At 42.2% G+C, this 136,510-nt stretch overlaps 1 protein-coding gene across 2 annotated transcripts; it reads left to right on the top strand.

Annotated features, from left to right (window-relative positions):
- Positions 1–79,481: 79,481 nt before the first annotated feature.
- LOC143710783 (RAS guanyl-releasing protein 2) lies at positions 79,482–134,080 on the top strand. Of its 2 annotated transcripts, none has more exons than XM_077201946.1 (17): positions 79,482–79,856; positions 107,714–107,869; positions 108,095–108,197; positions 115,291–115,344; positions 115,437–115,568; positions 116,030–116,180; positions 116,690–116,863; positions 119,102–119,218; positions 119,321–119,602; positions 121,189–121,269; positions 121,490–121,612; positions 123,846–123,961; positions 125,689–125,830; positions 126,652–126,688; positions 132,664–132,822; positions 133,165–133,227; positions 133,371–134,080. In XM_077201946.1, the coding sequence occupies exons 2-16, from the start codon at positions 107,800–107,802 to the stop codon at positions 133,221–133,223; spliced, it is 1,800 nt and encodes a 599-aa protein (XP_077058061.1). In that variant the 5' UTR covers positions 79,482–79,856; positions 107,714–107,799; the 3' UTR covers positions 133,224–133,227; positions 133,371–134,080. The 2 variants fall into 2 exon arrangements, with proteins under 2 accessions (XP_077058061.1, XP_077058062.1); XM_077201947.1 differs by having other exon boundaries at positions 79,503–79,856; positions 133,366–134,080.
- Positions 134,081–136,510: the final 2,430 nt, after the last annotated feature.

Genomic DNA, 136,510 nt, shown 5'->3' with positions numbered 1-136,510 from the left:
TCTGGAGACATCACACCAGAATAATAACACAATTGTAATAAACACAAACCAGCACATTCTCACCTCTCAATGATTATCTCATTTTGTCTGGAATGTAAAGCTCAGTGTTTTACAGCCATAGGCTACACACTGCTGTGACATTTTCAATGAAAATGAATAGATTTGTTAGTTGTGAGAGATGAACAGCCTCATGCTAACCGTTCCAAGATGGCAGACAAGTTGACATGTTTGGAGCGGTTGAATGTGGATTCTATGGATTTGATTAACTTGATTGTCTGTTCAGATTTACTGGACAGAGATTCATCTTTGACACTGGCTTTACAACCACATTACATACCACATAAAAACACATAAGACATACATAGTTAATACATACCTGTACATAAGTTAAATTAATACAATATGTGCATATTCACACACCTATAAAAGCTACCTTAATTGAGAATTGAATTTAAAACAATAACCGCCAATGGAACAAATGATCTTTAATAAATATTCTTCTTGGCATACGGTATACGTACGTAGCCTGCGCCCCGAAGGAAGGACCTCGAAACAGGAGTGGAGGGGATGAGTCTGGTCTGAATATACTGCTGACGCCCTTTTCTCCAGAAAATGTGAGAATAGCTCTAGCAATGTACTCTGTTTTTGGCCGATAATCTTATTTGCTTCATTAATTACTTGTGTTTATTCTTCTGTTTCACTGTTAGATTACCATACCATGAAACAATATTATAAGTTACAACACTTTCAATCATCGATCTATAAACAATAGTTAAGATGCTCCTTTCGATGTCAAAATTTCTTAACTTCCTAAGTAGACTTAACACTGTCTAGTTTTATTATGTGTAAAATCCACATTGTCTTGGAACGAAAGTTTATAATCAATGATTGTACCTAGGTATTTAAAATTTGAGACTTGCTTTATCTTTACGCCTTTTATGGTAATTGGTTCGTAAGGGAGGCCAACTATGCCGTTCCTATTTTGATTCCCACAGCATAATTCCTTAGTCTTCTCAATGTTCAACCGTAGATGACTGTTGTCAAACCATTGTACAAGATTATCAACACATTCAGAGTAGGTGGAACAGTTCTTGTTTGTTTGGCAGGAAATTAAAACCAAATCATCTGTGTATTTAATCAAGGTGAGATCATCCTTGTTACACTGAAGCTCGTTAGTGTAAACAGAGAAGAGTAAAGGGGATAATACACATCCCTGCGGTAACCCAAAATTTAAAACTATGCAATCACATGAGATTCCATTAACACAGACTCATTGGGACCTGTTACTTAAAAAATTCTCAATCCATAAAATTAACCAGCTTCATACACCTAAGTCTCGCAACCTTTCTTTTAAAATGTGTGGCTGTACAGTATTGAATGCTGATGTGAAATCCATGAAAAGCATTCTGACATGATGTTTTTTTCTAATCTAAATGATGCTGGGCCTTATGTAATAAGGTCAGAGAGGCATCAATGGTAGGTAAGCAAATTGTAATGGGTCAACAGAGTCCTTAATTTGTGCTGAAAGTTCCTTCCTCAATATACGCTCCATGCACTTGCACAGAACAGATGTAAGGGCAATTGGACATAGGTCTTTAGGAGCTCTGGCATAAGAAGTTTAAGGTACTGGGATAACAGTGGTGTTTTTCCATGCATGTCTATTCAAGCATTCAAATTTGGTAAACAGAAGCTCAAGCATGCTTGCTTGACATATGAGAACCAATGAGGTTCTTTCTCGAGAGTAAAGCAAATGTTGAGCTTCTGTTTCCATATTTGTGTGATCTATGTATGTTTGCTGATTAATGTTTAATTGCCCAATAAATCTTTTCATCATATAGAGATCGTGTTTCTTCAGAAAACGTAGATTAAAACGCCTGATTCATATGGATTTATTTTATAATCTCTTTATGAATATTTTAAACAGTCAGAGTTTTGGGTAAGTGTTGAACAGTCAGAGTTTTCAATAGAGGGAAATAAATACCTGATTTAATTAATTTAATATATATTAATTGATGTTCCAAAAATGAATGAAAGTCTTATGGGTTTGGAATGACATGAGGGTGAGTAATTGATGACAAAATATTCATTTTTGGAAACCTTTAAACTTGTTGCACAGACTAGTTTGTTTAAGGAAGGACGCATCTCTATTGTGAAGGTGAGTAACATGAGGGATAAAAGACAAAGCAACAGATCGGGATTAACCTGTTCCTTGGGATGGTGTTTTTTATTCACTGGGCCATTGTCAATTTTGTCTCTGGTATTAGCATCGTGTCCTGTTATAGAACTCTAAAACAACAAATGTCTGGTTTGGATTTTTGGCCATTTATACTTGAGTTAACAGATGCTGATATATGAGACAAGACACAAACATTGAATATTTATGTTTTTTTGAATGAAAGTATATGTATACATACATACATATACTTTATAATTATAAAAGTTATATAACATTATATCATATTTTATTATATGATATGAGTTATATATTTTTAAATATGATGGTTTCATTATAAATGGCGATTATCTCTAAGGACGACATCCAACTTGCCATCTGAATCTAACCATGTCTTGTCAACAAATGAAAAATCAGCCAGATATTTATTATCATGTTAATTACTATGCCTTTAGCCCCGACAGCAGGGGTGCCTTTTACCCAAAATACCATACTTTTACATATTCTTCCGTTATTTAAAGACTGTTGGTTTAAATACATTGATCAAAACTGAAAATCATTAAGAGGACCTTTGTCTCTTTTCAATCATTTTTTAGCGATTCTCATCTGCTACTTAAATCTGCAACATTTTTAAAAACATAAAATATGGGGTCAAGTAGCGCAGAATCAACTTTGCGCTGCTAACCGTGATCGCATCAAGGATCAGCCAAAAATCCACATTTATCTTAAAAAGCGGATGTTACGGAAAATGCTACGGAAAATTTTTGTGCCATCTGGTGGTTTAGAGGAAAACAAAATCAAAGGAGCCTTTTACTCCATGGAGCCTTTGGCCCCGTTGTACTCTACTAAGGTACTGTACATTCGCATGAGTAAATACTTTAATGGCGTAACCTAATTGATATACAACGTGTACTTCAGGGGTGTCCAAACCTGTTGATCGAGGACTATTTTCCATAAGATTTTAGCTTCAGCCATTAGTTAAACACACTTGAACCAGCTAATCAGGATATTCCAGATCTCTAGAAACTGCGATGTGTTGGAGCTAAAGTGTCACGAAAAAAACTGCCATGCAAGGAGTCTTTAAAATGCGATGATGACGTGGTTGCCGAGATACACAGCTCACTAGGATACAGCCTTCCGTTTGAGAAGCACCCATGTGTGTTGATCTCCTAAAATAAAGGCAGATCATTGATTTAAAATGGAGATTAAACTGACTGAACTACTTAGTTTCAACTCACACATTCTAGCTAATCAGAGTATTCAGACAGACCATGGTGTAATGCTGGAGGAAATTAATATTTCTTGTTTTTTAAAGTCACCATGAAGTCAAAATTAACAGTTCTTGATTTTTAATGGAATACTGCTATTTATGTGCCTCGGAAATCTGAATATTTTGCTGAGTTCATGCCATGTTGTTATTACCGTAAATAAATAAAGCTCCATGCAATTTTGAATAGCTCTCGCTGTACTTTGATGTAATACACTGATTGGTCTGTACGAAGCCACTGTACAATGCCAAGTCCCAATTCAGAGGCTGCATCCTTAGAAGGATGCTTTCGAAGGCCGATTTCCGTCACTGCTGTGACAAAAGGCTGTCCCAAAGGCTTCTTCAAATGCAGCCTCCAAATGCATCCTTTGTTTCCCCGTGAAATGAAGGATAAAACAGATCGATCCTTCGCGGCTTTGTCTACCCCAGAAATTATTTCGCACCAACTGGATTTTTTGAGAGAAATTGCAGAAACAACCTTTAAAGCGTAATTATTGGGTTCCGGCTTACTCAAATATTTAATGATACAAATATTTAAAAAATAGTTGTCATAGTTGCAATGTGACAAGAACAATCCTCAGCAGGCTAGACAGTCCCATTTAAGAATGTTCGGCCCGATCTTCACGGCCTTTGAAGCAGCCTCTGAATAGGGACGCCGCTCAATTCAAACACATCTTAAATCTGCAGTGCTTATGTGGTACAAGTCGTACCTCTCAGAAAACTACGAGTTTACATGTTGTAATTACAAGCACATGAAGGCTTTTCACAGTTCAGAATCGTTACAGTAATTACAACATGGAATAAACACCTCAAAATAACTTCCCCTCCCTCTCTACAGAACAAAAAGGGCGTTTCCCAATTTTTGTGTGTTTTCAAACCCGGATAGGTGTTTTTAAACATCCAAGAAGCTCTAAGAGGCCATAAATTATTATTTTTTACTTGATTTCTCGTGATCTCAACTTTTTGTTTTGTCTAGACTTTGTTCTTTGATTGACATTGATGCAGATGGCAGCAGGTTTATTAGTCTGCTGTCACTTTAAGACCTATAATGCACGTATCCAATATATATTTTCTTTCTCAACTGTTCACATTCACTTAAGACGAAACCGACTATATTTAAAAGGATATTTTGACATATGTTCGAGTGGCGGGTCTCTGTGCGTGCGCTTTGGATGTGCACCTACCAATGTTTATCCCAGAGGATTATGTGACATCCACAGAGTGAGCACCGGCACTATCACAGTGTGCTGGGGTTAATGATGTAAACGGCAGGAACGCCAGCACTATCGCATAACGTTGCAACAAGTGACAAGCTTGTCCGTACTGTGTGGTTAATAGTGGCGGACTTGCCGACATTATTGTATTGCCGGTGCTTTTAAGGGCACCAGACGTCCCGAAATCTAAGCTGCTGACCTGAATCCTGTCCCGAAAATTATACTAAAGCAAAATCTTGAGTAGTTATTGTCTGATAAAACATTAAAAACTGTCCGTGGAGGTTGAACTGTACAACCCCACTCCCCCCTCCTCCTTCCGAACACCGTCCTGAATTTCAGCAAATCTCATCTGGTCACCCAAGTCATGAGCATAATACAAGTGGGGTTATACTAACGTTGGCATGATAAAGACCAGTAACTGAAGGTGTTTCATGTAAATGAGCATTAAAATATAATCAACGCCATGGACATGAGACACAAAGGCAGCAGCAGAGCTAGTGCCAATCACCCAGTCAGTCATATACAACGATCTGTATCAACATGAAAACCCTTAGCTGATGTCTCCGTGCTCGGCTCACAGCTCCACCATGGAGGAGAGAGCACGAGGAGCCGGGCTAATATCCTGAAGGGTTGGGTGAGAGGAATGCGGATGCTAATGCTGGGTACACACCAAAAGATAATCGGGCTGATTTAGGGCAGAATTCCCCCCTACCGACAATCCTAGCTATGTCCCGATTATCTTGATGGTTCTACAGATTATCTTATAAGCTTTTCCCTTGGTCTGAGGTGTGTTAAGAATGTCCGAACCTGCTCGGAAGAATGTCGGAGCCGATCAAACGATCGTAATATTTACTCGTAATATTTTAATCGTGATGTTTGGGGGGAACCCAGAAGACAAACGCGCGCACGCTCTGGAGATTCTCATGTGAAACAAAACAATATCCCATCAGAAAGCGAGATGATGGAAGACAGAAGCATAACAAATGCAGTCATGGCGCAGCACAAAGTGAAATTGATGTGGACAGCAGAGATGGAGGATCAGCATGTTGATTTGTGGCAACAGCACAAATGTTTGTACAACGTGTTGTGTAAAATCTACCATAATAGACTGGACAAGGAGAAGTGTTGGTCAGAAAAAGCTTCTGCAATGTTATTACCAGGTAGCTAACCAAATATCAACAGAGTAGATGTGTGTGTGTGTGTGTGTGTGTGTGTGTGTGTGTGTGTGTGTGTGTGTGTGTGTGTGTGTGTGTGTGTGTGTGTGTGTGTGTGTGTGTGTGTGTGTGTGTGTGTGTGTGTGTGATTGTGTACTGGTTTGACCTTCATTATCTATTCAAATGTAAAAATACTAAAAGTTTTCTGTGTTGAATAGGTTGGGGATAGAAAATGTAATTATCTCAGTATAAAAACCATTCCATATTAGGATAGGTGTGTGTGTGTGTTTGTGTGAGAGAGAGAGAGAGAGAGAGAGAGAGAGAGAGAGAGAGAGAGAGAGAGAGAGAGAGAGAGAGAGAGAGAGTTCTCGACTTCACCCAAATCCTTTTCTTTTTTTTCCCGTGAATTTTCTGTAAAAATCGTTCCAAAGACTATCATCGCAATTTCTTCCTGCATATCGTCCGCCATGCTTATTCTGAAGTCTCGCGAGATTTCTGGTCTATGTTCTTCACAGTCGAGACTGGTTGAAAATCTGTTTGTGTGTGGTGTGCTGTCTTTGTCAATCATGGCACACCACTATCAGGGACATGCGGTCAGGGTAGGCAGGGTAGGCAGTGCCTCACCAAAGGAAATGTTGACATTCCATTTATTAATTCCAAGAGCTTTATTAATTCACCACATTATTAATTGCATTTCTTTTATTCCAAATATTAATTTTTGTAACCAAATATTTCAGAAATACACATATAATGTACTCCTTTTAACATTGTTTGCTCCTAAAAATTGTTTCATGCAGAAATTTCAAGGCCATGTTCATTGAGGCAGAGGTTAGCAGTGCCTCTTTGGTCCATAGAACGTAGTTTACGTAGATTTGCGCATGCGCAGTCAGTTCTCATGCTTTCTTGAATTATCAACATTGAGGCAGAGACCCATAAACATCTTATAGAGCTAGACGCCCTATAGACCCCTTTTCAGTTAGTAAACATGGTGATGTTTTTTTTGTGGGCAGAGCTTAGGTGGAGGCATAACAATACCTCTGGCAAGTTTTGTTAGCTTGTTTTTTAACAATGGCTGGAGAAAATCCGATTTGATCTTAATGTGCAAGGTCACTCACTGTCCAGGACCGCGATTGTTATTTGCAAAAGTTAATTTTAACGGATGGAACCAGATTGGCTGACCCGTACACGCTCAGTCAATGGATGGACGTTCTGAAAGGATTAACGTTAACGCTAGGCTACATCCGGTTGAGGTGTCTGACTTCTACACCTATCCGGTAGAGAAACAGAGCGTAAAGAGAAACTGAGGGCATATACATCTTTAGATGCCTATAACTATGTGCTGAATGGTCATGTACAAGACTTGTGTGGTACGATCCGCAGTTCTGCCTAGCCAGTGCCAAGAAGACGACAATGTAAAGAGTGACATTACGGTGCAATTTTAAAGATGTGAATATTTTCTAGAAATAAAAATTCTAGATACAGGGGGGCACCACACACGAGGAGAAATCGGGCCAAACGAGCATGGGGCTTGGACTCAGGCTTGGACAAACGAGCACGCAGCCTGTAGACTGTGGCGTGTAGCCAATCAGAAAGCGAGGCACACAGGAAGCACCGGGAAAAAAAATCAAAACAGCCGTCCATGCTCGCGTTGTCTCCACTTCTTTGACCATCGTCTTTTCTTTTGATAACGTTTTATTTCGGTTAAAAACAAACTACAAACTATCGCCACTGCTTCCTCATCGTCCACCATGATTATTTACTCTGAAGTCACGTTTAATCTCGAGGGATTTTGCAAGATTTTCCGACTGACCTGGGAATGCTCAGGAGTCAAATCGGTTCGTGTGTGATGTGTTGATTTTGCCGTGTGGCTGCGCACCACACACTGTACGACCAAAACTGTTAGACCCGTGATTTTTTTTATCGCCGTGTGTGGGGTCTCTCAGGTTTGGAAAATCGGCCGACAATTTTAAAATCATCCCGTGTGAACCAGGCTTTAGCATCTAGCGGCGCCTAGCGTTGGAAGCGTCCTATGAAGAAAAAGAGCTGTGGTCGCTAACGGGAAACCGTTGTAGACGAAGTCCATGCGTCTATCCCTCTGGACAAAGATGTCAATTACTTTGTTGTATAAGTCCTCTTTGTTGGGTGTATTTCTCCATTTCATGAGTCTCTCCTTTTCAATGGAAATAAGAGCCAAGGAGGAAAGTCTGTTCTGCTCCATTCACGTTAGAGGCGCCCGCGCCATTGGATGTGCAGTTGCCACAGCACAGCCTATGAGCGAGCCATACGCTCACTGTGCTAACGTTAGCTGTGCAGCTGCAAATGCGTTTTACATATAGGCTTCAGTAAATCGAGGAAAAGGAGTTTCGTCTACAAATAAAAGTAAGCACCCCCTTTAAAACGTACATTATTCATTTATTTATTATTTTTAAAACCCTTATATTGGCTTGTGTGTGTTGTCTGATACTTTGCTGTAGTTATGTACTTGTGTTTGTGCTAGAAAAATATACAAGAGTTTATATTTAACACATTTAACGAGATATATGGTGCAAAAGGAAGAGCGCGCAAAACTTGTTACTTGAAAGCGAAAAACAGTGTGTGAGAATCGTCGCAGCAGATTCAAGCAGCTGTAGTTATGTAGGCTACTTGTGTTTGTGCTAGAAAAATATACAAGATATTTGTGAGAAAATATTCTACAAGTGTGCAACTCTCATTGGATGAATTCACAAACTGATTTGCGGATGAGCAAAATTTCTCCGTGACTTCACATTTTTTGATGCGGGTGTTTAAATGCGTTTTGCACCATATTCACTGCAGCAACTGTAGCAAAAATGCGAGCGCACGAGTTTATTAATTTGTGATTTGTAGAATAGGATTTGTGCACCTGCAATGAAGAATTTGAGAAGCTGTAACTGTTGTGTTGTGTTTGTGGAGAGAAAACAAAGTCTACAAGTTTGCAACTCTTAAAACATTTCTCTATGTGACTACAAATTTACTGATACACATGTGTGGCTATTCTCTACAACTACAAATTTCACTGTCACAGGCGTTCAGTTGTTTTGCACCAAAAATACCTTCATACTCCACACATAGGAGCAAAACGGTTAAATCTAGGATTTTTTGTCCTCATGTATCACATTTTGAAAATCTTGAGATGAAAAAAAATCTTTTGGTGTGTAGTCAGCATAAGTCTGCATGAGATCATCAGCAGGGTATGGGTTGCACCAGCCACTCATAAGTTCTTCCTTAAACTGGAATGTAAAGTCCAAACTACAGGCTTAATACTAGCTAGTTTGTAACAGTTATAATATAAACAGGTAGGATGATCTGAAAGTACAAAATACCCTATCAAAATTCAGCTACCAATATACAGCATAGTCTATATGTTTGTTTACAATTATACTATAGACACTCATAGTATATAAAACATACTTTTTAGAGGCTGTGAAGTAATTACTTGATTAGCTGGTTCGATTAGGGTTGGAGCTAAACTGCAGGATGGTAGCCCTCGAGGAGCGGGGTTGGAGACCCGTGTTCTCAGTATTGACAGCAGCGCCATCTGGTGGCTCATAAATATTACCACAGTGATGATAGATAGATAGATAGATAGATAGATAGATAGATAGATAGATAGATAGATAGATAGATAGATAGATAGATAGATAGATAGATAGATAGATAGATAGATAGATAGATAGATAGATAGATAGATAGATAGATAGAATAAAGTGTTATAACATCATATCAGAAAGGTATACTGTAGCCTAATGGGATGGGATCAGGGTTTGAAAGAATGAATAGCTGTGGTACAAGTGATCAGTTCAGATTTTTCTACTAAGAGTTTTTAAAATGTACACCTTACTTGTGAAAAAAGTACCAAAGCGAATAAAAAACCTGTATTTTAACCATACTTATGAACAAGAGTTTAAACAGGTACAGTATGTGATTTACTCTTGAAGACATTGAAAGAAATCCACATACTGTAACAAGCTAAGAATATAGAAAAAAGGGTTGTTGTATGATAAGATGCAGTCTAAAAAAAACTAGTTTGTGAATCTTTAAAATGTGTATATGTCTGTGGGTGTTTTTGTGTGCTTGCTGATTGATTTCAAAAATATATTATTGTGTAGATTGTTGTTGCATCATGGCACAACAAAAAATCGTGTGTGTGTGTGTGTGTGTGGTGGATTCCTTATTATCATCATAAACATATTCACTGTCTCTCTTACAAGCTAGTGCAAAATGATACTACATGAATCACAATGGTGCTCACACTCAGAGCCGACCTCCTCAGGGGCAGGAGCTGAGGAACCAAAAAGGGCAACAAAAAAAGAGTTCCTTGTTTTTTTCTTTTCATTTTATCCTTTATTTCCTTGGCATTCTATGAAAAGATGTTGATACAATTAGAATGCATAACACATCAAACTAAAATAGGGAAATTATTATAATATTACTAAATATTATTAGAACACAACTTTTATGAATTTTGAAGCGTATGAACAACCCCACGGTTGCATGACTTCAACGTCATCACCACTAAGCTTCCGACAACTCTTTCAGGGTACGTTTACATGACAACGATGTACTAAAAAGAAAAGTTTTCGCAAACAGACAACAACATATAAAAAAAATCCCCTTTCACAAAGATTTGCGAAAAGCACTAAAAACTCTGTATATGCACAGCAGGCCAGTAGTTGGCGATGTCACTTTGTGAAGAAACACTACACACCTATAGACTGAACACGTAATACGCGTGCGCATAACGTCACCGTTTTCAAAATCTTGCACTTTGAAACCGTTTTCAAAAGTTTGCATTTTCAGGGCCCCAAAATGCCATTGTCATGTAAATGAACGGCCAAACCTTTAGTTGAAAACGGTGTCATGTAAACAGCCCCTCAGTCTTTGTTTATAAACATTTTGCCTGAAAGTTAAAGTTAAAAATGTTTTCAAGAGCGTGATTATAAACACAACGAGGCTGTGAAAGCCACTTAGTGAGTAGATGAGTTTACCTGTTCGGCTAATGACATTTAATGTCCACGACAACCTCTGTAGCCTTTTTAGCAACTTGTTAGCAACAGCCTTTTACAAGACAAGTGAAAGCTTTAAAAAAATCACAAGAGAGTTTTACTGATGTATTTTATAAGAAAAAGTGAAAATATATTGAGCGCTCGCCACAGACCTTATTTCAAGCATTTAACCAAAAACCCATTCAAAAAAACCATTGACTTCAAGACAGTAGAACCAAAAGTGCTAAAATGCTACTGCAACTCTTCTGTTTCTGGGTTTTGGCCAACACAATTTTGCATCCCTGCACCACTCTATTGATTTTAGTGAATTGTTGCATCATCATTTACTTTACCAAACAAAACAGTGAGAATCAAGAAGGTAATTATGAGGAATTCATGTTTAGTTTTGTTGATGTTGTAAATTTTATTATAGGCATATAGTGTTAGCTATCATGAAATCAGTAGCCTACCACTTTACAATAAGGTTTCATTAGTTAAATTTGTTAACATGAACTAATAATGAACTGCACTTCTACAGCATTTATTAATCTTAGTTCCATTTCAAGGGAACTTGTGTTGCGTCGATTGACGCTAAGGGAACGCTTTGCGTGTTGATGTACTGAAGCACATGTAAAATCAGTCCAATGGCGTGACGGGACGTCAGAAGCGGGTGACGTCATGAACCAGTAAGCATATAAGCCGGTTCAAACCCAGCCGCGACAGCTTTAGTGTCTTCACAAGCGCTCTATGTGAAATTGTCCTTGTTATTTGGTGTTGTCTGTTATATATACATATATATATATATATATATACATTTATATATTTATAGACTATGGCGAGCACGCAGCAGTTTAGAGTGTGTGTGCACCCCTGCCCGCGTTATTTAACAGGTGGACACACACACACGTTATGTGTTGTTTGTTTGGGAGAGGAGCATGCACGGTCAGCGCTCGAGGGCGCTGACTGTGAGCACTGTATTTTGCTTCCCCTGCGTACACTCCGATCCCGCCTGGTGTTTTTTAACGAGGACGCCCAGGCTCGCGTTCCCCAAGGCTCAGACTTCAGACTTGGGGTTCTCAAATAGATCTGCCAGTGGGGTTAGAGACGGTGTCTGCCTTATCTCTGACTTCACCTGACAGATCTAATGCCTCGTATCAGGGTTCGGAAGCACGCTATGCTGTTTCTTCCACCCTGATACAAGCACAAACAATACAGCCATCCAGTTCCGAGGGACAGGATGTTGTTAGTGTTTGTGCTCGTGATACTGAGAATTCGCCACCTCAGTCTCATGCTTTTGAGGTGCTCGTTGAGGTTGTAACGAGAGCGGTCGAAAGATTACATATCGATTGGCCGGCAGATAAGCAGGACGTTCGTTTAAAAAGCAAACTAGACGAACGCTTCCTGTCCTTTCATTCACAATCTCAACGCCTGAGCCTTCCGTTTTTTCCCAATCTCCACACTGAGGTGTCGAGATTGTGGAGGAAACCTGTGTCATATAGAATGTACAGTGCACAATCATTACACTATTCTTCTATTTCACAATGTAAAGAGCACGGATATGGGGAAATGCCGAAGGTGGAAGAGACGCTCGCGAGCTATCTCTCCCCTGAATCTGCATCTTCCCTTAAAGCCACATTATTACCCACCAAGCCAGTTAGAGTAACTTCAGCTTTGGCGGGTAAAGCTTATTTAGCGGCTGGTCAGGCTGCAGCATGTCTTCACACAATGTCGCTGCTGCAGGCTTACCAGGCTGAAATGTTAGGAGACATTAATGAGGGCGGGGCTATTGGCCCGAACGCAGTTTGCGAACTTCGTCGAGCCACAGATTTGTCTCTCAGGGTCGCCAAGGAGACGGCTATTTCTATCGGCCGGTCTAAGGAGCCCTGGTGGCCACTGAGAGACGTTGCTGGCTCAATTTGAGCAATATTAAAGAAAATGAGAAAATATTTTTTATGGATTTTCCTATCTCTTTATCTGACCTCTTCGGCGACGCAGTGAACACGGTCGCCGAGAGGGTTCAGGAGTCAGCCATACAAGAAATGGCTGCCTTCCAAAAATTTCTCCCACGCCAGACTCATGTCTCCGGGGTTGCTGAGCGGGAGCTCTTTTTAAAAATAAAATTATTTTTAAAAGTTTTAAAACTTTTAAAAACCATGCCACACAAAACAGAGCATGGCTTCCCGTGTTCCCCCACAAAAAGACTGGGGACACGGAAAGTGCGCTCAACAGCAGCCTTCAAGGGATAAGACGGATCTGAGGACCGTCGTTATTTCCAAGAAAGCTGCAAAGAAAAGGCCTGACGTCCGAGGGCGCAGGCCATCGAGGGCAGTTTCCCACCGAAGCAGAGCGGTTAACACCTCATTTTACGTGCCCGTCTCCCTTCGGTGCCCTCGGGGGACCGTTATGTTAACTCTGCCACCTCGTGTGTTACAGGGCACAGCGTTCTCCAGCGAGCACATATCTCAGGTGCCACCCGGAAACGTAGTGGCCCTGGGATGCCCGCCCCCTCCGAGGAGGGTCCTAGAGCAGTCAGTTCAGTCTTTCCCTGCCGGTTCGCTGTTACAGGGCGATGGGCTGATTGCTCTACAAAAACTGAATCCAGAAACCAGTCTCGAGAGGCTGGTCCCTCTAGTAGAATTCTTGGCAGCGCGGAAGCTACTGCCAAATATTTCTCGCTAGGTCCTGCAGACCAAAAGGGGCTTTCATTCCACCGTTGTGAGCCCCGAGCAGGTTCTGGTAATGGAACAAGAAGTGAAAATCCTTCTTGAGCTGCCCTGTGGCGTAAAACTGAACAGTTATTTGTCTTCTTTGGACCCCCTAACAAGGGATCCCCTGCATCCTGACAGCCTTCAGTTAATTAGTTAATGCACTGACTATGACATAACAAGAACAACAAACAATTAGGTGTATTATTATTAACTAAGATTAACAAATACAGTAACAAATGTGTTTCTCATGGTTAGATCATGTTATTTAATACTTGAAAAATAAAAAAATGAACCTTATTGTAAAGTGTTACTATGAAATCAAAGATATAAATTCCTTACAATTTAGAGTTGGACATGGACTTAAGATTTCATTTCACTAGATTTATTTCCCCAAGCTAATAACACTTGCCTTGGATAAAAACAAATGACATTGTCAGACTCAGAATGTGGCTGAAATCGAGTTATACTTTTATTTTAGTTTAGCATAACTCGCATGCTGCCGCAACTTTTACAGTAGCATGGTAGGATAAATGTAACTTTTCCATATTAGCTTAACCTGCTGCTCCTGTAGTTTGAAGACTCGTGGCAAACTGCTGCACATAGCCTGCAAAGGAAACTCCGCCTAACACTTCACCTCCGCCAAATGCTTCCGACAAATTTTTTTTTTATTATAATTGTGGGTGGCAATTAGGGCTGGGCGATATATCGATATAAAAAAATATATCGATATATTTTTAAATGTGATATGGAATTAGACCATATCGCATATATCGATATAGTTCAAATTTGCGGTATGATCCTTGCTCCAAGCAAGCTGCTGACTGCTTTTGTAGAAATATATTGTGCATTCTATCAGTAGCAGTTCTGGCGCCTCCGTCTCAACAGCATTAGTGTACAACGCGACAAATACTCACATCAAATATTAACACAGAGGAACAGGGACACATCAGCTCAGTGAGTTCACAAAAGTTCATTATTTGCATTTGCTTTAAAGCCTTGCCGGTTAAACACTGCTGATGCGCTGTTCTAACATGCGCTTTACTGAGCGCGAACACCGACATGCACCCGCACATGCACTAAAAGCCTGTCTAACAAACAGCGCCTGGTTACTGGACTAAGTTATCTTTCGAGTCTTATTTTGCTAATACTCTCAAAAACACACAAGTTTACATAAGGAAAGTTGGTTATGTCTAAACTGAAAGCAAACCGAGAAAATTGAGAGAAATCTGCTTGCCAAATGTGTGTATAGACGCGTCGCGTACAGGTCTTAAAGAGACAGTAGCCCTAGTAGTAAACATGCAGCTGCTTGTCCTTAAAGGTATAGTTCGCCCAAAAATAAAAATTCTGTCATTATTTATTCACTGTAATGTTGTTCCAAACCTGTATTAATTTATTTCTTGTGCTGAACACAAATTAAGATATTTTGAAAAATGTGGGTTCCCATTGACTTCCATAGGGAAAATATACTATGGAAATCACTGGGGTACATCAACTGTTTGGTTACCCACATTCTTCCAATTAACTTCAACAGAACAAAGAAACTTATTCAGGTTTAAAACAACTTGAGAGAGTAAATGATGACAATTAAAATTTTTGGGAGAACTATCTATTTAATGTTAATAAAACAACAAAAACACAGAGGAAATAACTCACTGCTCTTGACTGAGAACTTTAATAGTAGCTTTAATACGAATCAATGTATAATTTATACAGTGAAGACTATATTTGGCTTTGACTTTGACTGAACATTTGCTCTCACTTTACGAAATAAATATCGGGATATATATCGTATATCGATATTCAGCCAAAATATATCGGGATATGACTTTTGGTCCATATCGCCCAGCCCTAGTGGCAATAGTGTATAATTGTATTGTTATTTATTGTACTATTTATAATAATAATAATTATTATTATTTACAATTATCAGAGAGGGGCACAATACATTTTGAGACAAAAGGGGCAGGGGCAGGGTAGCAACGAGAATATGCGAGAGCAACGAGCACCGATTTGACCGCGATCAGGTTTTTTTTTTGTCGCAGACCTTGGAAATCGTCTGCATTAGCAGAAAAGTTGATGATGCTACCATGAGATCCTTCTGTTTAGTTGGTTAACCATGCCTGTCTTATTATGAGATGCCTGAATCTAATTAGATTCAGTTATGGGTCCTATTTTTATTGTAATTGGTTGATCAGTGACCAGGCAGTACTCCTATTATAAAGAAATAAAAATGTTATTGGTTTAAACCAAAAGCCATGTGATGTCCATTAATGGTCATAGGGTCTGTATGGATATATGCAGTGTAGACTAGTTCCCTTTCGTAGTCACTCCGAGTTACGTCGGATGACGACGAATGGGGGTTTCGCTTAGAACACCTATCGACTTCGAGTATTACAAAACGAGCCAATGGCAATGAAATGCCATGGGTCTGCGGAATTTGCATAGCGTATCTCCGGCCCACCGCGTGGGTATAAAACGAGGACGCCGGCAACATGCAGATATGTTTTCGCTTCGGAGACAAGAGTATTCTTCACTCCACAATCATCTCTGACTTCGCTCTACGAGACGAGCTTCTCTCTCCGGTGTTGGTGTGACGGCGATCTGCAGCGAGCTCACAGTGCCTGCTGGTCTGTGCAGTGATCTGCCAGTGTGTGTGTGTCTCCCTGTGCGCTTCAAGGAGTTTTTTATCCTCTCATAAAAGACTTCGCACGCGGAACGTCTTTGTAAAGATGGCTCGCCCGTGCATTTCTGGTTGCAGCGGACTGGTATCGGACTCTGATGGGCACGAGCGCTGTCTAGTGTGTTTGGACTTTGATCATGCTTGAACAGCGCTCGTGGATGACTCATGTTCTCTCTGGGAACGTGATCATCGCGTCATATATAGGTCGAGAATCGGTGAACTCGCAAGAGTGAGAGTCCCCTCATCCACCACCCGATCTTTGGCTGGTGGCCAGGGTGACCTGAGGGTGTTGGTCTGGAACAAGGCGCCGACTCTGTGTCCACGCCCCAGCCCCCCCTCTTTAATGACGGTGCCCGCTAGCGAACTGATGATACCACGAGTCTACCCTTGGGTGGCCCGTGTGTTTTCATTTGAAGCTACAGAGGACGATGCTGTGTCTGTAACAGCATCAATAGGGGGGCTTGATTCTTCTGGAAATGACGACTCGTCACAGCTGCCACCCTCTGGTGTGGATACGGCTGTGCCTGAGTCTGATCCGGAGATGACGGCCATGCTTTCCCGGGACGATTGGTTTTGGGTAAGGCCGCCGACGCGTCCACGGCAAACCCCAATATCTTTCCTCCCGGACGTGCATTATGAGATCACGGGTCCTCTCGTTGGTCTCATCCGCCTTTCCTCCCCTCAGGGGCCGCTGCCCATGGGTACACCGGGGGTCCCCCGGTTGAAATCTCTGTTGCCATGCTACTATGTCCTCAGAGTGCTTCCCGGCGCAATCCTAGGCACCCGTCCAAAGCCTGTAGTTCTTTTCGTCGACACTAATCTGTGGCAAAATCCTATAGTGCCACAGGACAGGCAGCTGCCTCACTGCATCCCATGACCGTTCTGCTGGTCTACCTGACCCAGATGCTCATGAACATGCAGGAGGGCGGGACTGACCCGAGGCTCTTCAGTGAGCTGCGCGCCGCCACTGACCTTGCTCCCCGAGCGACGAAAGTGGCCGTACGCTCTCGGAGTCAGGTGATGTTCACCAGTCTGGGGCTGACCGGTCTGATGTGCACGATGTCGGGCGGACCCGCCTGCTCAACACCCCCATCTCCCAGGTCGGCCTCTTCGGCGGTGCGGTTGAGTGCTTCTGCCCAACAGTTCTCAACCGCCCGTGAGCAGATTGAGGTTATTCTGCCCGACGGCCCCGCCGTACGCTCAGATCCCTCAGTCTGCCCCCCTGCCCACGCGACTCCCTCCCACGGTTCCAACCCCGCCCGTTCACCCGGGGCCTGGCTCTGGAAGACCATAGGGGGGATGCCACAGCCCTCTCCAGCCCCGCCCCCCGCTAAACGCCGGTTAAGCGGCACTTTTGAGATGGGCTGCTCAGAGATGAGACTCAGTTCTTACCAGGAGTTGGTAGCAGGGCCAGAGAGCTGCACGGGTCCGATTTTGTAAATCCGCACCCGCTCGTACCCGCAGTGCTTAAAACCGCATCCGACCCGATTTCCGACAGCAGCACTAATTAAAATCCGCAACCCGACCCGACCCGCTTAAAATAGAACGAGACCCGACCCGCACCCGAAATAAAATCAGTTTAGCCAATCACATTATAGACAGACTTTTTTCAAATTTTTATTGCCTTTGGCGGCTTGCCTTAAGACAAGGACAACAGCCGAAGCTGTCAAAAAGCCGATAGCCTACAGAACATGGCTAACGTTACCACAAAACAATGCAATTTCGTCTAGCACATCAAACAATATCACACCACACATAGGCCTACTTAACAGTTTTAAATTAGACAATAACAACAGTGTAGGCTATGTGATAATTTTAAATGAAAGTAAAGTCCAGTTGTATGCGAATCCTAAACGCTACATATACCGGCCTGTGCATTATGCTACTTAACTAGGTATAAGCCTTACAATTAGGGCTGAGACGTGAAACTGTTCCGTTTATGAATCCAGTGCGAGGTGATTAGATCCTATTTGTGGTGTTTTAAATTGCTGTGTAAAAAAAGCACATTGTCCACTGTTGACAGTTTCAGCTGACTCCTCCGCTCTTGGATAACGTATCCAGCACAGGAGAAGTCTCGCTCACTTGCAGCGCTGGATGCAGGGATGGCGAGGATAGACCTCGCAATCTGGGCAATATTAGGGAAAAGGTGAGCATGGTCTTGCCACCATGACAAAATGTCAAAATGGTCATCTTTTGGCGATTTGTGATCGATGTAAGCAGCCACTTCGTCCTGATACTGCGGGCCCTCATCACTGGAATCTTCCACGTCAGATAAAGTGTCCGCCGACACTCGAACTCGCTTCTCCGGTGGGGGGTGGTGGCACTGCTCCTCCTCAGGACTTCCACGCTTACCCTTAAGGTCTATAATAAATGTAAACAAATATTGTGGTGCAAAAATTTTATGGACGTGACATTTGCAGTCAAAACTGCATTTTATAAATGAAAAGGCATTTAATACCAATATGGAAACGTCTGTTTATATATCCATCCATACTCCCTTAATTAAGGAAAAATATCAGACTACACATGCGTTTTATATTTAATATGAGGGAAATACACAATGCCTATGTGTGACACAAAAAAAATCTGTAACTTTTAGGTGGCAAATCATTTTTCTTTCGTTCAAATCCCACTCCGACATAGAAATTATATAGGGTAGGCTACTGTAGGCTATTAGGCCTACGTGTGGTAGGCGCTAGGCATTAAAGAAAACATTTAGTTTCACAATTTTATATATATTTATATATTATTTCATCAATGTTGATTATATGAGAAGTGAAAAGCATAGTAGCCTAAGATCATAATTTGTGCAATATGTCGGGAGACAGAGTGGGCAGACGTTATTGACCACTTCATTAAGTTTCCTATTGTATAAAGCATTTCTTTAAAGTGAATTTCGTTCTGTATTAATTTTATCTTAATTTTAATCAATGTTTTATAACCAATTGTCTGAATTTAATAAATAAGAAGTAATAGCAGGCATCAGGACACGGAGCGGAGGCAACGGCGCATGAACTGCAGAAATTAACGAAACTCAGCGTATAAGCTACATGCATCACAGACCTGATAAATATATAGCAAGCTTGAAATGTGTACTTTTAAACAAAACAATTCAAAACGAAAGAAAACAGACTGTTCTGTCTCCTGGCTATATTTGACATATGCCTATTCAATAATCATTAGGCTACTTTTGCCGTTTCTTATAACCACTGATAATGTCCATTCAATCGGGTGATAACATCCGAAGCGGGTGGTTTCTTTGTGACATTTTTCATGAACCTCTCAATAGTTAATATTGTTATTTTGGTGTTCAGTTTATACAGGGTTTCAAATGTTATTTAATAAAAATATAATTTTTTTCCCCCTGTGGCTGTGTTGCATTAATACTGACCTTTCACAAGGCGCCGCATCTCACTGTGCACGCTTGCCACTTCACTGTCAGCAGCAAGTAGCTTCATACTTTTAAGTTTAGGATGCAGGAACATTGCAAGTCTGTGCAAACGATGAATTTCGAACTTGTCCTGGAGGATACGGAGGCATTTCTCCTTCAGTGAGGAAATGGTCATGCTATCATTTGAAGAAGCTCGCAAGTGGCGTCTGATGCGCTCATACCAAACAATGGTTAGATGGAGGGTCGGGGTTTTCGATTTCCTTAAATCGCTCCAGGAATGCAACAAAGTCGGAGAGGACCTCTTCATCCAAATTTGTGAGGCGGTCAACTTCCCCTCGCTCTTCCAGAAGTGCGCGGATGTCTTCATATTGACTGCTGATAGACTCTAGCATTGTATGCAGGGAATTCCAACGTGTCTCTACAGAGTTTTTAAGAGTCTTTTTCAGCCGAGCCTGGAGGTTGGTCTGCTTGAAATACATCACCAGTGACTTGGCCGAGTCAATCATTGCAGTTACTTCTTCCCCATACATATCCTCCTGTAACGGTTTGAATGTAGTGTACAGGACAGTATTAAAAATATGGGCAGCGCAGCTCAATCTGGTCACTGTACGCAGGGCTGCAACAATATTTGCGCCCCGATCTGTCACATACACGAGTTTGGAGTAGAAGTCATCAATGCCAAATTTACGCAATGCGCTGATGATGGCTGGTTTAATGTTGTCAGCCGTTTTACGCAGTGAACTGTCCCACTCAGAGGTACACAGCACTCGTTCGATAAGCTCCCACTTATTGTTAATGTAGTGCAGAGTAACACAAAGGTAGCTGTTTTTTCTGTAATCGTCAGTCCACATGTCCAATGTAACAGCTCCATTACTCTCCTCCAACTGCATTTTAAGTTCTGGGATTAGTTTTTGGCGAATCTCCTCTGCATATTTGTTAACACCACGAGAAACCGTCGTAGGGTCAGGCAGTAGTTGTTTAACATCCACACGACCAGCCCGAGCACCAACATCTATCAACCCTTGTGCGAATGCAAAAAATCCCTCGCCGTGTACTGCATCAAAGGGTCTAATATCATTGCATACAAAGTTCACAGACAGCCTGGTTATGGTGTCCTTATCATCTCTACGAGGCACCTTCAGTTCTGTCCCCTTTGAAAGATACTGTTCGATAGAACTGGTGTTCGGTTTGTTACTGCAGGTATCTGCGTGCTTCCTCAGCGACGAAGTTCCATATTTTCGGCTATCGAACACGAAAACTTTTAGAAAGGTTTTGCATGCAGCAAAGCCTTTCACAATGTTGCTTTCTTCATCAGAAATTACTCCAAATTTCTCCCACACACTTGACTTGAGTTTCGATGAAGTATTGTCGACAACTTTATAATCTCCTCTAGCTATTTTTTTTTTCAACTCCTCACTATCCATCTAGACGACTCATGCAGCAGTTCGAGTGGTTGTGATTTTTTAAAAGTGAATGTAACGTTAGGCCTAGAGACTCATGGGAGGGTGCGGGCTCAAATAAACTAAAAACAAATATTTTATAAACTTGAAATACAGGGCAGGCATAGTTTTGTAGATGTGTTCCTAAAAATATGCATTCATTTTTACATTTGCACGTGACTGTTTTGAACCCGTGTTTAGACCCGTGTTTCCCCGTGTCCGACCCGACCCGCATCCGTATCCGACACAGTTGGATATTTTTCACCCGTTTGAGCAAAATTTGCGGGTCACCCGGAACCCGTGCAGGACTCTGAGCAGGGCCACTCCTTTCCCCAGTGAGGGCTGGGGAAGAATCCTTATTCAGAACTGACTCTCTCGTCTCTGAGCATACAGAGTTCTCGGACGACACAGAGCGCCGCCCAAAAGCCATGCTCTCCTCGTTCCCCTCTGTCCCAGAGGAGGTTGACACGGCGTGCCATCCACGGACCGCTTCGCCCCTGTCCCCCTCTGTCGCCAGACCCCTGACAGAGCAGGCCCCCGTGGAACGCTGGCCCTTCCCTGGCCTCCTCTGTCAGGGTGCATGTGATGACGGGAGCTAAGATGTCGTCATCACTGCCGTAGTCATTACAAATTGTTTGTGGACTTATGTTTCTTTACATTTGTTATTTAGCGTTTTGTGTTTCTGATGACTATGGTGCAGTCCCTTAGGTTCATTATTCTATAATACTCATTTATAATAAGTTTAAGATATGCTGTTGGAGTTGATTGCAGATAGGTGCACATATCAGTGGTCTTCACAACATGTTATATCTACTATAGTTTCTTTTTAATTTTCTCATTAACCACACAGACAAGTTTTTAGTTATGCATTTTTGTTATTTATTATTTCAAATTTGTATTTATTCCCACATTGCAAACAGTTACCCCACATGCTGTCTACTCACCATTTCCTGTTCCTGTGACTCCTCAAAGGAGGGGGCGGGTCCACAGCTGTCCTTTTTCTTGGGTTGGGTTAAACCATTTCTACTAATAGGGAACTTAACCCTTGGTAATGTAGGCATGGATAAATGTATTATGGTGTTTGCATTTAGTTTAAGTTGCTGAATGAGTTTATTTTATTTATTTTTGATTTTTGAAAGTTAATTGTATACTGGTTATATATTTAAGCTACAAAGGTTTTGTATTGATACCCCTGTAGTTGGTATGGTCTCGAGTGTAATGAGCCTGTTCTAGGCTATATAAGACAGTCTAAACTAAACATTGGGAGGAAAGGAGGGGGTTATATTGCTGAACGTATCATGAAGATTTGTGCTGCCTGTAGCAATTTGTTTTTCTTTGGTTATTGTCATATCAAAGTTTGCACTGAGTCCAGTGTATGTTTATTTTTGTAAATGTATTTTTTTTTTTGGTTTAATTTAGGAATTGTTTTTGTGACACTTCACTGAGAGTTTGTACACCCCTACTACTCCACTGGCCTTTAATAAAAATCCTCTTTGGGATGATATCTGAGTCCTGAGCCTATCTACCACCTCCCCTTGATCTCTACGGGACACGTTATGACAAATGGTGGCAGCGGTTTTATCTAGTGCAGTAGAAGGCTTCAGTGAAACGTCAGGATGCCACCCAAGAGGCAGACCATTCAGAAAACGGTGGAGGAAGATGACGATGGTGCTGAGTCAATGCCTGACCAGGAAGGTATAGTGTCAGTGGCCACTACTTCACAGATGGAAGACTCAACAGGGGAGAAAATGGATCAGCTCAGAAAGACTGTTGAGAGCTTCATGCAGTCACAGCATACCAAAGAGTCGCATCTGGAAAAAGAAGCGCAGCGTCAAGAACACAGGTGGCGTACTCTTCAACATCAGTTCGGGCAGTTGCAGATGGAGGTGCAGAGAGAGCGGCAAGAGCGACAAACATTGGGAGGTGTGTCAGCGCAAGCCTTTTCCCCTTTGACTTCCGTAGGCAATACAGCCCTTCCCAGTCAAGTACTCCACAGAAGGCAGAGCGATGAAGGAGGGGGTCGAGAGACTACGGCATCTGTGACCAGGCAAGGGGTTGCTCCACCGCAATGGATGGGCTGGCAAGGCCCAAAGATGTTACCTCTTCAAGAGGATGATGACATTGAGCACTATTTAACAACCTTTGAGCGGATTGCTCAAGCCTGTAGATGGCCAATTGAGGACTGGGCGTTGCATCTAGTGCCATTGCTGACAGGCAAGGCAAGAGCGGCTTATGTTGCCATGGATCTTGATGACACTTTTGAGTATGCTATAGTGAAAGAAGCAATCTTGGATAAGTTTGAGATCAATGCAGAGACTTACAGGCGGCGTTTAGGGCAAAAGCCCTACGACAAGAAGAGACGCCTAAAGAGCTGCAGGCAAGATTGAAAGACCTGTATGACAAATGGATAACACCCAGACAGCGGACCAAGGAGGAAATCGGAGAAATGATTGTGCTGGAACAGTTTCAGAACCTGAATCAGAACAGAAATCAGAACCTGGATTTGTGAGCACAATCCCACTTCTTCGAAACAAGCAGCTGAGCTGGCTGAGACCTTCATTGCTGCTAGACGGTCAACTTACCAGCTGGGTCACAGTCATGGCAGCGCCTACAGTACGACGGGTAAGTCTGGGAGGGGGTTCGGTAGTGGTCAACCTTATAGCGTCACTAGAGGCTTAAGTTCACAGACTCCCCAATCCAAATCTTACCCTAAAAGTTATCCACAGCCAGAAGGTCAATACAAAGAGAAGTCAGTGCTTATATGTCATGGATGTGGGCAGGCAGGGCACAAGAAGGCAGAATGTACATTACAAAGAGTCAGTAATGCACGTCTTTGTTATGATCCCAGACCGTCTCAAATACTAGTTGAAGCAGGTCAGAATATAGACACAATTGTTCATGTGAAAATAGGAGGTAAGCAGTTTATGGCTTTGGTAGACACTGGATCCAGTCAGACGTTGGTGAGAGAGGAGTGTGTTGGGGATCTACGGATGTCCAGTCAAGCTAAGCTAAGGGTACGTTGTGTTCATGGAGACGAGCGAGAGTATGCTACTGTTGATGTGAAGATGGAGGTTGAGGGTCAAACATACATGTTGACAGTAGGCATTGTGGACCAAGCCCCTTATGCAGTTGTTTTGGGTAGGGATGTGCCAGTACTTGTTGACTTATTGCAAAGGCAGACTGCTGTAGCTGAGGTTAGGGCAGTTACAAGAGCGAAGGCAAGACAGGCAGAAGAGCATAAACAGTCTCTTAATTTGTTACCTTTTTCGGAGGAGCCCAGAGCTAAAAGGTCCAGGAGGGAGAAAAGACAGGAAAAAGTCAGGGGAACGGTTATGGCAGAGCAACTCCCTGAACCTGACAGGAACGACTTTTATGACATCCCTCATAATATAGTTGATTTGCAGAAGCAGGATGTTACACTTGAAGGTCTATTTCAGAGAGCTGGTAGTTCACAGTCAGGAAATAGATTTCAAGACAAAGAATTGTTTGTGTTGAAGGGGAACATATTGTACCGACAAACAGATAGTGGTGATCAGCTAGTTGTCCCACAGTCGATGAGGGCTAAAGTGTTGCATTTGGGCCATTCCATTCCTTGGTCAGGGCACCTAGGGCAACAGAAAACTCTGACGAGAATTTCAAGCAGATTTTATTGGCCCCGGTTGTACATGGATGTGATTGACTTTTGTAAGTCATGTCCAGAGTGTCAGTTATCAGCTCCTGTTAAGAAAGGTGACAGAGCACCGCTGGTCAGCCTACCCATAATTGATGTACCTTTCACGAGAGTAGCCATGGACATAGTAGGCCCTTTAGAGAGAAGTAGGTCAGGGAACCGTTACATTTTGGTGGTGTGTGATTATGCTACAAGGTACCCTGAAGCCTTTCCTCTTAAAAAGATTAAGACCAGGCAAATTGTGAACGCGCTTGTGCAATTGTTTTCACGGGTAGGGATACCTTCAGAAATCCTTACAGATCAAGGCACCAATTTCACTTCCAGACAGATGAAAGAAGTTTATTCACTGTTAGGCATACAGGCCATTAAGACCACTCCGTACCACCCCCAGACTGATGGCATGGTTGAACGGTTTAACCAGACTTTAAAGGCAATGCTCCGCAAGTTCGTATCTGAGACGGGCTCAGACTGGGATCAGTGGCTTCCGTATCTCCTCTTCGCCTATAGAGAGGTTCCCCAAGCCTCAACAGGTTACTCTCCATTCTAATTGCTCTATGGACGCCAGGTACGTGGACCGCTGGACATCCTGAAGGAGGCCTGGGAGGGAGGCAAAGCAAGGGAACAGGTGAATGTGGTTTCCTATATCTTGAGAATGAGAGAGAAAATGGACTCTATGGCAGAGTTGGTTCATACCAATATGGCCAAGGCACAGCAACATCAGAAGTCATGGTATGACCAGTCATCCAGGAAAAGAACTTTGACCCCGGGCCAAAAAGTGTTATTGCTCCTCCCAACGTCAGACAGTGGACTGCTCGCCAAGTGGCAGGGCCCTTATGAGATACTGAGGAAAATGGGTCCTGTCAATTACGAACTATACCTGCCTGAACGGCGGAAAAAGAAGCAAGTCTTTCACATCAACTTGCTGAAACCCTGGCAAGATAGACCAGGGCCCCTATCAGACCAGCTGTTTGCACGGAAGGTCGACGAGGAGGAAGAGTCTAACGAGCAATATTTCCCTACAGCTGTGAATTCTCCGGTCTTCCCTGAGTTGGGTCATTTGACATCAGAGCAGCAGGAAAACCTCCAATCACGGGTTCCAGGGGGCCTATTCAGTGACAGACCAGGCAGGACAGAGGTGATGCAGCATGACATCCGCCTTCTATCACAGGGTCCAGTCCGACAGACTTGCTGTAGGGTGCCTGCAAGACTCATACCCGAGTTAAAGAATGAAGTAAATGTAATAATGGAGATGGGGGTGATCGAGCCTTCCAGGAGTGAGTGGTGCAGCCCAGTCGTCTTGGTACCGAAAAAGGATGGCACATTAAGATTTTGTGTAGATTTCTCCAAGATGAACGCTATTTCTGCCTTTGGCCCTTACCCCATGCCAAGGGTTGACGAACTCATAGAGCGTTTGGGTAAAGCCAAGTATCTGAGCACACTGGACTTATGTAAGGGTTATTGGCAGATTCCTTTGTCTGACACTTCCAAGGAGCTAACTGCTTTCAGGGTCCCAAGTGGGCTCTATCATTTTAGGGTCATGCCGTTCGGCCTTCATGGGGCCGCAGCGACTTTCCAGAGGACTATGGACTGTGTTCTGAGAGGTACTGAGGACTTTGCAGCAGCCTACATTGATGATGTGGTTGTTTACAGCTCGTCATGGGAAGACCATCTGGAGCACCTGTCAGCTATATTCTCCAGAATCCATGATGCTGGGCTCGTGGTTAACGCCACTAAATGTCATTTGGCAAAGCCTGAAGTGTCTTATTTGGGATATGTGCTGGGTGGTGGGGTAATTAAACCTCAAGTGGACAAAGTGGAGGCAGTGCGTTCTTGCCCACCTCCAACAACCAAAAAGCGGGTGAGGTCTTTCTTAGGTCTCGTAGGTTGGTACAGACGTTTTATTCCTAATTTTTCCACTCGAGCAGTTGTGCTCACTGACCTCACTCAGAAGGCTAGCCCCCAAAAGGTTGTGTGGACAACTGAGTGTGAAACAGCCTTTCAAGATCTCAAGGGTTGTTTGTGTCAGGGGCCAGTGTTGCAGAGCCCCAACTTTGACCTTCCTTTCACAGTGCAGACGGATGCATCGGGAGTAGGGCTAGGAGCTGTCCTGTTGCAAGGTGACAGTGAAAATCGAAGGCCGGTGCAGTATATTAGCCGGAAATTGTTCCCTCGTGAGGACCGATATTCTACTGTGGAGAAAGAGGCTCTGGCTATTAAGTGGGCATTAGATACTCTGAAGTATTACCTCATTGGTAAAGACTTCATCTTGGAGACTGATCATCGGGCCTTGCAATGGCTCCACAGGATGAAAGACAGCAATGCTCGCATTACCCGCTGGTTCCTCTCACTGCAACCTTTTAAATTTCAAGTGAAATACAGGGCTGGAGCTCAAAATGTTGTTGCGGACTTTCTGTCCCGCCACTATGATGAGTGACGGGCTTAAGGGGTGGGGTGTGTGATGACGGGAGCTAAGATGTCGTCATCACTGCCGTAGTCATTACAAATTGTTTGTGGACTTATGTTTCTTTACATTTGTTATTTAGCGTTTTGTGTTTCTGATGACTATGGTGCAGTCCCTTAGGTTCATTATTCTATAATACTCATTTATAATAAGTTTAAGATATGCTGTTGGAGTTGATTGCAGATAGGTGCACATATATGTGGTCTTCACAACATGTTATGTCTACTATAGTTTCTTTTTAATTTTCTCATTAACCACACAGACAAGTTTTTAGTTATGCATTTTTGTTATTTATTATTTCAAATTTGTATTTATTCCCACATTGCAAACAGTTACCCCACATGCTGTCTACTCACCATTTCCTGTTCCTGCGACTCCTCAAAGGAGGGGGCGGGTCCACAGCTGTCCTTTTTCTTGGGTTGGGTTAAACCATTTCTACTAATAGGGAACTTAACCCTTGGTAATGTAGGCATGGATAAATGTATTATGGTGTTTGCATTTAGTTTAAGTTGCTGAATGAGTTTATTTTATTTATTTTTGATTTTTGAAAGTTAATTGTATACTGGTTATATATTTAAGCTACAAAGGTTTTGTATTGATACCCCTGTAGTTGGTATGGTCTCGAGTGTAATGAGCCTGTTCTAGGCTATATAAGACAGTCTAAACTGAACATTGGGAGGAAAGGAGGGGGTTATATTGCTGAACGTATCATGAAGATTTGTGCTGCCTGTAGCAATTTGTTTTTCTTTGGTTATTGTCATATCAAAGTTTGCACTGAGTCCAGTGTATGTTTATTTTTGTAAATGTATATTTTTTTTTGGTTTAATTTAGGAATTGTTTTTGTGACACTTCACTGAGAGTTTGTACACCCCTACTACTCCACTGGCCTTTAATAAAAATCCTCTTTGGGATGATATCTGAGTCCTGAGCCTATCTACCACCTCCCCTTGATCTCTACGGGACACGTTATGACAGTGCGGTTATGACCTTGCCCCCACACCGGGCCGCTATGCCGTCCACGTCTGGGCCGATCATTCCGCTCCGCTGCACCACCGGGGGGACGTCTGTGGTTCTTGACGCCGCGGGCACAGTTGGGAGCCTGCCTAGAGCTTCCCTATCTGTTCCGCTGGGTCGCGCGAACCATCGGCTCAGCTATGTGATTCAGTTCGCACGGTCTCCTCCCCGCTTCAGGTGAGTCCGCTCCACTTTGGTCGGTGGCTATGCCCCTATCATGAGAGCGGAGGTTGTTACCCTACTGGCGAAGGTTGCGATTGAGACTGTCCCTCCAGCCGAAATGAGGTCCGGGTTTACAGCCCCTACCTCATTGTCCCCGAGAAGTCTGGTGGGTTATGGCCAATCCTGGACCTACGCATCTGAACCGCTCCCTTCACAGACTGCCGTTCAAGATGCTCCTGGCCAAACGCATTTCCGGATGTGGGCAGCCACAGGATTGGTTTGCAGCGATCGACCTGAAGGACGCCTACTTTTATGTCTCCGTTCTCCTTCGACTCAGACCATACCTATGGTTTGCTGTCAGGGCGCGCGCATATCAGTACGCTGTTCTCCCATTCGGGCTAGCCCTGTCTCCTCGCGCCTTCACAAAGGTTCTTGAGGCAGCCCTTGTTCCTCCATGGGAACACGGGGTTCGCATCCTGTACTATCTCGGTGACTAGCTGTCTTAAGCTCACTCCTGAGACCAGTTTTGCTAATACAGGGACCCAGTGCTCCGGCACCTAGCTCGTCTGGGCGTTCGGGTCAACTGGGAAAGGAGTAAACTTTGCCCCGTGCAGAGGAGCTCTTTTCTCGGTATGGACTTGGTCGCCTTCTCCACTCAGCCATTGCTGACTTGCCTGAGACTATCAAGCGCAAGAGTGCGGTTCCACTGAAGTTTTTTTTTCAGAGCCTCCTGGGGCATATGGCATCTGCAGCCGCGGTACGCCGCTCAGATTGCTTCATATGAGACCGCTTCAGCTTTGGCTTCGCGACCGAGTCCCGAGGTGGGCATGGCAACACGGCACCCTCCGAGTACCAGTTACTCCGACCTGCCCTCAGTCCTCACCCCGTGGTCGAACCTCAGTTTTCTACGCGCCCGAGTGCCCCTGGAACGAGCTTCCCGGCATGCTGTTGTCTCAACAGATGCCTCCACGGGCTGGGGCGCCATGCGCAATGGACATGCTGTCACACTCTCATGTTGAGCAGAGATGCTCCTGAAAAAATAAGTGAGATTTATCACACCCAGGTGTTGAGCAGAAATGCTCCTGAGGTTCAGTGAATTTCTTCACACTTAGGCGTTGAGCAAGGTTGCTCCTGAAGCTCAGTGATTCTCGCATGTAGTGTTGAGCAGTATGGCATGTCTATTGCCTCGAGTTGCTGGCAGTACGCCTTGCCTTGCACCGCTTCCGGGCGTTGCTCTGGGGTCAACACGAACTAGTCCGATCAGACAATACCGCCACAGTAGCGTACATCAACCGCCAGGGTGGTCTACGCTCTTGCCGTATGTCACAACTCGCACGCCACCTCCTCTTATGGAGTCAGAAGCACCTGAGGTCCCTTCGTGCTATCTACATTCCGGGAGATCGGAACTTTGCAGCCGACGAGCTGTCACGGTTTCGGCCCATCTCCGGCGAATGGCGACTCCATCCCCAGTCGGTCCAGCTGATTTGGGACCAGTTCGGGGACGCACAGATAGACCTGTTTGCCTCCCACAATTCATCCCATTGCGCCCTGTATTACTCCCTGTCCGAGGGCACCCTCGGCATGGATGCACTGGCACACAGCTGGCCGCGGGGCCTACGCAAATATGCGTTTCCCCCAGTGAGCCTTCTCGCACGGACCTTGTGCAAGATCAAGGAGGACGAGGAGCAGGTCATTCTGGTTGCGCCGTACTGGCCCACCCGGACCTGGTTCTCCGAACTGATACTCCTCGCGACAGCACCTCCTTGGCCAATTCCTCTGAGGAAGAATCTCCTTTCTCAGAGACGGGGCACCCTCTGGCACCCTCGACCCGATCTTTGGAGGCTCCACGTGTGGCTCCTGGACGGGACGAGGCAGGTTTGAGTACCCTGCCACCAGCGGTGGCGGCTACCATCACTTCCGGTAGAGCATCGTCCACGAGACATGTCTATGCGTTGAAGTGGAACCTCTTCGTCAACTGGTGCTCTTCTCGCCGAGAAGACCCCAGGAGATGCTCGTTCAGTGTCGTGCTTTCCATCCTGCAAGATGGGCTGGAGCGAAGGCTGTCTCCCTCCACCCTGAAGGTGTATGTGACCGCTATCACCGCATATCACGAAGCAGTTGAAGGTAAGTCTCTGGGGAAGCACGACCTGATCGTCAGGTTCCTGAGAGGAGCGAGGAGACTGAATCCTCCTCGCCCTCCTCTCGTTCCCTCTTCGGACCTCTCAGTGGTGTTTGCAATCAGTTGAGCTTAAGTTCCTGTCTATGAAGACAGCGCTCCTGGTTGCATTGGCCACCATCAAGAGGGTAGGGGACCTGCACGCATTCTCCGTTGACGAAGCGTGCCTGGAATTCGGGCCTGGTCACTCTCACGTGATCCTGAGACCCCGGCCTGGATATGTGCCCAAGGTTCCCACCACTCCCTTCCGGGACCAGGTGGTGAACCTGCAAGCGCTGCCCCTGGAGGAGGCAGACCCAGCCTTGGCACTGCTCTGTCCAGTACGCGCTCTCCGTGCTTACGTAGACAGGACGCAGTGTTTCAGTACCTCAGACCAGCTCTTTGTCTGTTATGGTGGGAGACTGAAGGGAAAGGCTCTCTCAAAGCAGAGGTTGTCCCACTGGATAGTGGACGCCATTGCTTTGGCTTACCAACAGCAAGGCTGACCGTGCCCCCTTGGTGTGACAGCCCCCTCCACCCGGAGTGTGGCTTCCTCTTGGGCTCTAGCGCATGGCGCCTCGCTGGCAGACATCTTAGAGCTGCAGGCTGGGCGACACCCAACACATTCGCCAGATTTTATAATCTCCGAGTGGAGCCTGTGTCCTCTCATGTACTCGCTCCAGTCAGCTAGTACTGGACCCGCTCAGGTGTCTTCGCTTGCTCGCCATTCCACTCCATGGACTGGATATGTGCGATATTCCTCAGGTGAGCCTTCCTATCTGAAGCCCTGAGTTCCTCCAGCACTGTTGACGCTGGCGCCAGTGTCTATTGCCTGTGCGTCAGCTAGGTGCCTCCGTGCGCATGGTTCCTCCCCTGAGTAACCCCCACATGTGTATTTCCACTGTAAGCCTCCTTGTCTTTCCCTCGGCAAGCCACTTTGCCTTCCTGGAGTTGAAAGTTGCCACCCCACGGGCTGGTCACTCCAGCGTCTCCAATGTAGCCCTCCGGCTATATGTGTATTCTTAAGTCCTCCCTATGGGTAGGCATGCTGCGGCATATTTCCTCTGAGATATGCTTCCTAGTGTACCTTGGTATTCCTTTGTTAAGTAGGACTCCTTCGTCCGTGACAGTATCACGACAGGGGGATCAGACTTCGCAGGGCACTGGAAGACAGCTGTGAAGGTGGCGTGATTTCACAGGGACCCCCATTCGTCGTCATCCGACGTAACTCGGAGTGACTACGAAAGGGAACGTCTCGGTTACGTATGTAATCCTCGTTCCCTGAGTAGGTAACGGAGACGTTACGTCTCCCTGCCACTTCCGCTGTACCGCTGGGTAGACGCCTGAGTTCAGTCTCGGCTCCTCAGCGAAGACATATCTGCATGTTGCCGGCATCCTCATTTTATACCCACGCGGTGAGGCGGAGATACGCTATGCAAATTCCGCAGACCCATGGCATTTCATCGCCATTGGCTCGTTTTGTAATACTCGAGTCGATAGGTGTTCTAAGCGAAACCCCCATTCGTCGTCATCCGACGTAACGTCTCCGTTCCCTACTCAGGGAACGAGGGTTACATACGTAACCGAGACGTTTTTTGTAGTGAGTAGCTATACTGTGATCTTTCCCTCCCAGACTCTAACTCACACGCCCAGAGCGACACCCCATAAGCACCACCACACTCACTAATGCATACAGTATGCATCTACATGTAATTGAGATCATTCTTAAATACAGCTTATGTGTTATCAACATGTCAGCCAATGACATTTACAGCTGAGGAGACTGGACTGATTTTGTACTTCTACTGTTTGCATAAATTAACCAGTTAAAATCTGTAACATAGTCTTCCTTTTATATTAGCCATTGACTTCCATAGTAGGAAAAAATATTATGGGAGTCAATGCCGTCAACTCTCAGGTTACCAACATTCTTTAAAATTTCTTCTTTTGTGTTCAACAGAAGAAAGAAATGTATACAGGTTTTACAACTATCCCTTTAAAATGCATGAGAAAGCATCTGGGAAATCCAGTTACAAGACAAATAAGCTTAAAAAAAACACACACACACAAACAAGGTAATTAACAAATAAGCTTAACCTCAATAAAAGAAAGTTGGCTGAAAAGACACTTCTGAATTAACATGAATTAACAACTTACTGGGTTCATTGTGTTAGTGGCTGTGGAAAAAGAACTGTACACTTACAGACAGCCAAGCTCCTGTTCAAGCCCGTTAGTCTACAAAGCTTTCCAAATATGTTTGTACTCAGGCATCTGAGGTGTGCATTGCTTCCTTGCTTGCGTGGCAGAGCGATGGCTTTTCAGCCATGTTGTAATATACTTCCTTGGCTCAAAAAGTCTTACATTGATGTACATTGATGCTGATCATCATCCAATTCGCAACATTGGACAACAGCAATGTAGATCGTCTGTTCGTACATACATTGTTCATGAGACTGAAGCCCCTTTCACACTCAGCAGTGCTGCAAAGGATGGTCTGCATGCATCATATGAGGGGTTTTAAGCTTTCAGGCTCACTGTCTGGGGCTCAAGGAAATCTCTCATACCATTTACTGCTTGCTCTTCACAAAGAATGAACCGCCTGCACAGTCGTTTATCTTGTGCCTCACCATGCTGTATGCCAGGTGTTGATGGCCAGTTGCCTATATCCATAACGCTGAGATTATGAAGCATTTCATCTTCAAATGAGAGGTGCTTCTCAATGTTGTTGATCAGACTTTGCATTGATTGGTGTGAGCTTTGCATTTGACTCCAGGGCAACCGATCCAAACTGTCCCAAAGCCTGTGCTGTCAGTGCCTCCACTGATTTCTCTCATGGGGTGTCTTTGAATGATGCCAGCACTCTGACGGTGCGCTTCAGAAGCTGATCTCAAAAGTGTGTTTTAATGGGCCTGGAGTGGCTGAGACAGTTTTGCAAGTTCAGACAGTGCATCGTACATGAGTCCAAGGTCACACAGGAATTCCTTGCTTTGCATATGACGTGCCAGGCCTTTGCAAGTTTGTTCTCTTTGCCGTTTCTTGTTTGGTCTCCCGCAGCATTTTCAAAGTGTCTGTTGAGTTGAAGCTGCTGGCTACCCATTGCATATTTAAAACTCTGCCAATTTTAAGGACTTGTTAACCCACTTCTTGTACTGCTTCCAGAAGCTCCCGTGAATTTTTATTGGACTGACTGTAGAGATTATGGATCTTCTCTATGAACGCTTTGAAGTTGTTGACTGCCTGAATACAGCATCAGATATAGCCAGTTCCAAACAGTGGTTCATGCAGTGCCATGTGAAGAGGTTAGGGTACCTTGCAGTCTGTCTGGTTGCCACACCAGAGTTCTTGCATAACATGACTGGCTCCATCTGAAACAAATTAGACCTTTGGGTTCTTTTAAAGCCACTCTTCACTAAAGCCTGCAGTGTCCAAACAGTTAAGTAGAGCTGCTTCTATATCCTCTGCCCTTTGGCTCTCCAGCTCAACCAGCTGCAGAAACACAAATTCAGAATTAGCTCCATTTACTGAGGCTTTCAAGTTGACAATCATGGCAAATTTGTGGCTGAGAGACGTAGCCTCGTCAATGAGAACAGACAACCTGCTTGAAGACGACACAATACCATGAACAATTTTTTTGCATCTCTTTTGCTATGTGTTCCACCATTTTTTTCCTTAAGCTCAATGAGATTGTCATGGTCAGTGAAAGGTTGGCTTATCTGTCTCAGCCAACATAGTCTCTGACACAGATCTCATAACATTTCCAAGTAAATCCTGTCCACCCTTTTCAGTGAGCTCCTGGGCTATTTCGTGTGCCCTGGATGTCTCATGTCATCGTATCTTGTTCCTCAAAGAGGCCAGAGATGTTGATCTGTTTGAGTTTGGTACTGGATCTTAATGTACACCAACTCCTCAGATATGGACACTCTTTTTTTTCTGTGAGGGTGCCAGTTGATTTTGTAGCACTGCAAGCAGCACAACCTGGAAGTAAACAAAATGATGACTAATTAGCATCATCATACAAGTTTTGTATCCTTGGCCATGGAGTTAATATTCTGCATTAATTGCATCCAATTCAACGCCCTGTGGTCAGTTTGCAATGTGAATTGGTGTCCGAGTAAGTAATATCTGATAGAGTCAGCAGCCCACTTAGTGGGGCCTTCCTTCTCTATGGTAGAGTATCTTCTCTTTCTATCAAAGAGTTTTCTACTCAGAAACAGCACCGTTTTTTCGGTCTGATGTCAGAGGCATCCACCTGCACAAGAAACCTCTTAGAAAAGTTAGGACTCTGCAAAACTGGCACTTGGCATAACAGATCTTTAAGGGATTTGAAAGCTTCTTAATTTTCCCTCATCCAATGGAACTTAACTGGGCTCTTTTTAGTTAAATCAGTTAATGGTGTGACAAGAGATTCCTGAAGCGTTGGCGATATGCTTCAGGAATCTCTTGTACTTAGCCAGTACTGCAGCCTTGATGTCCTCGTAGAAACCTCGTTCATCCATCCCAACATATGCTTCCAAGGCCTTGCCTGTCAACAAAATGACCACTTGAGCCACCCATTCATCCATTAGCCATCCCCAAGTTCTTGCAATGCATTCAAAAAGAATGAAGAAACTCTCCACATCTTTCACCTCTACAAATTCAATTATTCGTGGTTCATGATATTGTCTATTAGGTACAGCCTGTGATAAAGCTGTATAGGTACAGTTATAGCTTTTATGCTGTCAACAGGGTGAGCTTGGAACATACCTCTTAATGGAGGTGGAAAAGTCCTTGGTGTAGGTAAGGGGTGGTGAGTATGTTGGCTGACTTGTTTTTCAAATCCCCATTCATTTCTAGGTTTTGAAAAATGCTGGCCTTTAAATGCAGTTCTTCAGACAAAATCTTCTAATTTCTTTGTTGTCGCATAAAATCTCTCATTTCCATCAAAAACTCCTGTCCAACCACAACATTGTCTGTATCATCTCGAGGAGTACTAGCTTTCCCAGTCTTGGGTCTTACAACAGGTTCAGTCTCAACATCTTGAATATTCAATTGGTCGAACATGTTTGAAATGGCTTCTTCATGTGCAGCAGCCCCCAGTTCTCAATCACCAACCTGAGCTTTCACTGTATCCTCTTCTCCCTCTGAGAACAAAACAGGATGTGCACTGGTTTCAATCACGTGACTTTTTTGTTGTGGCCGCTATCTTTAGGACCTTTGCGTTAAAATGCGTAGCCTCTCCCTGGTGATCGGAAAGATGTCGCAAACTCTAAAATAGCACACCTCACTACAGATGAAAAGCAACGGTATTTAAATAAAATAGAGACTTTAGGTATAGATCCGTATTTAATATCAAACAAACTGCTTACTCCATTTAAGTCTAGTAAAAACTTGCCAAATTTGATGTTTGCTGACATTTGTATCTACCTCGTCCACAATCCCTCTCCATACACCGGCGAAGCTCTCAAGGCATACAGTATAAAAGCACTGAAGCCTACTGCTACTTCACCTCAGGATGGGATAATGATCCCAAAATCTATCATCTGGAGACGAAGAAAATGTTCTTGATAACAGGAAGGGTAAGTGGCACTGTTAAGTGTTAATCAAGTAATATTAACGGTTACACAAGTAATCGCTGCATCGCTGAACATAAAAGCATTGCTGAACTGAATTGCTAATAATGTCGTTAAAGCACATCTCTTGTATTATCAGTGACGTTTGGACACCTTTTCAATTATCATTTATTTGTATAGTGCTTTTCACAATATCGTTTCAAAGCAGCTTTACAGAAAATGCATGTCTACATCAGGGACGTGCACAGGAATTATGAGGGGCAGTTGCTCTGACCTGAAAAAAGGGCTTCCCCTACATTCAGTTGTGCTTCTTGCTCGTATTCAGTTCTGATGGTAGGCTACGGGCAACTACGCATGATTTGAGGTATGATTGCGTAAAGGGAACAGGAATTCCGGTAGGCAACAGAATCGACTGCTAAACCCAGGGCCGATCCTGAACTCCCCCTGGGGCCCTAAGCAAAAGGGGCCCTCTACCTGACCTGTGAGGCCGTGAGCTATGTAAACCATTTGCCATTGCCACACAATCACACCTGACACTTCAGTGCTCCCAATACAATCCTCCCTCCTTGAAACAAAACAGTCAAAGAATAAGTACAACAATATAGAACAGAATGAGGTTCAAACAAACAATATTTATTGAATAGAGTATTTTCTATAGAATGTTAACATAACAAGTGAATATTAACGTAAACATAAATAAGAAGAAAATAATAAATTATAACCCTGAGCTTTGGCTTTTGGGATTAACTTTGGTTCTCTCTACAGCCTGGGTATTTTCGCCATCAGTATGATTTTTTTTATTTATTATTATGCATGTTGAAGCAATTCTTGATTTATGGTTATTATTTACCGAGGGATGTGCATCCATATTGACCAGTATGTCCAGCTAATCAACATTTTAAATTCAATATAGCCTATAAATCAATAGTCAATCAATGTCAAATTGTCAATACATTGCTTTCTATCTTGCATAATTAGTGCAGTTGTTTAGAGTTTTTAACTACACTGAGACTAGATAATCAGTTTCTTGTTTTATAAATGTGACTTTGATTGGGAGTGCCATCATTCACGTGCATGTATTGTACAGTATGTCTGGTCTCCACATATTTCTGCTTGAAAAATGCGAGTTTCATTTCGTGCACGCGCATATGAACGCACGATAACACACGCGACGCGGTTATGTTTTCCGAGCTGCAGTAAACAAACACCGTTGCACTTTGTCGTTTATCAAAAACAAACGTAATAATTTTTTTTATTTTACTCTCACTTTTGTCAGGCACAAAGTGATGCAAGAGATGCACTGCCTGCCCAGCTAGGTTAGCAAGACCGAAAAACATCAAACTTTGCTGACATCAAACTTAGAGAGGAGAGAACACAAGTTTACCTGATTGTTGTTCCCGCAATTCACTCTCATGGGTTTTTTCTTCTTCCTCTTTTCGTGACCAGAAGGATAGTTTCGCTACATTTTGTCATGGATGTTGTACACATTAATTGACACGCTATGACACGAGATGGAGGCGGGGCCTTAAGTAATTTGTGGGGTCTTACGCACCGGTCGCGTGCAGCGCTGCAGCCACGTAAACCGTTTGCCCTTCCCTTACTGACTTTCACTTTCGGTGCACGAATGGAAGTGAATGAGGCTTTGCGATTTAAAAAAAAAAAAAAAAAAATGTATCTAGGCCTATGTGAAATTCTGCAGCCATTGTACGATTTTTTTTTTTTTTTTCTCGGAAGGGCAACTTGAGTCGAGAAGGGCATATGGGCAGTTGCCCGGGCAACCTGAGCAACCCCCCTGTGCACGTCCCTGGTCTACATTACAATTTAGAGTGTTCAAGTTATGCATTTCAGAAATGCAGGGCTCCAGACTAACTTTTTTCCCCAGGAGCGCAGTGGCCCCCAACTGAAAATTTTAGGGACACAACCAGAAAATTCAGGGGCACACACCGTAAATCAACATGCTGACCAAATATTCACATTTCTACTAATTTCCACTGTATTACTAATAAAAATCTTTGATAATAGAAGCAGAAATTACATTTTGCTGTTTCAAATTCAGTGTCACATTTTATTGTGCACTTTTGAAGATGCAACAACAAGGTAAACCGACAGCACCATCGCTGTCATGTCAGTACAAATAGGAAAAAATATACAATACATTCAGAATAAAAAAAGCACTAAGTAACAAAGTGCTTAGTATCCTTTCGGTCAGTTCATAGTTACAAACAATACTGCCTGCACTGTCGGCAAACTTCGGCCTCTTTTACACTGCAGGTCTTGATGCCCAATTCTGATTTGTTGCCTATGTCCGATTGTTTTGACCGTCTGTTTACACGTTCTTTCAATTGTGACCCATTTCCGATTCATGTGTTTACACTTGGCATACTATCTGAAACATTGCGCATGCTTAAATGTTTTTTTTTTGCACAGATGGACGAACGCAAAATACGTTTGATGCTTGCTCTGCGATATATGCGAAGTTCGCCAAACATGTATGATTTTAAAGCAGAGGAAAAGTGCCATCATTGCAGCCAGCGCATGTGCTTCAGTTACTGTGTGCGAGAGAGATCTAAGGACTGCTGGGAACATACAACACGATCTCATGAAAGTGCGTATCTATACTATTTTATTTCTTGTGCCATTTATACCGCAAAAATAGTTGTTGCGTGCATTATACGCACTGTAAACCCCTTGCGTATCATATGCACGCATAAACTATTTTTGGCGTAAATGGCACGAAAAATAAAATTTGTGCTATAGGTACGGACTTTCATGAGATCGTGGTGGGCTTTAACGAGGAGCAGTGGGTCTATGGCATAATGATCAAGCCAACCTTTGATATGTAGTGTCGACGTGTGTCCACACTCCTCTCCTAAGACGACACGACGTTCGCTATTCGCGTCAGTGTTTCTCTCGTCATTAAACAGCGGAGACGTAGCTGCCTCAGAAAATCCGATCTGCCTGTTTACATGACAGTCGCATTGGCATATATCTGATTTATTTCCTCATATGAACGAGGCCTGAAACCGATCTCAAAATATCCGAATGCATGCGTTTTTTTCCTGTTTACACTGTCATAGAACACATCCGATCTGTGTCTTACTTACTTATTTATGCCTGCTACCCCTCCTTGGGCATAGGCCGCCAACAAGAGCTCTCCAGGCATCCTTGTCTTGGGCTTTTCTCTCCAGCTGGCTCCAGGTGTATCCAAGTTCTTTGGTATCAGCAGCCAGATCTCGGCGCCACGTATTTCTTGGCCTTCCTCTCTTCCTTTTGCCTTGGGGATTCCAGGTGAGCGCTTGGCTGGTGATGTTGGAAGCTGGTTTGCGGAGCGTGTGGCCAATCCATCTCCAGCGTCGTTTCAGGATCTCATCTTCTGCAGGAAGCTGATTGGTTCTCTGCCAAAGGTCCTGGTTGCTGATGGTGTTTGGCCAGCGGATCTGGAGGATTCTTCGCAGACAGGAGTTGATGAAGGTCTGAGCTTTCTTCATTGTCGCCACTGTTGTCCTCAATGTCTCTGCAACATAGAGAAGGACCGCCTTGATATTGGTGTTGAACAGCCTGACCTTTGTGTCTGTGTCACATATGTGTCTGTGGATTTGATCTGTGTCACATATGTGCAAAAAAATCGAAATCGGGTCACATTTCACTGACGGTGTAAACGAGGCCTTCGTGTTCCCCACGGTTTTGGGGTAGCGACTGCAACATTCGCAGTTCATAGAGTTTTATTACAGTAACGTTACCTCAACAAGCTGAATTCTCGCAGCCAGTCTTCCCTAAAATGGTGAGTTCGGGCCTTTTTCGCCACACAAACCTCTGAATCACCATCCGACTGTGACACTGTAGACTCTGGCACTGGCACACTAGCCGCTGGTCGGAAGAACTAGTCAGTAGTTCGCTTGCTTATTGCTCAGAGTCAGACGCACAAAGATGGGTCTCTAGGACCCTCCCCCTCCACACATTAGCCACTTACAGTGGCCTTTCCCTATTCTTCTCACACTTATTGGCCTGCCACACATTCTGGATTGATTAGCGCGCCCCTTCCGAGTTTAACGTGTAAAAAAAAAAGAGGGGGGCAAATTTACTGGTCGCACATTTTGAAATGCTTCATCACAGTGAAATGCAAGAGTCAAAGCCTAAGAAAAGTGCTATCTTTCTGTCATCGAGGGCCACTCCCGCAGGTACTCAGTGGTGAAATGTAACTAAGTGCATCCAATAACATAGTGCATATGATACTTTAATGAACTGTATATTGGGGCTCATGCTTTTGTTACATTTTACTGCAGGAGTTTTACCTGACACAATATATTTTACTTTATGGTATTGTTAATTTTTAAAGGGATAGTTCACTGAAATATGAGCATTCTGTCATCATTTACTCATCATTTTTTATTTTACTGCAGGAATTTTACCTGACACAACAGATTTTACTTTATGGTATTGTTATTTTTTAAAGGGATAGTTCACTCAAATATGAGCATTCTGTCATCATTTACTCATCATTTACATTTTACTGCAGGAGTTTTACCTGACACAACATATTTTACTTTATGGTATTGTTATTTTTTAAAGGGATAGTTCACTCAAATATAAGCATTCTGTCATCATTTACTCACCCTCAAGTTGTTCCAAATCCACATCTCTGCTGAACGCAAAAGGTATTTTAAAGAATGTTGGTAATCAAACAGATGATGCCACCCATTGACTTCCATTATAGGAAAAAAAAAAAATCCTATGGAAGTCGTCTTGGTTACATATGGTAACCCTCGTTCCCTGAGGGAGGGAACGGAGACGTAGGTCATGACTAGCCAATAGGAATCTCGCTAGAGAGGCCAATCTACTTCGAGTGAAACTAAAACAAGCCAATACACATTGGCATGCAATCATTTGCAACAGCTGTGCAGCCTCGCAGTGCGGGTATTTAACAAGCAGCTGGTGCGATTGCACACTAGTTTTTTGCTGAGGAGCCAAGCCTGAGAAAGCTGGCCGCCCCAGCGGGCGGCAGCAGATGTGGCGACGAGACCTACATCTCCGTTCCCTCCCTCAGGGAACGAGGGTTACCATATGTAACCGAGACGTTCCCTATCGGTCAGTCACTACAACGTAGGTCATGACTGACCAATAGGAATCCCTACCAAAGCGCCACAGCTGCTGCACCCCATCCAGCGCCCCTGTACAAGCCTCTACACCTTCTTGCCTGGAAGGACGATAGGAGGAGGCTTACACCGAGTGAGTCTGACACTGTTGTTCCGTGATAACCCATACAGTGAGATATTGGACAACACTGGGAAAGCGTGCCCTTTCTGTTTAGGAGGGAATGCTACGGAAGCCACTTCTTCAAAGAGTTATGTGGAAACACATATGGACTAGCCCGAAGGCTGTACTGCATATGAAATAATGGGTGACTTAGCCCAAGGGAAAGACACAGGCTTCCGATAGGAGCAGCCTTGGAATATATACATATATGGGATCCCCGTAGGGTCACACATATGGAACCCAGCCCAGATCCGGTTCTCAAGGATTCAGCGGATAAGGGCCTGGCGCCGGACGCTCCGCCAAGTCAGGGCCGAGGGGTTTGGAGGACTCGACAGGTATTACTCTGGAGCAATAAGGGTGCACAGTAGGGTGCAGCAAGCCGACAGAGCCAGGCCTCTCAGTGCTTCTACCCGTCAAGTCACCTTTATTTATATAGCGCTTTTTACAATACAGATTGTATCAAAGCAGCTTCACAGTGATAACATGAAAATAATATAACAGAGTTTGTTTCTAAAAGAAAATTGAGTCAAGGTCCACCTTAAGTAAGGCAGATCAATAATATTATTGAATATTAAATGTCCCCAACTAAGCAAGCCAAAAGCCAAGGCAACAGTGGCAAGGAACCAAAACTCCATCAGGTAACAGAATGGAGAAAAAAACCTTGGGAAAAACCAGACTCAGTCGGAGGGCCAGTTCTCCTCTGGCCAATGAAGGAACAGTGCATGATTTATGATTCGGGCAGCATTACAAGGCAGATTGGATCGGAACATTTAGAATATTTATCCATTTCCATCTTTTGGAAGTCCAAGTAATCACGCCGGTGTTGAGACGAGTTGTTGAGGATCAGTACCGTCCACCATAGAGGGTCCATATCGCCGGTGTTGAGTCGTCTCTTCACAGGCTTTGTGATTGGGGTATCTGAAGTCTCCGTGAAAGGCTGGATACAAACTGGAGCTGACGAACGCCGTTTTTCTCGGGACTCACGTCCCGAGATAAAAGCAGAAAAGCAAAAAGGGAAAATAATTAGCGTAGCTGCTGTTCATAATGATTTCCATAACACGGGCGTAAATGATAAAAAACATGAAGACAGTGATTCTTGCGTCCCAGAGTCACCCCCCTCCGTCCCCCACTCAACTCAGCCCTGCTTACTGACCTCTACATCCCTCCTGCTGCTGAGACCCAACCACAATCTCTCCGCAGCCCAACCATACGCGCCGACCCGTTTGACTAAGGCTGACCTTGACCCGTCTAGGGTGAGAACACGGGAGGAGACCGGCTCTACACGTAGGCTATAGTATCTAGCGAACGTGTTAGGTGTCGCCCAGCCCGCAGCTCTACAGATATCTGTTAGCGAGGAGCCACGTGCCAGCACCCAGGAGGATGCAACGCCTCTCGTGGAGTGTGCATGCAACCTGAGCGGGCAGGGCACGCCTTGTGCTTGGTAAGCCAGTGCGATGGCATCCACTATCCAGTGGGCCATCCTCTGCTTGGAGACAGCCTTTCCCTTCTGCTGGCCTCCGTAACAGACAAAGAGCTGGTCTGAGGTCCTGACGCTTTGAGTTCTGTCCACGTACATACGCAGAGCGCGAACGGGACAGAGCAAAGCCAGGGCTGGGTCCGCCTCCTCCAAGGGCAGCGCTTGCAGGTTTACTACCTGGTCTTTGAAGGGAGTGGTAGGAACCTTGGGCACATAGCCAGGCCGGGGTCTTGGTACCACGTGGCTGTCACCCGGCCCGAACTCTAGGCACGATTCATCGACCGAAAATGCGTGCAGGTCTCCTACCCTCTTGACAGAGGCCAGTGCAACCAGCAGCAAAGTCTTCATGGAAAGAAGCTTTAAGTCTACTGACTGCAGAGGCTCAAAGGGAACATCCTGAAGTGCTCGAAGCACCAGGGAAAGATCCCAAGAGGGTATGGAGGGGGGTCGAGGAGGATTTAATCGTCTCGCCCCCCTAAGAAACCTGACGACCAGGTCGTGGTTTCCAACTGTTTTGCCATCTATGTGGTCGTGATAAGCTGAAATAGCGGCAGCATGTACTTTGAGGGTGGAGGGAGACAGTCTACGCTCCAACCCCTGCTGCAAGAAGGAAAGCACAGACCCTATCGAACATCTTCGGGGGTCTTCTCGGCGAGAAGAACACCACTCGACGAACAGGTTCCACTTCAGGGCGTAAACACGTCTCGTGGACGGCGCCCATGCTGAAGTGATGGTGTTAAGTACCTCAGGGGGTAAGTCACCTAAAACCTCCGCGTCCCGTCTAGGGACCAGACATGGAGTTTCCAGAGGTTTGGACGCGGGTGCCATAGGGTGCCCCGTCTCTGAGTCAGAAGATCCTTCCTCAGAGGAATGGGCCAGGGAGGTTCTGTCACGAGGAGTATGAGTTCTGGGAACCAAGTCCGGGTGGGCCAATAGGGAGCCACCAGAAGTACCTGCTCCTCGTCCTCCCTGACTTCGCACAGTGTCTGCGCAAGTAGGCTCACTGGGGGAAACGCATATTTGCGAAGGCCCCGGGGCCAGCTGTGAGCCGGTGCGTCCGTGCCGAGTGTTCCCTCGGCCAGGGAGTAAAACAGCTGGCAGTGGGAGGTCTCTGAGGAGGCAAACAGGTCTACCTGAGCCTCCCCGAACTCTCTCCAGATCAGCTGAACCGCCTGGGGGTGGAGTCGCCATTCTCCTGGAAGCACAGCTCGTGATAGCTCGTCGGCCACACGGTTGAGCAAGCCGGGGACATACATGGCTCGAAGCGACCTCAGATGCTTCTGACTCCAGAGGAGGAGATGGTGGGCGAGTTGCGACGGGAGCGTAGACCACCTTGTCGGTTGATGGACGCAACGGTCGCAGTGTTGTCCATACGGACCAGCACGTCCCTGCCCTGTAGCAGCCTTTTCAAGCGGCTCAGAGCGAGATGTACTGCTAGCAACTCGAGGCACTTGATGTGCCAATGCAGCTGGGGGTCCGTCCACACCCCTGACACTGCATGCCCGTTGTACGTGGCACCCCAGCCGGTGGCAGAGGCATCTGTGAATACCACAGCATGCCTGGACAGCTGTTCCAAGGGGACTCCTGCCCGCAGGAACAAGGGGTCTGACCACGGGCTGAAGGTCTGGCGGCACGCCGGTGTGATAGCCAGCCGGTGAGTGCCGTGATGCCACGCCCATCTCGAGACTCTGCCGTGAAGCCAGTGCTGAAGTGGTCTCATATGAAGCAGGCCGAGCGCCGAGCGGGGTTAGCCTCTGAAAGAATTTCATTGGGACCGCTGTCCTGCCTTTGAACGTGTTCAAGCAGTTCAGCACCGACTGAGCACGTTGCTCTGTGAGGTACGCTGTCTGGGCGACCGTATCCAACTCCATACCGAGATAAGAGATCCTCTGCACAGGGGAGAGTTTGCTCTTTTCCCAGTTGACCTGAATACCCAACTGGCTGAGGTGCCTGAGCACTAGGTCCCTGTGTTCGCATAGCTGATCTCGAGAGTGTGCTAGTATGAACCAGTCGTCGAGATAGTTGAGGATGAGAACGCCCTGTTCTCTCATGGGAACAAGGGCCCCCCTCCGTGACTTTCGTGAAGACACGGGGGGACAGGGACAGACCGAAGGGTAGGACCTTGTACTGATATGCTCGACCCTCGAACGCAAAGCGCAGGAATGGCCTGTGTCGAGGAAGAATCGAGACATGAAATTACGCGTTCTTCAGGTCGATCGCTGCAAACCAATCTTGGGGACGGATGCATTCGAAAATGCATCTCTGTGTGAGCATTTTGAACGGTAGCTTGTGGAGGCTCCGATTCAAAACCCGCAGATCCAAGATCGGTTGTAACCCACCACCTTTCTTGGGTACAATGAAGTAGGGACTGTAGTGCCCTGACCTCATATCGGCTGGAGGGACCGGCTCTATCGCATCCTTCGCCAGTAGGACTGCGATCTCCGCACACAAGACATGGGCATCGGCTACTCTCACTGTAGTGGAGTGGATGGCCCGAAACTTGGGGGGACGCTGGGCGAACTGAATCGCATAGCCGAACCTGATGGTTCGAATGAGCCAACGAGACGGACTGGGGAGAGCTAACCAGGCTCGCAGAGACCGTACAAGTGGGACCAAAGGGACCGTAGGCGTACCCGGAGTGGGGCAGCGAGGTGGAACACAGGGACGCGGCTCGGGAGGCTCTGTCTGGGAGGCGGCCCGTAGCGGGGTTTGGGTGTGCTGTGCAGCACTTACCTGGTTCCACGGGGCAGGAGGTGCGAGAGGCGGCTCGGTGGCGTTCTCGGACCGTACACAGCTGCCGGCTGGCGAAAGAAGAGGCGGATGAGAGTGGTGAGGATTCCAACCCCCCCACTGCTCTCCGGGTCTTCTTCGGACCCAGAGATGATAGAAACTGCTCTTTTATTGACATTTTGGGTACCGCTGGTTTTAAGGCCAGCCGCGGAACACAAACAAAATGAAACAAAGGATTTACCACCCGGCCCTCTTCCGGGGGAGGGAGCGATGCAGTCATCGTCTCCTGGAGAGCAGTCCTGGGGTGGAGGCAGCAGCTGACGGCCGCAGCATGATGTGTCTGATGGCTTCAGTCTGCTTCTGTACAGCCGAGAACTGCTGGGCGAAGTTCTCGACCGCGTCGCCGAAGAGGCCGGTCTGGGACACGGGGGAGTTAAGGAACCTGATCTTGTCGGTCTCCCGCATGTCAGCCAGACACAGCCAGAGATGGCGTTCCTGGACCACTAGTGTGGACATCCCACGAACCACTGACCGCGCAGTGACCTTCGTCGCACGAAGCGCGAGGTCAGTTGTGGCACAAAGTTCTTGGAGAACTTGTGGATCATGACCACCCTCGTGCAGGTCCTTCAGTGCCTTGGCCTGATGAACCTGCAACAACGCCATAGCGTGCATGGCAGAGGCAGCTTCCCCACAGGCCTTGTAAGCCTTGCCGGTGAGGTCCGACGAGTACTTACAGGCCCGGGAAGGAAGACACGGTTCTCCACGCCAAGTGGAGTTAGGGCACAGTTGCATAGCAACGGCCCGTTCCACTGGCGGGATACGCGTGTATCCCTTAGCTGCCCCACCATCAAGTGTAGTGAGGGAGGAGCAGCCACCGAGACGGTTTCTGGCAGTAAAAGGTGCCGTCCACGTCCCTGTGAGCTCCTCATGCACCTCCGGGAAGAAAGGTACTGGGGTGGGTTGCTGAGAAACAGCGCGCGCCACCCCGAGATACCAATCGTCCAACCTCGAGGGAGGTGGAGGGTTCCACAAGAGCCCAATCCTGTTGGCGGCCCGGGAAAGCATAGCCATCATCTCCGGGTCCGACTCGGGCACTGCTGGCATACCCGAAGGAGGCAGCGGCTCTGAGCCGTCGTCCGCGGAGAGGTCTGACCCAACCTACGATGCAGCGATCGACATCTGGCCGTCGCAGGGAGCGCCGAACGAAACGACCGGTACACATCTCGAGGATGGTCCAGAACGTTCCGTCGGCAGCTCAACTGGTTGCAGAGCATGAGAGGAGTGAGGGTTCCTAGGGGGTTGGTTCCCCGAAGGAAGTGCGCTCACTGTAATCCTCAGGTCACCCGTGTCACTGCCCGAAGCAACCCGCGACGGGGGGTTGGAACGAGGTGCAGTCACGGGGACTCCGCCCCTTTGCAGGAACGTGAGTCTCGACCTCAGCTCCGAGATGGTCATCTTCCCACAATGGGTACATGACTCATCCACGAACGCTGTCTCTGCATGTTCGAGGCCCAGACACACAAGGCAGCGATCGTGACCATCCCGCGACCCCAGGTAACGACCGCATCCAGAAACACACAGATAGAACGTCATCTTGAAAAAGACGCGAACTATCTGTGTAAGCTCTTTTAGGGACTACTCTCACTGGTGCTGAAGCACGCAGGGGAACAGCCACAGCGATCACAGACGGGAATGTGCACCAGTCTGTGCGCTGGATCTCTCTCTCGCTGGGAGGTCTTACCAGCTGTTACAACAGCTTTTGAGCGCTTGCAAGGCGCACCTTACCAGCTGTTATAACAGCTTTTGAGCACTCTGAAGCGCACCTCACCAGCTGTTAAAACAGCTTTTTTTCTTGCTGAGTTTTAAAACAAAAAAGAAAGAAAAAGAAAGAGAGAGAAAGCAAACTGTTCGCGCTGCCGTGCTGTCGCGCCCAGCACCGGAAAGGAGAGGTCCAGAAGGCTCGTAGATCAGTTTCAACTGACTTAGCAGAGGCATCGAAGTGTTTGGCTCCGAAGCAATAAGCTAGTGTGCAATCGCACCAGCTGCTTGTTAAATACCCGCGCTGCGAGGCTGCACAGCTGTTGCAAATGATTGCACGCCAATGTGTATTGGCTTGTTTTAGTTTCACTCGAAGTAGATTGGGCTCTCTAGCGAGATTCCTATTGGTCAGTCATGACCTACGTTGTAGTGACTGACCGATAGGGAACAATAGCTACCGTCAACTGTTTGGTTACCAGTATTATTTAAAATATTATCTTTTGTGTTCAGCAGAGGAAAGAAATGTATACAAGTTTGGAACAACTTAGAATGAAGTAAATGATGACAGAATCTTTGGGTGAACTATCACTTTAAGTCAAATATCTGAATACATCTTCCACCACTGCATGTACACGCCAAAGGTGATGCAGCTGGACTTGCCCACTCCTTTATCAACCATATATTCAAGCACCTGGCTAGAGATGGACTTGCCCACGCTACTGATTGATAGTGCCAAGGTCTTTGATAACCTACATCTGACACAGCAACAGGTAAGTATAAAAACGTTACCAACTAATTACTACTAATATTTCTACCTGTGCAGTTAAAATTCACGACAATCTAGGTAATTAACTAATTAACTAATAAACCTTTCTCCAGTGTTTGGTAGTTGAGGAAGAGACCAGGGAGCAAAGTAAAGGTAGGGTATGGTTTGATCAGAGGGCAGGGAGAGTCACAGGGTCAGTATTCTACGAGGCAGCCAAAGCAAACAGACCGGAATCCTTGATAAAAAGAATTTGCTATCCACGCTCTTCTCAGTTTTCCACTGAGGCAACAAGGTAAATAGAATAAAGCACAATTAAACTTGGTGAAGGTTTGGTATATATTTAGTTACCTACCATGATGTAACCTGTTTAGCCATTCAATACAAGTAAATGAGGAGAAGCAGTTTACAAGCTAATTATAAGCATAAAGGCATTTATGACAGTTTTGCAGTGAGAGTACAACACCTTAAGGTAAATGTTGATAGGCAGTACATGTCATTATGACAAATACATTTTAATAAACAGTTTGTATTTAAATTTTTGTCAGATGGGGTCAAGTGAATGAGGAAAGAGCAAGGGCAAACTATATATGATGCAAGATCACCATGGAGACTTTCAGGTCTATCAACAATTAATTAATATATGTTAATTATGTTAAATATGTTAATATGTTACAGCCTATCAATATTTATTTACAGTTTATCTATATACTGTGTATACATTCCAGGTTAAAGCATCAGGATTCATCATCAACCCAGACCTACCCTGGATTGGAGCAACACCCGACAGCCAGGTAACAATCACTTGCCATGGTCACAGCGTACTGGAGATAAAATGCCCATTCAAAAGCAGGGACCATTCACTCAACGAAAGCTGCAGAGATTCATCTTTCTGTCTAGGCATAGGAGAGGATGGGACAATGGCACTTAAAACTGACCAAAAGTTCATGTATCAAGTGCAAGCTCAGATGCATGTTTCCACAATGAGCTACTGTGATTTATTGTATGGACACCGCAGGAGTTTTTCATCCAGCGGATCAAGTATGATCCTGTTTTCTTCCACAATGCCTACCTCAAAGTGGTTGAATTAATCAAGACTGGAGTACTACCAGAGCTGCTGGGAAAATGGTATACAGCTCCACGCCATACTCCCACAGACACTACAACCACTGAACAGTCAACTGAAATGGGATGCTACTTTGGTAAACCTCGCGACACAGATGACATCACCTGCACATCTGGACAGTGTAGGCGGAAGCACTTTCACAAGTCTTGCCTTAAATTGAGCAGGGTGCCGAAGACATGGAAATGTGTGGAGTGCAGAAGAAAACGTGTAGTATTGGCTTAGATTTTGATGAATCAATTTCATCCCTTATTTACATCAGTGTCCTTTCAACATAACCTGCATGAAACTTATGCATTACAGTATAAAATCATATTTGACGGTTACTGAAGTATATATATATATAAAAAATATTTTCTGACTTAATGAAGTGGTACATATCTTCATTAAGTGTTTGTTTACATTGTAGTTTAAAATGCTTTTTTGTGTTCTTCAATAATTCTTGTAACATTCAGTTAAGTTATTATATGTGAGCCAGGGCGGGGCACAGGGTTTCTGGTAAGAATACTTATTTGCGCAGTGGAAATGCACATAGTTTTAATCTACACAACCTAATCACCCTTGTGCTTTATAATGTATATAGGATTTTTATTAATTATTTGATTATTATGAATGATTAACAATGAACAGAATAAGAGCAATGTATTTTACTGCCACCTGTTTTTTATTGCAAAAATAAAACAGACTTGTATAAAAACAAACAACAGTTCATATTGTTACAATGGGAACACAATGTTACTTAGTCTCTATTCTGAGGACACAACAGATGGGCAAATGTTACACAAAGCCCTGCAGACTTGGACCATCTTGTCAAGAGATGTAAGTTCTCCTGGGGTTGTAGTCTGGCAAAGAGAGATAGGTATTGTGCTTTGCAATATTGTGTACTTGTTCCTCACAAGATCAATGATGCGTTCCACGTGGATCCGAACAGCTGCTAGTCCCCTCGTAGTTTCAAGTTCATTTGGGTGCAGTTGCTGTTTCCCTTTAGTGAAGGCAGGTAATTTGAGATGAGCACTGTACAAGCTCACAGCATCTCCTATGGTAAATCCTCGATCTACCAAGACAACATCACCAGGTGACAGATTTTCCAGGTAGCCACAATTTCAGTCAGGTGCTTATCACTTGTTCGCCCCCGAACAAGTGATGGTTCTAATGGTTAAATCTAATGGTTAAAATTTTTTCCCCCGCTATTTTCGTCTTCCGGGTTTAAAATCTTTGATGCCTCATCGGTGTCTCATAATTATTAATGAGACTGAGTTTTCATATCCCATGAGAAGACACTGTCTCTTAATTATTCATGACACCACATGGATCTGTCCAATGACAGACATGTCAAACTGTGATATCGTGAAGTAGATGAGAGAGCCAATCATGGGACGCAAGTGTTTGTTTTCTTTGTGCAGAAGTTCAAGTGTGTTGAATATGTTTCCCCGCGATGCTGCCAGGGCTAGACTCTGGCTCCGGGCGGTTGGTTGGCCATCAACCACGGACACATCTAAATTATATGTGAGCAGCAAACATTTTTCGAGAGAGGGAGCTTCGAGAACTGGAGAATTATGGACTTCGGCCTTGTTGATGACCAATATAAATTACGTCTTGCGAGTAATGCGGTACCAAGTCCCGAGGACTTTTCTATCCCTTCAGAGGTATGTGTGTGTCTAAAATGTAACCCTGATCATTTTACTTGCCTTTTGTTAAATAAGCACTCGTTATTAAAATTTGAAATATTTCGATAATACCTCAATTGTATGCTTAATTCGTGTAATTAAATATATGTCATTGGTGTTCAGGGGGCGCGCAGATCTATGCACGGATTCATTATTTTCAAATATATGAATTTATAGTGTGTATATAAACAACTATATATTTTATAATGTCATCATAATTAGACATGTACATTAATATGTTTTAAATAGAATTACGATTACTGTAGGCTAATATATGTAGCAGGGCATTCAGTTACTTTTGAAAGGACAATAATAAAGTGTCAGTGTATTTCATTAGACTTTAACTTTGCCAGCTATAAAAAATCGTGCATTTTCAAGTTTTACCACTGATTTTTAGTGACAGTCGATATGCATGGGCCATTGGCTGATGACAGTTCCCCCCTCTCCCCTGCCATGCCATACCAAACCCACTCCCTCCCTTCTTCTCACAGCCATCAACGCCCATTTAAGTTGCATTTTTCAAAAATATTGTGAGCTAGACTTGAGCTGAAAGAGGGGGGTTTCATGACCCTTTAAAAAGCAGTGAAAAGGAGTCAGCCCAGGTCCCCCGTTTAGGAATCCTGACAAGAAGGTGAAGACAACCATCATCTTGGAATAGGATGGAAGTCCAGTTAAGTCCTGGACCATCTCATCATTGTCTTTGAACACCTCCTGCTGGAAAGATAACTTGCTTACCCTGTCCATAAGCTGATAGACCTCTGCCCTCAGTCTGGTACACTCTTCCATCAGTTTCTTCACATGCTCGACAGGCTTCATCAGAGCATGCTACACTGCTCTCAGTATGGATAGGGTCTTTACAGTAGCTGTGTTCCCCACTCTCAGGAAAGCTGTCACTGTACAGTTATCATGGGGTGACATTGACACATCACTGGTACAACATCTCTTCCTTTTGACAGCTTGTGTTTCTTAATTTAAATTTCTTGTAGCAATTGCTTTTTCTTTCGATTTGCTCAGGTGACAGGTAGGCAAACATACTTGGCACATAATCGGGGTTCAGAGGATTATCACTTTTCTTGCCTGCAGTGGTAGAATGAGACACCAATTAACGTTACCTACTCAGAATTAGTTACTGTCTAACAGTGGATATAGTTAACAAAATGTTAGCAGAGCCACAGATGACCTATTTTGTCTGGAAATGTTAGTGTGTCGCGAGCAGGACGAGGCCGAGGTCCACCGTCGTCGCTCCTCCTTTTATGCTTCCGTGAGAGACACGAGACCGGTGCGTTGCGCAGCCGCTCATCCGTAATCATGCCACCGGCCTCACGCCATTCTTTCACGGCCCTTAGCCTCGTCCTGCTCACCAAAGTTAGCCAGCAACCCATTACCTTATTTAATGTGTCTGCAAAGGCTGATTGGTAAGGAACTGGTGCTAATGTTAGAACAGCTAACGTTTGCTAACGCTTAACCTAGCCATATTACTTATCTGAAATAAAAGTGCTCACTGCAGAGTTTGGAGAGTTCCGTAGGTGTCCAGTGATCCCTCTTGATAGCAGCAATCCATTTCTGATGACGCTCAGGGTTTTTGGGGATATTGTAAAACGTTAATTTCTTAACATCTTTGTGATTTGCTGTTATCACAGCTTACAGCACAGCAGATAGACGGCATGTTGCAATTCGGTCCTACAAATGGCGGCCGTACTACTGAGTGACATCACGTGAAATCTAAGCATATACTGACCCAGATAATCATCACAAAAACTTAATGCATGCTCAATTGCTGTAAATGAGTTTTTATTAATGAATGGCTTGCTCTAACTGTTGCGCTGGTCTTCGTCAACAACACGCGCTTGCACCCCCTGCTGGTGAGGTCTACTAATAGCAGATGAGGATTATGCTAGGTAATCTACTGCTTTTCCTGCAGGTACTGGATGTCAATGTTGAATTTACTGTCGAATTTGAACCACTGAATTTGTGGAAGTGAATTTGCAAAGCAAAATAAAATGAAAGGAGAAAAATGTCCCACTCTTTTTGATTATCCGACAACTTTTGATAACTAACATTATAATATAGTAATTTATTGGTGTAAATGTTTTAAATTAATGCACATTTAAAGGATTACTTAAATTCAGAATAAACATTTCCTGATTATTTATTCACCCCCACATCATCCAAAATGTTCATGTCTTTCTTTCTTCAGTCGAAAAGAAAATAAGGTTTTTGAGGAAAATATTCCAGGATTGTTCTCCATATAGTGGGGTACAATGGTATGAAGGTCCAAATTGCAGTTTCAATGCAGCTTTAAAGGGCTCTACACGATCCCAGCCGAGGAATAAGGGTCTTATCTAGTCAAACGATCTGTCATTTTCTAAAAAAAGAAAAATGTATATACTTTTTAATCAGAATTGTTCGTGTTGCACTAGCTCTGCCATGCGCCACACATTACGTAATCACGTTGAAACGTCACCTAGTGTTTACAAAGCGAACATGCAAAGACTAAGTCAAACGCCATTAAAAAAAAAAAAGGTAAAACAATGATGTCGGACAATTTTGAAGTTGGAGGAGAAAGTTAGATTTTTTGCCCTACCCTACATTTTTTAATCTTTTATGTTACTTGATAAAGGCGGTTGTTAACAAGTGGCTAAAAGCGACTACAGAGGCTGTCGGGGAGATTATAAATCATCACGCCAAAAAAGGTAAGATCAATCTGCTTTTACAGCCTCATTATGGGAATTTGAGAGGAAAGCTTATGAATGAAGCATTTGAGTGCAAAAATGAGTTGAAGAAAATATCTCAATAGAGCTCAAAAAAGAATTAACCAACAACGAAAAGAGCATTTCAATGCAAAACTACCGAAGGTTTCATCTATATTTCTTCCAAATCAGCGGGAGGCAGCTGCAAACACAAGTACTGGGGAGCGTGATGTTAACAGTAGGGACTTTAAGCAACAGCTGCGAATGGAACGGCAACGGCATTCTGGTGCTGTATTGCGCAAGCGCAAATTTAACTGTTGCCTCCTGACGTTCTACTGTAGCCATTTACTACCAAGGGGGTAATCCATCAGCCGGAAACTGAAGCCTCGCGGGAGCCGCCATTGTAGCAGAACTTCACCTGCTGTTAGCATTCCATTGACTCCCATTAATTTTGGCGTCACTTTGACGGTGAATAACTTTACATCTGAGGCATCCAAAGACTTCATTTGTCCATTATTTATTTCTAAAGAAACACGACAATGTATAAAAGGCTCCATTACTTTGTATCTTACGTTATGGCCCCGTACAAGCCGTTTTTGTTAAAAACAGGCTAACGATTGCGTCACTCATAACCACGCGACTTTATGTCGCACAATAGAGACATTACCGTATAGACAGGAGGAGAAGCTCGCAGGCAATCTTTTACTGTCTATGAGGCAATCAGGGGGACATAGAGGCATAAAGTCAATGGAGAAGCCCATAGATAGAGAGTCCATAAAAACAACGGGACAAAATATTTCAACAACGTTTTTGAGGAATTAGGTGATTCAGATTTGTCTTGCCACAGCTACTAGAAGATTTACAACGTTCAGACTGTCGTCAAGCTCAATTTGAGTCTGCGCAGTCGTTCAGCCATCAGACAGGAAGTGCAATAATCAGGCTTCAGTCTTCTCCGTTGAAATCAATGGGGTCGCTGTGTCCATTTCTTTTACTGTCTATGTCTACCACGGGAGAACAGCTGATTTGCCGTAGTTGTTACAACGTGAGAGATTAGGTAAATAAAGGTTGTGTTTTATGGCATATGACATTGTAATTGCATCAGTTTATTAATGTACCACTAGTCTTTTATATAATATATGTTAAAATGTTTTAAACGTAAGCTAATTTTTACGTTTTTTTTTCCGTTTGTATAAAGATATGTCTGCTTTTAGCAACAACACCTCAGGTAGCATTGAGATTAACGTTAGAGATGATATGAAGTGAACAATGTAAGTATTGCATATAAACATCCTTCTCAAAATCCATCTTAAAGGTATTACTATGCTATTTAAATGTTTTTCATACTGGGTAAAGTAGATTAACAGATAAGAAATAGATTAATGGATTAGTTATTATTAGTAGTTATCTATCAAGACTGTTAATTATACTTACTTTTCAAAAATTAGCTATAGTTACTTCATGTTTCTTGTTGATTAGAGCCCCTATGGAGTGGACAGAGCAACATGATGTACTTCTCTGTAGAGAAATCCTGCTCACAATTGCAGACCCATTGAATTGCTCTCAAGATCTAAAATGTAGGGTTATGAAGAGGTCAGTGAGGGATTCAACTTGATTCAGGCGAAATACAAGGCCAGAAACAACAAAGACGAGAATAGCAGAAATAACAGAGCTTGATGAACTCATTGAAGAAATAACAGAGAAAGAAAAAGCAGCCTCATTATGATTATAATTGAGCTCTTATAAACTAGACTAGCTCAAATGTTCTGGGAAACTGTTTTTAGATAAAAAACTGAAAGAGTTCTCGTAAGCTTAGTGATGGTGACGTTGAAGTTAAGCGACCCTGGTGTAATTAGTTTATAGCCTCCTTTAGCTTTTAATTTCTGGTGACTGCATTTAGGCTTCAAAATTCATTAAAATGGTGTTCATCTGTAAAAATTATTTTGATAGACAAAACATGTAAGTATCATAAAGACTTGTTGATCATAGAGCTTGTTTTTTGTGATAATCCAATATATATATATATATATATATATATATATATATATATATATCAGTCTATATTTTTGTTAATAATAAAATAGAAGGTAGTTGTGCATGTGTTACCTCATGAAAAATAGACACGAATGTGTGGAGGATCCAAGTTAAAAAACTGCGATGTCTGATTACCGTACAGACAAGTTAGTGCATTTCTTAACAAAGCAGATACAACATACAATTTTCCAACACTACTCAAACCAATTTTTTTATTTTTTTTTGAAGTCAATGAACTTGAAGTAGTTTGCTATGCCCCCAAACAACCACTCCACAGACACTCTGACTTCACTCATTCTTTTGTTGTATTCCATCATTTGAGGGGTGAGATGAACATATCGAAATGGGGCTTGCAAATGCACACGCAGTGGGTCCCCATACACACACATTGGATGACCATCTACAGACATGGCATGATGTTGCAGCAATGCAAACAGCCCAGATTCTGCCAGCATTCCAGAGTCATGCTTTTTTCTCTTTTAAAATATATATTTTAATTAAAAAATGTTTTTATTTTATTTTATACATTTAAAAGGGAATGACAATGTTATCGTGGATTGTAAATTATTTAGACTTACCTACAGGGCCATACAGATGGCCAATTAAACCATTAGGAATGGCTACTGCCTGGTATTTTAGACTGTGGATGCGTTTATGACCATTATATAGGATCCTCTATGTTACACCTGGTCTGGCAATGGGTCGTCAATGAACCCAAAGCAATTATCCAGAGAGGGTCCCATTTGGAGGATTCAGTCAGCATATGTTCTCAATGCTACAGGGTTCAGTATGTTTTCGTTCCACTGAGTTATCCTTTGATGATGTATATAGAATATAGTCCAGCATGGAGTTTGTGGCCATGCAAAGGACCGGGACTTGTCTGTGACCAAACCTTTGCATCATATCACTGTACCGGCAAGGGTATGCCAGCCTCTTAAGGAGCATACACAGTGCCTCGACTCCTCCCACAACACTTCTCTGATCACAAACAATTTCATTGGGAATCCCGAGAACATCTACCAGAATTGCTAGGTCCCATTTTCTGACACGAAATTCATTTAAGCATTCGTCTTCATTCATGTAATCAAGGTTAAAAGGCAAGTATTGCTTACACGGTAAATCTAGGTTTTTAGACTTATTTACGTCATACAATAGTAAAAACTCATCTTCTGACAATAGATTGTCATTTAATGCCAAAAGCAATCCTTCTCTTGCTTTTTTAAATTAAATTTTTTGTATCTCTATAAATGACTGAATGCCGTGTTGCGCCGTCCTGTTTATGGTTGCTTAGTGATTTTTACGTTCTTGGCTACGGCTGTCTGACAGCATACTTCTGGTCACCGCTGCCGTTCCATTCGCAGCTGTTGCTTAAAGTCCCTAGTGTTAGCACGGACGCTACTGCCTCTAACATGGGTGCGGCTTTGCTAACTGACCCGCCAGATATCGACTCGGGTACCAAAAGCAGATCTCACAGTCCAGCCGATGACTGTCACAGCACTGCAAATATTACAGCAGAGTTAACAGCGACATTTACACATTATCCAACAGACAGAGCGAATTTTCCCTTTGATTTAACCGATGCAAGTGTGAAGAGGGCAATACTTAACCTTGGACCAATTAAACCAGAGCTGAACCTATGCCCGAGACAAAAATGGCAGATGCTTTACGAAAGATTATTATTCAAAACATTCTGAAATGAGTACGGTTCCTCGAAAATGGTTGTGGTACTCACCAAATATGGACCACGCCTATTGTGAGCCATGCTGTTTTTTTGCAGACAGGAGATGTCCTTCCAATCATCCATCATGGACTGTGCGAATTAATGACTGGTAGGGCCTCTCAGGCAAAATAAAGAAACACAAATCTTCACATTCTCATAAAGCAGCTTGCATATGATACTGTATGTGGAAAAATGACATTACAATTGATGTACAACTTGACAACGAATACAAGAGTCAGGTAAATTTTTGGACTCAAGTGCCATACAAGAATCACTTACATCACTCTGACATTAGCCTCAAGTAATCTGGCATTCAGAGGGCATAATGAAAATTTGAATGACCCAAACAATTGGAACTTTTGTCAGTGATTGAGTTGTTATCCAGGTATGACCCAGTGTAGCGAGAGTTGCTGGATAAAAAAAGCCAAGGTTATGGGCTTGAGTCGCACAACTTGGACTTGACTTGGACTCGAGTCCCAAATTTGATGACTTGCGACTCGACTTCACATAATCAAAGATGACTTGCGACTCGACTTAGACTTTGACAATAATGACTCGCAACTTGACTCGGACTTGAGCCCTTTGACCTGGAAAGACTTCACAAACCTTCTAAAACCACAGATCAGAGTTGTAATAATCACTGCAGTATAGCACTGTATCATTAACGCATGATCACAGCGCTGCTTTCACACTTTTGGCAGTGAGCCAGAGAACGCTTGATAGAGTTCAGCAGCGCTTGTCAGTTGTCATTTATCACACGTTCAGACAGTTTTCAACCAAACAATGTTTTTTTTTTTTCACTCATTTAAATACACAATCAATATGTAAAACTTAATGTGTAGCAAATCACGATTAATTTTCCCAATGAACAGTTACTTTTATTTTTAAATCTGCATTGCCACTCTTCACATTCAACCAATCAGACAACCAACCAGTCAACGTATAAGTTTGAAAATCGCCCATTCATGGACGATTCTGCCAATGAGCAACAGGAGGACTGCATTATGTAGAACCTGTGGTTCAAAAATTAACTCAAAGTACAAAATACAAATTATTTTGAAAATATACTGTAAATTCCTAATAATCATGTCAAGAAAACTTCGACTTCTTTATAGTATTATTAGTGCCGATAAATGAAGCGTGAGATTTACATGTTAGGTTGACTACGTGTCAAAGCAGCTTTACAGTGATAACAGGGAAATTATTAAATGATGCAAACAGAGTTAATTTAGGCTGTACAGCAGCTCTAAAAGTACATTTAAATTTGTAAATTTAATAGTAAATTTGTTCAGCAGAAGCCAATTCATTGTTGATTCAGTTCCATTGTAAAGATCATCAATTATTAAATTAGTTAATTTCATCTATAAACCGCAGTTCTGTGATGTCATCATCCAGCTGAGTTCAGTTCTGTTTAAACAAAAATAATACAAAATCAGTGAATGGATTATAAAAGACCTTGGGATGGGTTGAATAAAAAAACAGTCACCGTAGTTAAAAGATGCACTGTGGTCTGACAATGTTTAAACCATAGGTTTGGCCAATTTGATCTTTGCAAGTGCAATGCATCAAAGAAAAGATCAATCACTCTTACTGACTCAAACATTAATTTCACTCACATTGACTCTCTCTTAGTATTACTGTATGTTCACACCGCCGCCGACTTGAGCGACAAAGAAGCTCTGGCCGCCCTGCCAAGGACGCTTGTCAAAAAGTACGGGGAACCTTGTTGACACTTGTTTATTTTAGGTTCCAAATAATGGCTTAGATACACTCATAGACACATTCTCTCTGATACATACAAAACGTGTAGCAGTTATTTCTATTAAATGATTTTGCCTTTGTTACTGGGTTACCAATAAAATAGTTTTTTTTTTCACTGCCTTTCCTTATTTTGTCACACGTAAGAACAATCCCTAAATTGAACTGAGATAGATGGGTGCCCTTAGTGAAAATTTTATCGCAATTAATATGAAAAATTCGTTTATTCAGCCTCTTCTTTTAACAGTTTTAAATTTCAACCGTGTGCGTGAAGAACAATTATAGTGCTCTTCGGCATTCAAACAACGCGCCGCACCGCTGTTTGAATGCCGAATGGAGACGTGAGGATCAGGCTGGTCAGGCGCGACGTGGAGATCAGGCTGGCAGAGGTGTCAATTCCAGGGGGCAGAAAGTAAAAGTCCTCCCATATGTTTATTCCACCCATTAACTCAGCCAGCTGATTTCACTAATTAGTTCTATCTCCTGGCTGAAAAACTGTGCTAATTTGCAAATCCAGGTGATTGGAACAAAATACTGAGGAGGAATTTTACTTTCTGAACCTGGACTTGACACCTCTGCAGGCTGGTCAGGCGCGGCGTGGAGATCAGGCTGTTTAGGCGTGAATATCAGTTTCATTATGTTTACTGTCGTAACCGAACGCGTTGCACCGCTTTTTGAATGCCGAATGGAGACGTGAAGATCAGGCTGGTCAGGCGCGACGTGGAGATCAGGCTGTTTAGGCGCGACGTGAATATCAGGCTGTTTAGGAGCAACATGAATATCTGGCTCGGCAGACGCAACTTGAAGAAACTCAGATCAGGCTGGTCAGGCATGGCGTGAAGGAACTTAGGTTCAGCGGGACCAGACTCTGGACAGGCGGTCTCGGTGGGACGAGACTCAGGAAGGGCGGTCTCGGCGGGACGAGACTGTGGGATGGGTTTGGTTCCAGACCGAGACCCAACACTCTCCAGACACCAAATCAAGGCTTCCCTCCAGTCCAGCCCTGTGGTTTCTGGGAGGTTAATGGGGTGATGGAAAGTAGCCCTGAGATGGAAAAGGGTTCTCAGAGTGTTGTTATCGAGGGAGATGGTGATGCCGGAAGAACTCCCTCGAAAACTCTAAAAGGTTGTGGATCTCCTGAGCCACAAAGATGAACATTGCCAGTTCATCCATTTGGTTAGGTCTGTTCTTCTGTCACAGTGTGGTGCAGGCAGAAGAAGACAAAGAGGCCAAAAGCTCCAATACAAACTTTTACTATTTATATAACTCCAACGGGTACAAACAGGCAGGATGAACACACAAACTTACTATAACTGAGAATGGAGAAAGACTGTCTGAACTGAAAGGAACTAAACACTGATGAACACATATAACAGAAATCGTGACACAGATTATGATGATCTAACACAGATGGCGATTAACTAGACACAGGTGGAACAGATGATAAACTAAATTACAGTAACCATAGAAACAGATGAGTGGCATGAAAACAGAACAAAGGAAGATATGTGACTAGTGAGTGATTGTGACAATGGCATTGGTCAGTTTTGAATAGTTGAACACTTTATTACATGTCACATTAATGAGTCATAAACTGCACTACCCATCACACATTTTCCCAGAACTAGGCCTACTGTTGGAAACACAGCTGGTCTGAAGAGAGACTAGATTATAGTATGGAAAATGAAAATCAGGAGTTGTGAATCCCGTCCTTCGGATGAGACATTAAATCGAGGTCCTGACTCTCTGTGGTCATTTAAAAAAATCCTGTAACCCCATAACCCCGGTGTCCTGGCCAAATTCCATCCATTGGCCTACCTCAATTATGGCCTCCTAATAATCCCCATCCAGTGAATAGGCTCTATCACTCTCTCCTCTCTCCACCTATAGCTGGTGTGTGGTGAGCATACTGGCACCGTTGTATTGTGGCTGTCGTCGCATCATCCAAGTGGATGCTGCACACTGGTGGTGGTTGAGGAGAGATCCCCTGATATGAATGCGCTATATAAATGCCTCATTTGTTCATTCATGAATTTGTATTTGAAATTGTATTGAAAATAAAGTGTCCTCCACACATCCAAATGACAGATACTGAGTTCAAGGACCAAACTCTAAGAATAATTTGCAATATGGAAACATTATTACTTTTTAGCAAATGTAAAATCAGTCAATGTAATTTCTAATATTCGAATAGGCTACAGTACTAGATAATTCCAGAATTGTTGCAAACATAGTTCTTTTTTTGCCATGTGAATGATGTGGAGAAATAAAACTGATTTTTTTTAAACCCTCTGTTCCTAAGAAAGTGTAAATTTTTGATTTCAGGTCAGTCATCAATCCAGGATGCACCATCTCGTCTGAACATTCCTGAAATCTTCAAGCATAGGCACACACCTTTCATAAGTCCTAACATGCCCTGCAATTGCACCACTACAAAGAACAACCTTCCCCCAAGGTTAAATTTTATCTGGACCCACCTAAAACATTAGCTTTCATTCAGGTGGAACAATAACAAGAGGATATAATAATCTTTTTATACAGTCATTCGCAGCAGATCAACCTTCAAACAGTTGCAAATTCTAACAATGCATGTATTAGTAAGTACATGACTTACCTTCATTAAACTATATGGGGATTACTTTACCTCCAGGGCAGAGAGAGGACTGGAGAACTTTAAAGGGATAAACTTGACCTATTATGTAAAATTCACTTTTATAAGGTGTTTGAACACAGATGTGTCCAAAGTGTGTGTAAACAACCAGCCTATAATGGTAAAAATCCACCCAACACTTTTATTATAATCCCAAATATCATTATCAATCTCTCAGAACAGGCTGTTTCAAATTTCCCCCTACTCCTACGTAAGACTAGGGAAACCCCGCCCACGACTGGTGACGATCTGCAGTAGATCCCGCCCTGAGTGAGAAGCAGCAGTCCGACATTATAGCCATAAACAAAACGATACTTGCTCTATCTCCATGCAGCATATATTTTCTGGCTCTGTGAGCATCCTAATACAGTTCCCACACAAGCACCTATACAACAGTTTATAGATTAACATGACGGTACAGGCTAGTCGATGAGATGAATCAACGTAACTCCACAACAACTACATAAATGTATCCACTCACCATTCAGAAACGTCCATGTACAGCAGGGGTCGTCAACAGGCCAAGCACAGAGAGCACTGAGGAAAGTAATCACACAGACATGTTTGCAGTTAAAAAACAACAACCATGTTTCACACAGTAATACACAATAAAGTTTACTTATAATCTATATGAGCAGTCCAGTATAAATACCATTTTTTTTTAAGTAAAGCAAAGCAAAACTTTTTAAAAACCTATTCATAAATCTCACTGTATTATGTTTGTAGGATTGAGTGATGGACAGCCTGTTGATGCCTTGTTGTCAAAGTTTTATTGGCTGTCAACAGTGTTCACATGGTGATTCGAGAAGGTTAAAGTGTTAAGGTGTGAACATTCTGTTTTGAAATTTCAAGAGAAACTGTGATATCTATAGCTGGCTTCTCTGAATGTCATCAAGGCATTAGAAGAGTAGTACAGCTCTGAATAAGGCCAGTAGCTCTGTATAGTACGATAATAGTTTTAGTTGAGACTAGGGCTGAAAGATTAATCGTATTTTAATCGCGATATCTGCCTCTCTCGATTAATAATCGATTTAATTAATAATCGATAATAAACTCGATTTAAATAATCAGCGCAATATTTGCCTACTCATTATTTATCCTGAAAACAGCTTATTTTTCTTGACATTTGCGTAAAGTCAACACTAGCGTTGATGTTTGTAGCTGCCAGATGTAAATAGCTTAAATCCCCCAAAAAGAGCTTTTCTTTTACATGTTCTGCCCGGTGTTTTACTTAAAGGTGCTCTAATCGACACGTTTTTTAGGCCAAAACATTTTTTGTCACATACAACAAACATCTCCTCACTATCCGCTATAGCTGCCTGTGCCTTGAACACACTGTAAAAAAATGCGGTCTCTGCAGACACCCCAGGCTCCACAAATGGCAACAACCCAGATAGCAATGAGTCGGCGGACAACCGTCGGTCCTCCGGCGCCAGTAGAAGCGTCAGAATGGCGACATCGCAAACACGTTGGACGGCGCACCGCCGGCGGCAGCCGCTTTTTAAAAGCGGCAGCCGCCTTCATACCGCCTTCGTTAAGCGGCCGGCCCGCGGGCCAACCGCCGTTCCGCCGCCTTTATATTGAAGGCCGTCCTTCCGCGGCCCGCCGGAGGCAAACGCTATTTTCGAGCGCTCTGCCGCCGCTTATTCTGGCTATATATATATATTTTTATTTATAGCATGCAGTTTAGCAAGAATAATGATTGCTCAAACCAGACAAATTTACAATTGGCATTTTTATTCCACATTTCAAAGTACAGTAACTGTCATTTAAACAAGATATTTCAGATCACTGAAACATAACAGAAAAATAAATAAATCAATATACTAACATGCAGGTTTCCAATTCAATTTTGGTTAAACAGCCTTACAAGCAAATTACAACACTTACAATAAGTGTTCATATAAAAAGGACAGCTCTAGGGTAAAAAATTACCAGTAAACATTATGACAAGTAAAGAGGATATTTGATACCAAATGTGCAAGATACCAAATAAATAAAAGTATAACTACATTTACAAGCCATTTCTAACAATATGATAAGTGGTAGTAATTTATAGTAAAGCTCTGGAGTAGAATAGGCCATTATAACGGCAATGCTGACCTGTGGCACAAGGATTTACAAGCTTTATTTGAAAAAGAAAAAAAGAAAGTAATTTCCACAGTGAGTGAGTGTAGTCTGACACTTCTGACTTCTTTAGGGGTCTTGATTCTACTGACTGCAAGATAAAGAAAGGATTCCAGTTGTCAGTGATTCTGGGGTGTCAGTAGTCAGTCTAGTTTTAAGTGGTCGGCTGTGGGTCCCTCTCAGCTGTGCGGCGCCTTTTTCTGCCTTCACGGTCAGATGCTCCTTTCAGGTAACGCGTAACGTTAACCTGGACCGCCTCATCAGTGCATCCTGGGTTGCCGGGTCCTTCCGGATGGCTAATATAGAAAATACAGATCTGTCATTTAATTTGAATTGCATGAGGACAATAGGACATACACATCTACTTAAATCTAAAAAAAATATCCAACTTACTTTGAACAATGGTCTTCAGGAACATGTCTCTAAAACATGCTTTATCCCCTACACCAAGCTGAAAATCCAAAAAAGTGTTACAAATTACATTTCTCTGAAGCTTCTCATAAATAAATAAAAAATGTGAAAGGCTAAGGATTCAGACTGTAATATATGCAGTATACAATCTTAAATTTTACTTTATATCTAGGTCTACTACATGTACAGGTAGCCCCAGTGGGAATTAAACCGACAACCACAGGTGCTGTTTGCAAGTTGTGCCTAATTGCTCAGTGCAAGCAAACGTCTTCAACATTGTTTGTTGAACTTGTTTCACCTGCTCTTGAAGTAAGATTTTACAATTCGTATTTTTATATGTAATATTGTAGTGTTTATTATAAATGATTTATCTGTGCACTTCATTCTTTTAAAATTCATGTAGCCTTATAATCTTTAATCAAATACGTTACCCTTCCCTCCCCCCTCGAAACGACTTCTCTTCTCTTCCGGTCATGTGCTATGGTGCGAGGGCGTGGCAACTCCCCTCAAACCGTGCTATGAGCAGAGATGGAGAAGAGGAGCGCTAGAGTAAAACCCTGCCCTCCGTTCAATATACCGTTTCACTTTTAAATACGTCACAACACTGGAGAAAAGTCGTTTGTAACTTCCGGTTCATGCCGACATCAAATAGAAGCAATAGTTTCCAAGACAAAAAAACTTCACAAATAACATCACTTACTTGTACTCAAACTCTTGGCTCTGTGAAGTGGAGTCTGGATTACTGGGGAGAAACCTGGTTGCGAGAAAGAGGAAACAGAAATTTGAAAATCTAACAAATGGTATAGTTTAGTGGCAGGATCACAAATCCAGCATCACAGCAATAGATTTTACATACCAGTTCAGCATTTTTCTGGTTTTCTGGAATCGATGCATCTTTCTAGAGTTTTTTTTTTTCTTGAGACTTCCAAGATTCTAGAGTAGGGAATAATGAATGAAAGAGTCATTTATCCACAATAAACAGAAAATAAATTACACAGATGAAATACAGGAAAATCAAATACACAAGTCAGACCCATTTACCTGCTCCCTTCATGAACTTAAAATGATGTTTCTCCCAGGTGCTGTGTGGAGGTGTGCAGAGGATGCCTAAATTGTTGCCTTCGTCTTTTTGCTGAGGTTAAATGGGGGCCAATGGCACATGCTCTCGCTGAGCCACTCTTGCGGAACCACTGCAAATGGCAGATCCTCCTCGTTGATAAACTGAACAATGTGAACCATCTAAAATAGAAGAACATTTTGCATAAAGTATACTTTTTGATTAATTTCCAGGCAAAATCAATAACATTAAAATGCTCACCCCTTCAAAAAAACGAGTCATTTTCACAAGTGGATCAACAGAAAACCATGTTCAGACAAACACAATCATATACATATACACACACATATATACATATAAACACATATATACACATTATATATATATACATACATATATATATATATATATATAACACCAAAAGTTAAACTTTCTAGATGTAAAGCTTTCTTTCTAGATGTAAAGCATTGGCGATTTACTGTAGCTAGATACATTTCAACATGTCGAACATGCTTGAATTCAGTGAGTAAAAAAGGCGAAGCAGCATGTGTTAGCTAACACTGTAAGTTAAACTAGACTAGCAGCATGGTTGTCGAATCAAACAAAACATCATTATGTTTAGTTAGAAAACAACACAAGTTATACTGATCAGTCTTTCTTGTCGTAAAGATTTTGCTAACGTTACCATTCCCACGTGGGCGGGAGAATTGTCCTTCAGGATTTGGTTACGTAAGTTAGTTAATTATTTGACTGACCAATACTATCTTAAACCACATACTGTAGTACTCACACTGGCATAAACATACGTAAATATAGTTAAAAGAAGAAAAGAAAAAACTAACGCCAGGAAGAAACTAAGTAACGTTAGCCTAACTAACGTTAGCTATGTCAGAAACATGACGGAAACTTTGTAAACAAGGCTAACTTACTAGCTTGACTAGTAAGGCAAGAACATATTTGAAAAAGATGAACTAAAAATGTAAAAAATGAACATAATATTGCGTTACACAAAAAGGAAAAATGTACTTAATTTAAAGATCGTAGTCAATGACTAGATAGGATATCCTCTCCAAATACTGAAATCGTGTGACGAGTGGCCACTGTTGTGTTGGTAAATCTGCTTCCGTTTTTTAGGTACTGCCCCTCTCGGCCGGTGGAGGTACTTCTCTGTTTGTGCTTTAATACTTTCTTAAACATTTGTACAGATTGCAAAACTCGCAATTGCAAATTAATCCCTTATACCTGTAAAAGGTCAAATAAATAAAAAAATCGAGCTTGTAAAAAAATGAAAGACATAAACGAAATTTCCTGGGGTGACAGAGAGACAAAATATTTCTAAATATTTCACTTTATCTTTCAGGTCAAAACAGGGATTTTCATGTTTATTATAAATATTACCATGGTTGCAAATTAATAAAAAAAAATCTAAAGCATACCCATGCTTTTGGCCAAGTTGCAGATGTCTTTCACTGTTCACTGATTTCAGGCATTGGTGAAAAGTCTAACTTCATCCATTTATTCTGCTAAATTGTTCATACCATGAATGAAATATTTATTTTAAAACCTAATCAGAAAGATATTTATTGCCAAGTAAGTTTTACAAAAGGAATTCTTTTTGGACTATTTGTGCATCTCAATTGTGCATAAATCAAAGAAATGTAAAGAATTGTCACCTTAAGTGACTAAAATAATTCTATATATTTTACATAGGCATATCACTGAATCGCTTCAGAGTTTCAACGTAATTTAAATGTATTTTCCTAAACCTTATCATGGAATCAGACTGAGTCAAATCTGTTATAAACCTTAATGACTTTGGAGCAACAACAACAACAAAATTTGATACAATTCACATAATAATTATAATCGCTTTAAATGTGAAAGTTAAAATGCTGTCAGTTCCACTCATGCCAATGACATGGCTGGTCGATTTCAAAGCGGCTTGCTGCCAGCCGGCCGCGGTTCATTTAGACGGCGGCAACCGCCAGAGAGAATGAAGTCGGCGGCCCGGCGGCTGTTCGTCGGCGGCATCTCGCAAGGAATGGGAGTGACGTATTCGGCGGCAAACGTTTCATCTCCGCCAGCGGGGCGCACCTATAGCCGACAGTTTGGGGCCGGCGGCAAAAAGAAGCCGTGCCGATATTTTTTGCTATCTGGGAAAAACAAACTGGGCTAACCTACACCACGAAACATAAACTGCTCTAGCCAATAACCGACAAGAAGGATTTGGGGGGTTAGTGCGTGGATGAGGAGGAGGGAGGGTCTAGCTAGCTTCCATTTTGTTTGACAATACTTTAAACGTCAACAAGAATTGACGTCACCCGACATCGCTTAGAGCACCTTAATCTGTGCAATCTGGCAACCCTGCACACGCTCACTCTACACTGAGGGAAAAGCACTGATGATCTTTAGCGATCTCCATAGCGATATTCTGCTTACATGAAATTGTCATACAGCCAGTCTGTTTCTTCACAAGCCACTTTGTGCTGTTTGTGTGACTAAATCTGCCAATCAAACCTTCAGCGATTTATTTGAAAAAAATCAAAACATGGATCTCCATCTTATTGTTAGGGATGTTTGCAGAACTAAATGAACAATAATTTGGAATTATTGGAAATAATGAGGAGTTTCCCTGTTCTATCTTTTGAAGTTTAAGGTTTTACCAGTTTTCATGATGTGAATCAGTTGAAAACGACAGCCACTAGCTACTTTTACATGGACACCTTTTGGTTCAATGGGAATGAAATCAATCCGATTGAAGAATCCGAACACGGTGTTTACATGAACATTAATATGCAACAAGTCTCAAATCGGAATTGATTTTTTGACATGCGCACACTGCACAAATATACTGCCGCTGTTCGCGCATAACTATTCTACTCTATTGGTTCTTTATTTGTTTTAAACAGCAGACTTAATATTCATCCGTCTCTGGTCATGATTTGGAGACAATGAGCACTTGAACCGTTCTGCCATGCTGCTTATATTTATCAGTAAAACCCTGCGCCCAAAACCAGTCGTCTGTGGATGAGTCTGAAACAAGGACTGGTGACGTTGTCCTGCTCCACTTCACAGTCGCTGAGTGAAATGAGAATTTTAGAACAACGGGACACTCATTTAGATTAAGCATTATTCAACAGGAAGAACAGCTCGTTCCGTGTGTCATACTTTTCAATCAGATCAAGTGTTTACATCAGGGGTGCCCAGCACCTGCCGATCAACTGTCCTCCACAGTTTATCTCCAACCCTAATTAAACACACCTGCATTTAATGTTCAAGTGATCCTGAAGACCTTAATTGGTTGCTTCAGGTGTGTTTGATTAGGGTTGGAGATGAACTGTGCAGGACAGTCGATCGGCAAGAGCAGGGTTGGGCACACATGTTCTCTCGATCGGATTACTAAAGGAATAAACCACCCCTTTCAATCGGATCGAAATTCCAATCGGATCGAGCTCAATCAGATCGATTAAGGTGTTTACATGAAAGTTTTTTAGTCTGATTGAGCCGTCAATCCGATTATAAGGGTCCATGTAAACGCAGCTACTGACAGTTTTCAGTGTCTATCAACAAGTAGGCTGTATGAATTTGCTGAGCGATCTGGATCTGTAGTTTGTCTCATTTGCAACCAAATTGTCGCTTAGATCTAATGTGAAGAAGACACATCACAATCTAAACCATGCATCATCTAAACCAGGGGTAGGCAAGTTCGGTCCTAGAGAGCCGCTGTCCTGCAGAGTTTGGCTCCAACACTGAAAAAAACCTCACCTGCCTATTAGCCTTAGTAATCCTGAAGACATTGATTAGCTTGTTCAGGTGTGTTTGATTAGGGTTGGAACTAAATTCTGCAGGACAGCGGCTCTCTAGGACCGAACTTGCCTACCCCTGATCTAAACCATGCATATTGTATTGACTTGCCACCTACAGGTCTTTTAGGTGAAGTGTAGGTTGGTAAAGAACGCGCGAAATGGCTTTTATGCCTATTACATTACAACTTTTGATAATTATGCAATTTATATATAAGTCTCTCTTTCTCTGTAATTCTTCAAATGAGAATTATTGTGATTAATTATCGTGATTATAATTTTGAGCAAAAAAATCCTGATTATCAGTTTAACCATTATCGTGCAGCTCTAATGTAGATACATATGTAATTGTTGAATATTATACATATATAATCTTTGCATACTATAATATATAAGCTACTGTTGATATTTGTATTTTATTATATGTTTACATTTTTAATTTTTTAATTTAACCTTTATTTATCCAGGTAAACTGTTCGAGAACTTTAATGATCTTTAATGACCTTTTGATAAGTATATCCGCTGTAATGTATATAGTAATTCGGTTTAAATGGCGATTGTGTAGCTAACCAATGGTTCGCTCAACTATTCAGTTATACAGTATTTAGTAGGACAAATTTGCACAGACAACAGAGACTTTAATACATTGTGATATATGTTTTACGGGGAAAAGTATTAAGTTATCTGAGAAAAATACTTCTTGAGTATAAGAAAAAAGACTTACAAGAATGATGCAACACGTTTATTGGTGTTTTGTTTGAGTGAGTCACATGTAAGGTGAGACAAGGTATTGTGATTTAATTATACAAAATATATCTATAAATAATCTTTGAATTATTGTAATAAAAGTTTACAAGAGCGACTCGTTACTGATTACAACTCATTGTTTTGTCAAAACAGAATTAACTTACTGCAGCATCGCCAGTCGGACAGCGGGCATTGATTTCACCCACCTGTTTGGCAAAACAATGAGCCGGGTGTGTCCCAATTCGCATACTATCCATCCTAAATAGTATACAAAAATAGAATTAGAACATCCCAAATCGTAGTATGTTGAAATGAGTGTTCCAAAGATACCCGGATGGTCTATTTCCGGTCAGAATCCGAAGTGCAGATCGATGCACACTCTAACGGCTAATATTGCCCACAACACATCGCGCATTGGACGAGGATAGAGAGCCTAATGGCGCTTTTCCATTACCAGTACCAGCTCAACACGACTCGACTCGACTCGCCTTTTCGCTCCGTTTTCCATTACAGATAGTACCTCCACAATAGTACCTGGTCGTCATTGCGACGCCACGGGAAACTGCCGTGACATAATCTTCTACGCGACACACACCCGCTACCCACACACACACAGGACAATGGAGGAAATCGAGTGTTATGCTGTTTTTGATTTTCGGGTTGTGGCTGTTTCTCATAGCAAGAAGACAAACGTTGTTCCAGGAGAGGCTGAGGGCAGCAAAACGAAACACTGCTGAAAAAAATATCTCCGTCTGGCGCGTGCAATGATGACGCTGTTACATCCAGTCAGGAACGAGACAGAGAGCGAATCCAATCGCAAGCACGTTTAATTAAACAAAACCAAACAGGTAATCCAGGGAATTCAGAACAGGACAAAAGTAACATAAACAACAACCGACAGCCAACAACTGAAACACAGGGGTTTAAATACACAGACAAACGAGCTAAACAAGATAACAAGGGGGCGTGGTTAATGAGAAACACCTGGGGAGACTAATAAAGATGGACGAGGAACACCTGTGGACACTGAGCAACAACAAACAAAAGACAAGACACATGGCAGGATCACATGACAAACAAGGGATCACGTGATATACAAGACACAACAAAAACCCACACGTAACATAGCAGCCCCCCCCCTATGGGCGGCTCCCGACGCCCCTGAAAAAAAAACACACTAAAGTTTAGGAGGGTGGTGAAGTGGAGGCGGTCTTGGGGGAGGGACGGAGGGCCAGGTTCGTGCAGGGGACCAGGGCAGAGACGACCCCTTGGGCGGCCACGGCGGAGAAGACAGTCCATCGGGCGGCCAGGGCGGAGAAGACAGTCCATCGGGCGGCCAGGGCGGAGAAGACAGTCCATCGGGCGGCCAGGGCGGAGACGACCCCTCGGGCGTCCAGGGCGGAGACGACCCCTCGGGCGGCCAGGGCGGAGACGCCCCCACGGGCGGCCAGGGCGGAGACGACCCCACGGGCGGCCAGGGCGGAGACGACCCCTCGGGCGGCCAGGGCGGAGACGACAGTCCATCGGGCGGCCAGGGCGGTGAAGACCCCTCCAGGGTTCGTACAGGTTCGTACAGAAATTCCAGGACTTTCAAGGACTTTTCAAGCACTACTTTTTTGGATTTCAAGGACTTCAATCGGCACTTATCAAACAATATCTTTATTATTATTTTTATTTATTTCATTTTATTTTTTTACTCAAATTAAACATATAGTATCTGATGTTTCACTTCATAGAGGTCAATCCATTGACCAGCGCTGTCAGGCATGGGAAATCCCCTTAACCATTGAAAGGATATTGAAACTGAATTTTTTTCCATTAATATGATTGACCTGAAGAATGAAAGTTGTATTATATACTTGATATCATGCTCATAGCCATGAGAAATAGCTCTATATCTCAGACGGGCTGCAGCATTGATTTAGCGTGAAACTATTTTATTTTTTCAACAACAAAAAAAAAACACTTTTTGCAGAACGAGATACCGATACCGTAACCGATCCCTGAATTTTCACTGCATTTGTAATTTTTAAATGTATTAGTAGATAAACCAAAAGAATATAAATCATATTAGTTGGCTTAATTTGTTCATCATATATATATTTCTTTCAATTATTTTCATGCTTAATTAAGCCTGCTAAGATGCATTGTATGAGCTTCAGTTACTGTACATTCTATTGCTCTATCATATTGTATCTTTCATTGAATAGCACAGCACATACTTAGCAAAGGATTGGGTCAGTGGTACAAATGTTTAGACACCAGTGAAATATAAATTATTTAATCCAATTTTAATAAACAAAAACTGCCAGCCTAATTAATGTGAATTTAAAACATTATTAAGCAGTCAGCAACAAAATAAGAACGAATAATCAACTTACAAATACATACAATAGAACAAAGATAGGCTACAAATGAAATAAACAGTGTTTTTTGAGTTTTTCGGGTAGATCTAGTACAGAAATTTGAATAAAGTAATAAAATGTGAAAAAATTGCATATTCATTACTGGATAAATTAAATATAGATGTATCTTTTTGTAAAGCTGAAAAGGGCAGCCTATTTAGTCAAGAGTGAGTAATTTATTTGTCCATTGTTTGATTAACATTAAAACAGCAGTGGGTTTGTTAAACTGCCCCTTTAAGACCGAACGCACGGACCCCATTTGAACATGGCTACTTCACTTGAGATATAACTGACTTTGTTTACTAGGATTCTCGCCAAGATGGCCGTTTTTACATAATTTTGTGTGAATTACAACACAAAAGTTGTACAAGCGCAAGACGTGAAAGACAATTTAATTCAGTATTCGCGCGCGGAGACGCTGGTTTGCGGGGGCGCGCGCTGATGTTTGCGTCATGGAAATTCTTGACTGCAAACGTCCAGTAATAATGTAGGTAATCACTCGTTATACACAAATCAGATAACAGTTCATGTTTTACTTTACTTACATATACGAGTTAGTTTTCATCCAAATAATACGTGCTGAGTGAACGATCAGCAATCAAGAGCATTCAACAGAACTGCGCTCTCTCGTCAGTTAACGTTAATAATAAGCTACATGCCTAGTTTTATTTTCTTTGCCATTGAAATCCGAATGAACTACACACCTTCCACTGATGTCCGTTTAAAGGGATGTGCTCGACCAGCTCGTGCGTCTACCCTGCGCGCTCAATCCACTGCACGGTTTCCTCTGATCAGCTCGCGCACCACAGCTATGTGTTACTATACACACGCTGCCTGCTAGGCCTATCGGTTGTTGGATTCGGAGTATTTTTACATGAGCTCGGTATCGGTGCATCCCTATTTTTAATAATTCAAGCACTTTTCAAGTACCTCTTCAAAAATATGTCTGTTTTCAAGGGTTTTCCAGGACTTAAATTTCAAAAAGTCAAATTCAAGTACTTCAAGCACTTTAAGCACCTTGTACGAACCCTGCCCCTCGGGCGGCCAGGGCGGAGACGACCCATCGGGCGGCCAGCGCGGAGACGACCCCTCGGGCGGCCAGGGCGGAGACGACCCCTCGGGCGGCCAGGGCGGAGACGACGCCGGCTCGGGAACAGCAGACGCCGGTTCGGGAACAGACAACACACTCACTGGCTCGGGAACAGACAACACACTCACTGGCTCCGGAACAGACCACACACAGACTGGCTCGTGCTCAGGAACGGACAACACACACACTGGTTCGGGAACAGACAACACACACACTGGCTCGGGAACAGACAACACACACACTGGCTCAGGTTCAGGAAAAGACAACACACACTGGCTCGGGAACAGACAACACACTCACTGGCTCGGGAACAGACAACACACTCACTGGCTCGGGAACAGACCACACACACACTGGCTCGTGCTCAGGAACAGACCACACACACACTGGCTCGTGCTCAGGAACAGACAACACACACACTGGCTGGGGAACAGACAACACACACACTGGCTCGGAAACAGACAACACACACACTGGCTCAGGAACAGACAACACACTCACTGGCTCGGGAACAGACCACACACACACTGGCTCGTGCTCAGGAACAGACAACACACACACTGGCTGGGGAACAGACAACACACACACTGGCCGGGGAACAGACAACACACACACTGGCCCGGGAACAGACAACACACACACTGGCCCGGGAACAGACAACACACACACTGGCCCGGGAACAGACAACACAGACTCTGGCTCGGGAACAGACAACACACACACTGGCTGGGGAACAGACATCACACACACTGGCTGGGGAACAGACAACACAGACTCTGGCTCGGGAACAGGAACAGACTCTGGCTCGGGAACAGGAACAGACTCTGGCTCGGGAACAGGAACAGACTCTGGCTCGGGAACAGGAACAGACTCTGGCTCGGGAACAGGAACAGACTCTGGCTCGGGAACAGGAACAGACTCTGGCTCGGGAACAGGAACAGACTCTGGCTCGGGAACAGGAACAGACTCTGGCTCGGAGGCGGCCATCTTGTCCGTAGACACTGGTTCGGGTTCGGCCATCTTGTCCGTAGACACTGGCTCGGAGGAAGTGACGCGAACAGTCTCTGGATCAGCAGAAGTGATGTGAACAATCTCTGGTTCGGCCATCTTGTCCGTAGACACTGGCTTGGAGGCAGCCATCTTGTCCGTAGACACTGGCTCGGAGGAAGTGACGTGAACAGTCTCTGGATCAGCAGAAGTGATGTGAACAGTCTCTGGTTCGGCCATCTTGTCCGTAGACACTGGCTCGGAGGCGGCCATCTTGTCCGTAGACACTGGCTCGGAGGAAGTGACGTGAACAGTCTCTGGATCCGCAGAAGTGATGTGAATAGTCTCTGGTTCGGCCATCTTGTCCGTAGACACTGGCTCAGAGGTGGCCATCTTGTCCGCAGACACTGGCTCGGAGGAAGTGACGTGAACAGTCTTTGGATCGGTAGACGTGACTTGATCAGTCTCTGGATCGGCAGACGTGACTTGATCAGTCTCTGGATCGGCAGACGTGACTTGAACAGTCTCTGGATCGGCAGACGTGACTTGAACAGTCTCTGGATCGGCAGACGTGACTTGAACAGTCTCTGGATCGGCAGACGAAGGCTCAGGCCTGGACGGGACCAGCTGTGAAGGCTCGGTGCTGGACAGCGTCAGCGGCGAGGGCTCTGGGCAGGACGGCGTCAGCGGCGAAGTAACGTGGCTGACGTGAAGCTCTGGCTGGACGTGGCTGACGTGAAGCTCTGGCTGGACGTGGCTGACGTGAAGCTCTGGCTGGACGTGGCTGACGTGAAGCTCTGGCTGGACGTGGCTGGCGTGAAGCTCTGGCTGGACGTGGCTGGCGTGAAGCTCTGGCTGGACGTGGCTGGCGTGAAGCTCTGGCTGGACGTGGCTGGCGTGAAGCTCTGGCTGGACGTGGCTGGCGTGAAGCTCTGGCTGGACGTGGCTGGCGTGAAGCTCTGGCTGGACGTGGCTGGCGTGAAGCTCTGGCTGGACGTGGCTGGCGTGAAGCTCTGGCTGGACGTGGCTGGCGTGAAGCTCTGGCTGGACGTGGCTGGCGTGAAGCTCTGGCTGGACGTGGCTGGCGTGAAGCTCTGGCTGGACGTGGCTGACGTGAAGCTCTGGCTGGACGTGGCTGACGTGAAGCTCTGGCTGGACGTGGCTGACGTGAAGCTCTGGCTGGACGTGGCTGACGTGAAGCTCTGGCTGGACGTGGCTGACGTGAAGCTCTGACTGGACGTGGCTGACGTGAAGCTCTGACTGGACGGTCTCTGGCTGGATGGTCTCTTGCTTAGGAGCCACCGGACACGTCGTTGAGGAGGCCATTCCTCTCCTCCTCCTCCGTCTCCGGACCACCGGACTCGGGACCACCGGAACCGGAACCAGCACTGAAGGCAAACATTTGGAGAGCGCCTCTCTCCAGCCCAGACCGGAGAGATCGGGGAGCTCCCTAGGATTGACCTCCTTAGCCGCCAGCCGGTAACATAGTTTTATCGCCTCATCCTCTAGAGAGCAGGAGGCAGCAAGTGAGGCAAACCCCCAGGTGAACTGAAACAAATCAGGGCTCCTCAGGGCTAAGGCCGCGGTCTTTCCAGCGAACTCCAAGCTCATGCTGGGAAGATCAGGCGAGATCCGTGCTGCTGGATTCATTTTTTTTGGTCGGTTGTTCTGTTACATCCAGTCAGGAACGAGACAGAGAGCGAATCCAATCGCAAGCACGTTTAATTAAACAAAACCAAACAGGTAATCCAGGGAATTCAGAACAGGACAAAAGTAACATAAACAACAACCGACAGCCAACAACTGAAACACAGGGGTTTAAATACACAGACAAACAAGCTAAACAAGATAACAAGGGGGCGTGGTTAATGAGAAACACCTGGGGAGACTAATAAAGATGGACGAGGAACACCTGTGGACACTGAGAAACAACAAACAAAAGACAAGACACATGGCAGGATCACATGACAAACAAGGGATCACGTGATATACAAGACACAACAAAAATCCACACGTAACACACGCAGTGAATAGTGACGATTCTCTCTGACCAATCTGCAGTGTTTTCACGTCACATTTTAGTACCGCCTCAGCTCGCATCAGCACGCTCAGAACCTCGCCGGAGGTGATACGAAAAAAAGTACCCGAAAGCAGGTACAGGTACAACTTTTACACAGTAAAAAAAAAAAGTCGAGTCGAGCTGGTACTGTGTAGTGGAAAAGCACCATAAGTCCCTCCCCTCCACTTCCGGCAAAATATGTATGGTAGTCACTGGCGAGACACAACTTATCTTTTATTCCGTCTGAACTGTGACCTGAAATACACATATGATGTTTGTCAATTTAAAAGATAATTTATGAAAGTCAAGAAAGTCCCAGTTTGTCATAAAACAGAAGAGTAACATTTAGTTTTATGTGAAAATCGCTCAATGAACTATATCTCTCATCTCGCACTATGTACGTCACCAAGCTTGTATGTGTGCAGTCTAGTACAAAACACACAGGCATGATGGCATAACGTTACGATTATAACGTTAGACTATAGAAAAAATGACAGACGTTAGCTTCAGTAAAGTTAGCTTCATTCATTGAGAGAAAAGGTATGACGTCACATACGCGCCTTTTGGGTTTAGACTTTGTAATTACATATTTTCTTATACCTCACCAGTTTTACATCAAACTGTGACTTTCTTGACTTTAAAATGTATCTTTTAAATTGACAAACATCGTATGTGTAATTCAGGGTAATTCAAACGGGATCCAAATATTTGTTGTCTCTTGCCATTGACTACCATACAATATTTTTCCGAAAAAAGCTCCCAATGGTTGTCCACCGGAAGGGGAGGGACTTAGGCTCTCTATTCGGTTAGGACCATAGACAGTAAAAGAAATGGACACAGCGACCCCCTTGATTTCAACGGAGAAAACTGAAGCCCATTAAAAGCACTCACTTCCTGATGACTGAGCGACTGCGCAGACTCAACCTGAGCTGTAAATCTTCTAGTAGCTGTGCCAAGACAAATCTGAATCACATAATTCCTCAAAAACGTTGTTGAAATATTTTGTCCTGTTGCTTTTATGGACTCTCTATCTATAGGCTTCTCCCTTGACTTTATGCCTCTATGTCCCCCCGATTGCCTCATAGACAGTAAAAGATTACTAATGTAAGATACAAAGTAATGGAGCCTTTTATACATTGTCGTGTTTCTTTAGAAATAAATATTGGACAAATGAAGTCTTTGGACGCCTCAGATGTAAAGTTATTCGCTGGCAAAGTGACGCCAAAATGAATGGGAGTCAATGGAATGCTAACAGCAGGTTATGGTCTGCTACAATGGCGGCCCCAGGAGGCTTCAGTTTCCGCTGATGGATTTCCCCCTTGTTTAGAACTACAAACACGAGTGAAAAGTGTTAAAAAACTACAGACATGGAGGACGCGAGTCCTGTGGTTCTGTAGAGGGGTTTAGATAAAGTTGTTTGAGTTAATAATTATCAGTAGCCTACCTAACCTGACAAAAAAATATTTATTCAACGTTATCTACATTATATTGCATCTGCAGCAGCATTGTGAACGTTTTTTTAAGATACGCTTAGCCATTAACTTTTAAATGCATCACTATATATTCAAATTGCAAACACATGAGAAGAGTCTCCGCATGAGAGACCCACGACTGGCAGATGAACATGCTACTACATTTCTCTCCGCTAGGAAATTAAATTAAATTAGATTGAATGGAGGATTTTAACTCTGACAAGATTATTGACAGGGCAGTTCACGGTGACAGGATGCACGCAACATATCTGTCCGTTAACGATGTAGTAGGCCTATGTCCCAAAGCTTGCCTACTCTTTTGCTACACACTCAAAAGTATGTACTTTTCTTCAAAAAAAGAGTACACACTTTTAGAGCATAGTATAAGCAAAGAGTATTTGGTATAAGTAGGCGAATTGGGTCGCAGCGTTGCGATCTTGTAATGCCGGCTTCTTCTCCGCGACTCATAGTTACCCAGATTTGATCAGCACATTGTCTCCCACTACTGTCCTCTGAGGGTATTACGCATCACAAATCCAGCATAATAACAGTAATTGCAACAATATCATAAACACAATACATGACAATCGAATACATGAAGAAAAAAAATATTCCTGTGACTATAGCCTACATACAGGGTGTCACACTGATGATATACGTCCTATTCTTTTGTTTTCTCATTGCGGTATGCTTGAAATGTCACTTCATCATTGTGTATCAGACATCTTCACCTTGATGAATGCATTATTCGTTATATATATAGTTATAATTATTTTGATGTGTAACTTTAAAAAATGAATGAGGAGGAGGGTAGAGAATGATGTCCCGGATCACTAAATAATACCCATGGTATGCGTTTAAGGGTTAAATGTAACTTACCTTACTAGTGAAACACTGTAAATGGTTTAACAAATTACTTTAAAACACCATCAAATGTATGTATTTGCAAGTAAAAAAATATTAATTACCGTAAAATTCACGGCGAAAAATAGTAAAAAGACATTTACAGGAGTCCCTATGACAAATAACATTTATTTAATTTAAATAGTTTTGCTTATTTTTATTGCAATTTTTTTTGTGCAAGGTTTATAGCATGATGTGTCATATGTGTGTAATGCTGATTGTGTTTTCCGAAAATGTGTGTTATTGTGGGCCATCTACAATATTGGCTTATGATGTTCTGTGATTCATCATGTAGCTTTTCTGTATTATTCTATGGTGGCAACATGCAACATGCATTTCTGCTAGTTTTTTTTCACTACTGTAAGCTACATTTAACTAGCTACAACTTGTTCCAGAATGTTCAGAGAACATTCAAAAGTAGCCTACTGTAACAGTCCCATTGTGTTTTTAAAAGGATGAAATTAAAAGTATCCTCATTTTGTCACATTTAAGACAAAAATACGTTTTTTTTGTCTTTATAAATGAAAAAAATGACGTTTTGATTGTTCAGACAAAATTCAGAAATAACATGTTTTTTTTTAAATTGAACGTTAGCGAAAACTTCTTGGAAAATCTTTGTGTTAGCTGTGGAGAAAAGTAATTTATCATCTCTGTCATTCTTAATCGGTGTGTGTGTGTGACAAACCTCTGACAGGAGAGGGCGAGATTTCATCAAAAACAGTCAACAGGTGAGACACCCCTAACAAAATTGATGCCTACTAGTGGGACGCCGCCTTAATGCAGTGCTCGTCGATCTCGCCCTCTAGTACAACTAATGGACCGCCTTTACATGCATTCAGCTCCAGAATCAGGGAGAGATTGTTCCACACACGCGCGGCACACACACCCATTCAGACCTCCGCTCTCCGCGTTCTTGTGCGCGCTCCTTGTAAACATCCAACCTTGATAATCGAATAGGAAGACACTTGTGGCATAGAGCGATGAAGATCAGTGCGCATAGGACGTTGTTTGTGTTCATCAGACAGTAAAAATATTTAAATAGATTATTATTTACTAAACGGATCTCCAAACTTTCAAAAAGCCGACCGATGTGGACAGATGTGCTGATCCAGTTCTGAATCAGCCGATCATTAAGGTGAGTGGGCTCTGATAGTTTGATTGGATGTCGGTGTGCGCGCGCAGCGCACTGCGTTGTTTGGGGGGTTTGAACTCATTTCTGTTATTACGCATTATGCAAAACAAGGCATATAAGCACAGCGCCTGACAGAGGCGCGTTTACATCAGAGAGAGAGAGAGAGAGAGAAGCTTATTTCGCTCCCTGCGGTTATTTTTTAGTTAGGTTAGGCTACATACTGACAGTTCTGTTTGTCTATTTGCATTTTCCGTAAGCTCTTAACACCCCGTGTGGTGAAATGCTGAGAAATTGTTTAAGAAAGCTTCTCTAAGCTGTTTTGGTCTTAAAGGAATGTTCTACCGTCACATTTACTCACCCTGAATTTGTTTCAAACCTCTCTGCATTTATTTCTATAATGGAACAGCTTTCATGCTATGAAAGTCAGTGGGGTCCAAACATCTCTTTCTTTCTGTGGGAAAAAAAAATGCATACAGGTTTGGAATGATATGAGGGTGAGTGATGTGTATATATATATATATATATATATATATATATATATATATATATATATATATATATATATATATATATATATTGGATTTTAAATTTGAGGGGAACTAACTTTAAGCATTACTATACAATGTTTTCTCTATCAGTGAGGATGAAGACTGAGACAATAAACACTTCCAAAAAAGCTTATAGATTTACAAATGTATATGACTTCTCATGACAGTATCATCAAATGAGGCATCCCTGACCTTTTCCACAAGTACTGAGACTATAGGCAGACTTGTCAGACGGTTTCCCTGTCCTTTTGCACTGTAATGGATGTTTTTGGGGTAGAGTTAGAAAAGCCATGGCAGGACATTGGTCACTCACTGTTATAATAGCATGATCAACTACTGCCTGATCACTGGGGAAGACATTATTTAGACCTGTCTAGTACTGAATAATCTAACATAGGCTCATTGGAAATATGCAAGTCTACCTACATTTATACCTACATTTACCAAAAAGGTACATACAATTCACTGCAGTTTCTACCTAAAAAAACAAAAACAGAAACACAAGTGGCCGTAAACAACAACAACTTTTATTCTTTTTCATGCAATGTATGATAACTGGGGCAGATTATGAACTTATTTTCATGCTGTTCCCTGCACAATACCATTTTATTATGATCTCAGAATACTTTTAACATAGTGCATGATTTGTAAACTAAAGGCCCTGATATACTCCTTGTAAAGTTCTTTTTTGTTCTTCGCTCGGGGTTTGAAAAGAAATTTGAAATACATGACCAACAGTATGCTGTTATACCCCATTGACGGCCATAGTATGGAAGAAAAAAATACAATGGAAGTCCGTGAGGACTTCCATTGTAACCAAAACATCAACAGTTTGGTTACCCATATTCTTCAAAATATCTTCCTTTGTGTATAGCAGAAGAACGAAATTCATACAGCTTTGGACCAACTTGAGGGTAAATGATGACAGAATTTTCATTTTTGGGTGAACTATCCCTTTAACCTTCCAGCACTACTCATCGGACATTTTTAATTGCGAAATGTGCAAGAAGGAACATATTATCATTTTTGAGAAATTTAACCACAGGCAGAGGTGGGCACAAATACATCAAAAACTATTTTGTTACAAAATACAAATACTGGCTCATGAAATGTAACAAAATAAAATACAAAATACTGATGTGAAAAATGTATTTAAATAAAATACAAGTAATTAGTATTTTGAAAATACAAAAATACTCCCACAATAATCTTAAGTCTTTTTTTTATTACTGAAAGGTCAATAACACAAATAGTAGCAATAACACAAATATGAGAAATGTGTGAATTCAAAATGGCGAAGTAGCAAAATAAAAAAGTATGGGCATTTCACTAAATCTGTACAGGGCCTGAAATAGTTCCCTCTGACGTAAATGGCATGTATAGCTAAGTTCACATCAATGGCGTGGTAGGCTGCCGTTAATAGCAAAACGTGTTTGATGTAGGCTACGTAGCCATATTATCACCGTTACTCTACTCGTGCCTTAAAGGACAAGTTCGGTATTTTACACTTAAAACCCTGTTTTAAGATCGTTTCTGATGAAATAGAACGGTTAAGATTGAAATTTGGACAAATGCTGCTGTCCCGAGAATTTTCGGTTTCTGTGTTAGCACCCCCCCCACCTCCACAATGGTTTCATAGGGGCACTGGAAGAATCATTCATAAAACGTATTAAACTTTAGTCTACAAAGACATGAAACTCACAGAGTGGTCTGGGTTGTTCACTGATATGCTCACACAAAAATCGCTGCAAAAGATGCTTTCCAACAGGTGTTTTACCATTCGTTGTAAAACTGTGAGCCTATTTTTCCAAACGCCTCACAACCGTACATTCTTCCGTTGAGAGCTTGAATAATATACACTCCAGCCCAGTTGGTGGCGATAATGCACCTTTGCCAATGTTTGGATAGCGCAGCCTACGATACCGCGACTGGAATACTACAGAAAGAATGCAAACAATCCCATTTCCGTTTCCGGCGGCGGAGTAATACCGTACCTCACAGAAAATCCAACACAAGTCAATGGAGTTGGACAAAAACTACGATAAAAACCTGTTGGAAAGCATCTTTTGCAGCGATTTTTGTGTAAAAATATCAGACCGAGAATTTTCGTCACAAAATCAAAATTCCATTTTAATCATAATATATATGATTAATCATATTAATCATAGTATGTGTGGGTTTGTTTTACACACACGACTCTAACTGCCCTGACCGCGTATGCCTTTTCCATAGTAGAATCGCGCTGTGTGCGCAATTACTGAAAAACAATAGGATTGATGATTATTTTATACAAAATCAATATTTCTCATATGTAATACTTTTAAAAACGTGTAAAAACTGCAGATGGATGTTATATTGTGAACGCTTGCTTACCATGGAGATTTCAGTGGAGTTACGACAGACGCGCTGTTTCATAATAGGTAGGGCCTATGATGTCCTTTTATGAATGACAACACAGTGCATTGATCTCATATGGCACAATTATTTTCTCTATAATGTCGTTCAGTGTGCAATATGTGAGTGTGTAGACCTTATTTTTGTCACAAAACACTTTACCTTAATGCCGTTTTAAAGAGTTAAAAACTTATTTACTTCTTGGAGGGAGCCCGGTCTACAGGGTGTCACGTGATTTTCGTGCATCTAACCTGGACATTGCCATTGCCAACATCAGACAAGTACACCACATCAGACCGAAAATATGCCAAAATCATTTACTATGGTGATTTTTCTTAAGTATTTAAGTATTTGAAATACTCTAAATACACTCCCTCAAAATATTTTGTTACAAACTACATTTTATTTTTTCCACACCTGCAAAATACAAATTACAAAATACACTAAAGTAATTAAATACGTATTTAAAATACATTTAATTGAAATACTGCCCATGTCTGACCACAGGCACGTTTTTCCAATGAGCGTGGGTTGAAATAATCATGGGTAACAAACTAAATCAGTCTCACTGGCAGTTTGAAGAGTTATTACCTCTAAATAGAGAAGAGAAATAACATACTGACCTGGGGAAAATCAATCCCACAGCCCAGAGAGCGGGAAGCAAAGAAAAAGAGAAAAGGATAATGTTCACTAATAAAGACTTAAAATGAATGGTTGTGGAATTTATTCAGACCTATAAGTGGAAAAACAAGGGCCTGAATTAAGAAAGAAAGCTGAAATATGTAATATAAATGGACACCTGCTAATGTGAAATATGCACATATTTGTCTCTGTCAGACTACAGTAAGAGACAGACACAGAAAACAACAGCACATTGGAGATGAAAGCTGGATTAAGCTCAAGATTTAAAAAAAAGAATGCTGCAGAGCTTTTTTTAGACAAAAGATATGCAGAGAGGAGGTTTGCAAGAAATGACTCACTGAGAAGAATGATGAAATTGGTGATATGTTTTACAGGAGAATGTTGTCTGAATTTTCAGTCTATCAGTGTCACTTTATTTACTGGTTCAAATTTGTCCGGGTCAATTGCTATAATAGTTCAATTAAGGCTTGATTGTAGTCGCTGGTTAAGAATGGCAGATTTTCACAATACACACACATACTGCACTTTGTTATTCTTCTATATATTTAAATTAATGTATTTTAAAAGAATATACTTAATTGCAAATTGAATGTAATGTTCTTGGACACATAATTGTGAATTATTTGCATTTAAATGATGATTTAATTACATTAAATGCAATGAGCTAAACTTGAGTGTTTTTTAAGCTTTAGTACATCTTTATATGTAGTTTCATAATTCTATTTTCTTTGAAATTTAGGTAAAGTTTACAGTTGAATGTACACAATATTCTGCATTAATTTATGTTTAACTAAAATGTACTTTAATGTAAATTCTATTGAAACTGCCAACTATTACTAAAAGTAATACTAGTTGGATTTCGTCTCGGTTACGTATGTAACCCTAGTTCCCTGATAGGGAACGAGACGCTGCGTCAAACGCTGCGGGAACGCCCCTGCGTTGTGCGTCATGAAGCACGTATGGAATCAGCCCAATGGAGAGATGAAACGTCATAGGCGGGTGACGTCATCGACCAGGAAACTATAAAGCACCCCAAAAACACAAGCGCATTAGCTTCTGATAGGCTTGAAGGAAGCGCTAACGGGAGTGCCGGGAGTATGGCGGAGCGACGCAGCGTCTCGTTCCCTATCAGGGAACTAGGGTTACATACGTAACCGAGACGTTCCCTTTCAAGGGAACTTCGAGCTGCGTCAAACGCTGCGGGAACGCGAATACCCACGTCGCCATAGGACCAAATGACCGTCATGTGAGACTAGCGCACAGAGGACGAGAGCACCTGTGCCCCAGGGGTAGAGCTTAAGTCTAGGTCATAGAACTTAATAAAAGTATGCGGTGAAGACCATCCAGCCGCATCACAAACATCACTCAGGGAAACCCCCGACAAAAGAGCTTTAGAAGCAGCCATACTCCTGGTAGAGTGAGCTCGGACAACCAAAGGTGAAGGCTGGCCAGCCGACTCATAAGCAAGTGAGATAGCCTCAACCACCCACTTGCTCATTCTCTGTTTAGACGCCGGACACCCTTTCCTGGGTGGCCCGAAACATACAAAAAGTTGTTCTGATTTCCTCCACAGGGCAGCTCTGTGGACATAAGCGTCTAATGCCCTAACAGGGCAGAGTGAATTAAGTTTCTCCTGGTCCGATGACATAAATGGAGGAGGACAGAAAGCCTGCAGAACCGTAGGTCTAACAATATTAGTAGGAACCTTAGGAACGTAACCTGGTCTAGGATGCAGAAAAGCTTTAACCATGCCAGGTGCAAATTCCAGGCACGAGGGTGAAACCGACAGAGCCTGCAAATCTCCGATTCTTTTTAGTGAAGAGATAGCAAGCAAAAAGATAGTCTTAAAAGTGAGAAACTTCTCGGGAACTTCTTCGATAGGTTCAAAAGGAGCTAGGGAAAGACCTTCTAATACAATGGCCAGATCCCAAGTCGGCACCCTCGTACGAACTGCTGGCCTCAGCCTCAAAGTGCCACGGAGGAAACGAGTTATAAGCGGGTGTCTCCCAAGAGAAACTCCACTGAAAGGGACGTGGTAAGCAGCTAGTGCCGCCACATACACCTTTAGTGTGGAGGGGGATAACCCTGTGGAGAAGCGCTCCTGCAGGAATTCCAGCACTGCACCCACCGGGCAGTTAACTGGGTCCTGCAGGTGTTCTCCACACCAAGAAGTGAAAAGTTTCCACTTCAAGGCATAAAGCTTCCTCGTGGATGGAGCTCTGGAGTTAAGAATGGTCTCAACAACCTCGGTTGAGAGACCGGAGTCTATGAGCTGGGCCCCCTCAGAGGCCAAGCCCACAGTTTCCACAATTCTGGGCGGGGGTGAAGTATCGTGCCCCCCGCCTGGGAGAGTAGATCCCTCCTGACCGGGAGCTCCAACGGAGAACCGTCCAGGAGAGAAATCAGGTCCGCAAACCATACTCGGGCCGGCCAGAACGGGGCTACTAGTAGTAGACTGACCCCGTCCCGGCGGACCCTCTCCAGAACTCCTGGTAACAGAGCAATCGGGGGAAAGGCGTACAGACGTGACCTCGGCCACGGCTGCACCATAGCATCCAACCCCAGGGGGGCTGGAAGAGTGATGGAGAACCACCGATGACAATGAGTGGTCTCCTTGGAAGCGAATAGGTCCACCTCGGCGCGACCGAAACTCAACCAAAGGAGCTCCACCACCTCGGGGTGGAGTCTCCATTCCCCTGGCCTCGGCCCCTGCCTCGACAGGGAGTCTGCTACCACATTCAAATACCCAGGGAGATACATTGCTCTCAGAGATAGTAGCTTCCCTTGGGACCACAGGAGGATCTGACGGGCCAACTTGTAAAGCCGGCGAGACCGCAGGCCCCCCTGATGATTTATATAAGAGACCACCGACGTGTTGTCTGATTGAACTAACACATGATGGCCTCTCAGGTCTGTTAGGAAGTGTTTCAGAGCTTGAAACACAGCCAACATCTCTAGACAATTTATGTGCCACGAAAGATGATGATCCTGCCACAGACCTTGGGCTGGGCGACCACTCATGACCGCCCCCCACCCTGTGAGGGAAGCATCCGTCGTTAGCGTTATGCGACGACAAAGAGCCCCCAGCACAGGACCTTTGGATAGGAACCAAGTTTCTCTCCACATGACCAGAGCACGAAGGCAGCGCCGCGTGACTTTGAACGTGCGGAGCGGATTTCCCCTCGGGGAGAATCCCTTGGTCCTGAGCCACCACTGTAGCGGTCTCATGTACAACAGGCCGCAAGGTATAACGTTGGACGCTGCTGCCATCAGACCCAACAGTCTCTGAAACTGCTTGACAGTGAGTAGCTGGCCTAGCTTCACTTGTTTCACAGCTGAGAGAATCGAAGCGATGCGGGTCGGAGAGAGTCGCGCCCGCATCGATACCGAATCCCAAACGACACCCAGAAAAGTGGTCTTCTGGGAAGGAGATAATACACTTTTCTTTGCGTTCAGCCTCAACCCCAACTTTCTGATATGAGCGAGGACGACATCTCGATGCCGAACCGCCATCTGCTCGGTCTGAGCTAAAATCAACCAATCGTCGATGTAATTGAGAATACGAATGCCCTGAAGCCTCAGAGGCACTAGTGCTGCATCCATGCATTTCGTGAAAGTGCGGGGAGATAAAGCTAGGCCAAACGGAAGAACCCTGTACTGGTACGCCTCGCCCCCGAAGGCGAACCTCAGGAACTTCCTGTGTTGTGGAAGGATGGACACATGGAAGTATGCGTCCTTCAGATCTATCGTGACAAACCAGTCCTCGGACCTGATTTGAGACACGATCTGCTTGATAGTGAGCATCTTGAATTTTAGCTTCCCTACCGAGCGATTCAATATGCGCAGGTCTAAAATTGGACGCAACCCCCCATCCTTCTTTGGAAAGATGAAATATCGGCTGTAATAACCTGACTCCAAACTGGGAGGAGGAACCCGTTCTATAGCCTCTTTTTGAAGGAGCGTTTTCACCTCTTGTTCCAATACCAGAGCCTGCTCGGGGCCCACCACTGTGTGCAGAACCCCTCTGAATTTTGGTGGACGACACCTGAACTGGATAGCATAACCCTTTTCTACTGTCTGCAGGACCCAATGAGATATTTTTGGAAGGCTTTTCCACTCTGCCAGAAATTCTACTAAGGGTACCAGCCTCTCGAGACTGGCCTCTGGTGTAACTTGAGCAGCAGACGCAGCGCCCTGTAACGGCGCACCGGCAGGGAACAACTGGTCTGACCGCTCTGAGACCCTCCTCAGAGGGAGCGAGCGTCCCTCGGGAAAGCGCTCGCTGGGATCGTCTGTGCCCCGGCATAAAGGCGGGGTTGGCAGAACGAGCCCCTGAGGGCACCGAGGAGGAATGGGCACCGTAAAAAGAGGTGAACACCTTTCCGCCTCGGTGGGGACCACCCTCAGCATCCTGAACGGCTTGGCGTCAGGACTTCTTCTTAGCCGAAGCCTTCTTAGCCAATATAACTGTCCTCAGATCAGTTCTACTGGGAGAAGGCTTCGGCTGAGAGTGTCGCGGCTGAGCCCACTGTCCAGCAGGGGGAGCACGAGACGCGACACTCTGCCTCTGCTGCGCTCTATGTGATGAGCTCGAAGACGGCCGGGGCTGCTCCCGCCCAGCAGCCCCAGGGACATGAACTTTAAGGGGAAGAAACTTTTTAAAAGCTGCAGTTTGTTTCTTTTCTTCTTGGAATTTATCGATAACTGAATTCACAGCATCACCAAACAACCCCATGGGAGAAAGAGGAGCATCTAAAAGAAAAGCTTTTTCTCTCTCTTTAATATTAGTCTGATTTAACCACAAATGTCTTTCTGCGGCCACCAGAGCTGCCATAGAACGACCCATTAATTTGGCCGATTCTCTGGTGGCACGCAGGGATAAATCAGCAGCCTGACGCAGTTCGCGAACTACGCTTTTCAGTACTGACCTCCTCACTCTCACTCATGTCCCTTAGCAGATCAGCCTGGTATGCCTGCAAGATTGACATAGTATGCAGACATGACGCAGCCTGACCTGCTGCCGAATATGCTTTACCCACCAAAGCCGAAGTGTTTCTTAAAGGCTTGGTGGGTAATGCCGGTGCCTTAAAAGATGATGCTGCTTCGGGGGAGAGATGGCTCGCAAGCGTCTCTTCCACACGAGGCAAAGCACCATAACCATGAGCCTTGGCTCCCATAATATTAGCGTATGTTGAAGTCTGGGGACTAAACACTCTATATGACACCGGTTTTCTCCATGATTTCGACACCTCGGTGTGGAGATCATGGAAAAACGGCAGGCACCGGCGTGGAGGCTGCACACGTGACGGCAAAAATCTCTCATCCAACTTTGATTTAGAAACAGACTCCTGTCTAGTCACTGGCCATTCAATATTAAGTTTTTCAACAGCTCTTGTTAACACCTCCATAAGCTCATCACTCTCAGGAGTGTGGGGTGGCGAATCCTCCACATCTCCCTAAACACTAACAACATCAAGTTCCTCAGAACTGGATAGCTGCAGCATTGGTGCCTCAGCCCGAGCGGAAGAAACCGCAGCGCGTGCTTCCGAACCCGGGACTGAGGCACTGGATCTCACAGGTGAAGGGAGAGATAAGGCAGAGCCCGTCTCAAACCCCGCTGTGAGATCCATCTGCGATCCCCACGATAAGCGCCGCCGCTCTGCCTCGGCAGAAGCGGGACCCGAACCGCGGGGAGCGCGCACCGAACGGCTCTCCTCAAAGAGCGATCGGTGGGAGCGGAGCGTCCTTAACGGCAAACGCTCGCAATGCTCACAGTCTGCTCCCTCGAGAGCAAACTGGGCATGCTGAACTCCCAAACAAACAACACAAAGATCATGTGTATCCCCGCTCGTTAAATAACGCGAGCAGGGAGGAACACACTTTCTAAACTGCTGTTCGTCCGCCATAATCTCTCAATATATATATATATAGGGATAAATTGTTTGTGTGGTGCAGGGTATGTAAGACAGACAATATCACACAGGGACAGATTCACATGTAGCGCGACTGAAAGCACAGAAGCTAATGCGCTTGTGTTTTTGGGGTGCTTTATAGTTTCCTGGTCGATGACGTCACCCGCCTATGACGTTTCATCTCTCCATTGGGCTGATTCCATACGTGCTTCATGACGCACAACGCAGGGGCGTTCCCGCAGCGTTTGACGCAGCTCGAAGTTCCCTTGAAAGGGAACTAGTTTTTAAACTATGTTAACCTCATTAGTAAAACATGACTGCTTTGAGTTGTTCATAAACTTTTGTTCTGTTCTTGAGAGTTTATGGGGATCACCTTTTGCCAAACTATACTCAGGAAGTGTTGAGGTCTACACGAAGATGCAGTTAAGCAAACTCTCACACACGTTTGCATCCTTGCTACATACACACAGACATACGCAGTATTATCGAATAACTGATGCAATACCAGTCTGCATGTTGCTACAGAAAGTTTACAACAATTTTAACAGTGTGTGCTATTCATGAAATACTCACAGACACACTGACATGCAAATATTTCTCTCTGCATGTCTAATCGTGACTATTTAGGGCTGTATACAGCCTGGCTCTGGTAGTGAGCCTGGGCCTATGACATGACTTATTAAAAACACAGGAAACACATCATGATCCATTCCACTGTCAAGTCGGATAAACAGGAAGTTTAAGAGAGTGAATGTTTTAGGGTTGTCTGTACCTAATTTCTACTGGGACACGAATGAGAGAGAGATGTGCATGAGCAGTTATTTACTGACATCTGATGTTGGGTTTCAATAGACATAATGATTATTATTATACTGCACAAACTGTATATTATTTCCCCTTACCCTAAACATAAGGCTCACAGAAAACTTTCTGCATTTTTACACAAAAAAACAAAACAAAACATAATTTAGTATGATTTATAAGCTCTTTTCCTCACGGAGACCAAAAATAAAAAAGATCAAGGTGAACATTTCTGTTATTACTATCTATGGGGGGACATCTGGTACCCAAAACTTAAGGTTTACCAGGACACACACACACACACACACACACACACACACACACACACACACACACACACACACATAGAGGGTGTTTCTCATTGTGAGTTTTATGAAAGAGAGAGAGAGTTCTGTTATTTTGCATAACTGATTTGATAGTGCTGCATTGTGTTGCTGCTGAAAGATGAACAGAAAAATGGAGAGAGAAAAACAAGTCTTCCTGTCTGCCTATTCAGTTTACCATAATTTTACAGTAACCACAGTGCAGAGTCAAGCACGTTTGACGCTCTCTCTCTCTTTTAGTTTCAGGTTTAGTGTGGTTTCTTGGCATGACTTCACTAAAAACTGCACATTTGTACTGTCTTGACTTTTGTTGCATAGCTGTGTGCAATGAGAAACTGTAAGAACGTGTAAATAAAGTTTTTTAAAAAAGATTTTAGGGTTTCCCATCATGTGATCATTTTATGGATTTAGTGAGTAATTAATTTTTAATTGTAGAAAAATTGTATGAATTTATCAGCTCATAAACATACTTCATCAATATGCCGAAAAAACCATTAAACACAAAAGTTGTATGCCAAAATTTAAGAGATTTCTCCTTATGAGCCAGAGATACAAGCGCGCAGCAATCTTTCAAATTCTTTCTATGAACTTAGAAAAGAGTAAATAGCTGTTGAAGTGGATTTACCTATTGTAGAGTTAGGGAAAGTTATCATGAATATTGTAATATTTTAAGCGGATGTAATAACATGTAAGTAGACCGGGAAGATTTTAAAACGTGTGATTCATTCATAAATCCGTAAGATCTTAACTTCATGCTGTGGAAATACAAACTGGAAGACAGAATACAACGAGTGCAGATAAGGTTTTGGCATAATTGGTTCTTTAAAATTTGACTTAAAAATTCAATGAAAATAATACTGCAAAAGTTATGCTGCATTTGCAGCAGAACTGTGTGCAATAATACAATTCTGCAGTGTAAAATGAAGTAAAATAGCAATACTGTGAAAAAACAACTATGCTAACACATGAAATGCATATCGTTATCTCATTTCTATCACATTCTCTGTGAAATACATACATAAACAGTAACTTCCGCCTTTTGTTAAGCTGTCAAACTGTTCCATTTTCAGGGCAACAGGAAGCATCTGCACTGAGATAGAACGACCAACAGAGAACATTCCCTCTATCTTTCCTACACACACAGAAAAAGCAGCCTGGTCTTATTGTTAATGCGTAGGTATCAATACGTAACATTTGTAGTCGCAAAACATACATTTTTGTTTGAATAGATGCTGAAATGTACAATATGGACATACCGACAACATTTAAACGTAAACATTATTTTATGTATTTACAGCTAAAGAAATACAAAATCTTTATGAATCTTATATTTCATTAAGATATTTGTATAATTGCCCTTTTACCACTTTTATAGGTAAATTGTAGATTCCTTAACATACCCCCAAACCCTTTTGTATGTCCAAAAGTTGTTCATACGTAAATAATTTACATTTTAGTGCTGTCAATATTATACATTTCATTGTGTATGAAAACGTAATTAAATGTACAAATGGGCTATTTTCGAGACAGAGCTGGCTTTGTGTCGAAGATAGCCTACATTAAGTGTGTAATAATGATGGCAATCGTGTATTCTTATCGCTAACCCTGTTTTGAAACGAAGTAAATGGAGTAAATGGAGCAATTTGAGCCAATTCTATTGAATCATGATGTGGGAGTTGGAAATAAGAAGTCGCAAAATCAAACACCCATATTAAAAATACACATGGATACTCATGAGATCACGTTGGACAGAGAGCCACAAGATTCACAGAAGGCCTTAGGCAAATACGTGTTTACATACACCCTCATAATGCGATTATAATTATACTTAGACAACTAAATATAACATGAAACAGTTCAGACTTTTGTACTTTTGAACAGTTTGTACTGATCAAATTGATGCTCAAAATCGTAGCAACCTTGATCTTAGTGTATGCTGATTTTAATCCCAATAAACATACATGTGAATATATGTGCTTGTGACTTACAAGAGTCACAAGCATTTGACATTGATTTAGACTATGACATTGCATTTGAAGTAAGCAGACTAAAACAGTGACCAGTAACACATCTACTGTATGTGAGTTCATCATTTGTGCTGTGCATTGGGATATGTGAATTATGGTGGTAAAAATTACAGCAAATCTTGGCGAATAATCAGAATAATGAAAATTGCATGTACTCTGATTATTGGAAATCATAATTACATTCTAAGGTGTTTTTTTTATCTTTTTTTTATCTTTTTTTTTTTTACTTCAGAAGGAAACAGCAAAGTGACCAAAAAGGACAATAATAACAGATCTTCCCACATAAAGCCCATGTTCATATGTGGTTTGAAAACCGCAAAAAATCACAATAATTTTCATAAGGGTCAAGAACACTTTTTAATGGCAGAAAAGGACACTAATTCTCTAAACTGCTCTGTAACGAGACACCAGCATAACAAGTATCTCTATTCAAATTAATGCATGGCTTGGATTAACAGTACAGCTATTGTAAGGCTCCAATAAAATTATGAATAATATGTTCTCAATGAGTAAAATCAAATCAGATGTGTCCATTATTATAGGCTACACTTATTATTATTATATTCAGATTAATATTAAATTATTATACATTTTATTTAATTATTATTGCTCACACGAACATACAAACACTACCCACACTACATGCAATAAAGGCTAGAGAGTGAGAGAAAACACCTGTACATCCACATGACTGCCACATTACAAAAATAGCTGTTTCCTGCAACACAATGGTCTCTACTGTGGTCCAAACAGGCGCAGACAAAAAGTAAGCTCAAAAAGTAGAGATGCCCCCCACACACATAGAGTCAAGTTAAACTTGTTGTTGCTATGGACTACATTGGCGAGATTATAAGTGTATAAGTATTCACCGTGAAGCTTACACTGGCGACGTACCCAAGGGAAACCGATTTCACGTTAAGTGATTTAATTTTATATAATTATAAAATAATTATACTCAATATATATTTTAAAATAACTTTATATTCAAAAATAAATAATGCGAACAACAGTACTTGTTTCTTGTGATGTTGTTATTATTATTATGTAATGCAGAATGATATATTTTTTACTGGCGTTCATCATCATAGTAACCAGTGCAACACAGCTAACCTGCTGGTTTTGTTCTGGGTAAGAGATGGCAAACAGAAATTTGACCAATCAGCTGTGAGCAAAGTGTGACATCTCTGATGCAAGAAAATTATTATTACACTTGTATGTTTTGCTCCAAATAAAAGCTTGTTTCACAGCTAAAGAATTATATAGATTGACCATATATTGATGCTTTTACTGAGAATTATTTTAAAGTCCCCCTGTGGTGAAAATCAAGGTTTTAATAGCTGGGTTTCAGTTACGTGATTATGATGACGATTATGATGACGCGGGAAGGCGGGGCGATTTCAGATGGAGGCCAGGAAGTAAACATGGAGAATACGTCTATGGAGGAAACCGCTGCGGAGAGTCCGTATTGAGTCTAATTTACCTTGATCATTTAATGTCCCATTCCCACTGATCCCCTGAACGACAACCTAATGCTATATACGTAAACACAGACACAAAAAAACACGTTGGCTATATAACATACCGTCGCTACAGACACGGCATTAACAGCCTCTGCTGTTCCCAAACCTTAGACATAACGTTACGTTGAAAATCCATTTTTTACGGCGTTGTTCTGTGAGCTTTTTACATTTCTCACCTTTAAGAATGACAATCTTTGGTACTCTATAAAAACCATTTCCCTTTTCTCGATTAGAACGATTGGAGCAGCCCTAAACTACACAAAACATTGATGGCAGATCCTCAGCTATTTCACTTCCTGCCCTCCATCTGCAGCGTGATGTCACGTGAAACCAACCTAAATTGTTTATATGTCTATGTGTTGTTTTTAATATGCTCTAAGATAAACCATGTGTAAATTCATAAGTCAACCCCATTGCTGAGTATTTTCTCTTTAAAACGTCTCAAAAACGTGGTTTGAAATCGCTGGTGTTTCTGACATCACAAACTACCTTGAAACCAATCACGTCAGTGTGTGATCGTCAACGAGTGGATCTCTGCTGGTGCAAAGAGTAGAGTCGGGGCTAATTTGCATATTCATAGAACCGCGTATAATAAATGAGGCAAGGGTGTAGAGTTACTGTTTGCAGAGTTGTGTACCATTATAATTCTAGTTTATATATATAGTTTATATATAATTCAGTTATCATTTTAGTTTAATGATCAAGGACTTTTAGCCTGCTTGTCTTTGTTTTCCTGTTTTATTGTTTTATGTTCTCGTTTGTCATTAGTTACCATATATATTAATTTGAGGATTAATTAAATCACACCTGTTTGCATTTGAGTTTGGTGTCTTGTGTTTATAACTCCTTCAGTTAATTTATGGTATGTTTACACAACACCATTTTCAACTAATAACGCAAAACGTTTTTATGCGTTTGGCCATTCATTTACACGACAAAGGCATGTTTGGGGGTCTGAAAATGCAAGCTTTTGAAAAAGTGTTTCAAAGTGCAAGGTTTTGAAAATTATACCTTTACCTTCTCTGTGTAAATAACAAAAACAAAAACAATTAGTGAAAACCGTGCTGTCATGTGCATACGTATTACATGCTCAGTCTATAGTTTCTCTTTACAAAGTGACATTGCCAACTACTGGCCTTGCATGGCCAGTAGTTATTTCGTATATTTGTAGATCCGTGTGAACGGTGATCGCTTTGACAACGTTGTCATCTGTTTTTACTACATTGTTGTTGTGTAAACATACCCTTTAGTTTTTTGTCTTTGGATTACTGCTTTTGTTTTGTTTTAGTAAAGAGAACTATATTGTTTGAATTACTTCTTTTTCTTCGTCATCCCTCACGGAACTGCCCGTGACAATGTATGAGACAAATAATACTATTAACCTGTTAAAGGTGGGGTAAGTGATATTTGAAAAATGCTGTTTGTTGGACCGACACACTAACAAACGACATCAAACACTGCTTTGATTCTGCTCCACACATGAGTAACACTGGGTTTGAGCGTTATTGTTTGTCTGGAGCTACGGACAGGCGCCTATACCATGAAGCCGGTGTAGGTGGCTAGCCAGTTATGTTTCAGTTTAGTTTGCGCCAACCCTGGGTTTTAGGCACCATGAAAGTGGTTTGGCTATTAGCAGTGTTCATCACCATAGTAACTAATGCTCCACGGCTAACCTGGTTTCGGGGCAGGTTATGTTCCAGGTAAGAGGTTGCAAACCGAACTTGGACCAATCAGCTGTGAGCAAAGTGACACATGTCTGATGGGATAAAGTCACTCCACCTGTTTCTACTCCAAATTAAAGGTCACTACATAGCAAATGATTTTTAAAGACTTGCTTTTAGTAACTCTTATTTAGAATAATAATAATTTTGTATGATTTAGATACTATTTATGTAATTATTAATCAATCACACATGTACAATTTTAGTTTATCAATTATTATTAAGCACAGTTTAAAGGAATGAATATATAAAAGGTAATATAAATATGCTTTAGAATCAATAGATAAAGCTATGTGATGACTACATGTGAGCTTAAATGTTCAATTCTCTCTATACCTTTATCAACTGTATAAACTAGCTTCACAACTTTTACTTGCACTGACTTAGAAAGAACTTTTTCTTTTAGTTGTTGTGTTTCATAGACAGCTATTTGCTTCTTGCTGTGTAAGTTTGTTTAAATTCTTATAATTTTTCAATCTCGTAATATTCTGCAGAAGAGAGAAGTAAATTTGTTCAACTACCATCATGGTACAGGCCCCTGGAGCTGCTGTGCTGTTGCCAACTAACAACGAACTCTTGTTTGTAAATACTGGGCTCTGTGTGTTTTTTTGTGCATCCTTGTCATTCGTTCATCATATGCGCTTTATTTTTCGTGAAGCATCATTTTGTTGCGTTTCTGCTGATAAACAGACATCCATTCTTGGATTGCGTGCGCAACAGAGGGCGGTGTCAACAATGTCCAACAGCGTTTTTGAAATAAAGCTCCCCTTTTGAGCATAGATCTAAACTTAAAGGGTAACTAAACTCCTTGTCAGAGCCTGACTCCACCCACTGGCAATATTTGAAAAATGCTGGAAAAGTGGGCAGAGCCCAGCGGAGGCGTGCACCTGAGACAAATCTTTCTGTAGGCAAGGATGTGGTTAGCTGGTACCCTCTGACGTCAGAAGTTACCCCAACTTCCAATAGGAAAATTCAACTGCAGTAGCCACCGCTCAACCTGAAGAGGGCAGCACTCAGATGTTTTTACACCATATATTGTAGAATTAAAACACTTTAAACCCAAATGTCAAAAAATGTACTCGAATCAATGAACAGCATTTATGAAGCTCCATTCTTACAGATCATTAACTAAAAAAAGTTGTGTTAGTGTTTAGTTACCCTTTAAATGTTTCCAATTCATGAATTCTTTGAAATACAGAACTAAGATTGGTCTTTTTTTAAAGATGATAATCTGCAGATTATTGCAGAAGTGAAAGTGTAAAAAGTTATAGAAGTTTACGTTTACTGTAAAGCAGATGTACTGATTTAAAAAAATTTTAATAAAAAATATATATTTGACACAATAATTTGGACTCTAAAATTTCACTGGATAAATAGGATTATACCTAATTTATGATAATTACTAAAATATGTGATACGGAATATGAAGAGCTAGTGATCTCTATAAACCTTGTGATCTAGGTCAGTCACAAAAATAATATAAATGTAATATAATAGAAAAATAAAATATATCATATATCTTTAATTTTTACTATCTGTGCACTGTTGTTTTTTCTATGAACTGAAAAGCTTTTTTTGTCACCAAAACAAATTCCTTGGGTGTGCAAACATACTTGGCAATAAATCTCTTTCTAATTCTGACTCTAATTCTGAAATACGGATAATCTCTTCATTTTCTGCAGAGAAATGAATCATGTTTCACATGATTGGCTGCTCACACATTTAAATCTACAAGTACTGCAGTGTTAATCCTAAACCCAGAGTTGAAAGAGACAGTTACAGTACTATAATATATAAAGTAGCACGCACTGTGAAACCACTGAATCCGATCTAACTTAAGTTAGATTTGTTTCATTTTGTCATCTTGAAACCCTGAGTTTGGAGTCATGAATTTGTTGTACAGCACAGAAACCATTCCTCTAAATAGCATATGGAGTCTCTCACTTCTCCTTCTCCACTGAGGTGAGACCTTGATCTAACTTTGACAACAAAGATGAAACATCCAATAATGAGAATGAGATTAATAGTTGCATAGTGTTGAGCTATCATTGCTTTACCGCTTCAGTGACCGATAATATCACACTTGTATGTGTATCTGAAAGACAGCTTCTGTGTGAGTGATGTTATTTCCTCCCCTAAATAACAGAGTCATAAGGGAGAGATAGAGATAGAGAATGAAATAAAGACAGACAGATGATGTTGTATTAATATTTCAAGGTACTCTCTCTCTGTCTCTCTCTCTCTCTCTCTCTCTCTCTCTCTCTCTCTCTCTCTCTCTCTCACTCCTCTCTCTCTCTCTCAAAATGCAGTCAGACTTCATTCTGTTAGGTTAGATACATCTTTCAACCCCTGCGATCTCAGGACACACACTCTGCAGGAGGGACTGAAATATTCAAAACACCTCTGCCATAAAACATCGGACAAACACACACACACTCACTCACAACCTTCGATTAAATCCCTGTGAGGATCAATAGTTCTGGGGTTCTGTCACCAAGCAACAGAAGCTTCAGAAAACAGCTGCTTACAGACGATCACACACACACACACACACACACACACACACACACACACACACACACACACACACACACACACACACACACACACACACACACACACACACACACACATGTAGTGTTTCCATGTTTTATGGGGACTTTCCATAGACATAATGATTTTTATACTGAACAAACTGTATATTCTATTCCCTTACACTAACCCTACCCCTAAACCTACCCATCACAGAAAACTTTCTGCATTTTTACATTTTCAAAAAACATCACTTAGTATGATTTATAAGCTGTTTTCCTCATGGGGACCAAAAAATGTCCCCACACGAACAAGGATTTCAGATATTGCCATCCTTATGGGGACATTTTGTCCCCATAATGTAGGGTTTACCAGGCCACAAACACACACACACACACACACACACATACACACACACACACACACACACACACACACACACACACACACACACACACACACACACACACACACACACACACACACACACACACACACACACACACACACACACACACTCACACACACACACACACACACACACGCATAAGTGTTTAAATCCCCATGAGCATCAGAGGCAGATGACAAACAAGAAAGCTGTTTGATTCAGAAATGCATCAAATGTTATATTTCTATAGCCTGCTAACTGTATTTTACAAAATAATTTGCGATCTATTGACCTTTGACATTGATCTCTATAATGCAAAAAAAGTGTATAGTTATCAAATCAAAAAATAAGCTTACATAGCTATATGAAACTAACATAAAAATCCATTATGTTTATAACTGTGTGTATCCATTATGAGTTTGATGCCAATACGTGTTCTCAGTTAACTATACTATAGTTTACCTTTTCAGATTAAGGGTGAGTTTGACATATTTATATATGGCATGTTAACATATTGCTTGTTTGTCCTTAAAAAAAAAAAATTGTCTTGTCTTTTAGGTCATGTGTTTGATTTAAGGCCCATCCACCTTTTAACTTGGGAGTAACTTCCGTTAAACTGTAAACAATCAACAAAAGGTTTAATTTATGAACGCAATAATAAGCATTTTTAAAAACTGGGTATAATGAGATGACATTATTCTAATCACCATTTTTCAGCCATCGAATATTAAAATTGTAAGCATTAACAAATTACTACAACAAAGCACAAATAACCCCAAAAGCTTGATTATTTTCACAGACTTATTACGGATGTAAGGTATAAATATCACTGTAATGTATGTCTGTATGTAATATCTTTCCTTGTTACACGGCTCTGTGGAATACTTGATTCTGATTGGTCAATCACTCCATCCAATGGCATGTTATTCCCAGTAAACAACGGCTGAAAACAGATAACTCCGGCTCATCCGAGTCACTGTTAGCAGCGCTATACGCCTGCTAGGAAAGTTTTTTCTTCTTGGAAGTTTTGCATTTGGTGAGCTAATAAAATTTAAAAAGTCAATCAAATCAATATTTTGTGTACAGTTACTTAATTATGCCATCCAGTATCGTGGACTCGCTCTCTCTTGTTTCATACAAGGGCAGCTGCTGCCATTTTGTGACTATTGTTTTGTACACTGTTGGATTGTAAAATACAAACAGGTACGATTTTAAAACAATCTGAAATCAATATATCTTAACTCCATAATTATTTATGTGGCGAAATGCTGTGTAATAATGTATGACTATATGACTGTATACCGTATCTCTTAAATGTCTATCTAGTTTGAACTTGCCGCGCTAGCAACTTCTCTTTCCGTGGAAGCTTTGCGTTTAAAGACCTAATTAAATATTTCAACTCAGATCAATATTTCGTGTCTAATTATTTACTTATGTGGCAAGTAGCCGTGAAATAAGGTGATGAGGACCCCAACGTGAAGCGGAGAAGTTGCATCAGCCTGAAGGGGTTTACTTACTTAATCAAAAATGTTTATTAACTGAAACATTGAGTGATAATATTTCAAAGTGATTCGGTCATTTTAATCTACAATAAATATGGTTTACAATAAATATATACATATGGGATCCCCGTAGGGTCACACATATGGGACCCAGCCTAGACTCGGTTCTCAAGGATTCAGCGGATAAAGGCCTGGCACCGGTCGCTCCACCATGTCCGGGCTTAGGGTGTTGGAGGACTCAACAGGTTTTTCACTCTGGAGTAATAAGGGTGCACAGTAGGGTACAGCAAGTCGACAGAGACGGACCTCTCTGTTTTTCTTCCCGTTTAGGGTAAGAACACGGGAGGAGACCGGCTCTACACGTAGGCTATAATATCTAGCGAACGTGTTAGGTATCGCCCAGCCCGCAGCTCTACAGATATCTGTTAGCGAGGAGCCACGTGCCAGCGACCAGGAGGATGCAATGCCTCTCGTGGAGTGAGCATGCAACCTGAGCGGGCCATCCACTATCCAGTGGGCCATCCTCTGCTTGGAGACAGCCTTTCCCTTCTGCTGGCCTCCGTAACAGACAAAGAGTTGGTTTGAGATCCTGAGACTTTGAGTTCTGTCCATGTATAAACGCAGAGCGTGAACGGGACAGAGCAAAGTCAGGGCTGATTCTGCCTCCTCAAAGGGCAGCGCTTGCAGGTTCACTACCTGGTCAACCCTGAAGGGATTGGTAGGAACCTTGGGCACATAGCCAGGCCGGGGTCTCAGTACTACATGGTTGTCACCCGGCCCTAACTCTAGGCACGATTCGTCGAACGAAAATTCCTGTAGGTCCCCTACCCCCTTGATAGAGACCAGTGCAACCAGCAGCAAAGTCTTCATGAAAAGAAGCTTTAAGTCTACTGATTGCAACGGCTCAAAGGGAGCATCCTGAAGTGCTCGAAGCACCAGGGTTCTCCTAAGGTTTTTTTCTCCATTCTGTCACATGATGGAGTTTTGGTTCCTTGCCATGGTCGCCTTTTTCGCCTTTCTTCGCCTTTGGCTTTTGGCTTGCTTAGTTGGGGACATTTAATTTTATATTAAACAATATTATAACAACATTATTTTCCTGTTATCTCTGTAAAGCTGCTTTGAAAAATTCTGTGCTAAAAAGTGCTATAAAAAAGGTGACTTGACCAGGGAAAGGTCCCAAGAGGGTATGGAGGGGGGGTCGAGGAGAATTTAATCGTCTTGCCTCCCTTAGAAACCTGACGACCAGGTTGTGCTTTCCTACTGTTTTGCCATTTATATGGTTGTGATATGCTGAAATAGCTGCAGCATGTACTTTGAGGGTGAAGGAGACAGCCTTCGCACCAACCCTTGCTGCGAGAAGGAAAGCACAGACCCTATCGAACATCTTGAGTGAACATCAAGTGATGGTGTTAAGTACCTCTCTGGGTAAGTCACCTAGAACCTCCACGTCCCGTCCAGGGACATGACATGGAGTTTCCAGAGGTCCGGACACGGGTGCCATAGGGTGCCCCGTCTCTGAGTTTGAAGATCCTTCCTCAGAGGAATAGGCCAGGGAGGGACTGTCGCGAGTAGCATGAGTTCTAGGAACCAAGTCCGGGTGGGCCAATAGGGAGCCACCAGAAGGACCTGGTCCTCGTCCTCCTTGACTTCGCACAGTGATAGCTCCTGATAGCTCCTTCCCGGGATAGCTCCTGATAGCTCGTCGGCCACTCGGTTGAGCACACCAGGGACATACATGGCTCGAAGCGACCTCAGATGCTTCTGACTCCAGAGGAGGAGATGGCGGGCGAGTTGCCACATGCGACGGGAGCGTAGACTACCTTGTCGGTTGATGTACGCAACGGTGGCAGTGTTGTCCGTACGGACTAGCACGTCCCTGCCCTGTAGCGGCCTTTTCAAGTGGCTCAGAGAGAGACGTACTGCTAGCAACTTGAGGCAATTGATGTGCTAATGCAGTTGTGGGTCCGTCCACATGAGTGATGCCACCCCATCTCGGGACTCAGGCGTGAAGCCAGTACTGAAGCAGTCTCATATGAAGAAGCCCGAGCGGGGTTACCACTGCTGCCGCTGTCATATGCCCCAGGAGCCTCTGAAAGAATTTCAGTGGGACCGTCGTCCTGCCTTTGAACATGTTCAAGCAGTTCAGCTCCGACTGAGTGCGTTCCTCTGTGAGGTGCGCAGTCTGTGCGACGGAATCGAACTCCACACTGAGAAAAGATATCCTCTGCACAGGAGAGAGTTTGCTTTTTTCCGAGTTGACCTGAAGACCCAACTGGCTGAGGTGCCTGAGCACGAGGTCCCTGTGTTTGCATAACTGATATCGAGAGTGTGCTAGTATTAGCCAGTGGGAACACGGGAACAAGGGCCCCCTCCAAAACTTTCATGGAGACATGGGGAGACAGGGACAGCCTGAAAGGCAGTACTTTGTACTGATATGCTCGACCCTCGAACGCAAAGCGCAGAGAGGCATGTGTCAAGGAAAAATCGAGTCATGAAAGTACTCGTCTTTCAGGTCGATCGCTGCAAACCAATCTCGGGGACCTATGCATTCGAAAATGCGTTTCTGCGTGAGCATTTTGAACGGTAGTTTGTGAAGACTCTGGTTCAAAACTCGCAGGTCCAAGATCGGTCGTAACCCACCACCTTTCTTGGGTACAATGAATTAGGGACTGAAGTGCCCTGACCTCATATCGGCTGGAGGGACCAGCTCTCCGCACGCGAGACATGGGCATCGGCTGCTCTCACTGTAGTGGAGTGGATGGCCGAAACTTGGAGGGACGCCAGGCGAACTGAAACGCATTGCCAGGCCTGATAGTCCGAGACGGACTGGCGAGTGCTAACCAGGCTCGCAGAGAACGTACCAGCGGGACCAAAGGGACCGTGGGCGTACCCGGAGTGGGGCAGCGAGGTGGATCACAGGGAACGGCTCGGGACTCTCTCGTTGGGAGGCAGCCCATAGCAGGGTCTGAGTGCGTTCTCAATGAGTGCGTTCTCATGATTGCGTTCTCAAACTGCACACTGCTGCCCGCTGGCGATAGAAGAGGCGGATGAGAGTGGTGAGGATTCTCTCCCCTTTTTCATCTTGAAAAAGATGCTTTCTATCTGTGTAATCTCTTTAAGGGACTGATGTCACTGGTGCTTAAGCAGGCAGGGGAACGCTCAACGCGAACAGACAGGAATGTGCACCTGTCTGTGTGCTGTCTCTCTCTCACTGGCAGGTCTTACCAGCTGTCAAAACAGCTCTTGAGCGCTCTCACTGGCGCACCTTACCACCTGTTAAAACAGCCTTTTTGTTTGCTCAAAAAACCTAAGGAAACAGAAAGGAGAGAGGGAGAGAGAGAGAGAGAGAGAGAGAGAGAGATAGAGAGAGAGATATATATAGAGGGATAGAGAGAGAAAAGACCGCTCGCGCTGCTGTGCTGTCACGCCCGCACCGGGATGGAGAGGTCCAAGAAAGGCTCGTCTTGACTTCACAGTCTTGATAGAAGGCATCGAAGTGCTTGGCTCTGAAGCAAAAAGCTGAAGTGCCATCGCACCTGCTGCTCATTATATATCCGCGCTGCGAGGCTGAGCGGCTGATTCAAATGATTGCATGCCAATGTGTATTGGCTTGTTTAGTTTCACTCGAAGAAGATTGTCTCTCTAGCGAGATTCCTATTAGTCGGTCACGACGTACGCCGAGAGTGACCGTCTGATAGGGAACAAGAGATTCTTAGTGCATTCCAGTGAATTATTCATGGGATATATCATAGATTTAATCGGGAGAGCAGACCACAAATGCCCAGCATGTTTTGTTTTCATATTGTTACAGCGGAATACAAAGGAAAATAATCAGAAGGAAAAGAATGCAGCGACTGAAAATAGATCTTGCCAGATATATTCTTGTTACACTAAAATATAAAAGCATTACGTTATTCTCCTGACGTGAATACAATTTTACAGCTCATTCAATCAAACTGATGGATATCAGATTATTAGTAGTACAACCGTATGATTTGAAATTATTTGTTTCAGTCTTTTTGAGTGGTCCCATGATCAAAAACACTCCTCGTTAGGAAAAAGGTGGATTGGTTTACGGTTGGTTTACGGTTACGGTACGGTCTGTGAACGGTTATAGAAATTTGCAACACAGAACAGAAGTCAAATGGACATTTTTTTTTGTGGGGTTTTTCAGTAGGCAGACTTTAGCAGTTCAGTTAGAGGCGATCCAACTCACACTAAACACACGTATACTGACTCTTCTAAGAGTCTCTTTTGTATGGAGACTATTTCTCTTTTCTTCTGTTTGCATACCCTTTTTTCCCTCACCTTGTCACTCCATCTGTTCCTGCACTCGTTTTCACAGCACTGTGGCTCTTCTGCTTAAACTATTATTCTCTTCTCTCTCTCTATGAGGGCTATAATTGTAAGTGTCCACCCACATCTCTGCGGTCTACACACGCACATATTCACCATACAATGAGATCCTATGTAAAACACGCTTCATGTATCTTAATGGAGGTGTGTGTGTGTGTGTGTGTGTGTGTGTGTGTGTGTGTGTGTGTGTGTGTGTGTGTGTGTGTGTGTGTGTGTGTGTGTGTGTGTGTGTGTGTGTGTGTGTGTGTGTGTGTGTGTGTGTGTGTGTGTGTGTGTGTGTGTGTGTGTGTGTGTGTGTGTGTGTGTGTGTGTGTGTGTGTGTGTGTGTGTGTGTGTGTGTGTGTGTGTGTGAGAGAGTGTGTCATTATCCAAGATTGGTTGCACTACTATCTACAAGAAAGCAGATTCTCCATGTGTTTTCTGGGGTTTCCGTCAAACAGAGTACTGTGGCTAAATTAGCCAGTCAGAGCTCAAATACATTTGGTTTGCTTGGAAAGTGAAATGGCTTGTTGTTTGAAGTATTTGAGATGTTCCTCTTATTTAACTACACCGAAAAAAGGGATCTTAAAATGATAATGTCTAAATTAGCTTTTATTACCTATTTATTAGGTTTTATTCAAGTCAAAAATATTATTTAATATTGCGTAAATACATTATTTAATATATCCTAAATATTTAAGCAACCTGAATACATTTATTTATACAAACAAAATATATTTTTATTGGTTTAGAAATAGCTCTTTATGGTAACAATTCCAGGTTACAACTTTTTACAGTGTATATTGTGAATTGTTTTATTTGTACATTTGTGCATTTTGTTTATGTGGAATTCTCTGTACACTATAAAACATCCTGTTATTTTTACAGAACAAAGAACTGGCAGCTGTGGTTGCCAGAATATTTCTGCAAAAAACTGTAAATTCTAAAATTTAAAACTGTAAATTACAACAACAAAAAAATTTAATTTACATTTTAAACCAGTAAATCGAAAAATGCTTGTATGCTGCATTTGCAAGGCCTAGTAAAATCTTTGTACTTTTTACATCCACCATTTTAAAGAATAAAGAGAAAGACACAATCATGATGAAGTTCATCACAAGTACACTGTAAAAAAAGAATGGTGATTTTAACGGTAAAAAAACGTTTTAATTGGTTGTTAATTGGTTAACAATAAGGGTTTTATGTTACATCTAATGTTGTTAAATCAATGTTTATTGTGCTTATTTAATGTCACGTGTGATACCATGATGGTGTTTTGTGTTTGTGTGAATGACACTGTGCACCTTATATATTAATATTTACCTTCTCAGCTTGTGGAAAAGCTGCTTGTGATGATCTTTGATTCATGATGTGACTTTCTTATCACCACTTGTTATTGGTGGTTGTCAGTCTATTACAAAGGTAAACAACAAATAATAGTACTGCAATAGGTTGGTAAATTAACATTATATGAGTAAATAAAATAAAAATTTTACTGTAAATTTAACAGATTTGTTTTTACAGTGTAGCTTTCTACAAGCTGAAGTAAATGTAACATATAGAATGTGCGCATGGTGTAATGAACACAAATACAAATTTCATGTTTTCAACACACATGACATTAAAATGATACAAAAAGCATTCAACAACAAAATATGTAACATAAAACCCTAATGGAAATAACCTGATTTCAACCAATTAACCTTTTCTTACTGTAGCATTTTTACAGTCTTGTACAGTTAAAATTGCAATCATTTTTTACAGTGTAATGGAATATAATTTGTGTTTCAACATGGAGAGGTTGATCACAATAGAATTAGAGTGTGTTGCCATGGTTTCCAGTTGGCCACCTCGCTAAGTCTGCAAGACTGCATGAGCAGAAATGTGTGTGTGTGTGTGTGTGTGTGTGTGTGTGTGTGTGTGTGTGTGTGTGTGTGTGTGTGTGTGTGTGTGTGTGTGTGTGTGTGTGTGTGTGTGTGTGTGGTGTGTGTGTGTGTGTGTGTGTGTGTGTGTGTGTGTGTGTGTGTGTGTTCTGTCAATACAGGAAAGGACAATGAGTGATAAATGTGTGTGTTGTATAATGGATAGACTGTGGTTTGGAGCTTGTGTAACTGTTTCTTTTTTAGGATGTGATAACTTGAGGTTTTCTGTTTTGGAAGAGGTCGGTAGCTTGACAGTTTTTTTTTGTCTGTGTGTTTATTACATTAAATTAGTTTATCAGCTGGAACATTTGGTATGTCTGTCATTCTATCACTAATATGACAGAATGTAGTGTCATGATGTCATCTTCAGTGTTTGTTTTGGTCAAAGTTCTTCACGTACAGCAGAGCACACACACACACACACACACACACACAAACATACGCAGGCAAACATACGCAGGCAAACAAACAACACATTGTTCTGCTGCATCGGCAGCTCTTTTTTATTTAATATGGATGGAAACATATATTTTATACTAGTTAACTTGGACCAGATATTCTATGCAAGCTGCTGTTAGACGTGTACACCCAGAAATAGCTTTGTACTGTCAAGCGTGAAGCAGAAACATTGCAATGTGAAACATGCTCTTGTGGTGTAGGACTTAATAGACTTTTAATATATATAGTTAAGTGCAAACTGAATTGCATGCTAACTGCAATTAAATTAATGCAAATAACTGCTTAAGTAGGACTTGAGTACAAAATTAAATGTAATTTTGTCTTTGAAATATAAAGTGTACTTCCGAATGTGCTGACAAGCATTTATGGTAAACTAAAATACCAACAATATTTTAATGTAATTTCTATTGAAACTTGTATATCATGTATTTAAATATATTTGTTATTGCACATTTGTAAGGATGAATATAGTATATTTTAAATAGATTAATTGAATAACACACTACAGTTAAAATTATAATCAAGTACTTTGCATGTGCTAGTCAACACATGACAACATATTAACTGAATGACTTAAAAAGCAAAACTTTAAATTTGACTTCATTATGAAGTGCACTTTTTAAAAGTGTACTTATGTGTATTAAGACAAATAGTCATGAAAGTGTACTCCTATTTGTATTTTATTAATATATTATCTGAAAATACAGTTTTAAAAAATATATACTTTTAACATTTGAAATACACTACAATTGCAAATTCAATGCAATTACATGCAATTCTTTTCTACAAGGGTGTTTAATATGTTCTTCTCCATATAACAATCTCTATTGACAGACAAAAGAGAAGAGGAAGACCACTGGAGGAGAAGAGAAAGACATAAGGGCGTTAGAAAGTGAAGGTAGAGAAAGAAAGAGAGAGAAATGATGGATCCGTTACCTGTGGATACAGGAACAGTGGATGAGTTGGTGGACATCTGCATACAGTCCTTTGGTGAGTCTATAAAGAAAGTTTTGTAAATGAGTTTCAAACCAATGTTGGGTGGAATATTTTTTTTAAGTCTATGAATCTAGAAGATGAACCAGAAAACACTAACCATGCTGTTTATTATCAAAGCTTAGCTGGTAAAGCTGGTCAACAGCGACTAAGTAAGTCACCATAAAAATGTGTATGGTTTATTTTGTCGTTATTAATGTTCTGTGATGTTTGTGCTTTCAGACAATGCAGGCACAATAAAAAATCCTTCCTTTTTGAAAATGTTTTTGATGATGCATCCTTGGTACATTTCTTCTACCGATCTGTCCAAGAAACTGCTGCTAAAGTATCCTTTATCTACTAAAGTTATTAATAAACTGTTGTATTGCATTGTACTAGGGCTGCAACTAATGATTATTATCTTTGATTAATCCAATGGATATCAGTTTTAAAAAATATATATTAAAAATGAATTATTTTTAATCCATTATTTTTCAAATGTTATATATATATATATATATATATATAAACCCACACCCAAATATAGTGAACATAATGTCACACACACACACACACACACACACACACACACACAGACACACACACACACACACACACACACACACACACACACACACACACACACACACACACACACACACACACACACACACACACACACACACACACACACATTGTATATAAATATAGATACAAATATAGTGAATCTATGTAGGCTATGCTATACATTATGTGCAAAAAAGGGTTAAAATATAACATTACATTCTAAACCAAACAACTGATTTCTTGACATTTTATGGCAAAAATTAAAATGACTAAAGATGATAATGAACAATATAATGAACTTTTACAATAGGCTATTCCAACAACAGTCCCTTTACCTGAATGCTCTCATAAAAATATGATTAATGGTGTATAGGTAGAATTTTTAACCTACATTCATTTTTAATAAGAAATATTTTAGCAAAATGTCAAATTGTTGGCACCTGCGCTCTGTCATTAAAGTCTGAGAAGTTTAATGGAGACTCGCTTGTTGTTATACTCGCAGGACTTTCTAACATTTACAGATAAGGATTTAACTGTAAAATGTAAGTTATACACTGAGGAAAACACATCTCAAAAACATTAGAAACATAGAAATGTGTTATTCCAAAATCCTAAAGTCTTAGATTATTCTATACTGTAATGCGAGATGACTGGCGGATGGTTTCTGCGCTGATCTGACTGATCAATAACAAAATTAGTGATCTATTATTTTAATAAATTCAATTCAATTCAATTCAAATTTATTCGTATAGCGCTTTTCAGAAATGTACATAGAAAAAATACAGTTAGTTAATCATGTATTAATTTAGCGCATAACATATCGCCGGCATGAATCGTCTCTTCACAGGCGTAGAGTCGTCTCTTCACAGGCGTTTAGTCATCTCATCGCAGGTGTTGGGGCATCTGAAGTCTCCGTGAGAGGCTGGATACAAACTGGAGCTGACAAACGCCATTTACCTCCGGACTAGCGTCCTGAGGTAACAGCAGAAAAGCAAATGGGAAATAATTAGCATAGCTGCTGTTCATATTAATGCATTCGATCTGATTCAACAGTGGTATAAAAGGTAAGCATTATGTGAATGCTTGGCTAAAGAGATGTGTCTTAAACTGGGACTGCGAGTCTGAGCCTCGAACAATATCTGGAAGGCTATTCCAGAGTTTAGGAGCTAAATGCGAGAACGCCCTCCCTCCTTTAATGGACTTAGATATCCTAGGAATGACCAGAAGCCTTGAATTTAGTGATCTTAAAGAACGCGATGGATTGTAGGGCGATAGAAGGTCCATTAAATACACAGGAGCTAGCCCATTTAGGGCTTTATAGGTCAGTAGTAGAACTTTGTAATTGATACGGAACTTAATAGGTAACCAGTGTAGAGATGATAAAATTGGTGTTATGTGATCATATTTTTTTGACCTAGTAAGAACTCTAGCAGCTGCATTTTGCACTAACTGTAGCTTGTTTATTGAGGATGCAGGACAGCCAGCTAATAAAGTATTACAGTAATCTAGTCTCGAGGTCATGAATGTGTTATGAACTGCTCAGAGACAAGAAGTTTGAGGATCCAAATGCAGTTTATCAAAGTTAATCCAAATTGTAATCAGAATCCAGGCAAAGGTCATACACAGCCAGGCAATCCAAACAAACAGACAAATCCAGAGGGTGAGGCAGGAATGGGAAAACCAGGACACGGGCAGAGATCAAAAACCAGGAACAAAGAAAACAAATGAAACGCTCAGCAATGCAGTGGAATAACGTACAAGACTTTGCAGGGAATGATGAGGTGAACCAGGCTTATATGGGGTGAACTAAACAATATAATGAGACACAGGTGATTGTGATAATCAGAGATGAGTCCAGGCAGTGAATTATGGGAAATGTAGTTGTGAGTGAACAATGATAGTCTGATGTGGAGTGCCCTCAGCTGGCTCTCAAGGGCACTCCAGCTGATCACCGTTACATAGCCCCCCCTCAAAGGAGCAGCTTCCAGATGCTCCTAAAATTCTCCAGGAGGGAGGTGGAGCGGAGGCGGACCCGGGGGTGGGATGGAGGGCCTGGCCCGTGGAGGGGAAGTGGACCCGGAGACCGCGGCAGGACGGAAGGCCAGTGTGGAGCAGGATGTGCAGGCGACCAGGGCGGAGCAGGATGTGCAGGAGACCAGGGCGGAGCAGGATGTGCAGGAGACCAGGGCGGAGCAGGCAGTGCAGGCGACCAGGGTGAAGCAGGCGACCAGGGTGGAGCAGGCAGTTCAGGTGGGCAGGGCGAAGCAGACGACCCATCGGGCGGCCACGGCACAGGAACAGACACCGGCTCAGGAACAGACACTGGCTCCGGCTCAGGAACAGCAGACACCGGCTCCGGCTCAGGAACAGCAGACACCGGCTCCGGCTCAGGAACAGCAGACACCGGCTCCGGCTCAGGAACAGCAGACACCGGCTCCGGAACAGCAGACAACACACACACTGGCTCGCGAACAGCAGACACCGGCTCCGGCTCTGGAACAGACACCAGAACAGAAACAGCCACAAGGACAGACGTAAACACAGAAACAAACATAGAGCGATCAGGTTCAGGCGTGACTTGAACAGTCTCTGAATCGGCAGACGTGACTTGAACAGTCTCTGGATCGGCAGACGTGACTTGAACAGTCTCTGGATCGGCAGACGTGACTTGAACAGTCTCTGGATCGGCAGACGTGACTTGAACAGTCTCTGGATCGGCAGACGTGACTTGAACAGTCTCTGGATCGGCAGACGTGACTTGAACAGTCTCTGGATCGGCAGACGTGACTTGAACAGTCTCTGGATCGGTAGAAGAAAGCTCAGGGCTGGACGGGACCAGCGGCGAGGGCTCTGAGCTGGGCTGGACCAGCGGCGAAGAGGACTGAGCGCTGGGCAGGACCAGCGGCGAAGAGGGCGGCGAAGAGGACTGAGCGCTGGGCAGGACCAGCGGCGAAGACTGAGCGCTGGGCAGGGCCAGCGGCGAAGAGGGTCTTGAGCTGGGCAGGGCCAGCGGCGAAGAGGGCCTTGAGCTGGGCAGGGCCAGCGGCGAAGAGGACTGAGCGCTGGGCAGGGCCAGCGGCGAAGAGGGTCTTGAGCTGGGCAGGGCCAGCGGCGAAGAGGGCCTTGAGCTGGGCAGGGCCAGCGGCGAAGAGGACTGAGCGCTGGGCAGGACCAGCGGCGAAGAGGGCCTTGAGCTGGGCAGGACCAGCGGCGAAGAGGGCCTTGAGCTGGGCAGGACCAGCGGCGAAGAGGGGCTTGAGCTGGGCAGGACCAGCGGCGAAGAGGGCCTTGAGCTGGGCAGGACCAGCGGCGAAGAGGACTGAGCGCTGGGCAGGACCAGCGGCGAAGAGGGCCTTGAGCTGGGCAGGACCAGCGGCGAAGAGGGGCTTGAGCTGGGCAGGACCAGCGGCGAAGAGGGGCTTGAGCTGGGCAGGACCAGCGGCGAAGAAGGCCTTGAGCTGGGCAGGACCAGCGGCGAAGAGGACTGAGCGCTGGGCAGGACCAGCGGCGAAGAGGGCCTTGAGCTGGGCAGGACCAGCGGCGAAGAGGGCCTCGGCTCTGGCTTGAGGTGGTTGACGTGAAGCTCTGGCTGGACGTGGCTGACGTGAAGCTCTGGCTGGACGTGGCTGACGTGAAGCTCTGGCTGGACGTGGCTGACGTGAAGCTCTGGCTGGACGTGGCTGACGTGAAGCTCTGGCTGGACGTGGCTGACGTGAAGCTCTGGCTGGACGTGGCTGACGTGAAGCTCAGGCTGGACGCGGCTGACGTGAAGCTCTGGCTGGACGCGGCTGACGTGAAGCTCTGGCTTATATGGGGTGAACTAAACAATATAATGAGACACAGGTGATTGTGATAATCAGAGATGAGTCCAGGCAGTGAATTATGGGAAATGTAGTTGTGAGTGAACAATGATAGTCTGATGTGGAGTGCCCTCAGCTGGCTCTCAAGGGCACTCCAGCTGATCACCGTTACAGAATGCATGAACTAACTTTTCTGCATCAGAAACAGATAGCATGTTACGTAGTTTAGCAATGTTTCTAAGGTGGAAAAAGCCTGTTCTTGTAACATATGAAATATAGTATAACACCCAGGTCTTTTACTGTAGTGGATAAAGTAACAGGACATCCTTCTAAATTAAAGTCGACTTATATGAGGTTTTGTGGATAGTTTTTTGGACTAATAAGTAATACCTCCATTTTATCTGAATTTAATAGCAGGAAACTACACGTCATCCAGCATTTTATATCTTTGAGACACTCTGTCAATTTAGATAAGTTAGTGTTTTCATCTGGTCGTGATGAAATATATAATTGAGTGTCATCAGAATAACAGTGGAAATTAATTCCATCTTTTCTTATACTATTACCAAGTGGCAGCATATATATTGAGAATAGCATAGGGCCTAACACCGATCCTTGCGGCACTCCATAGGCTACTGACGTTATCTTCAATTTTTCCCCATTTAAACAGACAAAATGGTAACGGTCTGATAAGTACGATCTAAAGCAGCTAAATGCCTGTCCCTGAACACCAGTGTAGTTTTGTAGTCGATCCAAGAGTATGATCTATAGTGTCGAACGCAGCGCTAAGATCGAGTAGAACTAGTATTGAGATACAGCCTTGGTCAGAAGCTAAAAGTAAATCATTTGTAATTTTAACTAGCGCAGTTTCTGTGCTATGATGCGGTCTGAATCCTGACTGAAATTTTTCATAGATATCATTTTCTTCCGAGAAAGAGCACAATTGAGTGGAGACAACTTTTTCTAGTATTTTAGACATGAATGGAAGATTTGAAATGGGTCTGTATTTTGCTAGGTTATTTGGATCTAATTGTGGTTTCTTAATGAGAGGTTTTATTACTGCCAGTTTGAATATTCTTGGAACATGACCTAAAGATAAAGACGAGTTAATAATATCGAGAAGAGGCTCTTCCACTACAGGTAACACTTCCTCCAGTAGTTTAGTGGGTATTGGATCTAATAAACATGTTGTTGGTTTAGATGTAATGATAAGTTTATTTAGCTCTTCCTGTCCTGTAGTAAAGCGGTGTAGTTGTTCTTGAGGAGCGATAATTGAGGCTGAATCATAAGACACTATAAGAGATTGTAAATTTACAATTGTGTTTTTGATGATTTCTATTTTCTCAGTGAAGAAATTCATAAAATCATTACTACTATACTGTAACGGAATATTTTGCTCTGGTAATGTCTGTTTATTTGTTAGTCTAGCCACGTTGTTAAATAAAAACCTTGGATTATTTTGGTTATTTTCTATTAGTTTGCGGAGATACTCAGCCCTGGCTGCTTTTAGAGCCTTATTATAACGTGACATACTGTCTTTCCACGCGATTCTAAAAACCTCTAAATTAGTTTGTTTCCATTTACACTCTAAGTTACGAGTTTCTCTCTTGATAACATGCGTAGCACTGTTGTACCATGGTGCTTTAGTTTTCTCTCTGACCTTTTTTAATCTAATTGGTGCAACAATTTCTAATGTACTAGAGAAAATGGTGCTCAAACTGCTAGTCATTTCCTCTAGTTCATCTGTTTGTTTGGGTTCACTCAGCAGCTGAGATAGATCAGGTAAGCTATTTGAGAATCTATCTATAGTGGTTGGATGGATTGTTCTGCCTGGTCGATAACGTGGCACAACATGACAAATTTCAGCAGTAGGCCCACGTATTATGCAAGTTACCGTGTAATGATCAGTGAGATCATCACTTTGCGGTATAATATTTATATCAGTTGGATTGGTTCCATATGATAAAATTAAATCTAGTGTATGATTTAGACGATGAGTGGGACCACTGACGTTTTGCTTGACCCCAAAGGAGTTTAATAAATCTGTAAACGCAGCCCCTAACGCATCATTTGTGTTATCTACGTGTATGTTAAAATCTCCAACAATAATTGCTTTATCAACATTGACCAATAGATCTGAGAGAAAGTCTGCAAACTCTTTCAGGAAATCAGCATAGGAGCTCTATATACAGTAGCCAAGGCTAGAGATAATAGGGGTTTCTTTCTTACATCTAAGAGCGTAACATTTAGCACAAGTTCTTCAAACGAATTAAACCTGTGACCTGTTTTCTGAGTAACATTTAGAATATATCTATAGATTGTTGCAACACCGCCGCCACGACCGATCAGACGGGGCTCATGCTTATAACAGTATCCTGGGTGAGTAGACTCATTTAGACCGAAATACTCATTGGTTTAAGCCAGGTTTCAGTAAGGCAAAATACATCGAAACTATTATCTGTGACCATTTAATTTACAATAACCGCCTTAGGTGTGAGCGATCTAATGTTTAGAAGACCTAGCTTTAGAAATTGTTTTTGTTCACTGATAAAACAATTACAGATTTCATCTATTAGTTGTTGCAGCCCTGCATTGTTCATTGTGTTCATATTGGAAGCAGTTCACCAAAACAAATTAAGTACAATCTTACTTGACCAATATATTTCAACTTCATTAGATGGTAACAACCCATGCTAGATGTAATGGAACTAATGTTTCAGTTACATATGTAACCCCTCGTTCCCTGAAGGGATCACAATTACGTCAGCACGTCGATATAACGTAAAACGTGACCGACTGAAAGGGAACTCTTAAATTCTGCCATAAGGTGCTGTAAAACCTGATATCATTTGGATGAACCAAAGTACTTAAGTTTTAATTCCTGTTGTAAAGTTAATTATGTAGAGCTAAATTAAAGAATATTTGATGCAAATCTATAAAATCAGGACAATGGTGTTAATAACTTTCCATAAAATTCCAATATTGTATTTACATATGTTCTCTTGTAAGAAATGAAAATGTCATGGTGTAAGGTAGGATTGAAAACCCTTTAGACCCTTAACAAATTCTCAGGTCACAGGAGGGCAGCACTGATGAGATCAAAGCCCAAATATGCCACCTCGTAAAGTAAGACTAATCCTGTGTCTCATTTAAATTCTCCATGGTATGTATTATCTTCTTTTTTCATTGCATTTGCTCTTTGGTCTTTTTCTATGTAGGTACTGGATTTCCGAATTTCCAGTAGAGTTTGATCTGAATCCTGCTTTGGCTGACCAGATTAAAGACCTGAGAGAGAACCTGAACACTGGCGGCAATGAAACACAGAGTCAACTTATTGATGTAGAGAGTGTGTAAGTACATAGACTCACAGCTAAACTTAATTTTATGTTCTCACTCTGAAAAGGTTAAAGACGGCATGAAACAGAAGTTGTGATAGTCTTTTCTTCTCTATTGTGATGTACTATATATCTGAGTGAAACGGCTTCTGGAACTAAAAAAAAATAAGTAGGGCATATTAAACACATCACCGGAGAAGAGAATGTCACTGCCAAAGAGAGGGGAAGTTAATTTGATTAAATGTTTCAAGGGCACATGAATAACAAAAATTATATTGTGCATGGGTAAAAGTTCAGCAAAAAATGACACTACTCGCACTCCTGTTCAAAACATGTTTAGAGTGAAATGAGGGTGAGTAGTTGATGATTTGTTTTATTTTTATCTAACACAGCACAGTCATATTTCAGCATGTTGGTCAACTGCCATGAATAACAACCTTAGTCCTGTCTGAAATAAAACAATTTCCCTACTGCAGGCCCTCGTATCAATGGAAACGACAAGTTACCCAAAGAGTTCCCTCTATGTCAAAAAAGAGAAAAATGTCTCTTTTGTTTGATCACCTGGACCCTTATGAGCTTGCTGAACATCTGACCTATCTGGAGTACAAATCCTTCTGCAAGATAATGGTATGTTTGTGAGTACAGGTTTTGATATGCTTGTTGGTGTGAAAGTGCTCTAATTGTCATCAGAATATCACACAAGTTACGCCAAAATATATCAAATAATTAAAGACTAAACATGCTGAAAGGTGTCTTTCAGGGCTTGGTGGAGTGGTAAGCTGATGGATTTATTTTTATCTTATATTAAAACTATGGATGAGAAAGAGCCACCAAAAAGCTTTTTACACAGACTTTTTACATTCATAAACAGCTATATTACTCACTACATGGAATGTAACATCCGCAAAAGCATAATAAGGGCACTTTAAACTCTTTCACATAACAGATGTTTGCGTATATTCCACACGACATTATAATAACTGAAATGAGCCTGTTGAAAACAGTTTATTATGTTCTTATTATGTAATTACACTTTGTAAAACACCACCGAAGGTTATTATTAAATCATTATAAAGTTTGTCGTTAAGTCCTCACATGTTGTCTGACTGTGACCATTTGTCTTATGTGTGTTTCAGTTTCAGGATTACCACAGCTTTGTGATGCACGGCTGTACAGTAGATAACCCAATTCTGGAGAGGTTTATTACACTCTTTAACAGCGTCTCACAGTGGATTCAGCTGATGGTTCTCAGCAAGCCCACGGCACCGCAGAGAGCTGCCGTGATTGCACACTTCATACAGGTCGCGCAGGTCAGGAGAACTAACTACCATTGGTCCCACTTTATATAAGGTGTCTTTAAAGGCTGATTTATACTTCTGGGTCGGACCTACGCCGGAGCCTCTACGCCGTAGACTACGCTTTGGTTTTAATTTATACTTCTGCGTCGTTGTCCGCGTTGACGCACGCAGAGGGTGCATGTGAAACCCGAGGGAGCGGTTTGAGCAGACCAATCACATCGCTTGCGTCCACGTAGAATTGACGCGTTGTTACATTTTTGGAGAGGTGCACGTCAGGGTACGCCGAAGGGTACACGCGCTACGCACAGCCTACGACGTAGCTACGGCGTAAGTTCGACGCAGAAGTATAAATTGGGCTTAACTACAGTGCATTGATTTTTCGAAGTTGCAAATAAAACAAAGATTATTATTTTGTTTTACAAAAAAAAATGCTATTTCAATTTTTCTACTTCAAAATTTCATGTTTAATTCAATGTGTTAAATGATGTTTCTTTGGGATAATTTGTGAAATTTATTTCAAGGTAAAAATTGATTTTGTTTTATTCAGAGTACATCAGTAATTATTCTTTTCCAATTGCACATTTGGTTTTGTTAGTGCTTTGCACTATAAATTCTTTCTTTGGTTGAAATTATAATATACAGGGCTGGGAACTAAAACCTCTAGTACAGAACAGCAACAGGTTATTATAGTTATAAGAACAACAGCTGCAGTGTGGAAAAATCAGTGAAAATTAGAACATAATGAATAAAACCTCCAAGACTAAAAAAACAGAGTTCTGGTGTAGACCTTTAGTATGATGACAGCTAGTCCCATGCGACTTCATCTCTTTGAATTTTTCAGAAGCGCAGAGGGGCTTCATCACCCCCTGCTCTTGTTCTTCCTGATGATCCCTTGTTCTCTTCCTTCTTATAGGCCCTGAGCTCTTCCTCTTCCAAAATATCACTTCGACTTCCGCTTTTTATCTTTCTGATATTTCCTTTCTCTTACACAGGGTGTTCTGCCCAGTATCTTTTCATATCTAGTAGTCGTTCTCTTTGAAATCCTTTCTTCTCTTAATCTAACTCTTAAAAGCTAGTCTGGGTTTCCCCATGCTGCCTTCCCGCAGCGTGATTTTATTCACGCTGAAAGGCAGTATGGATACCATGGTCCAGATTTTCGCCTCATCTAGGGAACCAATCACAGAACGGGGAGGTAGCAGCAAGACGATGACGACATCTATGCGACACACCGAAGCAGTTTGTTTATTTCTATGGATTCAACATGGCAGCAGACGCAAAGCTACCTTTTGAGGCAGCCTTAGATATTGTTCTAAGTAGTTTTGAATGCAAGTTTATTTTGAAAAATAAGCAGCTTTTGCACAAACGGCAATAGTCACTGAACGTCATTGTTTACACAAAAATATCTTACCCATCGTCTTCTTCCTTGTCTAATTTCTGTCGCGCTACATACGTCATCTGGTATAATTGAAACGATTGGCTATGAGCTACGTACAGGCGCATTTGATAGACATTCTTAGCACCTAATAAACGGCGCCGGGCATTCGTAAACCAGGCCTCAAATACGAGAAAATGTACATGTGGTTCCCAGACACAAGTCTCAATGAGAATTGGGTCTGGCGTTAGCCAGGCTACTTAAAACCAGGCTAGTAGGAACATATTTATTTGACAAGCAAGCACCAAAAGTTTGAATGCACCTATTGTATCTGTTGTGTTGTTAGTAAGTGGAAAGATTTTGAAAAAGTTAAAAACTAATTTTGTGAACTATTTTTTCCAAAAGTTTTAAGATTCTGCACTATTTCTATGTTACAAATTCATAAATTTGCCTATATAGTGAATGACGTGCAGTTCACTTTATAGGGAGAAAATAGAAAATTAGATTTTATGTAGTCTACCATACAGTGGAAAGCAATGATAGTTGCATTAATAATTCTACTAAAATTTACCTAACATACATACTTAATCAGCTTTGTGATTTATTTTATAGATAGTATGGAGTTAAAATAAATCTTTGTTTACTGTTCGCAAACGGTTTATGGTTTATTTGTTCATAATGATGAAAATAAGGTAAAAATCAAATGGATCAATACAAATATTTTAGTAATCTTCCATGAGTTTTCTAATATACGCCGACCCGGAAGGCAGCTTTCAGGGCCTCAAAACTGCATAGTTTATTTTTTATTATTAATAATATAACACAATATTTTGTTAACTTCATCCTCTCTTTCTTTTTCATTAATTCACACCCTGTAGAAACTACTACAGTTGCAGAATTTCAACACGTTGATGGCGGTGGTCGGGGGTCTCAATAACAGCTCCATCTCTAGGCTGAAGGAGACACAGGCACACATCAACAATGAAACCAATAAGGTACATGCAACACCTGTGCACCAGACACAAAACCTTTACATCAGACCCAGCACTTGTGTTTCAGACAGTATGAGAATTTCAATTTCAGAATGTCTCTCTCAGATCTTTAACAGTTTGTTGGACCTGCTGACATCTTGTGGCAACTACAGTCAATACCGGCGCCGATTCGCTGAATGCACTGGGTTTCGTTTCCCAATCCTGGCCGTTAACCTCAAGGACTTGATAGCTGTTCATGTTGCTCTGTCCGACTGGACCGACCCACAGAAGACTCGTGTCAACTTGACCAAATTTCAGCAACTCTATGCGATCCTGCAGGAATTAGCCCTCGTGCAGAACACTCCCCCGAACATTGAGGCCAACACAGACTTGCTCAATCTACTTACAGTGAGTGTGTGTTTATGATGTTTATATGATTTCAAGAGGAATAGAGAGATTAGGATAAAACTAACCGATTGACTGTTTATTTGTAAAAACTCATATTATTAAGTTTGAGAAAATAGGATTTTCACGTGCTGAAGTGTTTTGTAGACCAACACGTAAGTTTGCATCACTCAGGTTCCCTTGACAAAAACCCAATAGATTTTTCTTTTGAATTATTACAGAAAATAAGCTGTGACCAACAAAAGTTTTACACATCAAAATACTTACACATGTTGTTCATCCTGACAATCTTCACGAATGATCACAACCTAAATACAATCGCCTGCTAAAGGAAAAAGCAAAACGTAGGCTGTACATCACCACCATTAAGCTTCCGACAACTCTTTCAATCTTCATTTAAAAAAATATTTCCCTGAAACTTAAAAGTTATAATAGTTTGCAAGAGCGTGGCTATAAACACAACATAACAGTAGACTAGAGAATAGATGAGTTTACCTGTTCGGTGAGATGGCGTTTAATGTCAGTGACAACCTCTGTTGTCCCCTTTAGACACTTGTTTCTAAACATCACAAGCGGCTATTACTGGTGTTTGTTATGTTGTAGAATAAAACATGAAAGTATCTTGAGCTTGTGTTAAGCACAGTCTTCAGGTATTTAAACAAAAATCCATAAAAAAACAAAAAAAAACTTGACTTCAGGAAAATGGAACCGGAAGTTCTAAAATTCCAAAAGCCGGAAACGAGTTAACCAACAAAAATATGCCATCGCTGCAGCACTCAGTTGGAAGATGTGTGGAAGAATGGACTTGAACTTTTATCAGCTGCATGAGCAACATAGCTCAATGTGTCGAGTATGAGATATGAGATAAGATACAACTCTTGAAACAGTGTCATATTTTTTTTTTTTTTTTTTTTTTGTCTGGTCATCTTTGGCTCTGATCGTTTACAGCTCACATTCAGTACACTTTCAGCACAGAAATAGAACAGAATGACATATTCTACAATATTTTTTTGTATACAACATTCCCAAATTGTCCCAAATTCCTGTGAAATGTTAAAAAACAACTGATGCCAAATTGCATATTCCTAAATCTGTACCACCCGTCCATCCATACGCAACACGGAAAGCATTTTCAAAAAAATTTTTTTGCAGTTTGCCAGAATTTTTTGAGTGTTGCCTTAGAAACCTTTTTTTTTAAGTCCCCAGAATGTGAACAGCTCTAAATAGAATCTTCTAAATAAGTACAGTAATTGCTGCATGTGGTGAATGTACCATGCGAATTCATGTCTAATCAAATCCATTCAACCATTTCTAGATAGAGAAAACATGCATACAGTATGGAAGTGTTTGACGAGTCTTTAAACTTTGATTTAATTTGAGTCCATTTGACTGTTTTCTGATAAACACACAATCACACACAAATGCAGAAAAGAACAGAGCAAAGACATTTAGGAGACAGCAATCTAGGTTCAGAAATACTTTCTGAGAAATATAAGAAATCATTTATGTCTAATCTTGCCCAAAAGTTATATTAATCATGTGTAGGTCATTGAATCCTGAGACCGATTTTGGTTGTGTTTTATGTGTAGGTGTCACTGGATCAGTACCACACAGAAGAGGAGATTTATCAGCTCTCATTACAGAGAGAACCCAGAGCTGCAAAACCTCTGGTCAGTTTCCAGCCTGTTATATTTGGTTAATTCTATGCATCTCCCCCTATTTTCTGCAATAAACAGTTCAATGCTTTCACTGAAATGTTGATATTTGTTTATGAAGAAAATGTATTATTTACAGTAAAATAAGTATACTCACAAGATTAGATTTAATCTCATAAATTAAATGTAAATATAAATGCACACTTGTAACTTTGGTTTTTGCTTGCTGGATCAGAACTCAACAGCTTCCTCCAGTCCAGCTCCTAAAGAACTATCAATGATTGATGAATGGGCAGCATCGGTGAAGCCTAAAGCTAACCCTGTTATTATCAGCAAACATATCGAGAAGATGGTGGACGTAAGAGAAAAACTAACATTCTTATAATTCCAATTTGTTTTGACACACATTTACTGTATGTTCAACACATTAAATCACTTCCATTGAGTCAACATCTTGAATAACCATGCAGTTATATCTAGTAATTGTCCAAATTGGGCAAGACATGCATGATGAAAAGGTTAAAAATCTAGGCAATTACTTTTAATCGTCAACTTTAGAGAATTTAGGTATAATTAGCATAATGTAATGTGGTGATGGCGCAGTGGATAAGACACATGCCTTTGGTGCGAGAGACCTGGGTTCGAATCCACTGTGAGACACCAATGTGTCCCTGAGCAAGACACTTAACCCCTAGTTGCTCCAGAGGCGTGCAACCTCTGAAATATAGCATTTGTGTGCTTTGGATAAAAGCGTTAGCTAAATGAATAAATGTAAACTAATTAAAAATACTAATTGATAATTACAAGATTGAACCAACGAATCACAGTTAATTGCACATGACAGCCTAACCACGGCATAGATCTTCTTGGAATAGACTTTTCAAAAAAGTGTCTTAAATAAGTAGCTTGCTTTATTTCCATATAGCAATCAATTTTGCAATTGATTTTTCAATCTCTTAGGTTCTGTACAGAGGAGATTTCCGTTCTTGTACTCTTTGATATTTTGTAATAATTATTGGTCTATGTACCCAAACAGTATGAAGACTTTGGCCATTGCATTGTGTCTTGCTGTTTTTTAGCATCTCATGACATGATGGATAAGAAAATTCCATCTTGAGACCCTTATCCGCATGTTTCACAGACAAGGCTTAAACGTATCCCAGAATAAAATGCATGTTTGAGGTGTTTTAACTGAAAGCAACTTGCATTGACATATCTTAACATACGTCGGTGTTACGAACTGCTCTGAGACAAGAAGGTTGAGATCCAAATGCAGCTTTTAATAATGGGGCAATACAATGTACAGGCAACAGGTCAAGGCAGGCAGAGAGTCCAAAAACCAAAATACATGGAACCAGAGAAATGCTCAGAAATGCAGTGCAACAACATACAAAACTTCACTGTGAGTGATATGGTGAACCAGGCTTTTATAGGGTGAGGAAACAAGATGATGAGACACAGGTGAAAACAATGAGTGATGATGAATTCGGGCAGTGTGTTATGGGAAATGTAGTTTGTGAGGGAATGACAATTGTCTGTTGTGGTGTGCCCTCTGGCGACTTTCAAGGGTGACCGTTACAGTCGGTGCCATTGTTGTCTCAAGATGCACACGAGTAATCTTTTTTTTCTAAGGCATGTTTATAAAAGCTACTTAAATGTCCTAATTGAACTAAAGCCTAACCCTGGCTTAATCCAAGCCCTGTCTGTGAAACCAGACCTTAGTGTTCTGTTTTTGAACAAACCAAAAAAGAAAATACCTCAATATCAGAATTGTTTAGTAAGAAACAAAAATAAACCAGCTTTCTGCATTTTAGTTTTTTTTTCTGTCATGTATGATTATTGTACATTTAACGTCATACATAGTATGATAATTGTTGTATTTAAATTATTTAATAAACACAGCATTTAAAAAAGAAATCTTGAAATTCCTGCCACAAAACCAGACATTTTGATTGCAAAAATCACAATTACTGGAGATTACACTGGTCAGGGGATATGAGTAAATGTGTTATGTTTTAACATCTTATTATCGTATCCATTATTAATCATGCTGAATTGACAGCCCTAATTAAAAGTGATAATGGTTTATCTGAACAAAGCTGCTATTGAATTCAGGGTACTTTCTAAGGCAACTAAACACTCACTACAGTGAACTCTGTTTCTTTTGCCCTTACTGTAACCAGAATCAATACATTAGCATTAAATGACATCGAGACCTTGATATTATTCCTGTTCATGTGGAAAAAAAGGTGGTTTAAGTTTACATGCACTTTTTAAAATAATTAAATTTAAAGTTTTTGAAAAGGAAAAAAAAATAGCCCTTGTATCCTCCCTTTGGACCTTGTGTTTTTTAGCTTTTAGTTGCCAATGTATGATTCGTCAGTAATGATTTTAAGGTGGTCTTAGTGCAGTGACTCAACTGATACGTAACTCAATTACGTATATTTGTTTACTCTGACAGCATAAATTAAAGTAAAAAAAGACAGTAAAAAAAGTTTATTAGGCTTAATATGTTCATTTACAAATCCCTCTATTGTGTAAAATGGATTATTGGAGATGTTAATGAAACTGTTTCTATTTTCTTTTCACAGTCTGTGTTCAAGAATTTTGACACAAACGGTGACGGCTTCATCTCACGTGAAGAGTTTGAATGCATCAGGAATAACTTTCCATATCTCAGCAAGTTTGGAGAACTCGATAAAAATCAGTGAGTGTATCAGAGCCAAACAAGAGCACTGTCTTTTGCACACCATAATATAAATGTATTCACAAATTATGATTCACAGCATGAACAAAATTCAGCAGGCTCAGCAGCTTGATTTAATAGCTTGGTTTAATAGAGACATTAGTATGAACATGGACCTGAGGTCAGAATGAAAACTACAGAGAGAAAGATTTTCTTGAAGACAGTTAAGACTTGTTGAGGAGGGAAACTTCATTCACTAACTTCATTAAGAAAGCATATCCAGAATTCAAGGCTGTAACCATGTCTTGAACATTAGAGGGACAAAACCATTTTTGTTTGTTTTTGTTATTTAAATAATGAAATACTTTAAAAGGGGTTTGAGGGAATAATGGAAAAGGTAGAAGAATGTATTGTATAATATAATAAAGCAAGCAATTTGATCTATTTCCAAATTTTTAATGTGAAAATATTCACACATGCACTCTTATCTTATGCCTAATATTCCAAAAACAGCTTTGCTTATGTTTCTTGATCAGTAATATTCAGTTATGAGTTACATTAATCGAAGTGATTCAAAACTCATCAAAGTGATTCAAAACTCCAAAATTTGACACAAAATTTGAGTAGCTAGCATCACTATACCCTCCTAGTGCTACTCGACTTTTTTTTTTGTGTGAAGTTTCACAGTTTTGAATTGAACGTAGGCCCTATAGGCTATTGTTACTGTTGGTCTTTTTAAATCATTCTTGTAAAACAATTTTCAAATATTAAATGTTTTTCTTACGTCTTACCTCATACTCTTGCACCATTAAAACTGAATTATTATGCTGGAATTTATGTTCGGCTTCTGTGAACGTTAATGCCCGCCTTCTTAGATTTGATTGGTAATCTACACTATGAGTGCTTTTAGGGCCAGCTCACACTGAACGCCTTTTTGCTGTGAAAAACGCGGAAACTAGGTAAGTAGAACGAAAAAAAGTGCAACGTCTAAAGACACATCTTTTTTTTTAAGTTTGACTTCTTTTAACTTGAGCCCCACGTTTTTAGAATAGGAGCATAGGAGAGAAACTTGAGAAGATGTTGTATTCGTGTCAGGTCTATGTGTTCCCGGTGTTGCTGTAGTACAGTAAGATTGAGCTTATACCACTGAGCGACTTTCAACTTCCTTGTAAGGTAGAAAAAAATGTTGCTTATGTTTTAAAATGGAACGTATACCTCATGCTTACACATGGTACAATCCACTTTCCATATTAAGAAACTATTTCTCAGTGTATACATTTGTGGTACATTAATGAATACAACACATTATTTTCCTTGTAAAGAAAATGTCAATTGTACACATTTAATGTATCATCATCATTGGAACATCTCTGCTCAGTGAATGTTGCATTGCACACATACCTCAAGGCAAAATATGTAACTCTCCCAACTCACCTCTTTGTGTATAAAATATGATCCTTAAACACATGTCCATGCAATCTATAGTCTAGCTCATGCATTTTAAACCTAATAAGATCATACAACTGATTATGAACGCTAATAAAGAATAATAATACAGATAGATACATAATATTAAATAATGAAATTATATTAAAAGATGAAATTTTAGTCTTCATCACAAAGCACCCTTTCCATGGAAGTTGATCTGTTATGAGGAAAAGATTCCCAAACTGTTTGGACTTTGTGGACTGTTTTAGAGTGTATGTTTTTCTCTCTCATTTCATGATCTGTTTGTCTCCATCTATTAGGGATGGAAAGATCAGCAGAGAGGAGATGATAGATTATTTTATGAAGGCCAGTTCTTTGCTCAATTGTAAGATGGGCTTCATACACACCTTTATAGAGACTACATACGTGAAACCCACCTTCTGCGAACACTGCACTGGCTTTGTAAGTATCAATGCTCATGCAATCATATAGAAATAGATTCATGTTTTTTTGAGTGCCCTTATTATGGTTTTTCGTATATTACCTTTCATGTAGTGTGTAATATAGCTGTTTGTGAATGTATAAGGTCTGTAATGTTTCAAAGATCATGTGCAGATAAATGGGGCTATTGTCTCCCAAAAGAAAGAACTGATTCTAAACTGAACTGAGCCATCAATAATTCCAGTCTTACATCCTGCTCGAACCTACGTAGCTTTGAGAGCAGAGGAGGTTCTCTAAAAGGAGGGGTTTATAGAGACCGGATCCTTGATCAAACCATTTCAGACACTGTGAGAAAAGAGGTGATGCTGCAATGTATACGAGAAAATCAATGGTTTTTCGACCTTGTATGCATGTACACCTATTGTTGGAGACCTCCGAAACAAAATTAGGAACTTATCAAAAGCATAATAGGGGCACTTTAATTATTGCACAGTGTTTTTTCTAAGATGGACAGTTTTAGAAATGAGCTCTATCTGAGCACATTTGGCTTTGATCTGTTGGTTTATTTATAACATGGTGTGGTGTGTAGCTGTGTATTGAATGCTGTTCGCCAGTCCCTTCCATTGTGTGTATTTGGCACTTTCAGATCTACCTGTGTGTGTGGCTTCTGATGTTGTGTGTTTGTGATGTTTGGGCTTTCCCTTTCATCTATTGTTTTCCTGCTGTGATTCTCATTCTCTCTTGATCCTCCCTCTTCTCTTCTCTGTACTATTTTCAACATCCTTTCTGCATCTCTCTCTTTCTTCAAAAATAACTTTAATATGTATATCCCTCTTTTTAAGATATGGGGCTTTTATAAACAAGGATACAAATGTAAAGGTAAGAGAGAACTGTATGTGTGCATGTTTGGCATGTCTGAAAAAATCATGATTTCCATAGACTGCGCTGCATTGAAAGTTGCGGTGGCCGCTGAGTCTAAATACTGATGCGATCACGCATAGAGTCCATTACGGGACTGGAGCTTTCGAGCTTCGTAAAGGATGCAAAAGCACTATAGATTTATCATTAAATCAGACCATATTACTTCTGAAGTCATATGATAGCTTTGGATGAGAAACAAACTTACATTTAAGCTGTTAACTCAATGAGTCAGTGAGTTGAATTCAAGAAACGATTCAGTGAACCAGATTTGTGGACTGTATCTGATGATTCATTGAAAATATCTGACTCAAAAGACTAAACGGAGATTGCAACTTCTGTAATGAACTCTAATGAATATGAGGGTAGCTATTGGGTGGTTGTCAAGGTTATCAATAAATGATGACCAAAATTTCAGTTTATTCCTCACACAATGCTATTGCATGACTTATAAGATTATAGGACAAAGTTATGTGAACTGCTTTTATGCTACGTTAATGCTGCTTTTGCATATTTTCAAGCTTAAAAACTCCCACGCCCCATTCTCTGCCCTCCTTGAAGCAGGGCCAGAGTCAAAATTAAATCAATGATATTATGCGCCACTTTGGATGAGAAACAGTATTGTTTCTGTTAAGTGGTGAAGTATAGCGGAGGGAGCTGTTCAGAATTTTATTTTTTTTATTTTTAAATAAGTCCCATTTAATTTTTAAAACAAGGAAAGGCTGGCCAGGACAGAGAGCAGGAACATAAACTGTTGTGGACTAGTGATATGTGTTGCTGTCTTTGATAGTGCTGTCTGTATTGCCTATGCCTGGATGCTTCTGATTGGTTCTGGTTGTAATAATTTTTATAAAAAAATAAATTGTGAGAAATGTAATGGTTCTTGAGAAGGATTATAGTTTATCTCTAAAATATTGCAAATTAACATTGCCAAACAATTTTGTGTACTAAATTGTGGCTACTACTTTTAGTACACTTTTTAGTTTAAAATGTTATCCAAAATAGAGAGAAAAGAAAAAAAATTGTGCCTCATATGGCCATTGTCTAAGCAGATCTGTGTTTAAATATTTTTAGGGAGGCCTGTACATACATAGTGATTGTGTGACTAAAAAGAGAAACATGCAACATGGCCAAAATAGCTAGTGTTGACATTTAGGTGAGAGAAATGAATTAATGAAATGAAGAAATGAGTGTTAAAATTAAAGGATATGGAAGAAATGAGAAAGTACTTCTCTTTTTTATTTTTATCTTTTGTCACATTTGTAGTGTTTTTAGCACTTGTCAGTTCAAGCTTGAGTGTGCAAAAAAGCCTCCTCTCTTCAGACGTCAACTCTCCTCTATCAGTGTTTTGACTCCCTTAATCCTTTACTGTCTCTCAGTTACCTTTCAGTCAGTCACTACGAGTTACGTCAGTGACTAACGAAATGGGGGTTTTGCTTAGAAGCCTATCACGTTCGAGTTCTGCAAAACGAGCCAATGGCAAAACAATCCCATGGGTCTGCGGAATTTGCATAGCGCAACTCCGCCCTACCTCAGGGGTATAAAAGGAGCTGCACGTGCAATCTCGCATTATGTTTCTGCTTCGGAGCCGAGTGTACTTCACTTCTCTCCACTGCATATGGTCTACAAGTTCTGTGAAAGACGAGACAAGCGACTCTTCAGCGGTGTTGGTGTAACGGTGTGTTCCAGCGAGATCACATTCCTGCTACTTGTTTGTGCAGTTATCTGCCAACAGTGAATCTGTTTTTCCTTGGGCGCTTCAGCACTGCTGTTGAGTTTATCCTTTCTAAAAGAGCTGCACGCGGCGCGTCTTTTTAAAGATGTCTCGCCCGTGTATTTCTGGGTGCAGCAGACGGATTGATTCCGCTGATGGGCACGAACGCTGCCTGGCGTGTTTGGGCTTGAATCACGCTCAGGTAGCATTCGTGGATGCGTCATGTTCTTATTGCGGGAAGAGTCCCCATCCGCCACACCCCAATCTATTCCCTCCCCTAGAGGGGATACTTTGGCTGGTGGCCAGGATGTTTTGAGGGTGACGGTGTGGAACAACCTGATGAATCCTCCATGGGGCACACCCTCCTCTAGCACATTGCAACCTGTTGGGTTGCCGGATGAGGTCGCTGGCCAGTCTTGCGGCGTGCCCAGCAAATTACTTCATGTCTATCACCACATCACAAGGTGGGCTTGAGTCATCTGGAGATGAAGACTCGGCTGTGCTGCCTCCCTCGGGGTGCCAGTATTGCCAGAGTCTGATCCAGAACTGACTGCCATGCTTTCCCGGGCAGCCACGAGCATCGGACTTGCGTGGAACACACCGCCGAGCGCTCAAGGCTTGATGATTGTTTTTTGTGGCGGTGTGGCAAGACTTTGCTTTCCGGAAGACTTTCTTCCCGGAAGTGCATGAAGAGGTCATGAGATTGTGGAAGTCTCCTTTGACTTCTTGTGACCGCTCAGCGACCTCTTCCGCCTTCTCTGCCACCGATGAGGCCACAGCCAAAGGTGACATTGGGGTCCCCCCAGTGGAGTGATCTGTGGCGATGCAACTGTGTCCCCAGAGCGCCTCCACCTAACGCGGTTACCCAAAGCACCCCTCCAAAGCCTGTACGTTTACGTCCTCCTCTTTGCATGCTATGGCCATCCTGCAAGTATATCAGGCACGGGTACTCAGAGACATGCACGACGACAGGGCTGATCCAGGGCTCATGCAAGAGCTGCGTTCCTCCACCTACCTCGCTCTACGGGTGACAAAGGTGACTGTGCTCTCCCTGGGTCAGGTGATGTCCACATTTGTGGTCCAGGAACGCCATCTGTGGCTCAACCTGGCTGATATGCGGGAGGCTGAGTGAACACGTTCCATGTCCCACATTTGAACCGGTTATTCTGCTTCACTGCCCCATCGTGGGTACGCCTGTAGTTCACATGACCCCGTTGGTTCAGTTTTTGGTAGCCTGGCTAGAGCCAGCAGAACATCCCAATCTGTTCTGCTGGCTCACGCGAAACAATCAGGCTCGGCTATACGATTCAGTTCGCACGGTCACCTTCCCGCTTCCGGGGAGTCCGCAATACCATGGTGGGTGGCAATGCCCCTGTCATGCGTGCGGAGGTTGCCACCCTACTGGTGAAGGGTCCGTCCCTCCAGCGAGATGAAGTCCAGGTTCTACAGCCCCAACTTCATTGTACCCGCGAAGAGCGATGGGTTACGACCAATCCTGGACCTGTGCTTCTTGAACCGAACCCTCCACAGGCTTCCATTCAAGATGTTGACAGACAAACACATTTTTGAATGCGTTCATCCGTTGGATTGGTTTGCAGCGATCGACCTGAAGGACACGTACTGTCTTGTCTCCATTCTTCCTTGACACAGACCGTTTCTTCGGTTTGCTATCGAGGGGCAGGCATACCAGTACACAGTACTCCCATCCGGGTTAGCCCTGTCTCCTCGCGTCTTCATGAAGGTCGTCGAGGCAGCCGTTGTGCCACTCAGGCAACACAGGGTTCGCATCCTGAAATATCTTGACGGCTGGATAATTCTAGCACACTCTCAAGACCAGGTTTGCGAACACAGGGACCTGGTGCTCCAGCACCTCGCCCGCCTGGGCCTTCGGGTCAACTGGGAAAAGAGCAAAATCTCCCCCGTGCAGAGAATCTCTTTTCTCGGTATGGAAATCGACTCGGTCGCCATGTACACGCTGCCTTCGAACGAGTGCATGCAGTCACTGCTGAATTGCCTGAGTCAATTCGAGGGCAAGAGTGGGGTTCCACTGAAATTGTTTCAGAGGCTCCTGGGGCATATGGCGTCCGCAGCGGCAGTCACGCTGCTAGGACTCCTTCACATGAGACCGCTTCAGCACTGGGTTGGCGATTGAGTCCAGGCATGTTGTTGTGTCAACAGATGGCTCAGCCCATGGATGAGGCATCTGTTCGATCTGTGCAATGGACATGCTGCTGCGGGCTCCTAGACAGGACCCCAGCGTCTTTGGCATGTCAATTGCCTCGAGTTGCTGGCAGTACGCTTAGCTCTGCATCGTTTTTGGACGTTGCTCAAGGGCAAGCACCTACCAGTCTGCTCAGACAACACGGCAACATTAGCGTACATCAACCGTCAGGGTGGTCTACGCTTCCGCCGTATGTCACCACTCTCCCGCCATCTCTTGTTATGGACTTACAAGCATCTGAGGTCGCTTTGTGCCATTCACATTCCGGGCAAGCTCAATCATGCAGCCGACGAGCTCTCACGACAACGCTCATGTCCCGGGGAATTGAGACTCAATCCCCAGACGATTCAGCTTATTTGGGAACAGTTCGGCGACGCACAGGTAGACTGGTTTGCCTCCCCAGACACTTCCCTTTGTCGTTGGTATTACTCCCTGACTGAGGGGACCCTCGGCACGGATACACTAGCGCACTGCTGGCCGCGAGTATGCGTTTCCCCCAGCAAACCTTCTCGCACAGGTCCTGTGCAAGATCAGGGAGGATGAGGAGCAGGTCCTTTTGGTTGTGCCTCATTGACCAACCCGGACTTGGTTCTCCGAACCGGTGCTCCTCGTGACAGCCCCCTCCCTGGCCAATCCGTCTGAGGATGGACCTCCTTTCTCAGGGACGGGGTGCCCTTTGGAACCCGCGTCCCAAACTCTGGAACCTGCATGTGTGGGTCCTGGACTGGACACGGTAGGTTTGAGTACCCTACCACCTCAGATGGTGGCTACCATCACTTCAGCTAGAGCCTTGTCCACGAGACACGCCTATGCTCTGAAGTGGACCTGGTCATCAGGTTCCTTAGGTTCCACATATGCCCTCTTGGGACCTTGCAATTGTTCTATTTACGCTGCAGAGAGCTCCCTTCGAGCCATTGCACTCAGTCGAGCTAAAGTACCTCTCCATGAAGGTGGTGCTCCTGGTTGCTTTGGCCTCCATCAAGAGGGTAGGGGACCGGCAAGAATTTTCGGTTGACGAAGCGTGCCTGGAATTCAGGCCAGCTAACTCTTAACTCATCCTGAGACTCCGGCCTGGATATGTGCCCAAGGTTTCCACCAATCCCTTCAGGTATCAGGAAGTGAACCTCCAAGCGCTGCCCTCGGAGGAGGCAAACCCAGCCTTGGCACTGCTCTGCCCTTCGTGCTTAGGTAGACAGAATGCGGTGTTTCAGGACCTCAGACCAGCTCTTTGTCTGTTTTGGTGGGAAGCTGAAGGGAAAGGCTCTCTCCAAGCAGAGGTTGTCTATTGTAGAGGACGCTATTGTTTTGGCATACCAGGTTCAAGGCCTGCCATGCCCCCTAGGGGTGAAGGTACACTCCACCTTTAATATGTCAACACTAAAAGATGTTTCGTGCCTCTAACAAGTGCTTTTGATCTTCTTTCTGATCTGAATGGTTTGTGGAAATCACTTGAGTTTTGCCACAGACTTGTCCCTTTGTCTAGAATGCAACTGAATGCTTTTTCAAGCATCTCCATACTTGAAAAGCTGCAAGAAATTATGAAATATTTATGTACACATTTACAGCTGGTCTGTTCGCACGGGATTAATATTACCTGAAGTAATTTTTCCGGACCTTTTTACTAAAGGTAAAAGTCGCCGTAATCTTTACTTACATTGTCCGTAATGATTACTAAGATGGTACATTCGGACGTGACTAAAATCACAGAGAAGCTCTGGTAATTATTACTTTACCGCACCTCTCAATGTTAACCTAGTCTCGTCCGAATAGGGCTAAGTCAGTTTTCACTAATATTATACTATCTGCTAGTAGTTTTTTTTTAATTATACTTTTAAGATTTGAAAAACACTATAGCCTAAGTGAACATTCAATACAATTATGCACACTTCTTTTTCACAAGGTCTTTTCTTTTCTCTCTCTCTCTCTCTCTCTCATTCTCTCTCTCTCTCTCTCTCTCTCTCTCTCTCTCTCTCTCTCTCTCTCTCTCTCTCTCTCTCTCAGTTTGTGGGGTGAACTGTCATAAAGCATGTCATGGACGTCTGACGATTGAATGCCGTAAAAGAACGAAGAGCATCAGTCATGAAACACCCCCGTCATTACAGTCCAGATCCTACAGCTTTCCTCTGTCCAGTAATGCTCAATCAAACCTGCAGAACACAGGTAAACATTCTCACACACACTGCACATAATTGCTGAACTTGGATATAGAAGCTTGAAGCTTAGAAATAAAAAAGATCATTTTTTATCTCTTTTTATCTCACAATTCTGACTTTTTTTCTTGCCATTACAAGTTTACATCTTGCATTTTTGCCTTTATTTCTATCAATTCCGAGTTTATAACTCTGTCAGAATTGTGAGATAATAACTTGTTATTTTGAGAAAAAAGTCAGAATTGTGAGATAAAAAGTCGCAATTACTTTTTATTTATTTATTCCGTGGCGGAAGCTTTCAGGTGTTTAACAAACTCTCTCGGTCTATTTCTGTTTATTTTTTGTTCTTCAGTCATCACAGAAGAGGATGTTGAGGCAGCTGAACAGGGTGTATTTGACTGTCACCTTTAAACTGGTAAACCAACATTCTGCTTGACTAATCACTACATAAAAACATTTCTCAGAAAAAAAGACAAATTATACTAACTATTATGCTGAATATAAAACATTACACATATTGTATTGTTAACTCAATATTGTTCCCTGTATGAAGTACAGATTTCCGTGTTGGGGCAAATTTCTTCCAATCACACCCAATGTTGAAGAAAAAAGAGCTGATCAAGAAAATTATCAAATTTTGGGATCGACTGTGTTCACTGTCACAGCCTGACACATCATGAGACATAGACATGCTGCTATCTGCTGGACTGAAGCTGCAACTGCTGACCAGATCAATCACCTCTTCCTATTAAAGTCTGAATGTAATCTCAAACATATCTCAAAATCTCAAGCATATTTGTAGGATTTGTCATTATGGTGTATATTTTAACCAGGCTCCTGAAAAAAAGAAAGAAAAACAATTAAAAAAAATAGATGAAAGAGAATGAGGAAATTTATCATCAACTTAATTGAGAGCAAGTTATTTTGGTTACCATGTTCTGAGTCACAGAAATGTACATTTTGAAATGTACATTCATTGAAGTAATGAGATCTTCTAACATCACCAAAGCAGTTCTGGCTGAATTTCAATTTCAGTATCTGGTATGTGTGTTTATGTGATTGCACCTGAAATATAGTTGATAATATGCAACCAGTAATGTTCTTTAAATCTTTGAATTTATTAAATTAAAATGGGGGGGAAATCCCAATTAATTTATCTTGAGAGAGTTAACTGCAATAAGAGTTAGTCATAAATATTCCAGCTGTAATTGGTGCATCAAAATCTTCATCATCCAAGTTGTGTAAGTTGTAAATTGTCATAGAAAAAAGAACAATGATATAAAAAAGGCTGTCCTTTCATATTATAAATATTGTGCAGGAACAAGATTTTGAACAGAAACAATTAATTATTTGTGAGCTATTCACCCCTGAAAAGTTTTTTCTTTTCTTAGTGTGTCAATTTTTTCTTTATCTGGGGAAGGAATATGCTGGTAAAAAAGATCAAATCTTTGGGTCACATGTTAAGAGCCTTTTCCCTCTGCATGTTTGAGCAAAGGGTTAAACGTAATCACTCATGAGCGTTTGGATGTAACATAGCATGCTGAATGGTTAAAATCTTAATGAGGAAATACATTAAAGGGTTAGTTCACCCAAAAATGAAAATGGTGTCATTAATGACTCACCCTCATGTCGCTCCAAGCCCGAAAGGCCTCCGTTCATCTTCAGAACACAGTTTAAGATATTTTAGATTTAGTCCGAGAGCTCTCTGTCCCTCCATTGAAAATGTATGTACGGTATACTGTCCTTGTCCAGAAAGGAAATAAAGACATCATCAAAGTAGTCCATGTGACATCAGTGGGTTAGTTAGAATGTTTTGAAGCATCGGAAATACATTTTGGTCCAAAAATAACAAAAACTACGACTTTATTCAGCATTGTATTGTACTTCCAGTTCTGTTGGGGATCTGCGTTCACGAGTCCGCAGTGACGCTGATGACGTAAGACGCTGCTGACGTGTATCTGGTGCGTCCGTGTATTCGGGTTCAAATAAATATGGCTGGGCAAAAAAATGCAAGTCTTCCTCTGTGTGGAAATCCTTAGACATGTTTGTGAAGATTGTTTTGTTTCCAGCGTGCGTCTCCCTCAGACTGTAAACGAAGCTCTGGCGCACCAAACACACGTCAGCAGCGTCTTACATCAGCAGCGTCACTGAACGCGGATCCACAACAGAACCGGAAGACAATACAATGCTGAATAAAGTCGTAGTTTTTGTTATTTTTGGACCAAAATGTATTTCCGATGCTTCAAAACATTCTAACTAACCCTCATTAATGACATCATTTTCATTTTTGGGTGAACTAACCCTTTAAGGTATTTTTGCTGTTTGACCTGAAGAAATAAATATATATATATATTTTGAATTTAATTATATTTAGATTTTAAGTAGTTCTTGTGGTAAAACACCCCTTTTTAAAAAAAAAAAAAAAAGGTGTTTCTGTTGCTGGAAGATGCCAAAAGCATAATAATCTGTTTCACAACACTATAGGTCAATATCTCACATTTGAGAATATCCTTGTTCTCTCTCTTTTTCAATATATGTTGTAGGAGTTGCTGTTAAGACGAGATTTTCAAAATTCTTCCAATGATCTGAGACTCTGTCAATATTAGTCTGGGAAATCTGACTCTTACGTGATGTGACATTAGGCATGTAACTCATGTATTGTATGCATATTAACTAATATGTTCTTTTCAGATATCCTGTTATGTTGAATGTTTTGTTTTTATATGTACAGGAAGATCTGAGAATGCATTTTACATTTAAGTAAATTTGTTGTGTTGCACACTGAAATATTGTTTGTTCTGTAATACAAAAGATGAATTTTCCTTGGTGATAATTGAATGTATTTTTCTCATGCAATTACCTTTTAATGTGCCGGTCTGTAGGATTTTTTCAGTGACATAATAAATATTGCTATATCAAAATATCTATGAGAGACAAAATTACATGAGCCTCTCTTCTCTTCTCTTCGTCTGTAGTCATACAAAATAAATTACAAACTTTTCACACTTGCACTATTAGGATTTTCTTAAGTTATAGCGCCCCCTAGTTTTGGAAATTGATTAAGTTAACTCTCATGTCATTACAGATGGCTACAAAAATTGTATGAATTTTACCTGTAAAACACAAAAGAAAATATTCTTGTAAAGTGTTTGGTGTTTATTATCACATCACTCTTCAAAATATAATCTTTTGACAACCAGATTTACACTTTTTGGGTGAATTGACATTTTAAATGTTAATGTCTTGAAAATGTCCGTATTTGAGCAACGCAACTATTGTCGACATGAGGTTAAAGTTTAAAATTTCACTGCACTGCATGCAGCAACACAAACATTGCTCTTATCTTTTTTTGATACTCCAAGTATGGTTGTGCAATTATGATTAATGCCAAAGATGATTTTGATATCATCTACATTCAACTTTTCAACTTTGTCTCCATTAGCTGTTGTGTAGTTCGGTTAAAGTGCCCCTTATGATTTTTCGAATATTCCCTTTTTATGCAGTGTGTAATATACCTTTTAGGACAATGAGCGAATTGCCATCCCACGATGTTATAGCAGCCCCCGGCTGGATTCTGAAGCCTGCATAAGAGACATTGACCCATATGCATGATCTGAAGCATCACAAAATATGTTAGTTGCTTATCTCAGAACTCAAAATACTGAAGGCCAAGTGGAGGTTGCATTCAATGCATAAAA

Source organism: Siphateles boraxobius, unplaced genomic scaffold (genome assembly GCF_051911475.1).
Source record: "Siphateles boraxobius isolate OS27281-9 unplaced genomic scaffold, OSU_SipBor_1 48, whole genome shotgun sequence".
Lineage (NCBI taxonomy): Eukaryota > Metazoa > Chordata > Actinopteri > Cypriniformes > Leuciscidae > Siphateles > Siphateles boraxobius.
This window is presented reverse-complemented; position numbering and strand designations above follow the sequence as displayed.

Bases quoted from the DNA above. Each gene is read 5' to 3' on its own strand.
- LOC143710783 (XM_077201946.1), top strand. From the start codon at position 107,800: ATGATGGATCCGTTACCTGTGGATACAGGAACAGTGGATGAGTTGGTG. The intron at 116,181-116,689 runs GTATGTTTGTGA...TGTGTGTTTCAG, and splicing joins AATCCTTCTGCAAGATAATG to TTTCAGGATTACCACAGCTT. The intron at 132,823-133,164 runs GTAAACATTCTC...TTTGTTCTTCAG, and splicing joins ATCAAACCTGCAGAACACAG to TCATCACAGAAGAGGATGTT.